Source organism: Rhineura floridana, chromosome 1, assembly GCF_030035675.1.
Source record: "Rhineura floridana isolate rRhiFlo1 chromosome 1, rRhiFlo1.hap2, whole genome shotgun sequence".
NCBI classification, from domain to species: domain Eukaryota; kingdom Metazoa; phylum Chordata; class Lepidosauria; order Squamata; family Rhineuridae; genus Rhineura; species Rhineura floridana.
The window spans coordinates 203,074,873-203,219,051 of NC_084480.1; the positions used below are offsets into that span (position 1 = coordinate 203,074,873).

At 41.4% G+C, this 144,179-nt stretch overlaps 1 protein-coding gene across 3 annotated transcripts; it reads left to right on the forward strand.

Annotated features, from left to right (window-relative positions):
- The first annotated feature begins 27,590 nt into the window (after positions 1–27,590).
- CDH20 (cadherin 20) lies at positions 27,591–105,317 on the forward strand. Of its 3 annotated transcripts, XM_061583620.1 has the most exons (11): positions 27,591–27,839; positions 53,824–54,118; positions 56,718–56,837; positions 59,804–59,971; positions 60,830–61,017; positions 68,350–68,603; positions 78,362–78,498; positions 83,487–83,608; positions 89,088–89,205; positions 103,177–103,428; positions 104,218–105,317. In XM_061583620.1, exons 1-11 carry the CDS (start codon positions 27,591–27,593, stop codon positions 104,715–104,717), a joined length of 2,403 nt encoding a protein of 800 aa, XP_061439604.1. In that variant the 3' UTR covers positions 104,718–105,317. The 3 variants fall into 3 exon arrangements, with proteins under 3 accessions (XP_061439604.1, XP_061439783.1, XP_061439694.1); XM_061583799.1 differs by lacking the exons at positions 27,591–27,839; positions 53,824–54,118; positions 56,718–56,837 and adding an exon at positions 57,709–57,765; XM_061583710.1 differs by lacking the exons at positions 27,591–27,839; positions 53,824–54,118; positions 56,718–56,837 and adding an exon at positions 57,739–57,774.
- Positions 105,318–144,179: the final 38,862 nt, after the last annotated feature.

Sequence of the window (144,179 nt, forward strand, 5' to 3'; positions counted from 1 at the left end):
AACTAGCCTAACCTTCCCTTTCCAAACTCAGGTTAGAGGCTATGGTTGTTTGCTTTTATTGGTTAGAGGGGATGGGTGGGATGTCTGTCAACATTCAATAAAATACTTTTTTTTAAAAAGTCAGTGCTGTAAAAATGTATGCTTGCTTTTAGGAAAATATGGTTTAAGAGTTTTCAGTTCAGCTTTAACACAAATATCAGTCAGCACTTGCAGAGGAAAGAATCCTTTCTGAATAGATGCTACATCTCTCTAATAAAGATGATCACACTGAGGATTAATGTAATACTCCATTAAGGCAGTTTACAATGATCCAGACATTACAATTACTTGTCCAGAGTGCATTCCGCTCAGTATGATGATAATCTCAAAAACTGTTATTTAAGTAGACTAATCCCAATTCCATGAACAAGTCACAGAATTATCCATCCTTCAGTAGTCACCATTTCAAATTTCTGTTCATCCACTTGTTCACAATGTTTATGTTGGGAAAATAGAATTCCAAATCACACAAATGCAAAAAAAAAAAAAAATTAGAAATAAAGCAAGCCACTAGGTAATAAACAATCAACTAATGTTTTCTGAGAAGGGCATTAATGACATTAAGCTGTAATTAATTACAGGAACAAGAAAACAATGCCATACAGAAATCAGGGCATTTTACCTTGCAAACAAAGAAGTCTTAGTACAATGTCCATTATAGTATTTTCTATTCACTTCTACTGGCACTACATTAGGGAAGATTATGGCAACTATAAAGAGGCCTATCTATATATCCATCCCTTATTCTGAATAAAATAAAGCAGTAGGTGTTATTGCTTTCCCCCAATCCAGTTTTTAAATACAGGTGAGGAATATGTTGCACCCTGTGGGAAAAGAAAAAAAAAACTTGTATACTGAAGGAATCTATTGAGTCAGGGAAAATGCTGTGTTAAAAGAGAGAGAATGACAATATTCAATACTACTTGTATTGCCAGATCTCAGATTTGTTGTCCATTCAGTTCTTATCCTCAGTACAACTGCCATTATTTCTACCTGCTCAGATGAATTTCTCATTAGTGCCATGACTATTTGTATTACATTCTGATGTGGTGCTTCTGAAGACACACTGGCTATAAACAATTGAAGAGATTTGAAGACAGAATGCATGGAGCCATCATTGCCTATGGCATATCTACTCAGCCAGCTATTATCTGTAATCAATCAGTTTTTACATGTTGTATTGCTTCAGAAACCTCCAAACCCTATTTGACCAAAGGCAACAATGGGACAAAATAAATGAGTGTATACATCAGAGGTAATGATGGCATTATCATTTTATCATTCCACCTTCAATTGTCTTAAATATTATCTGTGACCTAGTTTCTTGTGGCAATCTCGTTTGCCATTATGAAATCCATCTCCCTCTTCAGCAGTACCATTTTATTCTGTACATAGAGTACTCTTTACATGTATCATGCATCTTGGCCACTTCAACAGTTTACTGTCCAGCTACATGTTTCCACTAGAGCAGTTGACTAGAAATATAAGTAACATTACAGCTACAATCCTATACCCACTTGCCTGTGAGTAAGCTCCATTTCAAGGCAGTGGGACTTATTTCTGAGTAAGTATGCATAGGATTGCTCTGTTAAAAGTCTTCAAACAATTAGTTGTATAAAGTGTGCATAAATAATGGTGAAGTGTACAAAGAGAGAGAAAAGTGCAAATCTCATGTTAGTAGATTAACATGCAAGAAAGATTATCAGGGTTGTATTCTGCTAAATCTTACTCAGAGCAGACCCATTGAAATTAATGAACCTAAGTTAGTCATGTCTATTAACTTTAATGGGTCTACTCTGAGTAAGACTAGCATTGAATGCCACCTTCAGTTTTGTTCGTTTTTACAGCTTTCTATTTAGTGTATGTTTAATTTCTCTTGTAAATTTTGTTTAGCTCTGTGAAATCCCATGAAGTGTTGTTTAATGATGACTACAATTCAGATTCTTTGTTGCTGAAAGTGTGGTGCTTGGGCTACCATGTGTATGAGGTTCATAGATTGGAAGGTGCTTTATATCAAGCCACACATTGGTCCATCTAGATCACTATTATCTACAGACTATCAGTGGCTTTCCAAGGTTTTAAACCGGTGACTTCCCAGTCGTACCTGGAATTGCCAGGGATTGAATTTGGGCCATTGTGGACTGTATCCAATATAGTGTTAAATCAGGGTCCCATCAGTGCAAGGATTACCACTAGCACAACCAGGCTTCACCTCATTCTTCCTCCTGTGCCTCCCCTAAATCTGTTCTGGGGTTCCCCAACCCTCCGGAGCAGATTTGAGGAGGGATGGGAGCACACACAGGAACTTCTGTTGCATTAGTGGTAGTCCTTGTAATGAGTTATTTCATACTGTCCTGTGCATGCAAAGCATGTATTCTTATACTGAGCTATGACCTCTTCCTGGGAGCCCATTCAAAATAAATACATTTAGCTCCCATGAAGATTTTTGTGGGAAAGAGCTGGTTTCACCTTTTTGGCATGCCAGGAGGCCCACTGAGTGACCTTGAGCCAGGCATGGTCTCTCAGTTTAATCAGCTCATGGGGCTGTTCTGAGTATGAATTAGGTGAGCATGCACACCACCCTTGGAGGCAGAGTGGAATAAAAATCTACAATAAATAATAATCCTGAACTCAGTGGCCACCAATAAATATGACTAGCCCTCAGATGTTCATCAGAGTATATAGCTCTGTGCAGATGCTCAAGCACACTGAACGAATGAATACAGTGGGGTTATGGCAGGCTCCACCCCATTGCAGTGCACACCTTGTATTGTAAGTCTGCAGTGAAGGGTTGCGGATGATGCAGAGAGATGCCTGAATGCCAACAACTGTATGCAAGTTGCAGTCATGAAATCAAACATGCAACTGGTGCAGTGCAGTGCGATGCCACCACCCATATGCTTTCATAATATCTTAATGTGCAAACATTCGCCTGAAAGGAGCTTAAGAACATCACTGTAAGGCCTTTTTAGATTTATGTTTATTTTGTTTGGTTATTTCTTTGGCAGAAAATGCAATTAAATATCATTTTTAAAAAGAAAGACTGTATCTACACAATATTGCTTTAATGGTCCATGTTCTCATACAACTAGTTTGCACATTAATATCTTATTTACATGATATTTTGGGATATTGAGAAAACCCTTTATTGTGCAAAAACTTCATGTAAGCACAATCAGCACTTGAGATGTCAGTGGTAACTTAAAATGTATTTTAAAACACTTGTGCTTTAATATCAACAAATCTTCCTAGATGGTATATGTATATATTTTGAGTGGACTTTGGGAAAAGACAAGAAAGGCTGTACAACACCAATCTTCTGCAAAGAAAACAAGTCTGTTACACCATGCTCACCTTGAAGTATATTATTAGTGCTTATAATTTACAGCTCTGACAATGTCAGTTTTATGGTACCTCACACAGCTTTCTTCTAGAGCAGGGCCACTGTTGAGTTGAAGGAACAAAATCTAGAGGTTTTCATGCATAGATTCTGAGGCATCATTTAAAGGTTCAGGAGCATCATTTATGCAGCATTACGACCATTCTGGGACAAAAGAAGTTGAGGCGTCTTTATTTCCCTTTTCTTTATTCTTTTAGCGTGAAAGACTGCTGTGAAGGCCAAGGACTCATATTTCATATTCCCAGAGGCCCTTTGAAGCCTGGATGTAAGAACAAGGTAGACAGTTCTGTAGCATCTCAGATAGTTATACATACACTGAAACTCTTATTTCTTTTCCAAGTTTGGTTCACAGACGGCTGAAAATGTTCTTTATCTTGCTAGGTAATAGTATTCCTTCATGCAGTTGAGGCAATCAGCAAGGTCAGGACCAGATAGTATAGATATCACTTGCGGCCAGCAGTTATAAATGTCAGTTCCAAGAAAGATAAATTAGCCCTTGGGTTACCACATATTGAAGCACTACAGAATGGACTGGCAGCAAATCTTGGATCACACTTCCTATACCTGCCCTACATACAAAAGCAAATGCATTAAATAAAGAAGTCAATACATATGTACAACTTGAATGCGTGCTAGTACCTGTGCGTCAGGAGATGGAGATAAACTGTTGACAGGTTTACAATTTCAGAAATAAAAGTGATCGCTTGCGCACATACTTTCTTTTACAAACATTTGATAGATAGTAGATTTGAGACTAGGATTGCCAGGTTGCCACCCAGAGAACCTTTCTCTTTAGCAGCTGTGAAGTTGTAAAGAAGCAGGATTTGCTTCTTCTACCCCACTCCCGTCCCATTGTCCACTCTGTCAATGTCTACTTTTTCCTGGATGTATGTCGGGGTCAGGGAAAGAGACGGACAACCAGCCATGGGAGAAGTTTCAGTACAACCTCCTTGGCAGACATAGGATTCATTGAGCTGTCACATGGAAACCCTGTTTAGCCCAAAGTTTAGCTTGTTAAGTAGTATCCTTTAGGACTAGTGTTTTTTTTCTCATCACATTGTGAGCTAATATAAAAATCACAAAACCATTCAGACTCACATAATGAGGACTTTATTTCTTCTCTGAGAGTTAGGCGTATAATAGTTTCACCCGCTCCCCCCTCAAAACCCACCCTAATTTCTAATAAGTCTGTTTTAGAATGGGGGTAGTCAATGTGGTGTCCTCTAATGTTGTTGGACTACAACTCCTATCATCCCTGATCATTGGCCATGCTGACTGGGACTGATGCGAGTTATAGTCCAAAAACACCATGTAGTCCAAGGGCACCATGTTGGCTATCCTGGTCTAGAAGTACATGTGCATCAAATCAGGAAGATTTTTTTAAAACCCTGCCTGGAGTTTAGTTTGTCTAGTTTCTCTCTTCTGCTGGTTAGTCCTGTTATACTGTTGTTTTTAATGCTCTCTGTTTTCATCATGTAAATGGGTAATAAATAATTAATTGACACTGTTTTGTTTTTTAAATGTAAGCTGCGCTTTTTAGGTCAGAAAGGCAAGATATAAATGAACCCTAACCAGGTTCTTTCATAACCATGATTTGCAAATCCATTTGAAACTTAACATAATGAAAATCTAAAAGACAGTCAATGCCAAAACAGAAAGGGAGGGAGAAATTAACTTCAGAGAGGGTAAGAGTGAAGGAGAGGAAGCATGCACACCCAAGGCTTCTTCCTGACTTGCAAAGCATGCTTTCCAGGGAGAAAACCAACAGCCTGGCTCAGCCGTTCAAATAAATCTGCAAAGGTTGCTAACCTGACCTTCTTGCACACATTTACCTGCCTTAGTTATTTGTAGCACATTAACAACCTGAAATGAAAAACAAACCAGCTACCTTTCAGTTGACAAAACAAATCCTTCTTGGAATTAATTCTGGTCACATACGACTAGGTAAAGGAATATTTACAAACCATGCCTTATGTGTAGAGGCGCCTATTTTAGACTGAAATCATAGAACATTTTCCAGTGCCAGTCTTAGACATTTATGTATCTGATTCCTGAAGCAAAAAGTCAAAATTGCATCCCCTCCCTTCATTTCTCAAATGACACAGAGAACAAGATTGGAAAGTAAAAAGGCCCCCTAGAACATGCTGTCTAAAGTGCTTGCTTCACCTTGTTTCAAGGTAAAGCTGGATCTCCCTTTTTGCTTCAACACTTTAATTCTTAAAAGTCTATAATCTATTCCTATAGACTTATAATATTGCTGTTGTAGCATAGTAGCTGCAAATCTTGTCTCTGCCATGACCTTACTAGGTGGCCTTACCCATGTCACTGTCAGCCTCTGCCTCCCATGTGCACGATAATATGGGGTTAATAATATTAATTCAAACTTTCCCTAACCTGGTGCCCTCCAAATGTTCTTGGACTAATTCCCATTATCTCTATACATTAGCTATGCTGGCTGGAGTTGATGGGAGTTGTAGTTCAAAATATCTGGAGGGCATGGCTCTGCACAGATAACCATGAAAAGAGAAAAATACTATGCATATGGTCGTGTCAGGGTTTCTCTGGGGTTAACAGGACAGAACTTTTTTGTCATTCTTTAAGAGGTGTTCTCCCCTCTCCCCCCTCCCACTTAAAAAAAATAGATTAAATGCACTGAATGTCAAGTGAAATGAGTTGCTGATGTGTCCCAAGAGAGTCTGCTGAATGATCTGTGGTTATAACTTTGTGACACTGGATTGTATGCTGTTAATGTTTGTGCACCATGTGGTGCATTGTCAAGTCTCATTGTACTTTTCCAAGAAAAAACATGTTAGAAACCTAACACCAGTTCCTTTCAGTAATGAAAACAAATGCCCCAGGACATATTTTTAAAAAGAACCTCACATTAATATACAGCAGCCATCCAGCCAAGATATTGAGATTCAGCATCCAGTGGTTTGAGCGCACAAGGCAGCAGAACAGATGGCATGGTGGAGTGGAGGCTCTTGCCTGACCTCCCAGCAAGTGAGTCACTGCTGCTTAATGGGAAGTAAAGGGGGTGAGGTGAAGCAGTGTGGATTGCAGCACAGTGCAAACACAGGCAGGAATGTTTGTGCTGTGGTCAACCTCGCCACCACCTTGTCCCTCCCCCTCCTGGTAAGCAGCAGCAACTCGCCTGCCAGAAGGTCAGGTAAAAAAATGCCATCTTTTATTTTCTGGTGTGAGGAGAGTGACAGCATCTCTTCTTGACCATCCTTCTGCTGGATCTTTCTGTTTTTTAAGGTTTCTAGGTTACATTTGCAATGCAAGCAGCCAAACAACTTGTGTAAGCATCCTCACTGGGCCAAGAATGCAGACAGGGCTCCTTACTCATGAGTAGATTTGTTGACAGGAAGGGTTCCAGCCTTCGACTTCCTAGGTAAGAGATTTGTATCCAGGGCTGTTACAGATCTGCCTGCTGGGGAGAGCTTAGTTTCAAGAAAGAGGCTAAAGATCTTCTAGGCAATGGATCTTGTGTTCCTGATATATCTATTCAGACATCACACAAAAGTGAGTTCCTACTTTGTTGTTGTTGTAATTCAACTTGTCTCTGAATTAGTGACTCTTTGGACTAGGAGGTTCTCACTACCAAATCTACTAAAACGTGTGAACTACTTCTCTTATGCACCAAGACCTCAATCCAGCTAACATTAGGGCAAAGCCAGATGTGACATTCAGGAGATCTATGTTTGGATTTGCCCATTTTTTAAATGGTAAATGCAACCTGATGAGGCCCAGAACCAGCATTTCTAAGCCAAATCTCCCCCCCATACTATTTCCCAATCAGAATTACTCCTCTGCTGAGCTGCTATTTGCCTCCTTCGCAAAACCTCTAGCTACTGGTATTATTTATTTATTTATTTCATTTATACCCCGCCTTTCTTTTCATGAATGAAACCCAAGGTGGCTTACATATGGTCTCCAGGCCGTCTCCCATCCAGGCACCGACCAGACCTGACCTGCTTGACTTTAGCAGGAAGCTGGCCTTATGTGCCTTCAGACCATAGCCTGGGACTGTAAGGTACGTCTGTGTTTTCACTTCATCTCGGTATGGTCTGAAGGCATACAAAGCTACTAACTTGCCGAGGCTAAGCAAGTCTGGGACTTATTACTGGATGGATGGAAGACCTCCTTGGAACCTCATATACACCACCTTGAGTGTCATGAAGGAAGAAATGTGGGATATAAATGTGCTATTTGGCTTGGGAAAACAATGTAGGAGGAAATGGTTAATGACCATGGGCCCAATCTGATTCATGGCCACCATTGGCTACTTAAAAAACAACAAAAACAGGAGATCCCAATTAGGTATCTCCCACCCACATCATGTTTAGTTACACCCCCTAACACAAGGTAATTTAGAATTTCTTTCAGTACTTGACTATAATAACTTAGCCACATTGCACAGGTTTATAAGTTCTCAATTCAATGGAGATAGGAGACCTGGTCAAATCTCTTCAAGAAAAAAAACCAAAGGATCATACAGAACTCTATAGCTGTTTTTTAAGTAAGATAATTTGCAAAGCTCCCCTCACCCATCCCAGTTTTCTGGCCTCTAATGGTGAGCTCATTTTCACAGGCAGTCCCAGAACTTGCACTATTCTGTAACTCTACCTGGAATTTGGTGTGAGAAAGAGCACCAGCGTTTCAAATAACATAGCCCAGAAAATAAGCCAGTGTAGACCTGCTCCTTATTTATTATGGAGGTTTTCAAACTATCCTGATTTGGCAGGCTGGGCTGGTGATATTCAAAAGCATGGAATAGTGCAATTGATACATTTACAGATCCAGAGATCTTATGGGGCTTCTAGGTAAGAATTACAGAACAACAGTGTGAGCATTAAAAAATTAAATAGGAGAACACCAGAAGTAAAGCAGCATGAAAACTAAGCTCTTTAATGAAGAAAAGTACTTACCCCCTGCTCTCAGTTTTAAATATCGCAACAAATTAAAAGGCAGAATAAACAGGACACTTGAAGCATACTCTGCACTCTGCTTTAATTTCTTCCTACTGTGTTCATTACCAAGCTGTTTGCTTTCTTTAAAGCAGGATAAGGACGGGAGAGGAAAATCATTTTAAAAGAAGTCATTACACAAGCGGAAGTCAATTTCCACTAATGTATTCCTGCAACAGGGTATGCACAGCTAGAAACTGCTTGCTATGTAAATATATATATAAAAATCAAATCTAAGTATAGATACATACATATGCAATTTTATAAATTTGATTGCACCCTTCTTTCTCCTCCTTACTGCAACTTGACTCAGCTGAGCACACAGCCCCTTCTCCCTACTGCTTTTACTTGCAGAGCAGGCCTGATGCCCATAATGTTCTGCACACAGATCCAGGCAAAGTATTCAAGTATTGGTGACAATTGGAGCTTCCCTTCTGATGCAAACAACATCACTGGAGGAGCAACTTACTTTAAACTTACCCTATTCCCCACCCAACCCAACCCCCGCAGTCTGATATATGATCGGGCCCTTTTGTGGCTGCTCTCTGCATTTCTAAAAACATTCATACCACTAAGATAGATCTGAAATAGTTTTAACATTCAGACTATCCCTAGGTATCAAGGTAGTTATTAATATAATCAAAGAATGCCCAGCACTTGCACAACTGGAGACCTGTCTAGATTGAATGATTCTCTATTCTCCCTCTCCACATCCAACAATTTGTTAATTCCATTGGCGCACGCTCTTCACTATACAACATACCAGAGTAGAGTTTTTTATACGTCTGCCAAGGCAGAAAATAAGAAAATGCTTGTATAAACAATGTGAATTTCAACACGCTTACAACACACACACACACACACAGAGGGATGTAGCGACAAGGGGGGAATGAGGGCATTGCCCCCTAAATGAATTTTTTCTTCAGTCCCCAAATTTCTAGCATCACAGTAACTTAAAACTTCACTTGAGCTTTTAGAAATACAGTTTAGGCATCCAAAGAGAGGGGCAGGGCAAAGTTACCAAGGGAATGCAACACAGTGTTGTATTCTGTTAATAACTTTGAATTTAAGAAGTTTGTTTTGAGCAGAGCCCAGTAGTTGAGGGAAGGAGCTGGGAGAGAGGAAAAAAGGTCAGGAGGGATTAGACAAAGAATGAGACTGGATGTGATCAATAAAGCTTTCCTCATGAATCCATAGTATCTTTGTCTCATGGCTAAATGGGAGTAGATACCAAACACAGCAAATATAAGAGCAGAAAGTGTGAATGAGTGAACACAAATCTTGATGGATGAGGGAAGGAGTTGGCAAACCTAAGGGTTTGCAATTGGAGAAAGGCAAGGCAGGAAGGATAGTATTGTTGTGTGCCTCCCCCAATCTTCAAGCGGTGAGATCTCAGGGGTCCCTGAGCTCATCCAGGGTTTGGTTTCCTTTGAGAAGAAGGTCAGCGGAGACTGCGGTGTCTTTATGAAATATGGTTTATTTATTTACACACATTCCAACGTGAGCTTAGGATGGAAGGTTTCAAGGCATCAGCAGTCCAATATCCAGCTTTTCCATCTGGGTTGCAGGAAGCATCCTAAAGGCATGGTGCAGACGGATTGCGTCTCCCTGTCTCCAGTCCCAGCCATTCTCTATACACAAGTAAAAACACAAGCCTCTCCTAGGCCCCAGAAGGGGAGGGGAGGCTCTCCTGAAGAGTTTCAATGACAAAAGGGTCTTCCTGGCCCATTCACCAGTTGCTGGACAACTGATAGACCCATTATCCTACCTGGCCACTCTATTAGCTTAACAAAAGAGAGTCCAGCAGAGCCAGCCCCTCACCCCAAGGCATAGGATTCCAAATCAGAGGCTGGAAAGGGGACCCACAGGGATCATCCACTCCAACCCCCATGCTCACAACAGTATTGTCATGCACTGCAGAGCAACTCCCCCACTGTTGCCAGTTTAATTATTTCCCCACTAAAATCTAGTGTTTTTAGGCACATTTTTGGTGGTGAATTTTCCTATCTAATGTTTAGTGGGAAATCTAATGGATGTCAAACATTTTATGGTCAGAATGTGGCGGTTTTTACAAATACTTCAACTTCACCCCCCCTTATGTATTTCATGAAACTATCTAGCCAAAATCTAGCCTTTTTAAAAAAAAATCTCCTTTCTGATTTTTAAAATATTTTTCATTGTTTGCATTTCTGTTGCTATGTACAGTCGGCTACACCTTTGACTGAAAGAATGCCAGAGTAATTTACCCAACACAACACGATGAGCCAATGACCAAGAGAAGGATTTTTAAGTTAAGTATCTAGTTCCTCTGGTGTGCTTGTTTTTTAAAGGTATAAAGACAAGGAGGATCTTGCCAATTGGCTGACTGAGAAGGAAAGTGTGCAGGCAGTATTCTATCCAATCAAAGTGTGATGCAGGCCAAACACCACCAAAGGAGACATGATGATTAGGAACTATAAGCCTCAGAAATAACTGGCCTAAGCATGCACAAAGTGCACTTGCCTCACAAATGAGGAACCTCTGTTCATATTTAATAAGATGATTCACGACGCGTATCCTTTGTATAAACAGTACATCTTATAATCATCACAGTAATTGCCTACTGGATCAGGCAAAGGCCCATCTAGTCCATCATCCTGTTCTCACAGTAGCCAAACAAACAAACACACACACACACACTTACAACATTTTTAAACCTAAAAAAAACTAGGAATGTACCTCCATACCTCTCAGATCTAAAAGACACACACACATGTTTATAGCAGCAGTTGCAAACTTGTATTTAACGCACACAATGGTTGCTAGTATTTTTAAATTCTATTATACACCTTGTTAAGCAATTCCTCATAACAGTGTTTCACGATAATGCAAAAATGTTATCAAACACGGTGTCTAGTGGGTTAAGGTCAGATTTTGGTGGATTTGGGGCATGCGTCTGCTGGGGGGGGGAATTCTTGTTGGCCACACTGATATTCCCCTCCCCTGTAGTGCTCAGGCAGCCTCTGTAGGTGGTGAGTGCTATTAGTGCATCAGGTAGGTGTGCCTTGATTTTTGGGTCTAGACTGCAGCAACCTAACCTAGTCTAGGGCAGGACCTGAGAAAAAGCAGAGAGGTGAGTGAGCTGGCTCTCCAAGGCCCAGGATACCTAATGAGACCTTACTAACTTAGCCCAGGCAATGGGGAGCTAGACTATTGTGTGTATGTGGATGTCTGGAGGCATTTCTTCCCTAGTTTGTTTAAAAAGTTGAAAAATATATTCTTTCAGTCCTTTCAATCTGGTTCCATTTCAAAATGGTTTTGAAGAGTATAATGTGGCTAGAGCTTTAGTTGCAACAGTTTTAGACCTCCACCCAATTGTGCAAATGACAGTTATAAATAACTCACCTAATTTAACTTTTCTCATGTGAATTTATGTACTACCAAAATAGGATTTGTGAGATTTGCTGGTAGAGACATCAGAAGCAGTGTTAGCTGGCTGCCCCAGGGCCATGCTGTAGAATAGAGATTGTGTGCTTGTATAGTTAATTCTAGCACCTGTAGTTCAGAGAGGCGTATAGATCCTTTGTGACATGCTGTCAAGCATTTCCTTATGGACAGTGATGTTCATAGGTATTAATTTAATTTTTAAAGCAGAACTTCTCTTAATTGCTTTCCTGGCATGGCAACGGAAACCAGGGTAGTTAGTTTCACGAAGTAGCTGCCTCAGGAGAACTGAACTCATAGTTCACGAGCTTACTAAAACATTGTACCTGTCAGGGGCTTCCCTACCGGGGTGCGGAGGGTGGGGCCCGCACCCGGGTGTCACCATGAGGGGGGTGACACCCAGAGCCACCCCGCCCCATGCCGTTGCCCGGCAAGTCTGCACCAACTCCTCCTCGGAGGCAGGCGGGCGGACGAGAGCGGGAGCGGGAGCAGCGTCGGCGGGGCGAGGGAGGCGTGCCGGCATTCCCAGGCCTTCTGCGGCTGGGTGCCCCTCCAGCGCGCGTCCTCCCAGGGGCATAGACAGGGTGGCTGGTGTTGAGTGCATGCGCGCATGCACGCACACGCAAGCCCAGCCACCACATCCATGCCCCTGGGAGGGCGCGCACCAGAGGTCCGCACCCCCCCACTCCCGCTAGTGATGCCACTGGTACCTGTACAAGGAAACCTTTCCACACATGCACACTTTGTATGCTGCAGGACTCACCTTTGGTGCATCTACAGCTGTGTGTGAAAATTCATTCTCAACTTTGACACATGCAGTAACATATACAGGTGTTCAATGCTTCATCGGAGAAAAGCAAACTTAGTAATCTTGGCTTTTGAAAGTAACATATTTGAAGAATTTCAAGTGAACAGTTCCTCTGCAAGTTTTCAGAGAAATCACGGCACATTAGACTTTATTAACAGTTCAGATCATTATGGTAGAATGACTTGCATGATATACATTTACTTCCTAGTCATTGTTATTAGTTTACACAAACTATTTTGCAAATGGAAAATACTGTATTTAAATTGATTTGCTTTTTTGTAAACTAAACAAGTCATAGTTCCTATTTAAAATGCATAAATGGGGGGGTGTCATTACCTATGTGAACTTTTTCCCCAGAAACCTCTTTTATAGCAACCAATACCCCAGCCCTTCTGCCCCCCCAATTTTGTCTCTGTGCCCCAAGTGAAAATTGTCTTGCTACACTCCTCTCTCTGTCTCTCTCTCTCTCTCTCTCTCTCTCACACACACACACACACACACACAGAGAGAGAGAGAGTTTTCTTATTGGAAAGGCTCTGTGATTTAAGTACTGCACAGGCCAGGGGCACTAGTTAATGGAAAAAAAGAGGCATTCCACAGTGTATGACAGGGATGAGGAACTTTTGGCTTTCCAAATGTTGCTGAACTACAACTTCCATCAGTCCCAGCTACCATGGCCAATGGCCAGGAATGATGGGAGTTATAATTCAGCAACATCTGGAGGGCCAATCCCCACCACTGGCGTATGATGACATGTGGGTGATTTGGCTGGTAGATAGTTTTAGCAGGCTAAGAAAAGATATTCAAGGTTAGAAAAAAACTCACTTCTGAAAATAACTATTGACATGATTAGAACTTTCAATGTAGATACCTGAAGTGATTTTTTGATCACATCAGCATCAACTTGCCTTTGATTACAACGGATTCAAAATTTCTTCCCTTCCCTTTGTAAATTGAGATATTGTGCCTCAACTTCTCAATTTGACTTTGAATTACAGATTAGATGAGCGAGCACAATCAAAAGAGGTTCCTTGGTGTGCCCAAGGACTTGCATGCACTCAGCTGGACATATTTCTTTCCCTTGAAGTGCCATGAGTTTCAAATGCTATGTGATACAAGGGGCTGCTGCTTGGGAGATAGACATCACTGAGCTTGTGAAATGAGTTTTGTAAATCATGACCTCTCAGAAAAATGTGATCTCTTTACTTTTCTCTCTATTCTTTATTATTATTATTCTCAGAAGAACAGGTTTTTAACAGAAACTATGTCTTGCAGGTCCAAATCCAAAACTAAACCAGCTGTCTCAGGGTCTTAGTAAAAGAATTTAGTACATGTGTATTTTAAAATAATAGAATCACCTGTCCGTAAATAAATCATTACAGGTTGATTAATAAATATGGTATGCTGTTAGGGGTCACTTTACTAATATATCTAGAGGCCATTAAAAAGGCTTAATTAATAATACAGATAATCTGAACACTCCTTTTCAGGAAGGTAATCTAGTTCACTATGTCATTTCATACCTCCCATCTCAAGCATCAATCATTTTAAGCAAAAGCTGCTGTTATTTTTATTTTTAAATTATTTGTTTCACTTTCTTCCATACCATTTGCAAAATCATACTTGCTTGTTCCTCTTTAAGTTATGGATAACCGATCATCCTATGGGTGTGGGTAGGAAATGGGGAGCGGATACTTTTGTTTTTGCCTCACAGCTGCATAGTTAGTAAGGATTTGCCAAAAGAAAGTTGTCCCACAGTTGAACGAAATAACTCCAGTCTTGAATTGCACTAAAAAATTAACCATGTTCATTACAAACAATGCATGGATTATCATTGATGGTTAGGTTCAGTTCTATACCACAGACCTCCTAGTCCAAGAGATATGTGATAATGATTTGCTGAAAATTGGAACATTGGAAATGCTGCTAGAATTAATGCTGCTCACCCCTTAGAAGTATTTCTGCCCTCCTTTACAATACACAGATGCAGAGGGGAGCTGCTGTTGTTTTTTAAAAAACTGATTACAGTTGTGTATGGATTGGCCTGTAATTGTGTTTTACTACCTAACGAAATGGCTATATTAATCATGCATGCATACAGAGTTCATCTTACCTTTGATCTGCTAATTAATCAAAACAACTAAAAATAAAAATAATGATAATGCAGGAGTGTAATCTTATAATGCTACTGACTGCTCTGCATCCACTCTACCAAAGCACCCATTCACATTAACATGCAAGGTACAAACTGCTTGGTGTTTGGCAGGAATAAGCAAATATTACACACATTATTTTCAAAAGGCTTGTGTAATCCAGTTAATCAAAACCAGTATGTACTTATGTCCTTCCCAATAAAGTCTCTTCTCCTGATGAATGATTAAAAAATGTATGTAGCTGCTTTGGTGTGAAAGCAGGTTTTGTTTTTAAGGAAACAGGAAAAAAATTATTATTACAGGGTAATTGATTGATTGATTTACTGCAGTTTACCAGTGCAATCTTATGCATATTTACCTGCAAGTAAGTCCCACTTTGGGGCTTACTTACAGCAGGTAAATGTGCATAGGATATCAGCCTTAATCTAGATGACCTCTGGGAAAATTGAAGGCTTGCCTCTCCCTGCTGAGAAATATTGGTGATATTAAGTGGTGTTGCTGCTGCAGCAGCTGCTGCTGCTACTTCTATGGCATTTTTCAATGTACAGCACTTGTCAGAAACTAGATTTAATGGGGAGCCACTTGTTAATGGAGTTAAACATACAGGGCCCAAGCCAATGGGTCTAGCATTGGCTTTTTCAGGAGCGGTAGGATCATCGCCTCTTTCAGGGCAGCTGGAACCACTCTCTCCCACAAAGATGTGTTGACCACCCTGGATCCACTTGGTCATACCCCCATGGCAAGCTTTAATAAGCCAAGGAGGACAAGGGTTGAGAGGACACATTGCTGGTCGCATCGTCACAAGCACCTTGTCCACATAATCAGGCCGTATCAACTGAAACTCATCCCAAGAAGTTGCAGCAGACATTGCACTGGACACCTCACTAGGGACTACAGTAGATGTGGATGGGATATCAAGATTGCTACGGAGGCAAGCAACTTTACCCTTAAAGTGACTTGCTAACAATTCACAGTGGGCCTCCGAAGGGTCTAAAACTCAATTTTCTGGAGTTGATGTCAACAGACATCAGACAACAATGCCTGACAATATGAAAAAGTGCCACTGGACAGCAACCTGAGGATGCAATAGAGGCAGAAAAGTGGGCCTTCTGCACTGGTGGCCATGGTTATGGTGTTTTACTCATGCCTTATCAGCCTTACAGCACAAATTTTGCCACTTGTGCTCTAGCCGTTGTCCAGCCAGTTTCATTGCCCTTAGTTCACTGGTGTACCAAGGTGCACACTGGGCTCCACAATACCAGAGAGGGTGCTCAGGGGCAACTGTGTTAAGACCCCGATGCATCTCGTTTTTCCACAGTGTGACAAGGGCTTCAACAGGGTCACCTGCTCTATCTACTAGGAACCTCCCCAGGGCATTCAGAAATCCAGTAAGGCATGATGTAATTTAATACAATTATGGTGTAGGTAAAAAGAAATCCACAATGCTATCCTGTGCATGCTATATTTTTATTTTTATGTTTCTTACAAACATTTCCCAACATAAAACCAATGTCACCTTACAATAATTGATTTTGAGTTTCAGTGTTTCAAAATAAAATATCATACAGAATGAAATTACAATGTGCCATTTGTCATTCAGTAATATGAAAGCACTGGTAAGGGGTCTGATTACTTTTGCAAGGCACTTTATATAATAAGATCAATTCACATCCCATATCGATACCTTATGTGGGGTTATGTCCCACTGAAGTCAATGGAGCTTGCTTCTGAGTAAATTAGGATTGCATTATCAGAGTCACACAATGAAATTGACTGGCAGTGAGTTCAATACAAAAGAAATTGCTTATTCAGGTGGTGCATAATTAGCTTACAGAAATCACTAGCAGAAGACATGGTGATAGCCAATGCCTTAGATTGTTTTTAAAAAGCATTGGACGAAGTCTATGGATAAGTTTATCAAAGCTTTTAGCCTTCATAGGAGGCAGTATACTGTTGTACAATCAATGCAAGGGAAAAAATAGTAGAGAGGACAGCCATATCCTGCCTGATGTCTGTAAGCACAAGGGATGGAAAGATCTGTTAATTTCACTTCTCTCTGTTTCTCATTTTTCCAATCTTAAATTCAGTTCTCCACATTTCTGCACCTGACGAGGTGTGCCTGGCGCCAACACTGTTATCTTTTGGGCGCCAGGTCAAGACTTTCCTCTTCTCCCAGACATTTTAGCATGTGCTTTATATTGTTTTAAATTTTTAAATTGTGTTTTAAATTGTTTTTTTAAAGATGTATTTTAAATTGTATTTGTTTTTTAGTTACTGTAAACCGCCCAGAGAGCTTCGGCTATGGGGCGGTATACAAGTATAATAATAAAATAAAAAATAAATAAATTTGCATTTTTTAAAAATCCTCATGAAAATTCTCCAGCATAAATTTCTCCTAATAAACACAATTTTATGGGCAGTTTTGACTAATGTACACATTTTTGCAAGTAACTTCCCCTAACATAGGCATTTTTGTAAATATTGTTTGGTTGGCGAACTGCATTGCAAAATTTGAATAAGTGTGAATTTCAAAGGATGTCTGTTTCAGTTCTCATATTGTTTCAGAAAGTCGCCCATCCCTGGCGAGCACTCAGAAGCATCTAGCTGGCTGCTGTTGTTTAATACAGAACTAGAAAGGCCCACAGGCTAATCTGGCAGAAATGTAATAATATTTTCTCTCACACATCCTCACACACCTTTTCCTGGATCATATTGAAGCTCATAGAGACATCACTCATCCTACTGGCTCTAGGCATTCTACTGCCATCACCTGGGAGACTTCAATAGCATTCCATGCAGGGTTTTCTGACAGCTTCTATAAGCCATTCAGTGTCAGGAAACTGACATTTACAGGGAGTCTGCCTGTCTTCACAAGTGACAGCTAAACTCAATGACTAGAAAGAGATCAATTGTAATGAATATTGAGCATGGCTGTTTTGAGTTTTGTAAAGGGAAATAATTTTGGAACTAGTAAATATAGTTTGCATCCATGGATGCCACCAGGAATCCTCCTTTCCTCTCCTGCTTCAAGTGTGATGAAAATAACTCCTAAAATACAACATTCCTTCTGTGACTTGTTGCTCTGTACTGGCGTGCTATATGCTGGCATGCAGCAGAATTTGTGTCCTGAATTTTGAGGGAGAAATTTCTGGATTTTGAGGGAGAAATTTCTGACCATTTTCTGACTTTTTGAGTAAGCAAAGTGTGTTGAGCCATAAATATATGAAGTTTCAGCTTTCTGTCTGTTGTGAAAATGTTTTAAGAATTATGATATTCCTGTCAGTGATGTGAGTCAGTGAGCCCCACTGATTCTCTCACTGACAGCACTATCAAAATTCTTAAGCATGATGATGCACAGTGATACAGATATAGCTACAGATATATATTGCTGTATTCCATCTTCTGTGGAAATCTATGTGATGGGCCTGGACTGTACTCATTGTGTTCCTCACAGACACTTGTTCAGAGATATGCAGTCAACCTTTCTACTGATCCCATGGCAAAGGGATCTTAGAATATGAGTCATCAGAAGTTCTGCAAGTCGTCTTGAACAACTGTGATAATCAGCAAAGCTTAGAATAATAAACGACTGATCCAGCATTACATCCATTCTCACTGGAAACAGAAATCTTTAATTTCCTTGTGCAGTTAAAGTTAATTACCAAACATTTTAGCATGGGCAGTTTCTCTTACTGTACTATTGAGCAAGAGTAAATTGTTGTGGCAGGATTCACAGAAATCTACTTCCCAAGGAATTTGGGGGGTTTTCCAATAATCCTCAGTATAAACCAGCCCCATATACTAACTGTGGATTTATTCTATGCAAGTGGATCCTTATGTAGCCAGAACAGCACCATCCATGCAAGAGGAAGGAATCACCAACCTTGGAGAACCCCAAGGTTTACATTGTTGGAGGACTCAGTCCATAAATCATTGAGAACCTGAAGCCAAAGGGGTAATCTGTACCTTATTGAGATGGAAACTTTAAAATAGACAATGAGGACATTGAACTTGTCAAGGATTATCAATACGTTGGCACAGTCATTAACCAAAATGGGGACAATAGTCAAGAAATCAGAAGGATAGGACTGGGGAGGGCAGCTATGAGAGAACTAGAAAAGGTCCTCAAATGCAAAGATGTGTCACTGAACACCAAAGTCAGGATAATTCAAACCATGGTATTCCCGATCTCTATGTATGGATGTGAAAGCTGGACAGTGGAAAAAGTGGTTAAGAGAAAAATCAACTCATTTGAAATGTGGTGTTGAAGGAGAGCTTTGCAGATACCATGAACTGTGAAAAAGACCAATAATTGGGTGTTAGAACAAATTAAACCAGAACTACCATTAGAAGCTAAAATAATGAAACTGAGGTTATCATACTTTGGAGACATAATGAGAAGACATGATTCACTAGAAAAGACAATAATGCTGGGGGGAAAGAGAAGAGTAGAAAAAGAGGAAGACCAAACAAAAGATGGATTGATTCCATAAAGGAAGCCACAGACATGAACTTCCAAGATCTGAACAGGGTGGTTCATGACAGATGCTCTTGGCGGTCACTGATTCATAGGGTCGCCATAAGTCGTAATCGACTTGAAGGCACATAACAACAACACATACCTTGTTCAAATGGGAGGGGATACTGGGGAAACCACTGTAAATTTCTTCCTGTCTTTCTAGCCACTTCCTCCTTTTTCCTTCTCTTTATTCCATGCCTCATGTTGATGGCAGCCGTGCTTGCTGCTGAGAGCTCCTTGCTCTACAATGTAAATATATTCTAGTAAATACAAATTTGTAACCCAATCATGAAATCTCTTGTCTGATCTGTCACTAATAATCAGGGAGCTGATTCAGTCTTCATACAGAAGGACAAAATTAAGGAACCCGCCAACAATTCTTTTTTTTAAAAAAAAGCTCAATGGGGATTGAGTATGCTTTGTGAGCATGGAATGCTGACTGTTGAGAGAAAAGATCTATCTATGCCTTGTCCCTTGCTCCCACTCCTCCCATGGATGGGTCCCTGGTTGCTCATCTGCTGTGCCTACTCCCCTGTGTGTGCTGTTGTTTAACGCCAGATCAGTACACAATAAGACCACACTCATCCATGATGGTGCTGATTTGGTGTGCGTTACCAAGACCTGGGTGGGTGAGCTGGGAGGAGTTGATCTGACCTAGGATTGCCCCCCTGGATACTTGGTGCAACACGAGCAGAGGCTGCAGGGATGGGGGGAAGGGTTGCTCTGGTCCATAGAAATTCCATTTCTGTCACCAGGAAACCACTCTGTCTTGGAGCTGGCTGTGAGGGCCTGCACCTGGTGTTGGGGCAAGGAGACAGTAAACTAAGGTTGCTGTTGGTGTTCTGTCCACCCTGCTGCCCGGCCGCTTCTCTGACCAAATTGGCGGAGGCTGTCTCGGCTGTGGTATTGGAGGAGCCCAGAATAATAGTGCTGGGTGATTTCAATGTCCATGCTGAGGCTGCCTCTAGTGTTCCAGCTTGGGACTTCATGGCCTCCATGGTGACCATTGGGCTGTCTCAAGATGTCACCGGTCTGACACATAGGGCAGGACACACCCTCAATTTGTTTTTTGCTCCAGATAGAGGAAGGGGTAGTCTGCATATGTGGGGGTATGTCACCCCATTGTCATGGTCAGACCATTTCCTGGTGAAGTTTAGACTTATGGCTCCAATCCTCCCCTGCAGGGATGTTGGACAGATCAAGATGGTCCCCCCCCCCGGAGACTAATGGAATCCACTGGGTTCCTGAATGCCCTGGAAGAGTTCCCAGTAGATAGAGCAGGTGACTCTATTTATTTATTTATTATTTGATTTATATCCCGCCTTTCCTCCCAGCAGGAGCCCAGGGTGGCAACTCTGTTGAAGCCCTTGTCACACTGTGGAACAACAAGACACATTGGGCTCTTAACATAGTTGCCTCGAGCGCCCTCTCCAGCATTGTGGAGCCCAGTTTGCAACTTGGTACACTGGTGAACTAAGGGCAATAAAACAGGCTGGACAATGGCTAGAGCACAAGATGTGCTGTGAGTCTGATTGGGGATGAGTAAAACATCATAACCATGCCTACTGTGTGGCGATGAGGGCAGCAAAGAAGGCCCACTTCTCTGCCACCATCACATCCTCAAGTAGCCATCCAGTGAAGCTTTTCTGTATTGTTAGGGGTCTGTTGACTTCAACTCCAGGAAATGGAGTTTTAGACCCTTCAGAGGCCCACTGTGAATTGTTTGCAAGGCACTTTGAAGGTAAAGTTGCTCATCTCCTTAGGAATCTTGATGCCCCATCCACATCTACTGTAGTCACCAGTGAGGTGTCCAGTGTAACATCTGCTGCAACTTCTTGGTATCGGCCTAATGACGTGGACAAAGTGCTTGCAACGATGCAACCAGCAACGTGCCTTTCAACCATTGCCCTTCTTGGCATATTAAAGCTTGCCGAGAGGATTGACCATGTGGCTCCAGGGAGTGGTCAACATGTCTTTGTGAGAAGGAGTGGTCCCAGCTGCCCTGAAAAATGTGGTGATCCAACCACTCCTGAAAAAGCCCACCCTGGACCCACTGGTTTGTGACAACTATTGCCTGGTCACAAATACCCCCTTTTTAGGGAAAGTGATCAAGAGGGTTGTAATACATCAATTGCAAGTACTCTTGGATGAAACAGACTATCTTGACTCATTCCAGTCTGGATTCAGGCCTGGTTATAGGACTGAATCAGCCTTGGTTGCTCTGATGGATGACCTTTATTGGGAGAAGTACAGGGGGAGTGCGACCCTGTTGTTCTTACTTGATCTCTTGGCAGCTTTTGATACTATTGACCATGGTATCCTTCTGAGCTGATTTACTAAGATGGGTATTGGAGGCACTGTTTTACAATGGTTCTGATCCTACCTCCAGGGTTATTTTCAGAGAATAACACTGGGTGATTGTCTTTCAGCCCCCTGGCAGTTGTGCTGTGGGGTGCTGCAGGATGCCATCTTAATAATAATAATAACAAGTTTAATTTCTTTGTCGCCTATCTGGCCAATGGCCACTCTAGGCGACTTACAAAATTGTTAAAATACAATTGATAAAATACAGTAATACAATATAAAAAACAATACATCTGCAGCAACAATATTAAAACTGGGCAGGAGGCATTACAGTTATAACAATTAACCCTCCCCGGATACCCCGAAGGCCTGCTGAAAGAGCCAGGTCTTTAAGGCTTTCCGAAACACATTTAGGGAAGAGGCGTGCCGGAGATCTTGTGGGAGGGAGTTCCAAAGAGTGGGGGCCGCCACTGAGAATGCCCTCTCTCTAGTACCCGCCAATCTGGCTGTTTTTGTTGGCGGGATTGAGAGAAGGCCCTGTGTGGCCAATCTTGTCGGGCAGCATAATTGGTGGCGTTGAAGGCGCTCCGTGAGATAAACTGGGCCGAAACCGTGTAGGGATTTAAAGGTCAATACCAACACCTTGAATTGGGCCTGGAAAACAACTGGTAGCCAGTGTAGGTCGAACAACACTGGTGTGATGTGATCTCGGCGGCGACTATTCGTAAGTAGTCGAGCCGCCGCATTTTGTATCAGTTGTAATTTCCGGACCGTTTTCAAGGGTAACCCCACGTAGAGCGCATTACAGTAGTCCAAACGAGAGGTGACCAGGGCGTGTACCACTAGTGGGAGCTGGTGAACAGGAAGGTAGGGTTGCAGCCTTCGTATGAGGTGTAGTTGGTACCAGGCTGCCCGGCTCACTGCCGAAATCTGAGCCTCCATGGACAGCCTGGAATCAAGCACAACCCCAAGGCTGCGGACCTGGTCCTTTAGGGGTAGATTCACCCCGTTGAACTTCAGGTCAATGTCGCCCAACCTTCTCTTGTCCCCCACAAGTAGTACCTCAGTCTTATCAGGGTTCAGCTTGTTCCTTCCCATCCATCCACTCACGGACTCCAGGCACTTGGACAAGGTCTCCACAGCCAACTCTGGTGAAGATTTAAACGAGAGATAGAGCTGAGTGTCATCCGCATATTGATGACACTGCAGCCCAAATCTCCTGATGATTGCCCCCAGCGGCTTCATATAGATGTTAAATAGCATGGGAGAGAGGATAGAGCCCTGTGGCACACCACAATTGAGAGGCCAAGGGTCTGATACCTCCTCCCCCAACGCTACCTGTTGGTACCTGTCGGAGAGAAAGGAATGGAACCACTGTAATACAGTGCCTCCAATTCCCAATCCCTCCAGGCGAAGCAGAAGGATACTGTGGTCGACAGTATCAAAAGCCGCTGAGAGATCGAGGAGGACAAGAAAGGTGGATTCTCCCCTATCTAATGCCCTCCTCAAATCATCTACCAGAGCGACCAAGGCTGTTTCAGTTCCGTGACCAATCCTGAAACCCGATTGGTATGGATCCAAATAATCCGTTTCATCCAAGTGTGCTGACAACTGGTTGGCCACCACTCGCTCAATGACCTTGCCCAGAAATGGTAGATTCGAAATTGGGCAGAAGTTATCGAATACTTGGGGATCCAAGGAGGGCTTCTTTAAGATGGGCTTTACAATTGCCTCCTTGAAGGCTGATGGCATCACACCCTCTTTCAAGGATGCATTTACCACCGCTTTGATCCCCTCGCCCAATTTCTCTCTGCAGCTCACAAGGAGCCACGAAGGGCAAGGATCAGTAAGACAAGTGGTTGGCTTCACAGATGAAAGCACCTTGTCCACTTCCTCAGAAGGGAGAAGCCGAAACCGATCCCAATTTACCGGCATGTAACTGGCCAACTCTGGTTCATCCACTGTGTCCACGGCGCACGGGATCGAGCTCCGTAAGTGTTCGATTTTATCGGCGAAGTGTTTTGCTAATAAGTCACAGGAGGCCTTTGACTGTTCCAAGGGTTCCTGAGCAACTGGACCGACCAGGCTTCGGACCACCTGGAACAGCCTCCTGGTACAGCACTCCGCAGACACAATAGAGGCAGCAAAGAAAGCCTTCTTTCCTACCTTTATTGCCACTTGGTAGGCAGCTACTGCTGCTCTAACCTGTGTCCGGACATCTTCGGAGCGGGATTTCCACCACCGGCGCTCTAGTCGTCTCACCTCCTGTCTCAGACTACGCAACTGCGGTGTATACCATGGTGCTAGCTGAGTTCTATTCAGGGGGAGAGGACGTTTCGGAGCCACCCGGTCTAATGCCCTGGTGATCCCCACGTTCCACTCCTTCACCAGGGTTTCGACCGGGCGACCTTCAGCAGGTTCCAATTCCCCAAGCGCAGTCAGGAATCCATCCGGATCCATCAGGCGTCTGGGGCATACCATTTTAATAGGTCCTTCACCCCTGCGGAGGGGGCATGGCAACGAGAAGTCCATATTTACCAGGTAGTGGTCTGACCATGACACAGGAGTGGCAAGAATCACTCCCAACTTCAGACCACTTCTCTCCTCTCCCAGGACAAATACTATCTTGTCTCCCATGCTGTTTAACATCTATATGAACCCCTTGACAGTGGTCATCAGGTGATTTGGGGCAAGGTGTCAGCAGTATGCTGATGACACCCAGCTCTATTTCTCTGTAACATCTGAATCGAGAGAGGCTGTGCAAGCCCTGGGTCGATGCCTGGACTCAGTGGTAGACTGGATGAGGGCCAATAAACTGAGTCTGAATCCTGGCAAGGTGGAGACACTGTAGGTTGGAGGTTCCCAAGTTTGGATCATTGGTCAATTGCCTGCTTTGGATGGGGTTGTACTGTCTCTGAAAAAGAAGGTTTGTAGTCTTGGGATGCTCCTGGATCCATCCTTGTCACTAGAGGCCCAGGTGACCTCAGTGGCCAGGAATGCCTTTTACCAGTTTCGGCTGGTAAAACAGCTGTGGCCATTTCTGGACCAAGATAGCCTGACCACTGTTGTCCATGCACTGGTAACCTCCAGGCTGGATTACTGTAATACGTTCTATGTCGGGTTGCTCACTGGGGTAGGGTATCACCAACATGTTGCTTAAAAAATTGTACTGGCTGCCCATTAGCTACTGGGACAAGTTCAAGGTTCTGGTTTTTGTGTTCAAAACCCTATGCAGCTTGGGACCAGGGTACCTGAAAAATCGTCTTATCCCTTATATACCCAGTGGATCACTGCATCTTGCAGGTGAGGGCCTCCTGCAAATGCCATCTTATGAGAAGGTCCATTCTACACAACATAGGAAGGGGACTTTTAGTGTAGTGGCACCTACCCTTTGGAATTCTCATCTTTATAGGCAGGCACCATCTGTGTTATCTTTTCAGCACTTACTGAAGACCTTCCTCTTTCAACAAGCCTTTTAAGTAGAGACCTTATCCCAGTCTGTGTCTGTGTTGGAATTGTTTTTTAAGATGTTTTTAAAGCCTTTTTTAAAAAATATGTTTTTAAAGATGCTTTGTTTTAATATATTTTAAAGTCTGTTTTTAAGACGTTTTAGTGTTTTTAGTGTTTTGCTTGCCACCTTGGGCTCCTTCTGGGAGGAAGGGTGGGATATAAATTTAATAAATAAATAAATAAATAAATGGGTAGAAACCTCTGGTTCTTGCATGGCTGGAATGTAGCCTGCTGTACAAAGGAAAGAATCAAAGTCATTGCTCTGCTTGCTTTTACCTCTGATCCCACCCACCACTGGCGTATGGCCCGTGCAAGATTGTCCATGTGGAAATACAGCCCTCAGATTGAAGAATGTTCCCCACTTCTGCTTCAGAAGCCAGTCTGTTTTTGAAAGGAAGATTAGCATGTATGGGAGCTGAAGAACATAGATACAGAGAGGGATTTGGAGTGGTCTATGGATATTAATAACTTTCTACTATTATTTACATATTTTCTGTATATCATAATAATTTCATAATAGTGTTTGCTTCTATGGAGGATTCACGTACGAGCTTGATGAAGTGAGCATCCCCTACTTTCTCTGTCTGTCTCTCTGTTTTAATAATATTCTCTAGATATATAATGAAGTGGTCAGTCAAAATAGCAACCTAATTTCATAACAGAGAGTAGAATGAAATCTTAGTAGTCTTTATAGACTTTTTAAAAAGATCAATACCAGACTTTCCTAAGAATGCACTTGCCCCAAGAGGGCACATAGGGAGTGCCCTCCCCTCCCTAAAATGAACATCTGAAACACAGAAAGTATATTCTCTAAGTACGACAGAGTAGTGAAATGCAGTGTGTCATCTCATTAAACCTAGCAAAACAGTGCAAGAAAAGGCTGCTGCAAAGCACGGCCTGAGTGAGGTCACCAGCTAATCTAGCCTCATGACAACAAAAGATCTTTGACTGATGAGAAAGCGTCCTCTGATGGAGGTCAGCATTCCTTGGCCTAAATGAGTCTTTCAGGCTCAAGGTAAAAAAATTTGTTAGGTTGACTCACTGAGGCATATGTCACAGCAGCATGTGGCTATCAGCATTCTGAGACCTTTAGTGAATTATATAATGATTAACTGACCATTCAAACTTCTAGAAATGTCACATTACCTGTGGTGGCTAACTCCACAGAGAGCAAGCAGCAGAATGTGAAGCCTGGCTTGAAGGATCCAAAATTTGGGTGCTAAAAGAATAGTTAATGTCAGAAATAATTTCCAACTGCTAAAATTAAATCCAAGTATTACAATGCGTCAGTAACATCCATGTGCGTGCATGCACATGTTAGGTGACAAGAAGAATATTGTCGAAATTGAGGGGGCAGAGAGAGAAAAGAGTCAAATTGGTACAGGGGTATTTGTGATCTATTATAACTTTTATGGATTCTCCTTTGAAATATTATCAGTGGTGTCCGGTCATAAATATTTGTCTCAAAAATGTTCTGTTAACTCAAGCCAATCATTTATATAGTGAAATCCAGTGCCTATTTTAGCAAAGTACCAGATTTTTTTTCTAGCTGCTAAAACATTACCTTTATTTGGGAGTGTAATACTGCATGCTAAAAGGAAGGAGTCTTCCTTTTTATGGAATAGGCCTACCATGTTATCAGGGCAGGCACCAGGCATGACTGGGCCCTTGGGCACCAGCCTGCCCTGGGCCCATGGCACTCGTGGCCCACCTACCTTTCCTGTTGTCTTGAATGCTCTGTGTGCACACGGCTCCCATCATGCAAGATGGTGGTGGGGGCTTCCCTAAGGGGCTGATGCCCACCACCATCTTGGTTTATGGCACTCATGCATGCTATACTACATGTGCACAGGCCTGCCATCAACCAAGATAGCAGCAGGGGCATCAGACCCTCAGGGAAGCCTCTGGCACTATCTTGGTTGATTACAAGTATGCATGCGCAGAGCGCACAGCATTCAAGACAATAGAAAAGGTAGGTGGGGCTTGCAGATGGGCGTCGCGGGCCTGTGGTCTGTATGGTGGGGCTGGGAGCTCCCTCTGTATAATCTACAGCAGGGTCAGGAGTCGACACTGCTGCAGATCATGGAACGGGAGCACTACCCTGCCACCCTAACATGGAGCCCTTCAAAGACCCCTCTGGACTGCAGGGCCCTCGGCCAGGGCCTGACCTAGCCTCCCTCTGGTGCCAGCTCTGCTTGTTATCACATTTTTATGAGAGAGATTAAATACTGCATGATGAATCTTTCTTTCTTTTCCTTTAAAAAAACAAGCACTATGCTCAAAGTTCCATTACAGAAACTCAAACATTAAATTGTTGTTGTTTTTTAACTTTGCAGGAGACTATTGTCCTTAACGTGGTTGGCTTCATATCACTGAAAGACTGCTCTTGGGAGCTTCAGAAGGCCACCTATTGGATTCTCTAAAGACCTACTCTGACTTTGGAAACTATCCTGGTGTAGCAATGTGGACGTCATGTAAAATGGACAGAACATGGAAGTGGCTTGGATTCAGTATATCCTTACTTTTTTGTTTAATGATGAACCTCGTTGCAGTTGTATTATGTGGGAGCACTAGTCTACCCAGCAAAAGCCAAGGAGTTAGCCTGTCAGACAACTTACTTCTACATCTGCGAATGAAGAGGAGTTGGGTATGGAATCAATTCTTTGTTTTGGAAGAATACACTGGAACTGATCCTTTGTATGTGGGAAAGGTAAGTGGCATGGAGTGGGCCGGGTATCAGAATGTTGCTATATGTATGTATATGGCTGTAAACACACTAGTCACCAGATCAAAGCATTTCCATTAGCCACACCCAGAGGGGGAACAGGTTTATCTGCCAATCAGTTGTGAAATCTCTTAGAAGCAAATTTTTAAAAAACAGTCAAGCTGCTTCCACCAGGTTTAACATGGAAAAGGGGAAAGGTTTAAGTAGCATTATGTGCCCTGATTTTCAGAAGAGAGAGGTAGCAACACACTGGAACCTGCAGAACAGTGAGTGTGTTTCTACCCTCTATGTATATTTTTCCCCTGAGGATCTTACAATCTCAATTTTGATTGTTGGAAGACATGAGGATAACAGGGTGGATATGTGCAAACACAGTTTTGGTTCTGGGTGAGGGCTAAAGGGTAAGCCAAAGGCTTCACCAGTGAGCTGGGTTTTGAGGAGGGATTTGAAAGAAGAGGAGAGCTGGTTTCACATTGGTTTTCTATGCTGTTCTCCTGGTGGTGTTTCTGTGGACAACTAATTTATTTCAGTTCCTATGAGCTTCTGACTGGTGTCACCTTGAGCTATGAATAATGTCTGTTTTGAAAGGCTGTCAATGATTTGCCTTTTTCCAAAAGATCAGCACTAACAATTATCTGATGTAATTGATGTCACCCTTACAAACTCTCCAGCAGCGTTTACAGGAAGTGTTCCAGGTTCAGAACATACACAGGACAATGAAGGACTGGGTGAGAAGAGAAATGTGTATGGCACAAGTGTCTAAGGCCAAGGGTGAAGGTGAAGCAAAACCAGTAACAATAACCAGATTTTTAAAACCAGGTTTCTTCAAGGGGCTTCCTTTAAGTTCACAAGAGTTGCTTCTCTTTTACTTAAGAGTGAGTGCAGGGCATTTGTAATAAGGGACCCTGAAGCCGGAACAACATGTTATATTAAATAAGCAGCTGCTACCGAAAACAGCATTTAATTTCCCTCTTCCCTCTGTAACTTCTGGAACAACTTATCAGTGTCCTTGTGTCACAGCAGTTTGCATTTTCCTGTCCCTTAGTTGTGGCAGACAACAGTATACAGCAGGAGTAGGGAAATATATAATATTGTGACATAACAATTTAGGTAAGTTGTCCCAGATGTTACAGAGTGTGGGGCCCTTAATAGCTCCCACATAGAGCAAAACAGGAACGCGGAGTGCGGCCAGTCCTGTAGCCAGCCTTCCTTGTTAGGTGGGGCAGCCACATTCCTAGGTGGGTCATTTGGGGTGGAGGTACATATCACCAGTCAAACCCCTCCCTCTAACTGGTGGAGAGGATGTGAGGGCCAGGCTAGGGGAAGGAAAAGGCAGTGACCTTCCCCATCACTCCTCCTCCATCCAGCACATGTGTTAACTTAAGTGAATGAAGCTTAATTTGTTGAATTGTCTCACCCTTTTTTGAGAGATCCCAGGAATACCAGATTCAAAAGCTTGTCTTTGCCTATAGGTACAGTTCCCTTTCATCTGTGGTCTGTCCCTGTGTTCTGATTCTTCATGATGTTCTTATTCTTCATGAACTGAACTACTTTAGTAAATACAGTGAGCTCCAGAGCTTGGCTTTGATGCTGCATTGGGTGTCTAATTTTTAGATTCCACCCGAAAAACAAACTTGTCCATCCTACAAATCTAGGGAAGGGCAGAGAGAAAATAAATACTATAGAGTATGTTTATTAACTGCTCCCTGAAATTCCCTCTTTGCTATTCTCTGAAAACAATTCTGCAGATAGGATCGAAATCACTGTAAAAGGGTGCCTCCAATGCCCATTTCACCAAGTTGGCCCAGAAGGATACCATGGTCAATGGTATCAAAAGCCACCAAGAGATCAAGTAAATATAACAGGGTCGTACTCCCTCTATCCTTCTCCCGATAAGGTCATCCATCAGGATAACCAAGGTTGATTCAGTCCTATAAACATGCCTGAACCCAGATTGGAATGGGTCAAGATAATCTGTTCCATCCAAGACTACTTGCAATTGCTGTGCTACAACCCTCTCGATTGCCTTCCCTAAAAAGGGGGTATTTGTGACCAGGTGGTAGTTGTCACAAACCAATGGGTCCAGGGTGGGCTTTTTCAGGAGTGTTCAGATCACCATGTCTTTCAGGGTGACTGGAACCACTCCCTCCCACAAAGACGCATTGACCATACCCTGGATCCACTCAGTCAAACCCCCTCGGCAAGCTTTAATAAGCCAAGAAGGGCAAGGGTCGAGAGGACACAATGTTGGCTGCATCATTGCAAGCACCTTGTCCATGTTATCAGGCTGCATCAACTGAAACCGATCCCAAGAAGTTGCAGCAGACGTTGCTCTGGATACCTCACTGGGGATTACAGTAGATGTGGATGGGGCATCAAGATAGCTACAGAGGCTAGCAACTTTACCTTCAAAGTGCCTTGCAAACAAATTGCAGTGGGCCTCCGAAAGGTCTAAAACTCCATTTCCTCAAGTTGATGTTATCAGACTCCTGACAATAGGGAAATGCTCCACTGGACAGCTACTTGAGGATGTGATGGAGGCAGAGAAGTGGGCCTTCTTCGCTGCCCCCACCGTCATACAGTAGACACGGTTATGATGTTTTTACTCATGTCTGATCATGTCTTTCACCACTTGTGCTCTAGCTGTTTCATTGCCCTTAGTGCCCTGGTGTACCAAAGTGCAAACCAGGTTCCACAATGCCAGAGAGGGCACCCAGGGGAAACAGTGTTAAGAGCCTGACACGCCTCATTGTTCCACACCATGACAAGGGCTTCAACAGGGTCACCTGCTCTATCTACTTCCATTAGTCTCCGGGGGCAGATCGTCTTAATCTGTCCACCACCCCAGCAGGGAAAAACCGGAGCCGTAAGTCTAAACTTCACCAGGAAGTGGTCTGACCATGACAATGGGGTGACACCCCATAGCTCCAGAACACCCCTTCCTCCATCTGGAGCAAAAACCATGTTGAGGTTGTGCCCTGCCCTATGCATCAGACCAGTGACAACTTGAGGCAGCCCCATGGTTGTCATGGAGGCCGTGATGTCCTGAGCCAGAACATTAGAGGCGCCTCAGCATGGACATTGAAATCACCCAGGACTATTGTTGTGGCTCCTCCAATACCACAGCCGAGACAGACTCTGCCAGCTCAGTCTGAGAAGCTGCTGGGCAGCAGGGTAGACAGAACATGAGCAGCAACCTTAGTTTACTGACTCCTTGGCCCAACACCAGGTGCAGACCCTCACAGCCAGCTCCAAGATAGAGTGATTTCCTGGTGACAGAAATGGATGTTCTATGGACCACAGCAACTCCATCCCTGCAGCCTGTACTAGTATTGCACCAAGTATCCAGTGGGTTAAGCTGGTCAGATCAACTTCTCCCAACTCACCCACCCAGGTCTCGGTAATACACACCAAATCAGCACCCTCAAATATGATCAAATCATGGATGAGTGTGGTCTTATTGTGTACTGATCTGGCATTAAACAACAGCACACACAGGCCACTGGGTACAGCAGATGAGGAGCCCATCCATGGGAGGAGTGGGAGGGAGGAACAAGACATAGATAGCCTTGCCTTCATCTTCTATGGTAGCTCACCACCTCCCCACGGCTATACCTCCCTCTACCCATGATTAATGAGATTGGGGTAGCATAACCCATGTCCCTCTTTACTAACACGCCTCCTAAACACCTGATTTGGACACAAGAGCCCACCAACAAAACCTACCTGAACCAGTTTTTCCAGTAGGCCTCTTGGACAATTGGGAACAGTCAGACCCACTCAATATCTTTCACACAGGGCACATCTCCTTGCCCCCGTCTCACACCCAGGGAGGACCAACATTCTGCCAGTTGCAGACTCGCACTGAAGGCTTCTGACAACTTTATCCTATCAAGTTCACTGCACAAGCTCTCACCCTGCGCAGGAACTATACATGTGTTGTATGCCCTCCCCACTACCAATTTCCTCTAGATTGGTTTTAAAAAATAGAAGGGAGTAGTGCCCTTGCCCTCAGGACTCCCTAAGGGGCTCCCCAAGGGAGGATCACCTTCGGTGGCAACTCCACCAGCGGCAAACCCACTGTCCAAGGGCAGCTGGGCTTTTATAGCTCCTGACCCAGCCAGGAGCTGATGCAAGAGGCTGTAAGTTTGACTGCTGCCTCTTTCTGGATTCAGGGTCAGCCTAGGGGGTCCCTGTGCTTGCAGCACTTACCAGGGACCTCAGCTGTCTCAAGAGCAGTAGTGTAGTCACAAATTCAGAAGTTGGGTCCCTTCATTATAGTTACAGCCACACCCTTTCCCCCTTTTTTGCTGCTGGGTTGAGAATGAGATCCTTGAAGACGTCCTTAGGAATCTATCAGCATGAAAGGAAAAAGTGTTAGCTACAGAGAAGAGTCTTATCAGGGACTGACTCGCCTCCTTTCACTCCAATCAGCATGAAAGGGCAAGGAAGCATGTCAGAAGACTCTTCTCACTGGCTAATACACTCCCCTTTCATGCTGATTGGCTCGTAGGATGCTGGAGAAATAAGAACCATGCTGGGACCCTCTCAAAAAAAAGTAAAGGGTCTAAGACCCCCCAAGACCCTGGATGACTACACCTCTGCTCAAGAGACAGCAACCCAGAGGAGCGCACAAGCAAGCACCCAGATGCTCAAGTACTCACTCCCGGGGCAGTCTTCTCCAGTCCCCTAGTGCTGCAGCTTATGTAATTATAGGGTGATTGTGGTTATGAAAAATTCACCCTCAGTCAAGGAAAGTCTTGAGTGAGCAGATGTTTGGGGGCTCTTCCAGTTGAGGCTCTTGTTGTGCACTCACTCTAGCTTATTCACTGAATTTCTGAAAAATTCAGAAGTCCTGAGAGTCCTGAACTGCTCCTGATCTTAAAACAAGCTATCATTCTTTAAATGGAGGTTGTTGTCTGTCATGTCACAAATTAAAAAGAAGACAATTTCTCACAAAAAAAAATCCTAGGGAGGGGCAACACACAGCTCTAGGGGAGATGCCCCCATTTGCCCCCATGGGAGCTATAATGCTTGAATAGGGCTTTTGTCACTCAAATGTTTGGCACAGAGCTACCTGTTCAATATAACATATTGTTTCAACTTATTTTTTTCTGAACTTGTGTTTGTTTGTTTATTTTTCGTTTTGTTTAATATACTTAAAAACTACTTGGTATTAAAAAAAAGTGCAGTACACACAGAAAAATAGAAGACATAGAATAACACAGTTGCATAAAATATAACTCAACTTCAGAATGACCAGAAATACAATGAAATATATAACCAACTACTCTGAAAATGTTTGGGTGAAAAGATTTTTAGCATATGCTGAAAGCATAACATTGTCAGCACATACATACCCCATATCTAAGGAAACAGTATTATTTATTTATTTATTTATTATTTGATTTATATTCCACCCTTCCTCCCAGCAGGAGCCCAGCTCCTGCCATCCATATGGCAGGTACTGCTATCCTAAAGGCCCTTCTCCAGGTAGCTGCCAGGTGGATTTCTGAAGCAGGGACCACTTGTAGGAGGGTCTCTTCAGAGGATCTCAGCAACTAGGCAGGTCCATAAAGGAGAAAGCGGTCTCTCAAATAACCTGGCCTCAGGTTTTCCAGTGCTTATATACTACGTGTGGTGCAGGGGTTAAGGTGTTGGACTACGACCTGGGAGACCAGGGTTCGAATCCCCACATAGCCATGAAGCTCACTGGGTGACCTTGGGCCAGTCACTGCCTCTCAGCTTCATGAAAACCCTATTCATAGGGTTGCCATAAGTCGGAATCAACTTGAAGGCAGTACACTTACATTTTATATACTAATAAAAGTTAAATCCTTAAACTTGGTCAGGTAGCATATTGGCAGCTGGTGCAGTTCCTTTAAAGGAGGGTTACATGCTAACAATAGGTTGCAGCAGTCTGCAACATAGTTGCTGCATTTTGTACCAGCAGCCCCACTTAGAGTGCATTGCAGTAAACCAGTCTTGAATAGTTTTTTTCTCTCAAAACACATTGTCTTACAAAATATACATTCTAAAATATATTTTGATACTTTTTTTTCCAGCTGGGAACTGTGTCAGAATATTTGGCAACATGAGACTGAACAGATTTCAACTTTTACCTAGCTATAAAAAGGTTTGCCCTGGTTGCTTTTTTTAGAATTAAGTTGCAACATTGTGCAGATACCAGGTTGAAGTTGGTTGCTCAAAAGTGCCCTGAGGAAGAATTCTGGCTGGAACATGTTGATCCCAGTTTTTAGTTTCTTTTAAACACCCTGACCACCTGGAGGTCTCCTTCTTTCCTTTCCCTCCATTGCTTTTTTAAAAAAAATTCTTAAATAAACAAAATAAAAACAGGGATGAATGGCTCCCTCCATTGCTTTTGACAGTGGTATGTGGATTATGGTTCCATGAGTGTCATGGGTACCTGTTGGCTAGTTCCAGTGTGATGAGCAAAACATCCTTTCCTATATTTATACCTGGGCCAAATTTGTTTTTTCATTTATTATATCCACAATTGTTGTGTGCTTCTTCAGTGTGTTATTGTAGAACTAAACCTCCAGTCTTACACTTGGGGATTTATTTATTTATTACTTGAAAAAAGTGACAAGGCTACCTTCTCTCATAAAGCTGGTAAAGCTTGGAGAAGCAAAACATAGCTATTAACAAAAGAAAAATTAATAGCAAGTTTTTATTATATGCAATCAATCAGGTGGTGGAATATTATTCAGGCATGTAGAGAGACTACCCCTGTGAATACCAGCTGCTGAAGTGGCTCGCCAGGTGGGACACAGGTACTACACTAGCACCCCAGCAGGTGGGTTGCTGTTGATTTCTGGAAGGGGTGAGGTGCACAAAGGATGGTGCAATGCAAACACACCAGCAGAACCAAACTGGCAGTCCTGCTGGTGCATTTGCACTGTGGTAACCTCCCTGCCACTTTGCCCCTCAACAATTTACCTGCCAGGAAGCTAGCGTACTGGCTCCATCCCACCTGATGCACCACTTCTACAAACAAGAGAGAAAGACCATCATATAACATGTCCTACATGTGAGCTGCCAGGGCCATCCAGCTACTTCCTGCTGAGCTAGATGGACATATTTATTTATTAGAAATATTTCTATCCCGCCCTTCTACCCTGCAATAGGGCACTCAGGGCGGCTACAATAAAATCGCACACATATATAATAAAATGCACAATAAAACATTAAAAATGACAGTAAATCAAAATGTATAAAATACTATTAAAATACATAAAATGCATTATGCACATACATACATAAAATGCATTATGCATACTCATACACACATAAAACATGTATATATGTGCATACACATATAAGAAGGTGGGAATAAAAGAACTTAAAAGATAAAAATAAAAGATAAAAAAACTTAAAACAGTGTCAGGCTGACCCATCAGTCCCAACCAAAGGAGTAATTCTTATATTCTTATGGGGGCATCCTCAAAATGACCTCTCCAAACCCACAACTCAAGGTCCCCTTTTCATGCTTTTTTTCCATCTCTGATGGTTCTTTTGAGTCAAGTTAGCTTGAGTGTGAATGCTGTGCATTAAGTTACGACACAGCACTATGAACACTTCAAAAAAATCGGCACATTAAATAGTAATGGGGGATGGGGAAAACTCTCAGATGACCACCAGGCAATGAAAAGTGAACACAACACAATATAGTTTGAAGACTGAACATTCTTTGTCCTTCTTATGAATGTCTTATTTACGTTATTCTTATGACAGTAGAAACCAATTCAGTTATACTATTTACACTATTACTTTTCTTGTCTGCATGCAAAATAGAGGATAATTTTCCACAACTTTATTTGGGACTGAGAGAGACAATACACTTACCATGTTTCCTATCGTACTTAGAAGATGTTTTGCTCAAATGAGAGCCTGGGTGTGTGTTTTGTTTTTGTTTTTTGCCACACAATTCCAGTTCTTACCTTCTTGGCATCAAAGCCTTGCTTCTTTGGGTTTGTTGTTGCTCTTGTCATTTGCATGCTAAATTTGCATGCTAAATTGCTTTTTTCCTATCATTCTGTTATTATAACAACTATGCCCTTAGAACCTACTTTGTTCGTTGTACATTCTTGTTTCATGTTTGCCAAAACAATATCTAATAAATAGTCACTGTCTTATTGCAGCAGATACTGTAATCAGAATATGAACTAAAAGGATAATTGCTTTATTTATATACTATCAATGTACAAGGCAAGGGGTGCAAAGAGCTACCTTAGGATTTGCTTGTGTGGAATTAGTTGTGTGGTCTTTGGAAATTGTTCAGACAAGTTATCCTTTACTGCTGTTTCCCCAGCCCTCAAAGAAAATTATATTCACTGACGTTTTGTGAGGATATCCCAGAATTCTTTTTTGTTCTCCATTGGGAGCAGCCACACGTGTGTGTGTGTGTGTGTGTGTGTGTGTGTGTGTGTGTGTGTGTGTGTGTGAGAGAGAGAGAGAGAGAGAGAGAGAGAGAGAGAGAGAGCACCATAGTTCCTCAGTGATATTCACCGCATGCATAATGTATTGGAGTTGCTATAGCTCAAGGACAAAGCACATACATTGCATGCAGAATGCCCAAAATTCAATTTTGGCGCCTCTGCTTAAAAGAATTTCAAGTTGCAGGGCTGGGAAAGACATATTTGATGGGCCAACGGCCTTGCTCATCAGTATGGTAGTTTCATACTTAAAAATCAGGACCCAGGTCCTTAGTGGCTCCAAGTAAAAGGAATTCAGGCAGGAGACAGAGCCCTGTCTGAACTTGCAAAACTTCATTCATCTGGATGTATTCTGTACTGCATCAATGGCTGGCATAAACAACCCTTTTAGAGTTTCTCAGTACAAGACAAATTTTACTGTATTTCTTAATAGGCCGTATCCTCTCCTCAGATTACTCCCCAAGTGGTCTCATTGGTTTTAAACAGAATTCAGTTCTGGGGCAGTAGATCAGCAGTGGCTATTCGCTTCTTTAGTTAAGATGCAGCACCTAAACCTTCAAAAGTTCTCTATATGTAAAGGCAGGAGTATTTTCTAGATATGTGTGTATATATAATACTGACTTTTTAAAAATTCAGGGACGGACTCTACCATGGCGTCAAAATTGCTGTAACAAGCAATTTTGTAGATAAGCATGCATGAATTTATTTTTTGCAAACATAGCTTTTTTGCCATTTTATAGCAATACCTGTTCATGCAAATAAAAAAGTTTGCTGATATCGGGAAGGAAGCTCATCCCATTTTTATTCTACCAGGGTTTTCATTCGGCTGTAAAGAATTTAACCCTGAAAGCTTTGATATTTCTAGACTATGCTTGAGACAAAGCTGCTTATTATATATCATACTCAGAAAGCACCTCCCAATTCTGGCAAATATTTTCCTATTGTTTCAGCCCTTCACAGTGTCATTTCCTTCTCCTTCTTTGCCTCTCAGGCTGGACACACATTTAAAGCACATTACTTTTCGTGAAGGATCCTGGGAACTGTAGTTTGATGTGGGTGCTGAGAACTGCAGCTCTGTGAGGAGTAAACTACAGTTCCCAAGATTCTTTAGGGAAAGTAATGTGCTTTAAATGTGTGTATGGTATGTACACAGCCTAAGTCTCTGGCCACATTTTACCTTTATTGATATTTCATCCTATTGGCTGTGGTCACCCATACAATTTTATCAGTAATACTGTGATCTAACATGATACTGTCATGGATACACATAACATCACATGGGTTGCCACAATCAATCATATTGAACAGCAGTTTGGGTAAAAAAGAAGAAAAGAAATGGCACCAAGAAAAAGCCCTGGGACCTGTAGTTTCAGATGATGGTCTCCCCATTCACCTGATGCATTTATGGGAAAGAAGTGGTAGCTGTGGTGTGAACGAGTTATAACAACAGAGTGATCTCATTATGAGCTGAGCCTGAACTTTGTTGGAGTTGGGCCTAACTCATAATTAGTTTAGGGACAAACTCATATGTTCACCACTACAAGCTCCCCAGGTCCAAACTGCAGAGCCATCTCTAATTGTAACACACTGTATCCTACACACAGGGCAGATTGTATTAGCTGTACAGCATCACAGATTCACAATCTGTGTCTGTGCTGCAGACCAATGTGAGCAGTTTAATTTGCTGTTGGTTTAAAATGGGATTTGCAATGAGGAGATAAAAAACTGAGCACAGCTTTCCCTGGCTCTGATTTCCAGTACCCATATGGTTACTCCACGTGTTCCTATTCCATGTTTTACAGTAGTTCTAGTGGATCAAAATTTATAACCGTGTATTCAAGCACTTGCAAAAGCCAATCCCATTTCATCTCTGTAAATAATAATGCCATTCTCCCACCACCTTAGTCTTGTTTAGGGTACTTCTTAGGGCACAGGAATACCCTTGATAGTTACAACTGGGGGGAGGGGGAGAGACAAAGTATGTATGCACATTTTTTTCTTTCTAGGGACTGGGTTTCATTTTATTAAAATATTCCTTATCCTTTAATATAAAAACTGTCTTGATAGATCAGACCAGAACCCATCTAATCTACTATTTTGTCTCCAACAACGATACAGACACCTTTGGGCACTCCCAAGCAAGACATGATGCCCTTTCTCTTTTGTTACCCCCTGGATCTAGTATTCAGAAGTAGACTGCCTCTGACTTGGCATTTTGGCTCATGGTTGCTGCTGCCATCCCACATCTTGTTGGTAATGTTTGGTTTAAAAGATGCATAATGTGGCATCATTGCAGTCAGTGGGTAGTATTTAATATAGTTCCAAGGCAACCACTCCATCAGTACAAAGATTTCTCCTTGTGCGACAGAACAAACTCCCCCTCTGCTGCCACACACACGCCCTAAATCTGTTCTGAGGTTTCCCACAACCCTCCAGAGTAGATATTGGGATGGTGCAGGGCACACACACAGGAAGGAGGGAAGGTGGGAAACCCTATTGTGCTAGTGTAAACTCTACCACTAGCACAAAAAGTTAATTGAATACTGTCCAGTGGGTTGTACCCAATGCTATTCCATCTCAGAGTAGACCCATTGAAATTAATGAACATAACTAACTTAGGTCCATTAATTTTAATGAGTCTACTCTGAGTAAAGCTTAGTTGGATACAATCAGTGTTTCCTTTCCTCTACTTCAATAGAAGGCAGTAGAGTGTTTAATATGAATATGCCCAGTCGTTGTTGTTATATGCCTTCAAGTCAATCATGACTTATGGCGACCCTATGAATCAGTGACCTCCAATAGCATCTGTCATGGACCACCCTGTTCAGATCTTGTAAGTTCAGGTCTGTGGCTTCCTTTATAGAATCCATCCATCTCTTGTTTGGCCTTCCTCTTTTTCTACTCCCTTCTGTTTTTCCCAGCATTATTGTCTTTTCTAGTGAATCATGTCTTCTCATGATGAGTCCAAAGTATGATAATCTCAATTTCATCATTTTAGCTTCTAATGATAGTTCTGGTTTAATTGTTCTAACACCAATTATTTGTCTTTTTCACAGTCCATGGTATGCACAAAGCTCTCCTCCAACACCACATTTCAAATGAGTTGATTTTTCTCTAAACCATTTTTCTCACTGTCCAACTTTCACATCCATACATAGAGATCGGGAATACCATGGTCTGAATGATCCTGACTGTAGTGTTCAATGATACATCTTTGCATTTGAGGACCTTTTCTAGTTCTTTCATAGCTGCCCTCCCCAGTCCTATCTTTCTGATTTCTTGACTATTGTCTCCATTTTGGTTAATGACTGTGCCGAGGTATTGATAATCCTTGACAATAGTCCTCATTGTCAACTTTAAAGTTGTCATCTTAAAAGTTACGTAAATCTTCTGTTGTCATTACTTTAGTCTTTTTGACTTTCAGCTGTAGTCCTGCTTTTGTGCTTTCCTCTTTCACTCTCATCAGCATTCTTTTCAAATCATTACTGGTTTCTGCTAAGAGTATGGTATCGTCTGCATATCTTAAATTATTGATATTTCTCCCTCCAATTTTCACATCTCCTTCATCTTGATCCAATCCGGCTTTCTGTATATGTTCTGCATATAGATTAAACAAGTAGGGTGATAAAATACACCCCTGTCTCACACCCTTTCTGATGGGGAACCAATCGGTTTCTCCATATTCTGTCCTTACAGTAGCCTCTTGTCCAGAGTATAGGTTGTGCATCAGGACAATCAGATGCTGTGGCACCCCCATTTCTTTTAAAGCATTCCATAGTTTTTCATGATCTACTTAGTCAAAGGCTTTGCTATAATATATAAATATGTCCAGATACCACCATAAACACAGGGGACAGGGCAGCCATTTTCCACCCTACAAATTCTACTTAGGTCCAAAGTTGCAATGGATTCTGTTATGGAAGAAGATGGCAAATATAAATGTAGAACTGGTAGACAGCTCTTCCCCTATTCTTCGCACCTGCTCCTTACCTACTAATTTGCTAATATTGCCCAGATGTTCATGATATTCTATGAGGAAAGGTTGCAGCATTTGGGTTTTTTCAATTTAGAGAAAAGGCAAGAGCTGACATGATAGAAGTATGTAAAATTATCCATGGGATGAAGAAAGTGGATAGAGAAATGTTTTTGTCCTTCTCTCATATCACTAGAACTCACGGATGTCCAATGAAGCTGAATGATGGAAGATTCAGGACATACAAAAGAAAATACTTTTTCATGCAGCACATAGAAACAGCTATGGAACTCATTCCCAGAGGAGACAGGAGTAGATGGCTTTAAAAAGGGATTAGACAAATTCATAGAGGATAAGGCTAGCAATGATATTAGCCATGACAGCAATGCTCTGCTTCCATGGTCAGAGCCAGTATGCTTCTGAATGCCAGTGACTGGAAACCTCTTGAGGTGAGAGTGCTCTTATCCTCATGCTTGTGGGTTTCCCACAGGCATCTGGTTGTACCCTGTAAGAACAGAATGCTGGACTAGATGGGCCATTGGCCTGATCTAACAGGCTCTTCTTACTAAGATATGAACCTTAGAGCCAGCTCTGCTTAACTGTTGACTGATCTAATTAAGCATCAGCTTGGCATCTCCGCTTACAGTTCTGAATACCTCTGTTTTTTTATGAACAAAGTTGTGCATTTAGCAATGGTCAAGCAGAATGCCCAGTGGTTCCATTTGCACATTAAATTCATACAGCAAATTGGAGTATTGTAGAAATAGAAGTAGCTCAGTGGTAGAGCATATCTACTGTATGCAGGGGGTCCCTGGTTTAATCCTTCATCTCTCCTGGTAGGATTGGTAAAGACCACTGCCTGAAACCTTGGAATGCTACTGCCAGTTGAGCTAGATGGACCAATGGTCTGACTCAATATAAGGCAGCTTCCTAATCCATTTTCAATGTTCATATGCATTATATCTAGTGAGGAAGGAGGGAGGGAGGTAGAATATATTGTTTGTATAGTTTATTTTTATGTACACTGCTTAGAAATGCTAATGATTAAGCAGTATAGAAATGCCATAAATAAATACATAAATTAATTTTTTTTTTAAAAAAGCACCTACTCTCATTTTGTTTTAACTCAACGGAACTTTATCTGGAATACAGATTTCATATTGTGATACAACCTTGAGAGTAAAATGCTGATTGTACATTCTTATTTCGACATTTTAGTCATCTTGATCCATTCCAAGGGAATGCACTGGCAGTGAGCTTAGAACAGATTCCTTAGCTAAACAGAAATATATAGAGTTTTGTAATACATTTCCTCAATCACAGCTGCAGTATTGCTGATTCAGGCTATGACCTACACAACATCTTCTGAATTCAATAAAAGCAGGAGCAGAGTTTATGTAGGCCAAAATCAGGATGTTGACAGGTTGGGAAGAACAACATTCCCCAAAGATTCATTGAGTCATAAGGTCAGGCCTTCTGCACAGTGAAACTTAGCATTCACCTCTTGCACTCATTAAAGCCCCACTGACACAGAACAAGTGAGAATTTGATTCTTCATAGGAATTTAAGTTGATCAGAAAAGGGGTCTGATCCAGTCCATTAGTTTTTGAATCAGGAAAGTTATCCCACACATTTAGCACTATTTCTAGTCTGATTATAAATGTCCCAAGAAATAAGCCTGTACCAACTTCTTGTCTTCTTTTTATTGCACATTACCTTAGGATTTCTTTCCATTTTTCAGCATCTCATTGTTAAGCTGTGTTACCGCAGTGTACAGTTGGTATGGATTTACCTCTCACCTCCTTTTCTGTATTTCATGCATTTTGGACAGTGTGCTATTCTAAGAATATGTAGAAAGCTGTCATACAATGGTTTATTATTGTATAAAATGTAAAAGACTGAGCATCCATTCTGCCTTTACTTCCAGTATACGCACATATGCACACACAAATCAGACTGGTGCCAGCATCTAGACAATAAAATCACAACCTGAATTAAGCTTTCCAGGTATTATCAGCTTCAGATGCCCTCCTCAAAGGCCCACCATCAAGATTTATTAGACTGGTAGACACTGAAGACAGGTCCTTTGCAGTGATAGGCCCATATTTGTGGAATTCCCTCCCAAGGAACATGATATGGTTCCATCATTAGTAGCTTTTAAACAGACCTTAAGCATCCTTTTATTTCAGTCTACTTTTAATTAAGGATTAATTAAACAGATTAGACTGTTGCTGTTTTTGCTTTTTATAAGGTTTATCTGATTTGCTGTACTAGCAATATACTTTTTATATTTCCATTTTTTAAATTGTAATGAGGTTGCTTTAGGTGTATTTTATGTTTCTAATTGTTTATGTGAGTTGCTTTGGAATGGCTTTACCCTGAAAAGCAGCATCTAAATACTGGAAATATAGTGGGGGCCATGCTAGTGCTCATAGGACTTAAAAGGGGTCTTATTTATATTTATTTACTTACTTATTTATTTATTGGATACAAGGACCCCGCCTACTCTTTAAGGTCCCTGACCTCTGGGGTATCCTCTGAGGACTCAGGGTCTGGCACCAGGTCAGGGCTAGGCATGACACAGAGGCTGAGCCTTAGGACAATTTGAACCATCTCTTTTACACCACCCAGTTTACTCTTCAAGTTTATACTTCAATTAAGCATTTCCATGTGCCTGAGCATGGTCCCCTCAATCTTGGCAGCTATGGAAAATTTCTGTGAATTTGCTCCATCAAGTGGATAGCATGTATACATGAGACTCTGTAAGGTAGTCCTAGGGCGTTGTCCAGACTAGCATCTGCCCAGAGCTAAATAAAATGTAAATAGATCCTCACCTATTTGAATCTTCCTACAATGAATTTGCCAAATGAAATGAAATGCCAGGATGTTTTTAGAGTGAGCATAACACTGTCAGAATATCTGGGATTAGGGAAGGCTACGTACCCACACTTAATTTTTATGGAGAAAGCTGCAAGTGAGGAAACAATCAACATAGTACATTTTACCAGTATTCACTTCTCAAAGCTGATGATGGTGGTGGTGTCAGTGCCTAAGAGTGAAATCGCACTTTCCAGGAAATGAGGCTATGCTGGCATAGGAAGTAGCTATGTGATTTATTCCCCCAGGTGACTTCAAGTCCTCCAAAGCATCATAGAAAGGAACTGTGCTGCAGCAGCTTCCAAAGCACTGAGATAATGTTGGAACTAGTCCCTAAAAACCTGACCAGTGCAGCAGTTCTAATGAAACAGAGAGCCAGTCATTTGCAGCTTCCAACCAAACAGTGTGATAAGCATTACCATATTTCTTGCTTTCTGACAGTTCCTAGCATGGCAACAGTTGGCTCTCTGAGTGATAGGAGACTGCCTTCATTCCACTCTTCAGTGATCAGCATGCTTGAATGATCATGTGAGTTCACTTTCAGGACCCCTTCTATTGTTACCTTAATGACATGGGGGTCACTGAAGCATGTGGCTCATAGAGTGTGGGTTAAACCACTTCACTCTGGTAATAAAATAAAATACCTCCCTTGTGTACTACACTGAGCTGTTTGAAGAAAGAGTGGGATACAAATGTGCTAGACAGACACCTTTCTGAGCCACTCTGGTAATGTCAGAAGATACAGGCCATTCAGAGAAGCCCATGAAGTGGCCTTTCCCACAACAGTGGGAAGTGGGGTATTGAAAGTGACCATATGATATGTTCCACCCACTTTAATTGTATTTTATATTGTGCTTTACCTTGGAAGATTTCTAAGATGGCCTACATGGTTTTCCTCTGGCTTCATTTTATCCTCACAACAACCCTGTGAGGTAAGTTAGGCTGAGAGACAATGACTGTCTCAGTGTCACCCAGTGAGCATCATGGAAGAGTGGGATTTGAACCTGGGTTTCTCCAATCCTAATTCTGTACTCTAGCCACTATACCAGGGGTGGCCAAACTTGCTTAATGTAAGAGCCACATACGCTAAACTTCAGATGTCTGAGAGCCGCAAGACATGAACAAATATTACACACACGTTTTTATTGTTACATGCACATTTTGTTACAAAAAAATTATATAAATATTAAGAAATATATGTACGTAATAATATTTATTTATGTATGTAGTTTTTAAACTGTTAATTTGTATTTGTTTCAATAATCACAAAGTACACATGTCTATACCAAATGTTTTCAAAATCCTGAATGTTTATTGTTTTAACTATAATGAGCATATTTAATACAGTAATGAACTACGGAAACATCTAAGAAAAATATGCAAATAAAAGGGGTAAAAACAGATATTTTAATGATATTTGTCTTAGTAAATATCTGGTCAAAAGGAGGAAAATATGTAAACCAATAAAATTAGAGATATTTTAATCAGATGCCACCTTACAAAATTATAGTCTTATAATATTTTTATGACACAAACAGACATTGCTGCAATTATCAGGCTATTTACTGCTTATTTATCTTTGTATTCTTCCAGTTTGTGGTCTTTTATTTCAATATCAGGGAATGTATTTACTCTCCTTTTGAGACTGGGAAAGTAACTGAAGTTTCTTGACAATATGTCTCTTTAAAAAACTCTTATTTTATTCTGAAAGCTGAAAATTGTCTGAGTAAGATCAGAAACAATCTTATCCTTCCCCTGGAATGCCAAGTTGAGAGTTTGTTGAGAGCCGCACATATATGTCAAAGAGCCGCATGTGGCCACCCCTGCACTATACTATACATTACCCAACCCCTCCTGGATCGTCACCTTGGAGTGGTGAGTGGGCTTGCATGTTCCAATGAACCCTGTGAGTGATGCCGTCAGGAGTCATGTACTCCCAACAGGGTCACCCACGGCAGTAAGGTCAAGGGAGAGGAACAAGACAAAGAACGATCCAAGAAAGTCCTCAATGGCAGAACAGGTGAAGGATAACAATGTGTATGCTACAATGGCTGTGAAGGCGGATGAAGGCTGCAGCAGACAAAAGACTTCCAATCTTCATGGTATCCATGCCATTGGATCAAAGCCTTTTTCTGTCAAGATTGTGTGTTGATCGTCGTGCACCGATCTCCCCACATAAAACAAATTCACGCACAGGCGTCTTCCAACCAAACCAAACCAAAAGTCCCATGGCGATCAGCGAATGGCAATGAGGGTAGGACTGTGAAAACCAGAAGCCCCTAGTCATGGACCGGCACATGGGCAGTGGATACAGACTCAGTCGTCCTGGCTCAAGGACCGAGGCAGTTGAGTACTTTGGCAGTTGTATACATGACTGAGCAGTCCTATTCAGGATCCACTCTGCTCACCCCGTATGGGGAAGGGGCTAGAAAAGGTGCCCTAAACATAGTCTGCCTCATCTCTCTCCCTGACTGGATCACCGCGTCCAGTGGGGTCACTACTCAGCGGTCGCAAAAGACAAATGAACTTTGGAAAGTGGAATATACGGACATTGCTGGACAATACAGATAGTGAATGTCCTGAACGCAGGACTGCCATCATTGCGAGGGAGTTGAGACATTTTGAGATTGACATAGCAGCACTCCAAGAAACTCGAAGAGCAGGAGAGGGACAATTGAAGGAAGAAAAAGGAGGTTACACCTTCTTCTGGAAATGACTGCCTGAACAAGAACGACGAATACATGAAGTAGGCTTTACTATTAAAAATGATCTTGTGAAGCTCTTGTCAGAAGTTCCTACTGGCATTAATGAACGACTCTCAACTCTCCGATTAAAACTTGCCAAAAAACAGCAGGCAACTGTTGTAAGTGCTTATGCACCAACATTAGATGCTGATGAAGACATCAAGGAAAATTTTTATACCCAGCTGGACACCATCTTATCAGAGATACCTAAGGAGGATAAAATTATCCTCCTGGGCGATTTCAATGCAAGAGTTGGACATGATTTTGATTTATGGCCAGAAACCATTGGGAAAGAAGGAGTTGGCAATAGCAACCTGAATGGAATTCTACTTCTGACTAAATGTGCAGAGCATAATCTTGTTATCACAAACACACTCTTTCACCAGAAAGATAAATTTAAAACATCATGGAAGCACCCTCGGTAGAAGCACTGGCATCTCCTGGATTATGTAATTCTCCGTGCCAGAGATCGTTGTGATGTACTCCTCACCAGGGCCATGACAAGTGCCGATGACTGCTGGACAGATCACCTATTAATTCAATCCACTATGGCCATTAATATTGTTCCTCAACGTAGGCTCCAAGGAAGAAAACCAAGGCGTAAAATGAACATCCATGCCCTTCAAGATCCTATTAAGCGAGCTTGCTTTCAAACAACTCTCAAGAAACATCTACCTACAGAACTCCCTGAAAACGTTGAGGAACACTGGACTAAACTGAAGACTTCCATTATTGCAGCATGTGAACAAACTATTGGATACCAAACTAAGAAACATCAGGACTGGTTTGATGAGAATGATAGTGAGATTGAACATATCATTGACAAATAAAGGAAAGCCTTCCAGATATGGCAAAAAGACATTAACTGTGCTGCTAAGAAAAACATCTATGCCATCTATGCTGAGGTCCAAAGAAGAACTAGAGAACTTAAGAATGCCTGGTGGATAAAGAAAGCTCAAGAAATCCAGCATTTTGTAGATGATCATGATGCACGGGGCTTTTTTTAATCCAACAAAGGCTATCTATGGACCAACAAATTATGGTACAAATCCCTTATGTTCAATAGATGGTACCAAACTTCTAAAGGACAAAGAGTCTATTGCACTGTGTTGGAAAGAGCATTACCATGACCTCCTTAATCGTAACTCTATTGTGGCTGATGAGGTCTTCTCGCAAATCCCACAACAACAAATTAGAGATGAGCTTGCAGTATCCCCTAATTTGGACAAAGTCAGTAAAGCCATTAATCAAATGAAGAACAACAAAGCTAGTGCTGAAGTCTTTAAAGAAGGTGGACCTGAACTTACACAACAACTTCATAAGCTCATCGAAAAAATCTGGATGAGGGAGGAGATCCCGGAAGACTTTAGGGATGCCATAATTATCACTCTTTTCAAGAAGGGTGATAGAACAGATTGTGGGGACTACCGAGGCATCTCTCTTCTTGCTACCGCAGGTAAAATCCTTGCAAGGATCCTCGCAAATCGCCTCCTACCTATCTCAGAAGACATCCTCCCTGAATCCCAAAATGGTTTCCGCCCTTCCAGGGGGACAGTGGACATGATCTTCACTGCACGACAGCTTCAAGAAAAATGCAGGGAGCAAAACCTACCTCTGTATATGGCGTTTATTGATCTGACTAAGGCCTTTGATACTGTAAATCGAACTGCTCTCTGGACCATCCTTCTGAAAATTGGATGCCCTGATAAATTTGTGAATGTTTTGCGACTCCATGAAAACATGACGGCAACAATTTTGGATAACAATGGCTCTCAAAGTGATCCATTCAAAGTGGGATCAGGCATCAAACAGGGATGTGTCATTGCTCCGACCTTATTTGCTATTTTTATCGCCATGGTTCTACACCTTGTTGAGGGGAAACTTCCCACTGGTGTGGAAATCACATATCGAACAGATGGAAAGCTTTTTAATCTCAGTAGGCTGAAAGCAAAAAGTAAGGTAATTACAACCTCTGTCATAGAACTTCAATATGCTGATGATAATGTAGTCTCTGCACATTCAGAGGAAGATCTTCAAACTATTCTAAATGTCTTTGCAGAAGCAAATGAAAAGCTTGACCTCTCACTTAACATCAAAAAAACCAAAGTGCTTCATCAGCAGGTACGAACCAATTCCTCTGTAGCACCATCAATCCAGCTTAATGGTGCAATGCTGGAGAATGTCGATCACTTTTCTTATCTTGGCAGCCATCTCTCTGTAAAAGCTGACATTGACGCTGAAATTCAGCATCGTCTGAGCTCTGCGAGTGCCGCATTCTCCTGAATGAAGAGTAGAGTGTTCAAGGATCGGGATATTCGCAGGGAGACCAAAATGCTTATTTACAAAGCCATTGTACTACCGACCTTACTGTATGCCTGTGAAACATGGACCATCTATAAACGCCACTCCCAACTTCTTGAAAGATTCCACCAACGCTGCCTCCGGAAAATTCTGCAAATTACTTGGGAAGATAGGAGGACTAATGTTAGCGTATTGGAAGAAGCAAAGACCACCAGTGTTGAAACAATGATCCTCCAACATCAACTTCGCTGGACCGGCCATGTTGTTTGAATGCCTGATCACCGTCTTCCAAAGCAGCTACTTTACTCCCAACTTGAGGATGGAAAATGGAATATTGGTGGACATCAAAAGAGGTTTAAAGATGTTGTCAAAGCTAATCTAAAAAAATGGAACATAAGCATCGAGAACTGGGAAGCCTTGGCCCATGAGCATCCCAATTGGAGGTCAGCCATTATCAAAGGTGCTATGGACTTTGAAGCACAAGTACAGGGCAAAAGGGACAAACGAGCTACGTGAAAGGCACGTCAAGCAAATCCTCATCGTGACTATCTTCCATCTGGAAACCTATGTCCTCACTGTGGGTGGCTGTGTGGATCCAGAATTGGCCTCCACAGTCACTTACGGACCCACCGTTAAAGACCTTATCTTAGAAGACAATCTTACTCGGCCACGAGTGATCGCCAGTGAGTGACATCACCCAAACTGTTGCAGTGAGACAGGAAATGCAAATGTTGCAATGAAGTACTACTGAAGTTCTCTAACTGGTTATTAGTGTTTTGCTACTGCAGCTGCAATCCTAAAAACACATACAAGGAAGAAAGTTCCATGAAGGAATTTCCAGGGGAAAATAGTATTGATTGAACATAATAAGGATTGGACTGTGAGGCTTTCCTATTCTACTAGATTTTTCAAAAAAAAGCAGACAGGTTTTATGGGGAATAAATCTTCCTAAACTTATTCTTACTGTTGCTTCTTGTGGTTCTGTAAGCCATTTGATTAAGCCTCAAGTGATTTTGCTCTTAATATTTTCAATTATTTCACAAGGCAAAGGTGTTTAGCAGACTTGTAACTAATTGAATCATTCTTCTTGCCTTTTGAGAAAGATAATTGATACTGCATTTTTGCTTGTCTGTGTTCTGTTGCTTCCCAAATTATCAATGCCTACTCAGAACTAATTAGCTGCCATGCAGTGCATTAATTCGCTAATTTCTTCTAATATTCTAGGATGCATTATCATCTGTCACAGCTGTGCTGGTGTGTATGATTCAGATGTTTCAAGCGGCTTACCTTGGCCTGTTCTCTTACAATGGCCATGTTATAACTTTTTCAGTTCCTAACAGTTAAGCTTTTTATTATTTTTTTACTCCTATAATGATCATGAATTTCTGTGAAATCAATTCACTGCCATAAGGGTGCTTTCCAACTTTAGATTTAATCTTAGGTTAATAATGAAAAAATGCAGGGCAACTAATGGCCTTATTTCTTTTTTAGATTTTTTTTAAATGTGTTGTGTAGTATGATAATTTGCTAGCTAACAGCCTGTCAAGTTTTATGGGATGGGGAAAGGGAGTGTAGGTGAAATTGAGAGTCCTTTCTAGGGTAGCCACCCTAGAAAGGACTCTCAATTTCACCTACACTCCTTTTCAAATAGAGGACTGTCTCTGTAAAGTAGGACAAGAAGCCACCTAGGACACCCAGGATCTTTGGAGGCATGCACAGTAAATAATTTTAGTTATGATTATAATAATGCAGGTTTCTTAAAATTACTTACAAAAATAGTATATTATACATTTTATCTTTCATATAATTTTTGAACAGAACTTTTAAAAGAGTGTACATGCAGCTTATGATGCCACTACAATGTGTTACACTTTTCTAATTATGACGAGTCAAACACTTTTAAATTTTCCTGAGCTGTTGAAGAGGGCAGTTTATTTGTCTAATTCAGTGGTTCCCAAACTTTATGAGTACTGGACCCCTTTTGTAAGCTCAAAAAATTTCGTGACACCCACACACACACACTAATTGCAATTTTAATCTCTGTTAATTGAAAAAAAAATGGTGCATGGCAAAATCACATCTCCAAATATCCCTTTCCATAAAAAGCTCCCTGCAGACAGGGAGGTGTTGCTTTCTTTTCTTAATGCAAAGGTCCAATGAAATAGATATCATCCTCCCCCCCTACACATACAGTCTGAAGATGTACAGTTCTGTCTCCCAACACCAGTGGATTACAGTGTTGGACTAAGATCCAGGTTCAAATCCCCATCCAGCCATGAAGTCCACTGGGTGACCTTGGACCAAACACAGTCTCTCAGCCTGACCTATCTCACAGGGTTGGTGTAAGGATAAAATGGAAAGGGGGGGAACCATGTGCACCACCTTGAGTAATTTGAAGTGGGATATAAATGCAATAATAAATACATAAATAAATACATTTCCGCTACAGTATGTGGACCCAGCCTCAGCAAACCTGCTGACCTTTTTAAAAAAAAATTATAATGATAATCAAAAAGCAGCAATTTGGTAGAGGTGGGGATGCTAGATTGTGAAGACAAAAGGGTGGCTAGATTGAGGAGGGGGGTTAGTGCTTTTAGGACTTGGGATGAACATTAGAACTGATTACTTGGTTAGTGTGCACTTGGGAAATAAGAATGGAGCAGAAGACAGATCAGTGCATGCACACAAACCCACCTGCCCCTCCTGCAAGCATCGGCAGGTGTGCATGCATTTGGGCACATGGGAGGGGGGAAGCCCTCAACTGCCTCAGCAACTTGGAGAGAGAGATTGGGGGGGCAGAGTGTAGGTGGAAGAAAGGGAGGATGCTGGCGCACACACACTTAGCCTCAGAGATGGGGGTGAGCAAGTCCTGAGCGTCCTCACTACTCCTTGGCTCTATCTGGGCCAAAGGCGAGATCTGGGCGGCCTCGCAAATAAGAATAATTTTTAAAAGAAGGTGGCAGTGAAGCAGAAGCCAAGAAAGGCAGGCAGGCTGTCTGCCAGGAAGGAAAAGGGAAAGCAGTATTTGCTTGCAGCCTTGCTTCTTTTTGCTTCATGAAAAGCCCTCTCCTTTCGTTCAAAGTAAGGGCGTCATCAGGAGTCAGCAATAGTAATCCCATCTTCTTCCTGGTAGCTCCACCCTTTGGCATCTGCCACATGTTTTATAGGGAGATGCCTGCCCTGAAAGATGCTCTGGCGTTTCAGCAAAAGGCTTCCCCTCTCATTTGGAGCAAGGGGGAGGTGTCATCTGCAGCAGCAGTGGGGAGCAGACAGCGTCCAGGGAGTGAAGAGTTTTAAAGAATAATTAATAAATAATTAATTTCTTTACTGTTCATGGCCCCCTCTAGATTACTTCCCAGCCCCCTTGGGAATCACAGCCCCCAGGCTGGGAACCACTGTTCTAACAGATACATTACCAAGCCAATTTGAGTTTTTCAGAGGTTGTTTAGGTTGGGTTTCTATCCTTTTTGGTTGCAGTCTGGTATGCTCCAAGAAAGTGTGGTTGATGGTTAATGTATCATGCTTAATGACATCACTGGGACCCACCCCTGTGACATCACTAGGGCCCTCACATGACATCACTAGGGCCTGTCCCTGAAATCTCAGGATTTGGGATGCTGCTGACCTGGCAACCCTATGGTACATGGTGTGCTCAGGGGGAGGAGACGTGAATCCCTGTTGCACAAGTGGGAGTTGTTCCACTCATGCAATTATTTAGTTGAATACTGACCTAAATTTGCATATATACATATGAATTACCATATGCAAATTTTATGCAAATTTGTGTTCTATTTTGCCTTCTTTTTGTGAGCAAATCCAATTTTTTGGCATAATTGGCTACCCTAGTCCTTTTCCCAGTTCCAGTGCCCCATTTTTTATACTCCCTCTCAAAACAAGGCCAAGGCCAGGTCTACTTTTGGAAATCTGGCCATTTATGAAGGATTGCTTGTCCCTACATCAATCTGCCCATACACTGATGTCATTTTTGGAGGCCCTTCTACAGGTTCTCAGGTTCTCCGAGTGGTGAGGTGGGTGGTGACTGTGGAGAGGGCCTTCTCATTATGGCACTCTGCTTTTAGAATTCTCTCCTCAAGGAGGCTCACCAGGCACCCGTTTTGTAATCCTCTGGTACCAAGCAAAGACCTTTTTTATTTTCCCCAGCCAGGCATTTGAAGCTCTGATAAGGCCATTTTATCTGCTGTGTTATGCACATGTTGTTTTATTGTTGATTTAAGATTGCCTTTTGTATTGTTTTAATGCTGTAAAAGCTCTTTGGAAATATTAATATTTTTATTGTGTATATTTATATTGAAGGGAGGGAAATAAATTCATAACATGCAGTAAGTAAGTAGGTAAATTTTATTCAAACCGAGGATAGTCTTCAGGTTCTGAAAAGGAGGACCACAGGAGCTGCACTGCCTCTTTGCCTTCCGCCTCAGGCAGCCTTGGAAGGGGTGTGTCAGAAAACTGTTGCCCCTTTCCCACAGACCTGCTGCTGCCTTCAGCAGGAGAGGGAAGTACATTGCTCCCACCTCTTGGGGACCCTGTTGATGGTAGCTACCTCCCCCCAGTGGCAGGGGTAGTGGCCATGTTTTGTCCCAATCGTAACGTTCCGAAGTGCAGTGTTTTATTTTTCCCCCAAAAAAAGAATGGCAGCCGTTCATCAAACCTGCTCCCTCTTCCTAGTGAGCCCAGTGAGAAACATGTTTTGCCCCAACCATATCCCAGATTGCAACATTTTCCTTCGTCCCATAGAACCAAGGCAATCTCTGTCTGCATCCTGCCCTGTGATGCTTTTCTTTGTCATGCTACAGTGTGCTGAACTGCAGACATAATCACATGAAATGTTAGGAGGTGACTTTTATTTACATTGATAGATACAGCAGCATCAATGTAAATGCCACTTTATGGCATAAACTAAGTAGATCCCTTTTTTGAGGAATTCAAAAGTTTGATAGAGTAGTCTACTGAGACGAGAGAGAATAGAGGAAGGGAGTGGCAAGGATAAAAAGCAATTCCATGAATATGAGTGAAACCTATTACATACATTCATTTATATTTTGTTTTGCTTGGTTATGGTGAGTCACAGAGTAGTTCATTCACCAACATAATGAACAGTATATAAATCTTGAATATTTAGATTTTCTGAATTTCTAAACTTTATCTGTGGTTTGTCATTCATTTCCACCTCACAACAGATGTACATTATATTCCTTTGATTCAAACTTCTATATCCAACCATTTGAGAACTCACAAGAATTGGTCGTTGAACCTTGGCATGAATCTCTGTGTCCCGCACAATTAAAATATACAATGGCACCTTTGCTAATCTAAGGAAGCTGGGTACAATTCCCACTTATCAATGATGGCCTCAGTCCCCATCTGTAAAATGGGAATATTCATTACCTATCTCACAGCTTGGAGGAAACAGCTTATTAATTAAAACACATGGCACAGCAATGATGATGGCGATGGTTGGTGGTGAAGATGATAACAAGATCCAAAGTTATTTGCCCTTCTTTAACATTACATTAAAATGTCTTGAAGCAAATTAATTAAATAGCTCCTCATATATACTGTGTGCTAAGTCTCAGCTACATATGGTTACTGTTTTGCAGTTGCATTCTGATATGGACAGAGGAGATGGATCAATCAAATATATACTGTCAGGAGAAGGAGCAGGTGTTGTGTTTACCATTGATGACACAACCGGAGATATCCATGCCATTCAGAGACTAGATCGAGAAGAGAGATCCCAGTATACTCTAAGGGCTCAAGCCTTGGATAGATGGACGGGCAGGCCGATGGAACCAGAATCTGAATTTATCATCAAAATCCAAGATATCAATGACAATGAACCCAAGTTCCTGGATGGACCATATGTTGCTTCAGTACCAGAAATGTCACCAGTGGGTAAGGGGGACTTTTAAGAATACACTTTTGATGTATAGAAAACAAATCAATAGAACACTAGAGAAATCTTTGACCTTTGTTCCAGCTCCTTAAGAGAATGAGTGCAGAAGAAAAGATGGAAATTATATTTACAATCTAGATTTTAATTTCAGGCTATCAAGGCACAATGTGGAGAGGGTGGTGTTATAAGATACGGATCCCACATGTGTGTGTGTGTGTGTTTTATTATTTGTCTGGTTTTGCCTCAGCTTATACTCTGCTTTCCCTAGCAATATAGAAAGGGAAGGAAGAGACTAGGAAATGTATGACCCCGAAACCTCTACCAAGACTTTCCCACCAGCATGATTGGCTGTGTAGTTTGGGGAAAGATATTATTCTAACCCCATAGTGCTTCATACTGCCTATTGCTAAAATGGAAATTTTCTCTAGAGGTGGAAGGTCCAGTATGATTCCTCTGAACTTTTTCCTTTGCCAGCAAATTCTATAGATCAGGCTTGTATCCTACCAAGGTGAACACAGCCCAACAGCCACATATTGGTGCCCTGCCAAGCAGACCCCTCTGAAACGCCTAGCGACTGAATGTTCATTTGAGTTCTGTCATTCACATTGCCACTTGTGTCAGTGTCATTTTTTCCAGTTTATTGTTTATCCATTTTGATTTAGCTCCCTCCATATGGGAGATTCAGGGCAATTGCTTCCCTTGCACCCCCTAGTAACAGATCTACTGCCAGGTACTTGTGTCCTGCAGTATTAGACAGATGGCAATAGGAAGTTTAGCAGGCCGCCATGCATGGATGGTAGTAGATTGTGTTTTACTTCTAGGAACGGAAGTTGTGCAAGCCTGCAATAGATTGTGGATATAAAAATGGTGCTGGGGAAACATTCTGCTGCTATGCCAAGCTGTGCTGCTACCTTCTGTTCATATGCCCACTACAGAGTGCAAAGAAAGAACCATAAGGATGAGGTTGAAGACCTGTGGCAACAAGCCTTGTGCTTCATTGATTTCCAGGCTGTGCAGTGGTCCCCAGGGGTCCATCATCAGACTGTGTAAATTAGATCATTCATGAGCCTTGGCCAGTTTTATACCTGGAGCAAAAAAAGACTTTGACTGCCCATAGATCAGAGAAAGGCAAAGGTGGATTTAAAGCACCTTAAACTTGGAAAGGTTTATGGGATAAGAAATCCTCTAGCTTTTTGCAACATCAAGTATAGCGCAAAATGCAGCCTCCAGACTCTTTGCAGTTTATGAAGCAATATTGTAATCCTGCCCACAAATATTGTTCATATTGAATATACTAATGTGCAGAGAGGCAGATGTGATGCATACTTAATAGGTTCCCTTTAATGTTTCTTATTTTTCTCACTGTCCTTCTGTTCCTGTTCCCAATAGCATTGTCCAAGCCTACATGCATGTGCTCTTGAATTGTACTATAATATGAGTCTTTTCCCTTCTCCATCTTTCCATTTGTTGTTGCTTTTTTGTCCAACGTAAACCTACAAGTTCTTTGGAATGGTGACTGTGTGATAGCTCTGTTAAGCACCAGACATATGTAAAACATACGTTATTAGAATCACATGGACCCAACTATTTTTTTTTAAAGCTTCTAATCCCAGGACTGCAAAGATAAATTTAGGGAAAGGCATGCTAGGAAGTACACTAGTGCTTCACACTCCTAAACACAGCCAAAGTTAAGTACTTTTATGGCCTGTTAAATTCAATGGAAGAATATCAAAACATGCTGCGCATTAATTAGTGAGACTCAAAACTGTTCAATATTGGTTAGATCCTGTCCTATGAGATTGCTAGTATTGGAGGGATTTTATATTAGCATTCATGTATAAAATATATATTTTAATGAAGCCATCAGAGTCCAGAACAAGACAAGCAAAAAGTCCCCCTTAAATTATAATTTTCAACTCTTGGAATTCTTCACCCAATATTAAGGGGTTTTCCCCCCCAAAGACTAACACAAACCATGTTCACATTCTGGAGATGACAAAATTAAGATAACTGCAATTTATCTGCTAGTTGTAATTTGGAATACACCATATTCATAATTCCATGTTCACATTTCAGAAGAGATTTGATTGGTGTTACATGGGGAGGGGGAACAAAATTTGTTAAAAGGACTTTCTCATACGCTTCTTTCTTCCTATGGCAAACTGTTCTTTTCTTCTGCATTACATAATTTTCACTAGTCTATCCTTTTTTCCTTTTTTCACTAGCAGAGTAGCAGAGTACTTAGTATGTTTTAAAGTTGTAGTTTAAAGCTGCAGTACTTACAGAGTAGAAAGAAGATGATGAGTTTAACACCATGTGACTTTTAACAGGTCATTGACAAGTGCTATTTCTCTATAGATTGTTTACTGTCCCAATGATGTCTGATGGATTTGTGCTTGCAACTCCCTTTAATGCTAAGAGCTGTATGTGTAAATCCCTCAAGCATCAGAAAGAAAATAGTGTAAATCCCTCAAGCATCAGAAAGAAATAAGCAAATCTTCAGTACAGCAGGACATTTATAATTCACTGAACCTAGTTAGATCCGTGTTCTCTCTCCATAGCTACAAATCTAACAAGGTTCTACACTGTTTTTGTCAGGCACCTCTGTTATCCAAGTGACAGCAACAGATGCTGATGATCCTACCTATGGGAACAGTGCCAGGGTAGTCTACAGCATTCTCCAAGGACAGCCATATTTCTCTGTGGACTCCAGAACAGGTAATTTCATTCAAGAGAAAAATCAGCCAAGAATGTGACATTTCCCATTAACTTTCATTCAGTATTCACCTTAGGCTTCATCTTCAAAATACAAGTCATCAATGACTGTTCAACCCATTGTTTCTCAATAAAGCACAAAGAAGTATTAAAAACATGAATGAGAAATGATGTATCTTGTCCAGTAGCAATTGTAAACTGTGCAAAGGGAAGGGAAGGGAAGAATTATTAACTTCAGTGGACATTGCATCAGACTCTTAAGAGTGCAGAACTGCATAAAATAAACAAAGGTTACAAGAAATATACAAAATAGATAGATTGAATGAATGTTGGAAAAATCAGCAAAGACAATATAACAGATTTATATGGGATGCAAAGTAATCTTCAGGCTGGTATAAGTGGCTCTATTAAGTCCATCATGATCAATGTTATCAAAGGCTGTAGAAAAGTCAAATAGAATCAAAAGGATATAATTGGCCCCTTCAGTCTTTAGGAAAATAACTGCAGCCTACAATTACAGTTTCAGAGCCATACAAGGGTTAAACACAGACAAGGGATCCAGGAAACTTCTTGCACATCTGATGTTAACCGGATATATATAAAGTCACATAGCAACCTTTCGTTCATATGACTGTGAGGTTGCCCCATATTAAACAATACATTGCAAAATAACCCAGTGTAGTGTAGTGGCTATAATGTTAAGTTTGGGGAAAGGCAATCTAGATTCACATCCAATTAGGCTGCCAGGGTAGCCTCTGGTTATTCACTGTCTTTTAGGCTAAGTAACCTCATGTGGTTGATGTGAAGCTAAAACAAAACTCTAAATTCCTTGAACAAATGAGGGCTCACAGACTTAATAAATAATAGTAACTGAACACCAAGCCAGGTAAATGTTTACCTGAAGCTACAAAGGACTGGACATACAAAGATTGTAAGTAAGGTGGGTACTGTAGCACCAGGTGAATTGTGTTAGGGTGTGTTTAAAAAAAAAAATCAACATATGAGATTACAGTGGCTTGTATAATGATAGTTGTTTTCTCACAGCCACAGATTTTGTGTCTACTAAAAAGATCAAACATCATGCTTTTATTATACTCTTTGTGTCTTAGCTTCCTGGGCATAAAGAAGGGAAATTGAAAACTTCCAGAGAGGGGCAGGGGGAGGTAGTCAGAACGTAAATTGAGAATAAAATAAAGAGATCATATATTCTGGGTCACTTTAGTAAGAAAAGCAGCTAACAATATAAATAGCAACAACAACAATATTCCACCACGGTCCTTTGAGCACAAGACAGATAGTGAGATAATAACATATTACCAAAAAGTCCAGAGAAGTTTAGCCTCAGAAGTCAACTCTTCTGTAAACATGAGCAATAATATACAGGAAAGGCAGTAACTGTATGTTCTCAGACATTCTTGGCAGGATTTATCACAGAGAAGCCGTACTGCCATCTCATGTTCTATTTCAGTAAAGCTCTCAGAAAGGTAAATTGACTTCAATGACCCTGGATATTTACTAGAGGTTCAGTGAATCCTGCTCTGTTTCCATAGATATTCCCATTTTCACATATCCACAAAAGTAGATGTGCAGTGTTTGTAGTGCAGACCCAAATCACTGTTGTACATCCCATGTATATTCTTAATTGCAATTAGTTTAATTTCATATCATGTTCCACATTGAAAAGTACAAAGATCTGTTGAAACAGTATAATGAAGATCTGAACTCTTGTTTTGCATTCCATGCACAATTGGTTTAATTACATTACAGCTTGTGCATTCAATCACCACTAACCTGTTTGCAACAGCAAATATACATTCTAACTCCAGGAGCACAAAATCACATGTATGTTCCTAATGTTAACATGATTACAAAAGATTAATTATTGGGGCTTTCCACCAATTAAAGGATTCTAACTGATTAATCAGTTGCCTTTTAACTGAATAACTGATTGTTATTCAATGTAGGTACCTTTTTTAAATATTGAAGAAAGTGTGTGGTAACTTTTCAAAAAGTCAGAAACAGCAGTTACTACTCAGTGTGATGAAAAGAGGTTGTTTTTGACATTTTCTTTTGCATTCCTATTTGCAATACTAAAACAGGTATGCCCTTATAGCTGAATATAAAATTGTCTCCTCATTGATTCAAACTACCCAAGTCTGCAACACTAATATATTAGAAAAGAATAAGCTTTTTCCTGCTAGAGTCTCTGTAATGAGAAAAAAAACTGGTGCTAAGTTCTTCTGTAACTTAAAAAAACTGAGTAGGGATAGGGGAGAAATTCAGTGCACATTTAAAGCCAAATCTATCAAATTCACACTTTTCAAAACAATATGAGAACCAAAACACAGCCACCCTGTGAAATTCACCCTTATCCAAATTTTGCGCTGCATTTCTCCAATCAAACAGTATTTACAAATATGCATATAATAGGGGAAAGGGTGCATAAAAATGAATATATTAGCAAAAATAAACAATGCATTATATTAGGAGAAATTGCTTGTAAAAATGGGTAGATTAGTCAAAACTGCAGACAAAAATGTTATTAGCAGAAATTCACACTGAAATGCTGAAGAATTTTCATGAGTTTTTTTTAAAAAAATTTTTGCAAATTTCTGCAGAAATGCAGATAACTGGATTTAAGATTGGAAAAATGAGAAACTGAGCAAACTGAAATTGACAGATTGTTCCATCCTTACTCCTGAGTGAACAGTTCACAGCATTCAGTGAATGATGAAATACTCCACTGATGACACCGGTCATCAGCACTGGCATCTGGGCCATATTAACCTGAGAGTAGAGTCTGTTCTGATTCTTCAAGGGGCAGAACATTCTGGGGGGGGGTCCAAGAAACGTTTTTCATTTTGAAAGAGAATTTTCCATACATTTAGGTTAGTAAATTTATTACTTTGTGTGCAATATTCAATTAAATGCCTTTTTTGAATCTTTATTTTTCCCTGCCATTTTCATAGGCTTAATTAGGACAGCACTAATGAACATGGATAGAGAAGCAAAAGAATATTATGAAGTGATTATCCAGGCCAAAGATATGGGTGGACAGCTGGGAGGATTAGCTGGGACGACCACAGTCAATATCTCCCTCTCTGATGTCAATGACAATCCACCCAGATTTCCACAGAGTAAGTATCAGCCATGACTCAACATTCTGGAGTCCCTCAGCTTCTCAACTGAGATTTCTTTATTCCAGGATATATTTTACCTGGTGCGCTATTTTTTCTCTATTCAGATTTCCACACAGTAAGCAATAGCTATAGTATGCAGATCTGTGGGATGTTTCCCAAGCAAAAGGAAATGACAAAATCCTTGTGCAATAAAGATTTGTTTAAATTAGTTGTTATTTATAATAATATTTATTATTATATTCCCTGCAATATGCATGACACTTTACAGCAGAGATGGGGAAACTTAGCCCTCCAGATGTTGAACTACAATTCCCATGTCAGCTATGCATGTTTTGCTCCCCGTTCAACTTGCCACAGGAAGAATGGATGCTTTAATAAGAACCATCTAAATATGTCCCAAATATCTTGGGAACTTTATTGAAACTCAGCAAGGCAGATTTAAATTTGTTTGGGCTTTCTCCTCTGAAGATCATGCACTTTCTGTGTCCAACATAAGGAACTTTCATGTTTAAGGTGGCAATCCTAACTCAACTTGCCCAGAAGTAAGCCCCATTGAATTAAGGAGGACTTACTTATGAGTAGGCATGGTTAGGATTGCATTTTCACTTGCTATAGACCTCTTCACAGTGTCCACTGCATTTCATTTCTATAAGTCTTTTAATTTATTTATATATTTAGGGCATAAATAGTCCAGCCAAAGTTAAGCATTTTTCAGGCCTATTGACTTAATATGTTTAACTCTTCTACGGAAATTAGTATGGAGAGTGCACTTAATTTTGACAGGATTGTTCCCTTTTCATTTATTGTTGCATTTATTTCTTCTTTCTTAAACAATTATTTATTTATTTTACCCAGAGCATTATCAGATGAGTGTACTAGAGTCTGCTCCAGTCAGCTCTACTGTGGGACGTGTTCTTGCTAAAGATTTGGATGAAGGCATTAATGCTGAAACGAAATACAGTTTTGTGGATGGAGATGGATTGGATGTTTTTGATATTGCCACTGATCCTAATTACCAAGTTGGCATCATCACAGTGAGAAAGGTGATGTACAATGTATATTCCCTGCAACAATTACGGTGTGCAATTTCCATTGCAATAAAATATTGTTATTGTAATTATTATTATTATTACAACTTTATATCCTGCTTTTACAGTGCAGTGCACAATCCTATACATGTCTACTCAAAAGTAATTTCTGTTGAGTTCAATGGAGCCTAGGTATATGTATAGGATTATAACTTAATTTAATTCATTTTTAAAAAATAAACAATCCGTTTTAAAAATGAAAGGCATTGCACAAAAGGGAGATTTTTATCTTTGCATTAAAATCCCAAGAGCTTTTGTCATGTTTGGACCTCACTGTGGTATTCTGCAACACTGGGACTATTATTGACAGCACTCAGCAATTTTACCCTTTCTATAAAGAACTCCCCCCCCTAGGATGCACACCTTAACACGGTGAGGGGTTTGAGAGTGTTAAAGAAGCTGAGAGCAATGCCGTCAGGAGTCTAGACCAAGAGGTTAGACTCCTAGCAGGGGCACCCAAGGCGGAATGGTCAAAGCTGAGACACCAGACTAAGATGCATCCAAACATAGAAGAAGGCAATGGTAAACCACCTCTGAATATCTCTTACCACGAAAACCCTATGAACAGAGTATCCAAAATGCAACACAAGATAGTGCTGGAAGATGAGACCAAAGGACAAGTACAAGTAGAGCTGTGACTAATGATGCTGCTGGGTCAAAGCTGAAAGGAAGCCCAGAGGCTGATGCGCACAGATGCAAAAGGAGAGTCCGGAGCTGTATGGCGCAAACAATAGGAACATGGAATGTGAGAAGCATGAACCAGGGAAAGTTAGAAATTGTCAAGCAAGAAATGGAACATATCAACATTACAGTACTTGGCGTGAGTGAACTAAAATGGACAGGAATGGGACATTTCCAGTCAGGCAACTACAAAATATTTTATGCAGGAAATGAGAAATTAAGAAGAAACAGAGTTGCCTTAATAGTGAGGTGATGTAGCAAAAGCAATTAGGAGCTATAATGCAAGGTCTGAGCAAATGATATCAATGAGATTAAACAGGAAACCTATTAACATAACCATCATCCAAGTCTACGCTCCAATGGCAAATGCAGAAGAGGAATTGGAGAGATTTTACACAGAAGTACAGGAAGAAAATGATCACACACCAAAACAAGATGTTCTGATAATCATGGGGGACTGGAATGCAAAAGTAGGGAACAGAGAAGAACTAGGAATTGTGGGGAAATGGGGCTTAGGAGACAGAAATGATGCAGGAGAAAGACTTATTGAATTTTGTGAAGCCAATAATTTGTTTCTTGCGAACACATTTTTCGAGCAACTGAAAAGATGACTGTACATGTGGACATCACCAAATGGTCAATATATGAATCAAATTGATTATATAATTGGTAGCAGAAGATGGAGAAGTTCCATACTTTCTGCGAAAACAAGACCAGGAGCAGACTGGGGTACAGATCATGCATTAGTTGTATTGAAAATCAGAGTAAAGCTAAAGAAGACCAACAAAGCACTCATAATGCCAAAATACAATTTAAATAACATCCCAGAAGAATATAAAGATCAAATAAGGAACAGGTTTGAGGCTTTAAACTTAGTTGACAGAGAACCAGAAGAACTATGAAGTCAGAGACATTATCCGGGAAGAATGCAAAAAGACAATAGTTAAAAAGAGAGAAAGACCTCAATGGATGACTGAAGAAACTCTTAAAGTGGTTAAAGGGAGAAGGAAAGCAAAAGCAAAAGGAGATAGAAACATGGTCAGAACCCTAAATGCAATAATACATGACTAGAACATAGGGACACAGAGAACTATTACAATAGTTATTGTATAGAAATAGAAGAGGACAACAAAAAGGGTAGAACAAGAGTCCTATTCCAAAAGATAAGAGAAATGAAAGGGAAATTTAAACTAGGAGTAGGGATATTGAATAATCAACAGGGGAACACACTGACTAACCGAGATGGAATAAAAGGAAGATGGAAGCAATACACTGAAGAACTCTATAAAAGAGATGCCAGGATGACAGATTCATTCACGGAGGAACCATATGATGAAGAACCAGAAATTCTAGAATGTGAGGTGAAAGCTGCTCTTAAAATACTTGGAGGAAACAAATCACCAGGAACAGATGGCATACCAACAGAGTTGCTACAAGCTACTGAAACTGAATCTGTCCAAATTTTGACAAAATTCTGTCAAGAGATATGGAAAACTAAACAATGGACAGACTGGAAGCATTCCATATAAATCCCAATTCCAAAGAAAGGGGATCGCAGGGAATGCAGTAATTATCGAACTATTGCCTTAATATCTCATGCAAGTAAAGTAACGCTCAAGATTCTACAACAAAGGCTTTTACTATATATGAAGAGAGAAATGCCAGACGTCCAAGCTGGATTTAGAAAGGGAAGAGGCACTAGAGATCATATTGCAAACATACGTTGGATAATGAAACAGAGCAAGGAATTTCAGAAGAAAATCACCCTGTGCTTTATAGATTATGGCAAAGCCTTTGATTGTGTAGATCATGAAAAACTATGGAATGCTTTAAAAGAAATGGGGGTGCCACAGCATCTGATTGTCCTGATGCACAACCTATACTCTGGACAAGAGGCTACTGTAAGGACAGAATATGGAGAAACTGACTGGTTCCTCATCGGAAAGGGTGTGAGACAGGGGTGTATTTAATCACCCTATTTATTTAATCTATACGCAGAACATATCTGTTGGAAGATTCAGGACAGACAAAAGGAAGTACTTCTTTACTCAGCGCATAGTTAAACTATGGAATTTGCTCCCACAAGATGCAGTAATGGCCACCAGCTTGGATGGCTTTAAAAGAAGATTAGACAAATTCATGGAGGACAGGGCTATCAATGGCTACTAGCCATGATGGCTGTGCTGTGCCACCCTAGTCAGAGGCAGCATGCTTCTGAAAACCAGTTGCCGGAAGCCTCAGGAGGGGAGAGTGTTCTTGCACCTGGGTCGTGCTTGCGGGCTTCCCCCAGGCACCTGGTTGGCCACTGTGAGAACAGGATGCTGGACTAGATGGGCCACTGGCCTGATCCAGCAGGCTTTTCTTATGTTCTTATGTTCTTATCATACGGAAAGCGGGATTGGACCAAGATGGAGGTGTGAAAATTGGAGGGAGAAATATCAATAACTTAAGATATGCAGACAATACCATACTACTAGCAGAAACCAGTAATGATTTAAAATTAATGCTGATGAGAGCGAGAGAGGAAAGCACAAAAGCAGGACTACAGCTGAACGTCAAAAAGAATAAAGTAATATCAACAGAAGATTTATGCAACTTTAAAGTTGACAAAGAGGACATTGAACTTGTCAAGGATTATTAATACCTTGGCACAGTCATTAACCAAAATGGAGACAATAGTCAAGAAATCAGAAGAAGGCTAGGACTGGGGAGGGCAGCTGTGAGAGAACTAGAAAAGGTCCTCAAAAGCAAAGATGTACCACTGAACACTAAAGTCAGGATCATTAAGACCATGGTATTCCCGATCTCTACGTATGGATGTGAAAGTTGGACAGTGAAAAAAGCAGACAAGAGAAAAATAAACTCATTTGAAATGTGGTGTTGGAGGACAGCTTTGCAAATACCATGGACTGCAAAAAAGACAAGTAATTGGGTGTTAGAACAAATTAAACCAGAACTACCATTAGAAGCTTAAATGATGAATCTGAGGTTATCATACTTTGGACACATAATGAGAAGACATTCACTAGAAAAGACAATAATGCTGGGAAAAACTGAAGGGAGTAGAAAAAGAGGAAGGCCAAACAAGAGATGGATTGATTCCATAAAGGAAGCCACAGACCTGAACTTACAAGATCTGAACAGGGTGGTTCACAACAGATGCTGTTGGAGATCGCTGATTCATAGGGTTGCCATAAGTCGACTTGAAGGCACATAACAACAACAAATAAAGAACTTTCCATAACTGAATACCTCTCTTCATGTTACTAAAGCCCTGTAACACTTATTCAAAAATAGGTAAGTTGTAGGTGCAAAACTACTCTGAAATAGAATTATGTTATCATAAAAGTAAAGTTTCACCATTGCTTTCAATCTCCCCACCCCACCCCAAGAAAGGCATCATGGTCAGCAAAACACATACACTCGCCATCCTTGGTTCCCTCATTCTCTCACCTCACTTGTCTGCCATCATGCCGCCACACCCTGCCCCCATGCATGACAGATTACAAAAACATTATATAGTTAGAAAAACCAAGGTGACAATCATCTCAGAGTTAAAAGTCTTTCATGTACCAATGATTTTGGGAGATGGGATAACATAAAGGTGCCTAACTTTGGCTAAATTGTGGCCCAAATGTCATCATGGGACCATTGTTTTAGGTACCAAAATTGTTTATTATGAAAATCAAAACCACACTGTATGTTAGCAGTGGCAAATTACAAAAAGTGTTGAAATGGCAAGAAGACAAGGATGTACTAAAAGCTCTCTCACGGTTTTCCTTTCTGTGGAAGGGTGGCACAGGCGGTGGGGGGGAGATTATATGTGAGCCTGTGTTGCCTCCAAAGGGCAAACTATATGTTGCGCAGCAGGCACACTTGGCAAAGTTCTCTTGGTTCCTTTTTAGGGAAGGTTCTATTTGCATTGGAGAGGGAATGGGAAGGAAAGGAGCACTTAAACCATTGCCTTCCAGTGCCATTTCCACTGAAACTCAACTCATCTCCCCCAAGGCACATTTACCACTACCACCTGGCCTATCTGCCAATGTTCTGGGCCTGGGTTTTCCTTGCGAACATTCATCGGGAACTGCACCAGGTTAAAAGAAGCTGAGAGGGGAAGGTTTTAGGGAAGAAATGATGGGTAAACTTCTCTGTTAAACTTCTCTGATGCAAATGGTTGCTTCTTGAGTGCATTTTGCAAGCGGAAAGGGCCCTGAGTTGCATGCAGCTGCAGCTTAATGAGTAACTTCTCCCACAGAGGCTACCACATGAACCATGCTTCTGACTGTCTCAGTTGTACCATTACTCCATTTAGTCCGCTCTTCATTTAATTTTTTAATTACTTCTAAATGTCTGAAAAAAAACCCTCATATGGGATAGAAAGTGAATTTTGCTGCAGCTACCTGGAATGAGAAACATTCACACATTGGTACTGTTCCAGGTAAGGTTATTTATGACTGTCCCAAAAGTTATTCCATTGGTTTCAGTGGGGTACTACATTTTCAGCTGAACATGTAAGATGTTTTATGTTTAATACAAAAAATGTAATGCATACAAATATATATTTGCAAACACATGCATCACATGGGTATTGTTCTCAGAGGATATGACTGTATGGCCTTAATTCTCTATTGAATGTTTGCTAGCAAACTGGGATTTGCTGTTGCTGAATGGGTGAAGTAGCCTGCAGTGTAAAAATATGGGTTAATTAATATACATTCACCATATGCCTTATTCAATAAAATGCGTACTAAAAATGCAAGTAAATATAAGTCATTGCCTTGTGTTAAAAAAATCCTGATGCAGAAAACAATTCTGAACTTATTCCAACACAGTGTTTGCCTCTAAAACCAAGATGATTGCTTTAGAAGCACACATTTTGTTTTGATCAAGGTCTGTGCCAATTACAAGGATTTCATTTTGGTAATATTCAGCATTAAACTACCCATTATGTAAAAATAAAGAGCATATAACTGTTGTATTCTTGGAAATTAAACTATCAGCAGGAGGCCTCCATAAGACCCTTGCAACCATTTCTGTATCCACTTTTATGAAGGTTCTTTGGTCATTCCTAGGCTTGGCTTTGCTATTGTCTCTAAGTTTCTGTTCAATTATCATTTTATTGTTACAAGTAAAAAGTGCATGTTAAGTATCACTGCAGTACAATTATCAGCATCATTTTCCTTCCTTCGTAAAATGTATCAGGAAAGGGCATGAAAACCCAGCATGGAAAGGAATTTCATCTGCAAAGGCGAGACCTTAGCATGGTGCCTTTCAGTATCACATTTGCTTTGTGATAAAGGCCGCCTCTAACGCTTCAGTAATAATAATAAAGGACTTATAGAACAGCCAGAACAGAACATATTTGAGCACAAATGATTTCAGTGAAATAGTTAAGTATGTGCTTAACTCTCTCTCATTGTAATAAATAGAATTAACCATGCCTAACCCTGGCTGGATTACAGCCATTAAAATATAACATGCAGTGTATATAACATTTTTGCTATATGCTCAAAGCACTTCACATATATCATTTATTATTTATGTATTAAATTTATACCCTGCCCTTCTTCCCAGAAGGAGCTCTGGGTGGCAAACAAAAACATTAAAAGCATTTTAAAACAAAACATCTTTTAAAAACATATTAAAACAGAACATCTTTCAAAACACAACTTTAAAAAGATTTTTAAAAACAATATATAATATCCATAGCTGAGAGCAGTCAACTTAATTTGGATCCAGATAAGACTGAGGGACTGTGGATTGCAGGCTCCCATGTCCAGAAACTGGGTACACAGCCTTGATAAGGTTGCATTCTTCTTGAAGGAGCAAGTATCTAGCTTGGGGCGGGGGGTGCTCCTTGCTCCAGCTTTGTCACTTGAAGCCCTGGTGGTTTCAGTGGTGGGGAGTGCCTGCTTCCATCTGCACTTGGTTCACCAGGTATGGCCATTCCTGAACAAGAAAAACCAGACCACAGTAGCCCATGCGCTCATAGACTCCAGACAGGAGTATTGCAACACATTCCATATTGGGCTGCTCTTGGAGACAGTGTCTGGAATCTGTAACTATTGCAGAATGCAGTGGCCAGAGTGCTGACGGGGATGGCATATTGAACTCCAAAATGCACATTGTGTTTATCTATAGGCATGTACTCTAATCCAGCTAAGGAGGTGCATGAATGTGAACAGACTTCCACATGCATAAATCTTACTAAACTAGGAAATGAGGTATAAAGATGGGTTTCCAAATACACACCATGCAGAAGTTGCCTGCTCACTTGGCATTGCTTTTGTTCAAATATGCGTCCCCAGCATAACTAGTTCATCCTTCTTTAAGTACTGCTGAAGCTGAAGAGTACATGCTAGTAATTGCTTGGACAATCTTCACCCCACATCTTGATGCCATCAAATTACTTGCCAGTGATGATTACAATACATATTTGTAAATTGAAAGTACTAAAACTGTGTGGATTATCCAGCAGGTTTTGCAGCTTAATGATACACATTTAAGTGGAAGATGTTCTCTTTTAAGATAATTGTGTTGTATGGCTCAAAATGTTCTGTTCAGTTTGAGAAAAGATATCCTAATACTTTCTTTCTATTTCTTCAGCCTTTGAGCTTTGAGAGCAAGAAAAGCTACACTTTAAAAGTAGAAGGTGCCAATCCCCACTTGGAAATGCGCTTCCTGAACCTGGGCCCCTTCCGTGATACTGCAACTGTACACATCAGCGTGGAGGACGTGGATGAGCCCCCAGTGTTTGAGCCTAGGTTTTATTTTGTTGAGGTACCTGAAGATGTGGACATTGGGACCACCATACAAATGATTTATGCCAAGGATCCTGATGTGACCAACAACTCAATCAGGTTTTCTCCTTTCTTTCCATCATCCTAAATACCCACTACTTTAACTCCTAGGATTGTGCTTGTTGCTTTAGATGAGTAAATGCAGATTCAGAATGCCAGTTTCAAATAAATGCTTAGCCTTAGATGCTAGCAAGTTGTACATTATTTTATGCAGTCAAAATCATCATAATCTTGTCCTTTGAATTATAGTCAAGACTTACTAAGACCTGGCTCTCCAGCATATCCAGAGTTAGCCTACCATTAACAACTTAGGACAGATAGCATTGAGCCTTTGTCAGTGAGGAGGATGAAGCTCATTATTCAGTTTCAAAGTTGACACAAGGATGGCTTATGCCATCAAAAAAAAATAACACCTCCTTCCACACTGTACAACCCAGAAATATATTTCCATGAGCAACATAACATGTGGCCCAGCCTAGGCCCTCCATGAATTTCAGGAAGCTGAAGCTTCCTTGTCACAGAAATTCTGCCTTCAGGAAATGCATCTGGAAACTGTCCAAACCAACTGAGCAATGACTGTGCTATATTATTCTGTGAAAAGAGCAAAGGAAACACAGAAGACATGCTCTCCCTTTTTTTTCAGATCTCTCCCATCTCCCCATATTGTTTCATCTTCCCCCGAAAGCAGGAGACTTTTGAGAAAATCTCTGTACTCTGAAAACGAAATTTGACCAAGGGGTCAAATATGCTCTCCTTTCTGTAGGTTCTTTAAGAGTTCACATGTTATAGATAGCAAAGAGATTAGGGACAGATGTGTCTTCCTATAGATAGGGAAAGAAATTGAATCTCCTTCATTATATGCTGGTGAGCATAGGGGTATATTATTCTGCACTCTCCACATGCCCAAGTGCTGAGAAGTTCTCATGTTGAACCAAAGTATTTGGCCCAGTGATCCTTGTGAGTTTGGGGTAGGATAAAAATGCCACTTGAAGACTGGATTAATCTTGAGGAGATGGACAAATTCTACAGATTGTGGGAGGACTTGGTTTACTTATTTATTTATTAAATTTATATTCTGCCCTTCTTCCCAAAGGGAGTCCAGGGTAGCATTACTTACAACTAAAAGGTAGTTGGTCTTTTTCTTGTAACCAAAGCATCATAGCATTGTTTCTGAGGCATTGTGTTTTGGGATCACAGCCAGGCTCCTGAGAGCAGCCAAGCTGCCATTTCATATGGCAGCTTGTTGTTGTTGTTGTTAAATAAACCCTTAATCACCTTGTAAAGGTGAGACCACCCCTCATGTCCTTTGTATAATTCACCTAGCCATCCCAAAAGTAACAAAATATCTGCTGCTTTCATGGGGAACAAATTGTCTAATAAAAGTGGGGTGGATATTCAGTCCAGCTTTATTCCCAACTGTCAGGATAGCATCTCCTAACCTTTAGATCCAATTGATGAATCATCAACCAACCATTCTAGTCTATTAATTGGTAACCCACCTAACAAAGAAATGGTTAGCCAGACCACCACCTAGAGAAAAATGTGGCCCCTGACCACTTCTACAGGGCCTACAAGGCTTCCTGGGAAAGATAATAAATAGAAAGGTTAACAAGAAATCAAAAACTTACAAGGTGATTCATCATTAACTATTTATTGTTGTAAGCTGCTTTGGGTTCCTTTGTGAGGAAGGCGACTAAATAATAATAATATTAATAATATCAACCTGTTCATGCTCCCAGCTCCTTTCTCACTCTTCACAAATATGTTGTGTGTGTGTTATGTGCCTTCAGGTCGATTATGACTTATGGCGACCCTATGAATCAATGGCCTCCAGTAGCATTTGTTATAAGCCACCCTGTTCAGATCTTGTAAGTTCAGGTCTGTGGCTACAGAATCAATCCATCTCTTGTTTGATCTTCCTCTTTTTCTACTCCCTTCAGTTTTTCCCAGCATTATTCTCTTTTCTAGTGAATCATGTCTTCTCATTATGTGTCCAAAGTATGATAACCCCAGATTCATCATTTAAGCTTCTAATGGTAGTTCTGGTTTAATTTGTTCTAACATCCAATTATTTGTCTTTTTCATGGTTCATGGTATCCGCAAAGCTATCCTCCAACACCACATTTCAAATGAGTTGATTTTTCTCTTAACAGCTTTTTCCGCTGTCCAACTTTCACATCCATACATAGAGATCGGGAATACCATGGTCTGAATGATCCTGACTTTGGTGTTCAATGACACATCTTTGCATTTGAGGACCTTTTCTAGTTCTCTCATAGCTATGCTCCCCAGTCCTAGCCTTCTTCTGATTTCTTGACTGTTGTCTCCATTTTGGTTAACGACTGTGCCGAGGTATTAATAATCCTTGACAAGTTCAACGTCCTCATTGTCAACTTTAAAATGACATACATCTTGTGTTGTCATTACTTTAGTCTTCTTTACATTTAGCTGTAGTCCTGCTTTTGTGCTTTCCTCTTTAGCGTTCAACAGTGTTCGTTTACTGGTTTCTGCTACTAATATGGTATCGTCTGCATATCTTAAATTATTGATATTTCTCTCTACAGTTTTCACACCTCCTTCATCTTGGTCCAACCCCGCTTTCTGTATGATATGTTCTGCATATAGATTAAACAAATAGGATGATAAAATACACCCTTTCTAATGGGGAACCAATCAGTTTCTCCATATTCTTGTCCATTTCCTTAATCTAGACTGCATGTATATGATCAAAAATGAGTTAGCTATACAAACAGTATACCAGGATATTCTTTGAGTCAATTGCAGTAATCAGCAGAGTAATACATTTGTTAGGACTAGGGATGAATGAGAAATTAGATACAGTTCACATTTCAAGCTGAATATATTAAATTTACACTTTTCAAAACAATATGAGAACTGAAACACAGCCATCCTTCAAAATTAGCACTTAATTCAAATTTTGCAATGCAGTTTGCCAATTGAACAATGTTTACAAGAATGTATATGTTGGGAAAAGTGTGCATAAAAATGAATATATGAGTGAAAATAACATACAAATATGCATTATATGATGCTTGCAAAAATGTGACTATTAGTCAAGACTGCCTAAAACAATAAATAAAAAATAAAATAAAATTGCAAATGGCTGCAGAAATGTGGAGAACTGAATTTAAGATTGGAAAATGAGAAACTGAGAGAACCAAAACTGACAGATCTTTCCATCTCCATCCCTAATTGAAATGAAATGGACTGACGTCAAGTCGATTCTGACTTATGGCAACCCTATGAATAGGATTTTCATGGTAAGCGGTATTCAGAGGGAATTTACCATTGCCTTCCTCTGAGGCTGAGAGGCAGTGACTGGCCCAAGGTCACCCAGTGAGCTTCATGGCTGTGTGGGGATTCAAACCCTGGTCTCCCAGGTCATAGTACAATATCTTAACCATTACATCACAACCAACCAAAATTGCACAAAAAGAGCAAGCTTTCAAGGTCTCCAGAACTCTCTTTCAAGCCGAATGCTATACAAAATGTGTAACACAGGAAGGGGGCTTATTCCAAGTCAGATCATTGGCCCATCTAGCTCAGTACTGTCTACACTGAGTGGTAGGAGCTCTCTAGGGTTTCAGCCCAGAGTCTTTCCCAGCTGTTTCTAGAGATGCCAACAGGGGTGTAGTCATCCAGAGTCACAGGGGGTCGTAGACCTGTTACCTTTTGAGGAGCAGGGTCCCAGCCAGGTCCCTATGAATGAGCCAATTACCATGAAGAGGGAACATGCAAACCATTGCCCTTTTGTACTGATTGGAGCCAATCAGAGTGAAACGAGCTAGTCAGCCACTGAGAAGACTCTAGCTAACACACAGCCTCCCCTTTCATACTGATTGACCCCTAGGGGGATCTGTTGTAGTGCAGTGTGGGCTTGGAAGATGACAGGGAGAGCATGGGAAACGAGGGCAAGTGGAAAGGAGATGTGGCTGTGACTATCATGAAAGGACCCTGCACTTCTGAATTTCCCGCTATGCTATTGGATGCCAGTGAGGGGACCTGGACTTCCTACATGCAGAATAGGTGCTCTGCCCTATAAAATTATCATAGGCTGCTATTTCTAACAACCTTAACAGGATATTTTATTAAACATCCAGCCTGAAGAAGACTTCTGAAGAACTCTAAATCTTGCTCACAACTTTGTGATATTTTGGATGGTCCTATTGAAGGCATTACCCTTCTGTCAAGTTTAGATTTTTTTTCTAATGGACCAACATGGCTACTTAAAATGTAGTATTGAATAATTTATTTATTCTTAACAGATCTCAGTATTACCATTGATATACCAGTAGTACACAGCTGTATAATGTTGGTGATGCTGAATTATAACTAATTTCATTTAGTTGTATATGTGGGGGTTGTTGTTGTTATTATTATTATTATTCCACCAGAAAATGTTTGGGGATTCCATTGATTATTTCAATAAATAATGACAAAGTTACATTTGTCAACTGAATTTCAGAAAGTCAGGCCATATTTTCGAAGTGCTCACAAACACATTAAAACTTTCAAATTCTCTTATTCCTTCCTTTCTTGACATCTGGACTGCCCACATTAGGAGATACTGATTGCTGAAGGCATGGCCTGATTAATTCAGAATGACTAAGGGACATTATGTAAACAGCTCAATGGACTTGAGTGCTGAAAACGGATTATTAATAATAGGCAAACATGTGCAGAGAATGCATACAAAGCCTCCACCTGTGCTGCATGACACCGATGATTAATGCTGCACCACTAATCACAAGGCCATATTCAATTTCAGATACAAGTTAGCCCTAAACTGTCAGAGGAGAATTTTTTTAATAGGCCTTTGCAAGAAAGATCATTATTTCACAATCTAAAGCTTTAGTGTGGATTTCCTTAACAAATCCAGAAATCTAGAATACATCTTTATTTTAAAAGTGAGAGAGATATTAATTTTCTCTCTCCTTTTTCTTGCTGCACTCACCAACCCCCAACTCCCCCCACCCCCCAGGTAAGCACACTCCGCTAGCTAACCTCTATCTCCTCAGGCACCCCCACTCCCCTTGCTAACCTCCCCTTGCCAACCTTGCATCGCCTCTTCCTCCACCTCTGCCCCAGACAAACAATGCCATAATGCAGCAAGACCAGGCCTCCGACCACATACATACCTAGGCTGCCACTGCCACCATTGCTGCCCTGCACTGCCGCCTCCCCTGGACAAACACCGCCACCATGCAATGTGCCTGCCAGCCACCTTGCTGCCCCCCACCAGTCAGGCTGCTGCTGCCGCTGCCACCTCACTTGCTTGCCAAGGCAGTGGTGGTGGGCAGTGCAAGCAGTGTACAGAGGGGAAGCATTCACGCTACAATTTACAGCGCCACCTGTCTGTGATGCTACAAACTGCAGTGTGACACTTATATTTTTATTTAAATAGACAAAACAAAGCTACTTTTTCTCTGAAAGCAGCTTAACAATGTTGGGTGTCATGTGATTTTGTCATCTGCTTCTCCTGCACAATGATAACACATAATGGGGTGTATCCAATGCAGTTATTCAGCTCACGCAACAGTCTTCCACTTGCTTAAGCAGACTTCCATTACCTCTTCTCCCTTCTGCAACTCTCTGTGCACCCTCAAAATATGTTCCAGAGGGTTGGGGAACCCTTTGGAGCAGATTTTGAGGGTATGCAAGGGGAGGAAAGGAAGGAGAAGTTACATTGTATGAGCAGAAGTCCACTCTTGCAGTGTTGATTATTTGAACCCATTGTTTATGTTTCTTTATGTTGTCAAAGTACTTTGCATCTGTTTTTGTTTCTTTCAGTAATCCTTATAACAACATCATAGGGTAGATCAGTTTGATGATCCCCATATTACCAATGAGGGAGTCTCAGTCAGTCAAATTGATTTGCTAAAAATCATTGGTCATCACAAAACTACAGTCAACTTGAGATACATATTTTAAAATAGATGATCCCCAGCACATTGGACCCCATTTTGTAAGAGAAAATTTTGACTGATCCATTCAGCTTTTAGAGCCAACACAGAAACCCTGTACATAATTACAGACTTAGTGGCTTCCCCTCAGCTATCCACTTACATAGCAGAGCTGAGGTTGAAGTAAATTCTCAGCTCATTAACTATTCTCCTAACCACGCCATCTAATTAATCCTTAAACAACCTCAAAAAGTAGGTTTGTATAATATCCCATATTATGAACCCTGAGTCCAAAAGATAGCAACTCCTCTACATCTATCCAGAGTTCATGATTGAACTGAGATCTGAACCTGGAATGTCCGATTTATGCTGTTAACCACTTACCCATGGATAAGTAGGTAGACTGATGCCCATGGCAAGGTCAGCTTTCTGCCCATCATATTATTGATTGGAGCTAAAATCCCTAGGCCAAAAATGTAAGCTTTGTGGTTGTGGGCAAAAAGAGCACTAGAATAAAGCATATGAACACCAGAAGAAGAAGAGATGTAGATCCACATACTCCCACGGAGAATACCTAGGGAGCTGCCTTTTCAGAATAGGGGTCTCCCTCAACATACCCTGGTCTGAAAATGTCCTAGGCCTGTTCACAACCCTTATTGCAACTCTGATAGCACAATATCAGGAAGACACATGGGTCTGGAGGCACATTAAACCATACCAAACTTCTTTAGCTATAGTATAATCCTGCTAAACAGAATTATTTCAATTTAAGCCAGTTTAGTTCAGCTGTGAATGCTTGGGCAGAATTCTGGGCCAAGCTGTTTGTTTTCACTATCATGGCCCTGCTATACAGCATCTTTGTCAAATTAGTCATGTGACTAATTGAATAATTTCTTCTAAGATAACTGGAAATACTGGCATTGTAAATAATACAACTCAGTCTTTAGATCAAATGAATACTTGTCTGATTTCATAAATAAAGAAGTGTATTGCCTCCTGATCCTGAACATTAAGATCCTTGGGAGTTTTTCAACTGTGTTGAGGTTCAGAAGAGAATGTTAATTCCTGATGGCACAGTGACCCAAAGTCTTTTTGAACAGATCCAAACCTATCCTCCAACCTATTTGCAACATGAACTTGTTTTCTGTACTGATAGTTAAAATACTATCCAATCCTATCCAAACTATCCAAACTGAAGTAAATGGAGGCCTAGAGGGAATACAATTAACCTTTAATGACAGTTTCCAACATACAGAATAGATGAGGTACTCTTCTGGCAGCAATGTTTCTCTTGCTTGGATTGTTTCTGCAAGAAGATAACACGTAATCAGGGACTCAAAGTGAGCCTGATTCCCAAGTCCCCAAACTGGTTCATTTACTGAGTTTTTTTTCCCCAACTGAACATGAACCTTAAATCTCTCAGTTGCAATGAACCTGAACTAGAACTGACTTTCCAATCTCCAAAATGCAGCAATCAGTTCAAAATATTGTGGTTGAACAATCAGAGCTTCAGGAAGAACTTTTGAGAGTGTTGAGAAAGGGTCCTCTTCCCCTCATGTCCTAGATTAGTCAACAAAATACAGTTCCATAGTAATCAATAGAGAAGATGGGGTGAGGAGAAGAGAAACAGCAGTGAAGTGAGGAGGAGAGAAACAGCAGTGAAGGTTCTAGTACTGATAGTTCCCCATCTTCTAAATTTCCCTTAACCCCAAGTATAATTGCTTATCTCGTATGAAGACAAAAAAACCCTAACTAAACTGTGGCCTAGTTTGGAATTTCAAAATATTTTGAAAGCAATCCAACCAAAGTTAAGCACATTCGGGGGTCCACTGCAATCCAATGGAAGAAATTTGAGCATGTGTCCAACTCTCCCATTACATCAATAAAAATTAGAAATTCTCTACTTTGGATGAGTTGTAGACTGTATTTCAAATGGTGAATGGATAGTGACTGATTTTTCAATTAGAAATGTCAGACAAGTTCATATCATGATCTTGAACTGCTCCGCATGATAATTTCCTTGTCGCATACCCAAAGACTTGTCAAGTTCAGCATTCTGATTCCAGATGTAGCAAACAAGCAGAGGCTCACAAACAGGGTGTGAGAGGGAAAGCCATTCTCTTATTTTAGGGGTAGTCAACGTGGTGCCCTCCCACTATTGTTGGGCTACTACAAGTCCCATCATCCCTAGCCATTGGCCATGCTGGCTGGAGCTGATGGGAGTTTTATTCCAAAAAAATCAGGAAGGCACTATGTTGGCTAACCCTGCCCTATTAGTTCCTAGCATCTGGTACGCAGAAATATGATACAAGAGATATTCTATTTAAATATCCTGTCTCATTCTTTTAAAATCTTCCAAGACACAGGCCATCACCACATCTGATTCCATTAATGAATTATACAATGTCAGTGCATCCTATGCATTGTTGTTGTTGTTGTTGTTATTTATTTATATACCGCCCCATAGCCGAAGCTGTCTGGGCAGTTTACAGCAATTAAAAACATTAAAAACAAATATACAAATTTTAAAACACAAAAAACAATTTAAAAACACAATTTAAAAACTTTTTTAAAAAAATTATCTTTGCAGAGCAACCCAACGCAACTTACAAAAATAAGATTAATACCAATTATAACAAACTCATTAGAACAACAAACACAACACAACCTAAAAACAGTATAAAGACAGGTTTTGCAAGACCTGCCACATTAAAAGAGGCCACTGATGCCTAAAGCCCTTCAAATTAGAGCCAAAAACCCAGGTAAAAAGGAAAGTTTTTGCTTGGCTCCTAAAAAATGATGATGATGGCACATGGTGTATCTCCCTTGGGAGAGCATTCCACAAGCAGGGAGTCACCACTGAAAAGGCCCTTTCTTGTGTCACCAGTCTCCACACCTCCTCAGATGAAGAACCCAGGGTCTGGGTTGGTTCATGTAAGGAGAGGTGAGCCTTGAGGTACTGGGGCCCTGAGCCACATAAGGCTTTATAGGTCAAAACCAGCACTTTGAATTGAAATTAATTGGTATGGAATTGAATGGAAACTAATTAGTAGCTGGTGCAGTCATGCCAGAATAGGTTCATTCAGAAGTCCCACTGTCTCCAGTAGGTCTAACTCTGTAGTAAGTGTGTTTAGGACTACAGTATTACAGTGCAATTTGCAGATATTTTATCAAAGTGTGTGTGTTTAATGGGGCTTACTCACTAGTAAGTGTGGTTAGAATTACAACGTTACAGTGTAATCCTGTGAATTTTTATTCAAAGTGTGTTCAGTGAGGCTTTCTCCCTAGAAAGTGTAAATGAGTTAGTGTGAAGAAGTACTTCCTTTTGCCTGTTCTCAACTTTCAGGGCCAATAAACATATTTGGGTATCCCCAAAGTTTTATTATTATGTGAGGCAGAAAAACATCCTGCTATCTGCTTTCTCCAACAATTCAAAATTTTAATAAACTTCTGTCTTGTCCGTGTTTGTTGTCTTTTGTATTCCTAAACTAAAGAAGAAAGTAACATACTCTTTAGCCTTTCCTCAGATGAAGGTCCATTTTAGTTTTTGTATTTTTTATAGTTCTTAAACACATTTTGAGATGGAGTGAACAGAACTATACACAGTATTCCAAATATAAACATCACACAGCATTGTATTTGTCCTCTCTCATTGCCAGGAGAGACAAAAAATAAGAATATCTGAAATTAACTAAAATTATTTTCCTCTGTTCCTGCTATTCTGGTCAATGCTAAAAAGACTATTTTTGGATAACATTGACCAAATCATTAAGATCCCTTTGAAGTTAGGATGCAAACCAGACAGTTAAGAAGTACTAATTAAGCTGTATGGAACCTAAATTTGTAATGATTTACTCCCTGCATATAATGCTTTCTAAATGTATACTTTTACAGATATTCCATTGATCGAAGCAGTGATCCTGGACGCTTCTTTTATGTTGACATTGCAACAGGTGCTCTGATGACTGCAAGGCCTCTGGATCGGGAAGACATTTCATGGCACAATATCACTGTGCTGGCCATGGAGCTTAGTAAGGCGAACAAAAATCATGGATAAAAATTGAGAGAGATTTGTCTCACATATTCAGGCTCCTGCAGATGTAACACTGGCTCCATCCCCATCCTCCTTTTAATTATGTTTTATGGATTTTTAATGCAGAAACTCCAGAGAGTTATTAGCACAATATAAGAATATTCCTTACCCCAATTATATCCCCATATTTCCCTCCTTTCCTATTATATCTTTATTGTAGTACTCATATAAGCTTATTCCTATATTTCAAATTATGTCAGTAAAAGATTCTTAACATTTTGGAAATAAAACACACATACACAGATTTGATCAAACAGTCCTTCAGAATATCTTCCCTTTCTAATTTATAATGCTTGCATACATTGTCTCATATGGCTCCCACTTAATTGCAGTCAAGAGACTGAGTAGCAGGCTTGTGGAGTACGTCTCTGCTACTCTTTTATTTATTATTGTGGAAGTGTGTCTTACACATTAGTTTTTTCCTTAGCCATGACCTATTACCTGCTGCCACCATGTATTTCAATATCACCTAGTTTCTCCCTCAACAGTATGGACAATTGTAATACAAAACAGCACAAAGATCCAAGTAAAAACAAAGTGGATTATATTCTTATTTAAAATAGTTAATAATATAAACAGGTAATGATGCTTTATGTAAGCTATATGGTTAACTTCACATTGTTACAATTGCCTTAACTATGTGGTTACTGTCACCTTTAAATACAATGCAGGGTTCCAATCATTTTAAGAGGATAGTTATGTGAATATCAATGCCTTATCAAAACCTGAAGCCAATTTCTCTATAACAGTCCTCAACTAGGCACTGAGGACTATGCTTGCTGTCTTCAGTCAGGCCCACAACCTCTTTCCTCCGGAGTCTCCAGGCCTTCTTCTGCAGTCTTCCCCCTGGTCCAATAACCAGTTACCTCAAGTTCTCAGCAATCCTACTGGCATTCAGCTGAAGAATTCTCCTAAAGTCTGCCTCTAGAGTCACAAGTTTTCCCCTGCAAACCTTCTTCAGCTCTAACCAGTAAGATCTGCTCTTCTCAGGCTTCCCAAGCCTCCCTGGGCCACTTCTCAAATCCCTTGATCTCTACTGCCCGACTACGAGTTCCAGCTCTTCCTTCAGCCTCTCTCAGCAGCTGTTCTTCCCTTAATCAGAGCCTGGCCTTTTTTATTCTCTTTAGTCAGGGCCACCCTAGCAAATTATTTCAATTTGGGTGAAATTCTGCTCCCTCATTAATCTATAACTATGACCTGATAAGATGAAGCAGATGGTCTACCAACTGATCAGTTAGAGTTTGCCAGCTTCTGATGCCTTGGCTCTTGTATATAAGAACAAAAACCTCACTCCCAGAACTGTCCCTGGTTTGACACATTGTAAACAATGACAGTTTAACTGCAACTCAGCTCCCCTGCTAATACACTGTGCCTCCACAGCTCCCAGCAGAAAGTCGTGACAGTTTAAAAACAGTTACCCCTTTATATCTAACTCTATGTATAAATTCTTTCATACCTTTGTAAAATAAAGTTTTACCTCAAAAACAAGATGATTTATCCACAAGGCTATGGATTGTGAATACGATCTCCCTGCCCTCTTCCCTCCTGTGAGAAAATTCACTAATTCTGCTTTAACTGCACTTATGGGATATGTTAGCACCAGCCTTAACCATGACTAACATTAACCAGAGTTCCCATTCAACCAGGATTTAAAGCCAACATCCCATAACAGCCTCTTGATCACGTAACTTCAGTTCAGAAGAAGCCAGTGTAAGGCTACACGAGCTGTATCACATGCATATTTATATGCACTGCAGTGGAAACCACGTTTTGTGTTTGATTGAGGGAATGAAAGTAGCATTTAATTTTCACACTCCTAGGGGGGTCTACAAATGAGATGTTTACTCAAATCATTAGCATTCAAGGGAATTGTTGTTTAAGTTCTCTTTCTTTTTTTGAAACGCAGTTCATATAAGAGCTAGCACACAGCACTCACTTCAAGAACTGTTACTAGCAAAAACAGATGCTCTGAATATTGCAGGGCTTAGAGTAGAAAGCAGCATTATCAGAGGTTTGGATGGCTGAGGGAATTGCTAATGAGCTCAGAGCCTTTCACTTCTAGGTCACTGGTACAAATCCTCCTTAAGCCAGTAGCAAGTAACTGTCATTACCATCTGTTTGTTTTTTTTAAAAAAGTGGTCTGTAGGAATAATTTTGTAATAAACCTTTGTTTGGGGCAGAAATCGCAGCTTATAGGGTCTCAGATAGGGGGTCACTGTGGCTTGAGAATTACTGTGGCATTTCTGAGAAATCCTCTGCTCCCATGCATATCAGAATTTCCGTATGAAATGTTTTCTGGAAATAGATGTTACAGCTGACAGGGGCCATAAAAATGTGTTCTGTGTCAAGTTCTCATTCTGTCACCTGTAGAGATGGGGGAGAAATTTGGTTTGGTCCATATTTTTAAGTGAACCTACCTAATTCACATTTTCTGAAACAATGCATGAACTGAAATGTAATGATTCTTTGGAAATATGTGCTAAAATACTGATGAATATTCATGAGGACTTTGTTTAAAAAATGTGGAAATGTGGAGAACTGAATTTAAGATTGGAAAAAGGAGAAACAGAGAGAAACCAAAACTGTCCATCCCTAATTCCCTGTAACATCTAGTGAAACTCACTGTGTGAGCTCATGTTGTGAGTTTCCCCATTTCCCCTCAAAGTGGGGAACATCATGTAGTGAGTTTCACAAGAAATTATAGGGAAGACTGGGAGAACTAGACATGGAGCAGCTGCTGTTATCCACAGCAGACTTGGGGTTGGTATAAAAAAAAATGGCAGCCCCACACCTAGTTCTGTCAGTATTCATTTTACATTTGACATTTGACATGATGTCATTACCTTGTATGGTGGAAAAATATGGCATGATGGTATCATGTCACACAGTGCGTTTCACCCTTTACTGTCTAGTTCCATCCTGTGCAGGTTGCTTTGGCGTTGTGTGAAATCTGAAATTGATTGGTTCAGAGTCTGTGACACATTTTCAATTGCCTGTGAAAGTTCACAAGGTCAGTGACAGGCTAGTGATCCAGAAGGGATTGTATGGAGCTGCCCTTGTATGAACCACCACCTCCATGCGGAGCCTGCCGCTTGCCTGGCCTGAAGTGCTTAGCTACTCGGCCTCCCACCCCTGCTTTGCTGTAGGAAAGAACCAAAGGGGACCTGCCTCAGAACACAACTTTCTGGGCAGGGTGACTGTGGGGCTGCCTGCATCACTGCTGTGTTTTGCCATGGTGGTAAAAATGATACCTAAAATGGGGGGGGGGGGTAAAGTTAATGTAACTAAACTTTTTTCCTAATTTTAGGCATCATTTTCAGACACAGCAAGCTGCAGTGGCAGCACAGGCAGTCTTATACCCACCCCACCCAGAATGCTTTGCTCTGAGGACAAACACCCACCCCCAGAATGAGACAGGGAAGGAAAAAATGGATGGCCTAGCCAGTGCTGCTGGTGCTAAAGCAGCAAGAAATGAAAGAAGAAAAGGCATGGGCAAAGTTGAAGAGAAGGGGGGAAAGGACCTTCACCCTCACCATGAAGAGGAGGAGGGGCAAGGGAGATGAAGAGGAGGAGAGCGTAAAGTTTTAGTGGCAAAATCTCTTGTGTCAGCTTTATGTACAAAGCCCTGACTTTTACCCAACCCCTTGGAAAAGCAAAGAGTTTGTGTGTTTGGGTACATGAGCTTTCTCTGTTAAGAAAGGGAAGACTAACTGTGTGGAGGTGAAAAGAAAAGCACCCAGAGGGAGAGGTGCCCATGGCACTCTCTCAACATTCCAAATATGTCCACGGGCCCAAAAATGTTGGCAGCTGTGATGTTCCTATATTAATGTATATATGGTAAGTGTTGGTTGTTTAGAAGATACATGGTAAGTGGAGTGAAAGAGGAGGGGGAGTGAATGGGCAGTAGAATGCTAGATGATTGGCTGAGTGTTTAAAATGGCTGAACGTATAAAAGGAAGAGTGAGAGTGGAATCTGGAGGAGAAGAGAAAGAGTGGGTTGCTTGGTGGGGTTTGAGAGAGTTGTTTGCCAGGAGAGAGTGGAGAAGGAGGGGGGTGGAGTTCGGATTAGTATTGAGTAAAACCATATGCTTATGTGCCTTAAGAAGAAATCTTGTTAATCTTGTTAGCTTTGTTATCTTTAATAAATACTTAATTTGGTTTACCAAAGGCCTGATCCTTGGCTGGGGTTTCACAGACCAGAAGGGAGGGTAAGGTAATGACCAAGGCTGAAGGGGAACTGTAATAAATGGTGGCAGCGGTGAAGAGAATAACAATACCAGTATTCAGAGTCTCTGGGAATACTAGTATTAGGACGTGACTGGTGGTTGCCTAGCAGGGGGATCTGTTGAGATCTGTGCTAGAGCGGGGAGAGAAAAAAATAAAATAAAGGACAGTCCGGACTGGTGGAGTCCCTGGTGGTGCCTAGAGACAGGCAGTAACCACGAGCAGGTAGGAACCTGACAGGGAGAGCCAGGGAAGGGCGTCACAGCAGCCCCTTGGCTTTAATCACTGATGCCAAATATGATTGTGTTATGAGACAAATTTTACCAATCAAAGCCTATTATTATTATTAACATCATCATCATCATCATCATCAACCTGATTAATTAATTAAATTTATATGCCACCCTTCCTTCCAAAAGGCGCCCATGAAAACTGTGAAGGCATTGGGCTGTTCAGATCCAAAATTCAGCACATAAATGCAGGATATTTTAAGTAATGGACTAGCAAGGCTGTATAGACACATAAGTAATTAAATCGGAACCTCAAGATCTCACGATGTATGCCTTAACATATTGCTGGCCCACCTGCTCTTCTTGGGCAGTGCACTCTTCATTAGAACTCTCAAATGTAATTCACCACGCCAAGATTATTTTATGCCCAGACAAAACTACTCTGATTTGAATTTGTTCTGCTTTCTTTCAGACAATCCCTCACAAGTTGGCAGTGTTTCAGTCACAATAAGAGTCCTGGATGTGAATGACAATGCTCCAGAATTTTCCAGGTTCTATGAGGCTTTTCTGTGTGAAAATGCAAAAGCTGGACAGGTGAGAAGCTAACGAAAACTGTAGGTATGAGACTGGCACCATCTTCTGTGTGAATACTCCACTATATAGCAAATTAAAAAGTGGGACTGAAGTGTATTACTTGTGGACCCAATGCTTTTACAGTAGTGATTCTCATATTGTTGCTATGGAGCCATCAGTGAGCTGATGCATAATGGTGAGTGAACCATCAGGCAACTAACCATGGTTGCAAGAGAAGATTGCCGCTACCACTGTCAGGGGAAAGCAAGCCACACACCCAGCACAACAAAAAGGCAGAATTTTATGAATGGATTTCATAGGATTATATACAATACTGGTGTCACAGATTTGGCTACCAGTAATATGACTCCCCTGAAGTGATGACTCTGGTAGACAGCAGTGGCTCACCGAGTAGGTTGGACCTGCTATGATAGCTTTTTGGCAGGTGGGTCATTGTTGCTTACTGGGCGGGAGAGGGGACGGCTTTGGAGGTTGGAGCGGTGCCAACACACCAGCAGAGCCAAAACCAGTGCTCCTGTGTGTGCATTTGCACTACAACAAACTCCCCGCTGCCTCACCAGTAAGCAACACCAACCCACCTGCTAGGAAGATAGCATAGAGCCTCCGCCACTCCCAGCAAGCAACGTATGTAATAGATCTCTGGTAGATTTCCTTAAACATGACTGTGTTATTAACAGATCATTGCTGCTATAACTGAATTCAGCCCACCAAAGTTTGCTTTATTTTCTCCTTTCCCGAAGGTCACACTAAAAACGCTTCCACTGAAGCTTTTAACTCATTTCCTTTCCCTGCTTCTAGATGTAATGCAACTGTCCAATCATTTCTGCTTTCTACATAAGAGAAGCATCCCCTTAAAGTTAAATCTGGCACTTCTGAAAATGCCATCATTTCCAGATTTGTTTTAAAATAATTTTTTCAGTAAAAATCCAATATGCTTATTACAGCTCCTTGCACTGCTCTAAGTTGCACAGGAGCCAGGAGTTCCAGGGAAGAGCCGACTAGGGATGTGTGAGTATCCCTGTATTTACCCTAAAAGGGGTTGAGGCATTGTGAACTTTTCCATAGAATATGTGTGAACAGGGCTGCTCCTACCATTGGGGAAACTGAGGCACCTGCTGCAGGGGATGGCAAATTGGCAGCATCTTGGGCCCGCTGCTTACTTCTGGCCTGACCAGTCCTGCCACTACCTGACCATCCAGTGAGGCCCTCTGCCTCCTTAAGCCCTGCCTTGCTCTAGGAAGAGCCAAGAGGGTCTTTCTTCAGATAGAAGTATCCTGGGTGGGGTGGCCATGAGATTGCCTGTGCCCCTGCCAACATTTGCTGCAGTGGCTAAAAATTATGTCTAAAATTAGGGGGAGGGGAGTGTAAAATGACTGGAAGTTTAAATGTGTTTTCCTAATTGTGGGCATAATTTTTAGTTGCAGCAAACTGGTGGCAGCACAGGCAGTCTCATGGTCACCCTACCCAGAATGTATCACTCAGAATGGACCACCTTGGCCCTTCTTACCATGAGGCAGGAAAGGAATACAGGCGGGCCCCGCTTATACGGAAGGTTCCATTCCGGACTGCCGCTGTAAAGCGGAAATTGCCGTAAAGCGGAACCCATTGACAATAATGGGGCGCGTCATGCGAAAATGACATCAAAATGGCATGCGACAGAAAAAACCGCCGTAAAAGCGGAACAAGCGCCTTAATGTGGGGACTTTCCCTAATTGAAAGCCGCCGCATTAGTGAATCGCTGTAAAGCAAAGTGCTGTAAAGCGGGGCCCTACTGTAGGTGGAGGCAGAGAGCCTCACTGGCAGTAAAGAGAAGCCAAGGAAAAAGAAAAACCTCAGGGGGGAGTAGTAACCCAAGGAGGAGTGAAGAAGGGCTGGGGGATCAGCAGGGACAGCTCAGGCCCTGCCACTATTTCTTGCACCAGCAAAGCCCTTAAAAGCATCTGCCTCTGCTTCCCACTTACCCTGTCATAGCACAGTGTAGAGCCATGCTTCTCCTGTTAAAAGCATCAGGGAGCAGGTGATGGGAAAGGTTTCTGCAGAGATGCTGCTGCCAGCCAGAGGAAATACTGGGCTGGACAGATAGTTTGGCCCTGTTATAATGCAGTCACTAAGCTCCTGTGCATTGTGAGGTGAAGAAGCTAACCTGTGGATTGGCCTTTCCCTTTTGAATTTTGTTTTAATTCTTATGGAAAGGGAGGTAGATAAATCTCTTTCCCGATTTGGAATAAGTTTGCTGCATTGGGCCCAGTGCATGGGAAAAGACATTAGGTAGATTAGAATTACCACCTTATGCAAACTTAGGGTGAGCTTGCACTATGATTTTGACAGAATATTGAGGGGCTAAGGATCCAGGTTCCAAGACTAGAACTTTGTCCCCTTTCTGCAGGCCTTGGGGTGCAGGCAGGGTCAGGGTATGGAGTTTAACAGCATGTCTCTGGACTAGATAGTCCAAAGTACTTTTATTAATTTGTTTGACTCCATTGTAGCTCATTTCTCACCACCTCATGCAGTTCTGATTATCTCATTCACAGCTATGTCTGCAAGAAATCACATATATTAACCTTTCTCTGACATTCTCCATGGTTTATGTTTACTGTGAAAGTGTCCCCCACACGGTCCTATCTTATATTTAGCCACATATTAAAACTGCTCTTTTTCTCTTTTACAGTTTAAAATGTAGTAAAATATAAATCTGACCATGCATGCAGCCTTCATATGAAAATGTAGGAGAATGAGTCATACAAGGGTTCCCTCCCCCTTTTGTTTTCTTACATTTTTGACAGTGTGCAAGTCTTGAGCTGTATGTGGTGGTCAGGGGTCACGCAAGCCAAAAGCAGCTTGTGCAACCAGTCTTTCTCTTCCCCTCATACCCCTTTCTTCCCACAGCCTGAAACCCCTCCAGAGAGTTGGGGGCTAACAGTGAGGGCTGTGTTGTGTGAAATCTGCAGTGGGAGGGTGAAGTGGAGTTGCCTAAAAGATGGAGAGATCTAGTTCCTACTGAAGCAAGGTCCCTCTGCTTGATATCAGGCAATTCCCCCCTCATGCTGTAGCCCCATACAACACAGCCCCCAACCATTCACTCCCCTTGTACACCCTCAGGAGAAGGGTTACGATGGGGCACAGTGGAGAGGAGAGGAAAGAGAAAGAACAGCTGCACAAGCTTCTGCAACCTTTTGGATTTACAAAGCTCTTCTTTAGGCAGAAGGTTTACAAAGGAGATATAATTTCTCCTAGAGTTATATGCCAACTTTCTTTAGGATGCAATCCTCTGGTGCTAGGAAGGCATCCCCAGGGCCATAGGATACTTCAGATCTCCCTTCCTGAGGGAAGAAACAGAGGTCTGACCTTGAACACACACACAGCTACAAAAACACAGCAGCTCTTGTCTTACCAATGTCACAGCTCCACTGTCAGTAGAGGCAAAAAGGTGGCATGCTGGGGACAGTTCATAGGAGTTCCAGGGATGAATCAGGCAAAGGCATGAATCTAAAGGATCCATTGCCTTTCTATTCCCCTGACACCCACCCTCAAAAGGGGAAAACATACACAAGCCCTGGAGCTAACATATGTACTTTTGGGAGGGATATAATTGAGAATTTTAAGGGGGGAAAGGCCACTCCACCCCTCTCTTCTGACCTGCTGCCACATGTCCAGCAGGGTTCTGGAGATAGCAGTTTGGGCACCTTCGGTTCTCTCTCCCCTCCCCCTATTTGGTTTATTCTGCCCAACCACCTTTCCAATGGTTCTCTGAAACTGGGTGCATCCTGCAGCATGGAAAATAAAATAGAATAGAATATTAAAAAGCTCTAAAACACCACAGTAGCATCAAAAACTAGCAGAATATGGTAAAATGGACTTTTCTCTTCTCTCCATGCTATAACAGTTCCTTACCAGGAAAGGAGGCAGGGATACATGACTTGTAATGCAATTTGAACACCTGAAGTTATGTTATACTGAGCGGTGCTGTGCTGATATTTTCTTCCCTTCATGATTTGACAAATTTTGAGGAGGGAGGGGCAGAAAGAAATAACCCTGTAAATGGGGGGTAAACCTTCGGGGGGGCAGGGATTTCACAATTACCCTTAGGCTTCAAGAAGTGGCCAAGCTGTGTGCATTCATGCTTAAACCAATGCATTGCTTTAAGCTTCCTGGGCTTTCAAAACTTTCCGCCAGTCCATGGGAGGATCTTGAAACTGTCTGCAGAGCACCTGAGAGCTGCACAGTTGTTTTAAAAATAAATAGTTAAAAGGAAGTCCTTGTTAACTTTAGAAAAAAGATCATACTGGTCTCAGGAACTCCACAGGAGGCTACCAGGCTGCCTGTGCTTTGAGGTCCTCTCAAAGGTCTTCTGGAGCATAGTATGAGAACCTATACACAGCCATCCTTCCAAAATTTCACTTATCCAAATTTTGCAATACAGTTTGCCCATGAAACTATTTTTACAAAAATGTATATGTTCGGGAAAGTGTGCATAAAAATGAATACACGAGTGAAAATAACATACAAAAATGCATTATATTCAGAGAAAATGCTTGCAAAATGTATACATTAGTCAAAACTGCATACAAAAATGTGTTTAATAGGAGAAATTCACACTAAAATCTGTGGAATTTTCAGGAGAATTCGCAAATTACTGCAGAAATGTGGAAAAGTGAATTTAAAATTGGAAAAAAGAGAAACTGAGAGAACAAAAATTGACAGATGTTGCCATCCCTATGGCTGGTAGAATCCGCTAGAACATTTACGCCTTGCTGCCCCCTCTCAGCCACCAAATGCTGCAGTGGCTCAGCCTGTCATAGGTCAGATGAGCAGGGAAGCCCCACCTTGCCGTCTGCTACTGCCTGGGAGACCATATTGTTTTTAAACAAGAGCACACATTCACACCGCTTGGCCATCTGGTAACATTATGAAGCCTTAAGGTAAGTAAGGTTTTATCAAAGTTCTCTCCCTTCTCCCACCCCATCACAAAAGAGGCAGGAAAACAACTATCTCTTTTGTGAGTTGGGGAAGAGTTTCGCAAAATGGGAAGCACTATTACAGAATTATATCATTGATCCATCTAGCTAGTACTCTCTCCTCCAACTGGTAGCACCTCCCCAAACTTTCAGGTAGGAGTCTTTTCCTGTCCTTGTTAACTGAGTTTTTTCCAGCTTGGATATACCAGGGATTAAACTTGGGACCTTCTGTATGCAAAGCATGTGCTCTGCCCTTGATATATATGGAACATCCAAATTTGTCCTTCAGTTAATTTGTCCTTCTAGTATTTTGACCAAATTAGGCTCACCCATTTTGTTCTTAAGCATTTGAATAACCATTGATTCCTGCAACATATTGATTACCTTCATGGATCCCTGTTCCCTCAACAAGATGGTTCTGCTCTGATTCTGAGCCTGTTTGCTTTCAGTGTAATCCCGAAAAGCTGCTTTCTCTTGCACTAGAGCTATCATAAGTCTCTCTGTTTTGCTCTTCCCTCCTACAGCTGATTCAGACAGTACGTGCGGTAGACCAGGATGACCCACAGGAGGGACAGAACTTCTACTATAGCTTGGTTCCCGAGGCAGCTAACAACCCCAACTTTACTCTCAGGGACAATCAAGGTAATTGGAATGGACACCCATTTGTTTGGCTAACTAATATCTTCTGCAATGAGTTGGACTTTAGAGGCTCAGACTTAACACTGCGTCACAAGGCTGCCATTGCAAATAATGCCAAGTGACACCTGTTCCTTAAAGGCAGCAATAAAATGACAGATAATTTTACACATGTTTCCTAGTTACAAGTTCTGTTATTTTGAGGAAATATGCCAATGTTGTGCAAATTTAAGCCCTGTTGTCCTGCTGTAACTCTTCTCAAAATGCTTTAAAGGTCAGGTTTATAACTGGAATTCCAGGAAAATCAGAAGAATATTGTTCGGCTCTTTCCCCAAACTTGCCCAGAGCATGGAAATGACATTTCCTTGATATTTCAGAATAAAGAGGCTTTTTTCCAACTGCATGTATGGAAAGAAACATATGCTTCTATGTTTAGAATGACAATGAGAATATAAGAGAATGCTAGTGTGATGTATCAAGGTCTGTGTGACAGGAATGGTCCAATGATGTTCCTGCATATAAGCTGGCATTCATTCAAATAAGGCTAAGCCTTATACCTGACTATAAGCTACTCCATTGGCATTATACACAGTTCATATATTATTTAAGTGTTATGGAAGCAGCCATAAATTGGAAATACATGGGTGCTATTACATGTAGTTTGTCCATTTGGTTGCAGCATAGTTGAATAGATTTTATCCACTAATGAATCACATCAAAAGCAAAAAAAGATAACATTATGTGATGAAATGCACACATGCCCACATGCACACCAGAAAAGTGTGTATACATTAGGGCAGTTAAAAACAGAATATAAGCAACAATATGTGGTTTGTGAAGATGGAGAGGCATTTAGCCCCTAAACTCCACAGTTAATTGGATTCATTGTGGTGGGAGCAGACAATCTCTGGGCCTTAACCTCTCCAGAAGGGGGAGGGGAGGACAAGAATTAAGCAGATCTCAGTTAAATACTGTCTAATTACTGTCCTATTCACACTTACCTGAGAATAGGGATGGGAGATAAATTTGATTCAGTTTGCATTTCAACTAATGTGTACATTAGTCAAAACTGCCTAAAATGGGTTTATTAAGAGAAATTTGCACTAAAATAGTGGAGAATTTTCATGCTGATTCTTAAAAAAAAAACAAATTGCTGCAGAAATGTGGAGAACTGAATTTAAGATTGGAAAAATGAGAAACTGAGAGAACTGAAATTGACAGGTCTTTCCATCCCTACCTGGGGTAAATCCCACTGAATTCACTTAATTTCTGAATATAGACATGCATTGGACTATGCTGCTAGTGAAAGAGTACCGACTTTATGTAAGTGCATCCTAGGGACCAAGATCACAGAATGATTTGGGAGAGTCTGATCAACCTAACACAGTCAAACCCACCAACTTTTGTCAGGACCATTTCTAGTGTATATGTTGCTGACAGAAATCTGGCAGTAATATGGCTGTTCTGTCCCCAAACCTATTTTAGGACAAACCTATAGGTTTGCTACCATCATTGAAAATGGAAATGGAATGCCTTCAAGTCAATTCTGACTTATGGTGACCCTCTGAATAGGGTTTTCATGGTAAGCAGTATTCAGAGGTGGTTTACCATTGCCTTCCTCTGAGACTGAGAGGCAGTGACTGGCCCAAGGTCACCCAGTGAGCTTCATGACTATGTGGGGATTCAAACCCTGGTCTCCCATGTTGTAGTCCAACACCTTAACCACTACACCTCATTACTTACCATTTTCTTCCTTAGTTGCACCTCCCCCACTTCCCTTCCTATCCACAAACATTTGGTTTAAGGTCAGAAATAAACCAGTGGGATCTGCAACAAAAACCTGCAGTGTGTGCTTCTGTTTAGTGCACCAACCAGGTAGGAATGTCATCTTCCAAGATACTTCTTTTATCCCACCCCCTCCAAGAGTGTGCCATCATTCTGTGGCCACTGAGCATGCTCAGTCTTCAGTGGCTTTTTCTGGGGGGGTCTCCTTTTTTCCTAAATATCTTTTTTTTTAATTGTTTATTGTAACTGTTTTCAAATACATGAAATAAGAGGATGTGATGTCAAACATTCAAAAGAGACCATTTCAAAACAATTAGAAAATAAATATAGTGACAATAATAAAGGGTGAGGGTGGGTGATAAGGAGGGAAGAAGAAAGAGAGGAAAGAGATAAAGATGAGAGGAAAGAATAGAAGTTGGAGAATGAAGAGAGAGATCAGAATAAGGCATTGCTAAGGAGGAGAAGAGGTATATGAACAACATGAAGACCTTCTTCATAATTCATAAATGTGAATGTTACCCAAGCCTTCTGAAACTTTCCTCTTGCATGTAGATGGTGCCATTTTGGATTTATTACACTTTTATACCATCCATCGAACCAAGTTCTCTGGACACATGACATAGACCATAAAATACACACACGCTAAAACCTCACAGTAGAAACACTAAAACCAATGTAAAATAAATCACAATAACCCAGAAAGAACTAAAATAAAAAAAAAACATGCTAAAAAATTAAAAACAGGAATTTGGGGCAAAAACTAAAGCACCTGATCATGATTAAAAGGATTGGCACTCAGAAAATTGAGTTTGCTACTAGTATGGGATGGTATAGAAATAAACAGCACTGTAGCATCATCTAGTGGTGAAAATAATTATTAAAGCATTAGGAAAAGTGGGGAGACTGGAGATGTATGAAATATCCAACTATTTCCATGAACATCACCCCACCAAAAAGTGATCTTGAATGTTCAGGATATTTTTGCCATTACAATACAGTGAATCTCTTACAGCATTCAAATAGTCCAAAAATATTTATTGTACTAGCCAAAGGCCATGACAAATACCTTAAAATACATTAAAATGTAAAAACGTGAAATATAAAACATACAGAGATATATAAAATATATAAATAACAGGTTGTTGCGACCTATATTATAAAAATTTCAGACTTAGGGTCGGCTAGCACAATTTAAAGATCAGAATCTCCCCAGCAGTTTAAATAGCATTCAAATAGCTGATGAGCATGTCAATGTGAAATTCTGATGATCCTCCACTTTCTTTTTATTCAGATCCTCCACATACACACACTCATCCTCATCATTGCTGCTCCACTATTTGGAATTCTACAGCAACATCCTCCCTATCATTAAGCAAAGTAAGGTGGCTTCCTCAGGCAGCTATTTTGGGAAGTCACGAAAGGGTAGCAAATTAGTTAACTATTGCATTTTTACTGTCAGAGGGGGTAGAGGCACTTCTAGGATTTCTACCTCAGGTGCCAAAATAACTTGGCCAACCTTGGACATTATGCTTTGAATGTGGGAAGGAGGATGTCATTTTCTGCTCTGTCTCAAGTAGTAAAATGTCTTGGGCTGCCCTCTGCCTCTTAGGACTCATCTACATGGTGGTTTACTGTGTGTTTGGTGCTACTCACATCTTTTAATTTGCATGGTTCACATGACATTATCAGCAAACAGAAGCTGTCATGCACTTTCCCCCCTGTAAATCCATACTAACCCAATCTGCTGATAAAACTACGCCCCTATCTGGACAGGGAAGATCTTGCTTCAGTTGTCCATGCACTGGTAACCTCTAAATTGGACTACTGTAATGCACTCTATGTGGGGCTGCCTTTGAAGACAGTTCGGAAGCTACAGCTCGTGCAAAATGCAGCGGCCAGACTGTTAACAGGGACTCGGAGGTCCGAACATATAACACCGATTCTGGCCCGCTTGCACTGGCTGCCTATATGCTTCCGGGCTCGATTCAAGGTGCTGGTTTTAACTTATAAAGCCTTACATGGCCTGGGACCACAATACCTGATGGAACGCCTCTCCCGATATGAACCTACCCGTACGCTGCGATCAACATCAAAGGCCCTCCTACGGGGGCCTACTCAGAGAGAAGCCCGGAAGGTGACAACGAGAAAACGGGCTTTCTCAGTGGTGGCCCCCGAATTATGGAATTCTCTCCCTGATGAGGTACGCCTGGCGCCAACATTGTTATCTTTTCGGCGCCAGGTAAAAACCTTCCTCTTTTCTCAGGCATTTTAACATTTAATTTTTTAACATTTTGATATTTGATATCTTAACTTCTTAACATCTTAATATTTCAATCAATTTAATACTTTTTTAACATTTAATATTTAGTATTGAGTTTTGTAGTTGCTTATGTGCTTGATTAGGTTTAGTTTTCAATTTGTTTAAAATATGTTTTAATTGTATATTGGATGTTTATCTGTTGTGAACCGCCCAGAGAGCTTCGGCTATGGGGCGGGATATAAATTTAATAAATAAATAAATAAATAATAAATATGAAAAGGAAAGGAAAAAACATTTTCACTCCTTATGTCTAGTGCTTGCAGACACTTTGTCCCGATGCTTTTAGGTGGGTGTGTCAATCGTTCCCCTCTCCATGCCCACTATCTCCTCTTCCCTTCTTTCATTTCCTTTGCCGTAGGCTGACAAGCAATTTCTGGCTGCTCTTCTCCATTCTGCTGGCCATTTTTGTGTTGCTGCAAATGGTGCCATTATTCCCCCCCCAACTTGTGCACAAAAGCATAACACTGTTCAAACAAAGATTTGTATTTCAGATGTATCGTACCACTGAAAATACAAATAATTGCACTTTAAGGTTGTTGTTTTTTTAAAAAATGAAACCTATTGCAGCTGGTAAAACAAACTGAACATGCTCAGTTGCCAAGCAACCAAAGGAAGTGGAAATGTTAAATTAGAAGGTGTGGTCATTAGGAAACTGCATGATTGATCCTTCCATGTGAATAGAAAACACCATGTTTGCAGATGGCATTGAGCCCTTACTTTGGATAGTGCAAATAGAAAACGGAGGTAAAAATAGTCTTTAGTATGAAGTCATGCTTCCATGTGGATAAGCCCTTAGATGCAGGGAACAGATGTGAATGTGATCCTATTCACTGTAGAAAGTTATGTGTAAGGTAGGACAGGGGAATAATCTAATTATTCACAGAAATCTACATGTAACATGTTTTAAAAATAAATCCTGAATATTAGCAGATTTTCTCTCCTTAGATAACAAAATGGAAATTTACTTCAAGAAGAGGTATCTTTTTACATCAGCACGTTACAGCACTAAGCTGTCCATATCAGTTGTTTCGAAACAGCTCCCAAGATTTCCAGGGCATTGCCTTGCTGGAAAACACTGTGACCTTGTCTTCCTTTTTTGAACATGCTATGCTGATGAAGCTGAAAGAAACCATCACTACAACATTTGGTGATGCAGGCTCACTTTATCCTTCAGGCATTGTGTAAAAAGAGACTTGAGGAGAATTCTCAGCCTCAAATATCCTTTTTTCCCCTATCTAAGCGAATGTCTGGTGTAATTTGGAGTGACAGGAATGACTGAGTTGCTGTTCCTTGTGTTTTCTTATCAATTGCCAGTTTTCAGGCGCAGCCATTTTATCAGTCACAAGAGCAGACATTTCATGGATACAGGTCAATTATCAGCTGGTTTTCCCTTTGGCACTTAATGTTCATTTCAACATTTAAACATTCCATTTGTTTAAATTGGGATCTCAGAAGAGTGAAACGGAATTATTTGGCTTTAGAAATGTAGAAGTCAACATAAAATAGGACCTTATTTATTACATAATAATCAGTAAAGTAATTAAAAATATTCCCGGGCACAGCAGTCCTTTGGACGTTGGGATTTCTGGTTCTGTTTGGGGGCATGTCACAGTGAGCAGGGAAGTCTAGGATCCTGTAGATCTTAGCCTGTCCCAGACTGACCCTTTACCAGTCACCAAACCACCCCATTTTCAGCCCTGCTGCTGACAAGGCAATCAGAGCAGTGGAAACTTCTGCCGCCAGCCAGGGAGAACTGGTAGCAGACCCACACACACACACACCTACATTGAAGGAGATCAAAATATCTAAGGCACCCTGGAAGACCCTGCCAGGCCCTACACGATTGCATCCTACACCATATAATGCAAATACTCTGCAATGATTATCGCCACAAAGTAGACCTAAACACTGATCTGCCCCCACTAATTCTGTTGGGGTGGACTTTGCTTGCACCCGTACACACAAACGTCATTAAATATCCATACGAGGATAATTCCAGCCCATAAGAATATTTTGGCTCAGTTTGTACATTCTGCCCAAGCCACACATTGCCACTGTGATGTGTCTGCCACCAAACAATCAGTTCTGTTTAGTTATGATCCATGTCACTACAGTATTGATCATCCAGATTGCATGGTTGCTCTCCATCCTTAGTCTTACCCCACCGTGACCACTCCTGGCAACTTTATGCTCTCTGGGCAAGCTACATGATCAGCCCTATGACCTGAAGCAGGATTGTTGGTCTTGTTACAGCATGTATGTACTGATGCTTTGATGTAAACATTTTCGAACAGAATAGACTTGTATACTGTATTGAGAGAGGGCTGAAAAATGTAATCTACACCTACTGTTCATACCACTTTGACAGGGGAATGCCTGCATCTCTTAAGAGAGAGAGAATACTACAAGGGCTGTTACCCAGTGCTGATATATATATAAAAAAGGAAGTGCTTCGGATATCTGACATCCATGTCTTATCCAATCATGTTAATTGCAAACAATACGAATGGCGTCAAGTCACTGTGGCATCTTATGAGACACAAGCAAACAAGATTTGGCACAAATGCATTGCACTTGAATTGTCAATCTGTCAACAAGCCTGGAAATTTCCATAGGGGTGGACCAGATGCCTGACCTGACATTAAGCTTGTCAAAAAAGTAAAAGGATGGAAAAGGGATAAATGTTACTAACCTCTAAGAAACCACCTTGATTTGTTTTTAGTCCTCCTTAGTAAGGACATTAACAGCATCAGGAGACTAGACAATGAATCAAGCTAAACTCCAACTGGACCCAAACTTCTACTTCAGTTAAATGAATACCTTCCAACATGTGAGAAAGCAGAACATTTTAAACTAAAAGAGAGCAAAGGGTCTGAAATTATAAATCCTAGTATTCTAGGGCTATATTATACAGTCACAAGAGTGGCTGCCTACTATAGTCAGCATTGATTTTTCGCATTCTGCAATGTTAAATTGAAAATACCCCCATGCCATTCTGATGCTTCCCATAAGCTCATTTCAAAACAAAACCTTACAAAACTTATAGTCCTGAACTCAGAAACTTAAATTTTCATGGCGATATACAAAACAGTCAGAGAGAATCAAGAGTTCAAAATGTAAAAACAGAGAGAGAGAAAAAAAACAGACCCCTTTTGGACTTTTTTCTGTCAGAGTTCTCATGATTTGTTGAAATTAATTAAAAATCAGCCATGTTTACAGAGTACCTATAATCCTAATACTGCCCTTGCCCCATACTCTAACCATCTTCTGCAGTTTAAATGTTTAAAAAATGCCTAGCTGATTATTAATTAATTTAAGAAATTTAGCATTGAATCAATGATAAGGCCGGGCATGCTCAGTAAGAACCAACTCTCAGTGTTGTAAAAGCCAGACTCACAGCTGCTTGGCTTGGCTAATCAGAGGGCCACACCCTCACAACACCTTTATTTCACTTGAGATAGTCATGACTTCCACCAAAGAATCCTGGGAACTGTAGTTTGTGAAGGGTGGTGAGAGGAGTCTCCTATTCCCCTGACAGAGCTCCAGTGACCATAGTGGTTTAACAGAAAGCCGCTCTGATCGAATTTCTCTGAGGGGAACAGGGCTTCTCCTAACAACTCTCAGCACATTTCACTAACTACACTTCCCAGGATTCTTTGGGAGAAGCATTGACTGTCTAAAGTGAAATAAAGGTCTGGTGTGGATGCTGCCAGTGACAGCTTTGGTTTAAATTTGGGTGGGAGGCTACATGTGCCTGCTGTAGAATAAGAAGGTGGGGGAAATGCTGAAAAACAATGATACTGTTCACAATGTTTTCTTTTTGGAAAGGAAAGGGGCTTCCCTTCTGCCCAGTGCCCACCCATCCAATCACCTCCCCCTCTCCTTTCCTTCCATCCTCCCCTCCCCCTCCCCTTCCTGCCCCTCCCCCAGGTCAGTTTCACCTATCCTATGCATGATTGCACAGGAGTAAATCCCAGTGAACTCAAAAAGCATACAAATTATCAAATCTACCCTCCCTTCACCTCCCCCATCCCCTTCCAATCCCCTCCTTCCCCCTCCTCCTCCTCCCTCTCCCCCTCCCCCATGGTCAATTTTACCTATCCTAAGCATGATTGCAGGGCAGTAAATCCCATTGAACTCAATAAGCATTCTCAGCAATAATCCATTCTCAGCAAACTTGCACAAGATCCCATTTCTTACCTCCTGGATTAAAAAGCAGATAAATTCACTAATAGGCAAAAACCTTGTGGTTTAAGAATGTACCTATATCCAACACATATTTCTATCAAATTTTTAAAGGCAGGGAATTTGGGCAGCCATAGTGAATGCACTAGGGGAGCAGGAGACCTGACCTCCTCTATGAGATACTGTACTGCCGTACAAACTAGTAAAATGCAAATACAATTTGGATTGGTCTTTCACAGTCCAATCTACTTCCTGTGTAGCTTAGAAGAATTTGGTAACATGTGCCTCTGAGCATATGGCGAGTGGTGGCAAAACCTGACATCTCCAAAGATGGAGAATTACGTGTTTGTATGTTTGTTGGAGTTCTTCTTACTTTGCTTCTTTTCTGTGTTACTACTGTTTCTACAGAGAATCTAACCTAGAAAATTATATTTCTCTCATTATTCATCCTAGAAATGTGTCATTTATTTTTATTAATTTCAAAGCCTTTTTATTGGTCAATATCATATGATGGTGATAGAAATATCTGTTGGCTATAGGTACATTCTTATACTGCAAGGTTTTTTGCCTGTTAGTGAATCCTTCTCTAGCTTCATCTTCTCTCATTTCCAGTCTCTTTTTCTTTTCCTTTCTCTCTATTCTCCCACCTTTTCAGTATCTCTCCTCTTTTCCTTATCTGCCTCTCTCTTTTGATCCACCTTCTTATCTGGATTTAACTAATCGGAGGTGGGAAGTGACTGAGAGACACTGTTAATAATCTATGATCCTTAAACAGATTAATAGATGGCAAGATTTATTAAATAAATTTGTGTTTCAAAAGAAAACACCTTGATTGGTAAAAAAATTATACTTTACTCACACATATTGAGGGAGATGGGGACTCCCTAATCTGCAGATTTATTACCCAGCTTTTCAACTCTGACAATTAAGTTTTATAATCAGGCGAACAAATAAAAACTGGATCAAGCTGGAGGACCACATGTTACCCTTCAGACCATTATGGTCATTACCATTCACAAATTTACGATATTCTTTTTTGCGTTCCATAGTTAATCCTTTTACAAGAGCTACTTTTTTAATCTGGAAAGCCTGGCAACTGAAAATCTCACCAATATATTCCCCGCTAACCCTACTACAATCTTATCCCAAGGTTGAGGATGAGGTACTTAGAAGGCACATTGCTCAGTGGGAACAACATGGATATTTTAGGCTCAGGGACTTGGACATTCAAGATCATTGGACCAGTTTAGGATACATATACTGAATTTAGGCTTAGGATGGCTTCATGCCTACCAATTAGACCATATTCTTAAAGACCCTTGTGTCCAAGTTCATGCTACCGACCCACTTACTGCTTTTAAAAACGCATTGCTAACAATGGGCTTTAGAGGTAAAGGTATTGTTTATGTGTTTTATAAAATACTACTGGGCACTCAAATGGGTCAACTTAGTGGAATGCTTTAAAAGAAATAGGGATGCCACAGCATCTGATTGTCCTGATGCACAACCTATACTCTGGACAAGAGGCTACTGTAAGGACAGACTATGGAGAAACTGATTGGTTCCCCATCGGAAAGGGTGTGAGACAGGGGTGTATTTTATCACCCTATTTATTTAATCTATACGCAGAACATATCATATGGAAAGCAGGACTGGACCAAAATGAAGGAGGTGTGAAAATTGGAGGGAGAAATATCAATAATTTAAGATATGCAGACGATACCATACCACTAGCAGAAACCAGTAACGATTTGAAACAAATGCTGATGAAAGTTGAAGAGGAAAGCACAAAAGCAGGACTACAGCTGAACGTCAAGAAGACTAAAGTAATGACAACAGAAGATTTATGCAACTTTACAGTTGACAATGAGGACATTGAACTTGTCAAGGATTATCAATACCTCGGCACAATCATTAACCAAAATGGAGACAACAGTCAAGAAATCAGAAGAAGGCTAGGAATGGGGAGGGCAGCGGTGAGAGAACTAGAAAAGGTCCTCAAATGCAAAGATGTATCACTGAACACTAAAGTCAGGATCATTCAGACTATGGTATTCCCAATCTCTATGTATGGATGTGAAAGTTGGACAGTGAAAAAAGCGGATAAGAGAAAAATCAACTAATTTGAAATGTGGTGTTGGAGGAGAGCTTTGTGCATACCATTGAATGTGAAAAAGACAAATAATTGGGTGTTAGAACAAATTAAACCAGAACTATCACTAGAAGCTAAAATGATGAAACTGAGGTTATCATACTTTGGACACATCATGAGAAGACATGATTCACTAGAAAAGACAATAATGCTGGGGAAAAAGGGAAAGGAGTAGAAAAAGAGGAAGGCCAAACAAGAGATGGATTGATTCCATAAAGGAAGCCACAGACCTGAACTTCCAAGATCTGAACAGGGTGGTTCATAACAGATGCTATTGGAGGTCACTGATTCATAGGGTCGCCATAAGTCGTAGTCGACTTGAAGGCACGTAACAACAACAACAGTGGTCTTACAACTCAATGCCACAGGATTTTGGTTTTGAAATGAATAGTACACACTGGAATAATATTTGTTTGTTTAAACATGAGAAAATCATATCTACTCATAAAGAAATTAATCTTAAAATCCTACATAGATGGTACTTAACACCATTTGTCTTGTATATCTTCCAATATAAGCCCATTATGCTAGCATGGTTATTCTATCAAGGGCACATATTTCCATCTTTGGTGGGCGTGTTCTAAAATTGCCCCATTTGGGGACCTAGTGCATAGGGAACTTAAAAATATTATGAAACAAAATATAATATACACTCCAGAAGTGTTTAATAATAATAATAATAATAAATTTTATTTATAAGTCGCCTATCTGGTCGAGTTAACGGCCACTCTAGGCAACATACAGTACACAGTAAAATACAATATCAAAATACCATAATAACAAATTAAGCTAAAAACCACCCGTCCAGTTAATAACAGCACAAAAGTTAGTCCACCCCCGAGATCCTATAGGCCTGCCTGAATAGCCAGGTCTTCAAGGCTTGACGGAACCCCATCAGGGAGGGGGCATGGCGAAGACCGGAAGGAAGGGAATTCCAGAGGGCAGGTGCCACAATCAAAAATGCCCTCTCTCTGGTCCGCACCAGTCTAGCAATTTTGACTGGTGGGACCGAGAGGAGGCCTTGTGTGGCTGATCTTGTCAGGCGGCACAATTGATGATGCTGGAGGCGCTCCTTCAGATAAACTGGGCCGAAACCGTGTAGGGCTTTAAAGGTCAACACCAACACCTTGAATTGGGCCCGGTAGGCAACTGGTAACCAGTGTAGATCTACTAACACTGGAGTGTTTATTTTGTCTTTGTTTAAAAATGTTAAAGCTAATTTGAAATCTAAACCATTGATTTCTACATTGTTGATGGTGGCCCGTCAAACAATTGTGCAAAAATGGAAAATACTAGAAGATTTGGATTTATCTGCGTGGTATAAAAAAAATATGGAATTTGGCTTTATTAGATGAAATAACTCATAACCTTCATTTTTTACAAGATAGGGCTAAATCAGATGCATATGTTGCCACTTGGTGGTTGTTTATTGATCATGTGACTAATCATGATTTACATGACCAACTCCCACCAGTGGCCAGATCTATTTGGTTTTCTTAAAAAAAGGGAAATGTTTTGCTAACCAATTCATAAATACTGAGTCAAAATATATGTTATATTTATGTTTTTCAATACCAGTTTATTACGATTACTGACCTAATTTGTGTAATATTGGGAAAAAATATATCTGGTAAAAATATGTTACTTTGTATCCACATTAATTCTGGGGTTTGGTTGCTGTTTCTGTTTATTGTTCTCTTTTTTTCTCTTGTTGTTTTTATAATAAATAAAAGATATTAAAAAAAACTATGATCCTCCAGCAATTGTTGGACTACAACTCCCATCAGCCCCAGTCAACATGACCAATGATTGGGGATGATGGGAGTTTCCCCATCCCTGGTTCAGTCTATATTGCATCTTGAAAACACCTCAAACATTAAATTTAGAAAAATCAAAAGAGGGCAAGGGATTCATAGTATAGATACGATCAAGCTCAATAAGCCAGGCACTTCCAAGAGGTCCTGAGACCAAAATATACAGATAGTACATGTGAGTGTGAAGAACTGCATGTGCAGCAGCTGCTCCTTAAAGCTTAGAAACTGGCAGTCTGCCCAGAGGGTTAGTAAGATGGACCGGAAGTGATGGGGGGGGAGGCTCTGTCTTCCTCAGAGGAATAAAGCCACAGCTTGTGGCAAGATAGAGGAAGGCCCAGAATGGGGAAAAGAGACTGACAAGGCACTTGAAAGGGCTGGTGAGTCAATGCATACTTTAGTATCTAGCAGAGTGCATTACAACTGCTAAACAACAGGCAGAGAAATCATTATGATGTCAGCAATTTTCAGGTGGTCTGCAGAGAAAAATATTTGGAAACCAATATGTGTGCCCTGATCCAGCAAGGAAGACCTATGTGCAGAAAGAATTCTTTGCCTACAATTGCCCTCTCACATGCTCAAAAGGATGTTTGGGAAGATAAACACATTGGCTATGTACTCACAGTACTCTAACACTAGTTGTGCGCTTCCAAATACACTCAGTGACTAAAAAAACTCTGATTTAAGATCAGATTTAAAGATAGCTGATGCTGGCTCAAGAGGAGAGTGCTCTTGCACTCAGTTCCTGTTTGCAGGCTTCCCACAGACATCTGGATGGCCACTGTGAGAACAGGATGCTGGGCTAAATGAGCCACTGACCTGATCCAACAGGTTCTTCTTATGTTATTATGCCCAGAGAACTGAAACAAAATTAGAAGCTTATGCTGATGCCTTCATAAAAGTGTCCCATGACCAGCAATGATGTTATGCAATATCACAAATTGTATGTGCACCCACACTTTTCCTTGATCTTTTATGCTCAAATCCAGATGGGGAGTATGAAGTCTCTGGGATCAGCAGAGATGCTCTACATTGTCCTTGTCCTGTGTTGCCTTATGAAGTATCTGAGCTTTAGCTCTAGAGGAATCTTTCTGTGAGTTTGCCCATGCCTGTCCATTGCTTGCATCAGTAAACTGGCAGGATGGGTTAAAGTGTGAAAGGGGGCCTTCCTATAACATCCTTTACCACCCTTATGCTAGCTCACCACAAAGGAGGTTGTGTGGTGCTACAGAAAAATGGAATAATATGAGAGTTCAACTTTTAATCCTATGGTGCTCAGTAGATTAAGGCTGTGAGCACGCTAGTCATCTGTAGCAAAGCATTTCCATTGGCCAGACCTGGAGGGGCAACAGGTTGATCTGCTGATCACTTGTGAAATCTGTTTGAAGCTGAATTAAAAAAAAAAAAGCACTTGAGCTGATCCCACCACATTTTACAGTAAAAAGGGTCGGGATTTGACTAATGTCGTGTGCCCCAGGTTTCAGAAAAGAGAGGTGGAGACGCACTGGAACCGACAGAAGAGTAAGTGTCTCTCTACCCATAGACAAATTAGTTACAGATCTAGGAGCCATCTCCAAAACCAATTGGGGTCAATAATTGAGAATTGTATGTACCCAACTCCAGATGACAGAATAGTTTAATAGCATTTACATACAACTGGTATTTTTACATTGCAAACCAATATTGGCTTCTATGACTACCCCCCCTTTTTTTTTTTACTCTAGACAACACAGCTTGGATTTTAACCAGGAGATCGGGCTTCCGTCAGCATGAGCAGAATACCTTTTACCTTCCTATCCTGATAGTTGATAATGGACGCCCCATGCTGAGTAGCACTGGGACTGTAACCATCCATGTCTGCCGCTGTGATGACAAGGGTCTTGTGATGTCCTGCAATGCGGAGGCCTATGTGCTCCCCGTCAGCCTGAGCAGAGGAGCGCTTATTGCCATTCTAGCCTGCATCTTTGTCTTGCTGGGTAAATATACATACCATTTCCTGAATTAACGGTAACACCTTCTGTTCTTCAGGCAAAATAGAGGAGACTACCATACTAACTAGAATACAGCACCAATAAAAGCACTGTTATAAAAAAAATATACTATCTCCTCTTGTTAAAATAATGTGTGTGTGTTTTAGAATACTGTTTTTAATTCATTGGACTTTTATTTGATATAGGACATTTACTATCCACTGCAGGTAGTTTTGCCACCAGTGCCATAGGCCACAGGCACAGCTAGTGATAATTCACCATTGTAGGGTTGTTTAGCCCTGAAAATGGCCATGGACATTTTGGGCATCCCATTTTTCAATATGACATTTGCACTTTGAGCTCTTTTTTCCCTTTCATAAAAACTGGGATATGTGCACAATGTTAATAAGGCCTATAAACATCAGAAAGGTGCTTACTTGGAACTATAAGTGATGCCCATGCACTAGATATACCTGAGAAGGTAACTGTGACCAGCACTATCTTAGCATTTAGCACAGAGTTAGCGATGTGCCTAGGTAAAGTCTGTATTCCCCAACACTCTTTTAAGTCTGATGCTGCCACAGACACCCTAAAATATCATCCAATACTGCCACTTACATGCAGGGGAGGGGAGCAAAAATGTATTGTGCAGCTGGCCCTGGCCCACAGAAGTCCAATGTGTTCACAAGCCCTCAGCCTTGTCATCCTTCTTAGCTAGCTCTTTGACTGAGAGACACTTTGACATTGACTGGGAGAAATGGTCTCTAAAGTCTTGTTTTTGCTTGCTCCCTATAGTGCTGGTTCTGCTGATCTTGTCCTTGAGAAGACACCGGAAGCAGCCATATATCATTGATGAAGACGAAAACATCCATGAGAACATTGTCCGATACGATGATGAGGGGGGTGGGGAGGAAGACACAGAGGCCTTTGATATTGCTGCCCTGTGGAACCCTAGAGAGGCACAAGTGGTGTTGAAGAGTAGGCAGGACATGATGCCAGAAATTGAAAGCCTCTCCAGATATGTGCCTCAAGCTTGCACAATGGACAGCAGCGTTCATAGCTATGTGTTAGCCAAGCTCTACGAAGCTGACATGGACCTCTGGGCACCTCCCTTTGACTCTCTCCAGACGTACATGTTTGAGGGCAACGGCTCTGTAGCAGAGTCGCTCAGTTCCTTACAGTCTGCAACTACGGACTCAGAGCAGAGCTATGACTATCTGACAGACTGGGGGCCTCGCTTTAAAAAGCTGGCTGAAATGTATGGCGCCACAGAAGGGAACGGGGCCCTTTGGTAACAAAGAGCAAAGCAGAGTACTTGGTACTCAGTGCAGCCATCCAAATTTGTACTCATCAGATATGAGGACATGGATGAGGTGGCCTCCAACAAATAGCAATATGGTGCTTGAGGGAGAACGCAGAAGAGGAGTGGAAATAAATAAACGCTCTCTCTGGATCAGCTTTACTCAGTTACATTAAGCTACATTTGTAACAATGACAAACAGAAAAGAAAAGGGGTGGGGAGTATTTCCTGGGTGTGATTTTTTAATGGCTACACTTGAATGCTTCACTCCTGAAACAGAATGACACTACTATCTTTGGCAGATTTTGTTTTGTTTTGTTTAAAAACAAACATGACAGCTTATTAAGTTCCTGACATCTGGATGCAAAGTCCCATAATTTTCAGTTTTTGAGGAAATTGTCTGCAGAAAGTCTTCCCCACTGGATGATGCCCTTCTTTCCTATCTCTGTTTACAAAGCAATCTCTTGCTAGCAAATTCAAGAAGGCATAAAGTGGTGTTTCTGTCACCAGCAAGAGTCCCTTCGCCCCTAAAAAGGCCCTGACTTTTGCAACCTTGCACAGCAGAAGAGTCTGAGTGATGGGTTTGGGGAAGCAATTGAATGCACTCAAGCTGAGTAACAACTGACCTGTGTGTCGTATGCATTAATACGAATATCAAATTAATGTATGTTGAGTCTCCTCAGCTTTTAAAACTGTTGTTCGGCATTAAACCAGAAAAAAAAACCACACATGCCTCTTTTTGCACTGTAGATATTTCTTCCACGTGCCAAATGTGAAAATCAGACGCTATCAGTGAAAGAGGGGCTTTCCCAAATTATGTACGATCAAACTGAGGGAAGTTTACACTGTAGGTAACCTACTTGAACAAATGCAGTATTATAGAGGAATAAATGGATGTAATAAATATTCCATGTATAAGTTTTGTATATTTGTTAATAATTTTGGTAATAAATATCATGTACTGGATACAGTACAGTACCTTAGAACCTCTTTTAATAAAAGTTAAATTGAAGGGAAAAAATCTGCTGATGATGTTTTTTATGTCTTGCTACTTACATCTGTGAACTAAAGAGCTACATGGTTCAGCCCCCATACTCCTTACCATGCCATGTCACAAAATGCTGACACACACACACATAATCCACATATCAGAAGCAGCTTGCAAGGAGACACAGGAATGCTATATGAGAAAAACAAATCTAAAGCATCCCATTTGTGTTACTTTCATGTGCTTTCCCCCAATAGTGTTCTATATTTGGAATAAAAAATTCAACATCTCCCCCCCCCAAAAAAAAATAATCAATGAAATGTAAGGAAGTGGTGAAACACTTCAAGGTCCATTGATTTCAACAGGAGTATGGGCCACCAGGTATTACAAACTTCCTACATGCACAGAAATTGCTGCATGTAGATGTGAACTAGATTGAGAAGCCACATCCACTTGCAGCTTCTGAGCACCTGTGGATGCTTCTAGAGGGTAGACTTGTTATAAATGGATTGTTGAAATATTGCAGATGGGTCATTGGCAACAGGTTTTTTTTTAATTTACTGGATTTTCCTCAGGAACAGTAGATTTGGAATAAATTGCTGGCAGTTTAATGGCAATGATATTGTGTGGATGCTGCAAAAAACTTGCAGGCATGAGGAGCACCAATCCCATTATAAACCCCTGTTTGTTAGCAACCTGAACACACAGTAATATACATGCCTGACAGATCACTGCATGTTAGATTTGCACAATTCCCTATATAGAAGTGATTCATTGTAGGACTTTTGCAACATCTGAAACAGAACCTAAGCATGCCTAATCTTTAGATAGTTTAATTAAATCATACAAGCAATATTATAAACTCTGGGACCAAATCCTGCAAATATTTTTGCATCCCATGCTTGCAGGAGCAAGCGGTCTATGCCAACTAATTTTCACATTTGTGATAAAACTTGTGTTGGAGAGATAACTGCCTTGATCCAGCTTTAGCCATACTTTTAAAGGATAGTTACATATAAGTAGTTACGCCAGAATGGCAATGCGAATTTGTCTGGTCCTTGAGTACAAGAAAACCCTGTACAGCTAATGAAAAGCCACTGTCAACAGGCTCTTCAGGGAAGGCTTATAATCTCCATCAGGGATGGAGAACTCTGTGGCCCTTCAGATGTTGCTGAACAACTCCCACCATCTTTCCCATTGGGTATGGTGGCTGGAGCTGGTGGAAGTTGGCATCCAACAACATCCGGAGGGCCAAAGATTCTCCATCCCTTGTCTAGGCCATCATCGCTGGAATGGCTCAGTGTTATGTGTAGCAACAAATACTGTGTCACACTACATAGAAACAATGTGTTCAGAATTATTGGTGCTACTCAAGTGATTGTTAAAGACTATTTGAGTTACTTTAGTAAATGTTAACTTTTAACTTAATTTTATAAGAATTTGTATCCACCCTGGACAAGCAGCAGCAGCCCAGGTACCCTCCTGGGTCCCCTTACCCAGAATGCCTTGCTCTGAGGAAGAACCCCATTCCTCAGTGTGAGACATGTGGATGGGGTGGGCAGGCACTCTGGAGAGCCCTAAAGAGCTGGGAGGAAGGTGGCCACAGGGGCAAGTAAATGGGCAGCCAAGGCAAGGGAGCATGGGTCTATGAGGGTGCTAATTCACTGTCACCAACCCCCACTGCCTGAGGAAATTACCTCAATTTGCCTAATGGAAGGGTCAGTCCTGGGTGATATGAATGGGTGTGGATGCAATTCACATGCATGTTTTTTGTTATGTCAATAGCAGCTGACAGGTAGACTGAGCAGCCTTAGAACCATGTGGTGGTGCAGAACGGGGAAGAAAGACAAACTGCCCCTGTTCCTCAGGCCTATTTAGCACAAGTGAGAAGCTCTCTTCAAGCATTTGCTGGAACACACAAGGGTTACAAATGTGTAGCGGTGAAGGGGTGCACAACACACATGCTCACCTCCAATGTCCCCACATACCCACTCTCAGCCAATGTGAGAAAGTCTGAAGGGGGCTTCTAACCACATTCAGCTGGACTCAAGATCGGCACCTCTGATAGCACAGGGCTTTTCATTGTGCAGAGGCTTCTCCTTGCATTCAGGTGAATAGGGTTGAAGCCCCCTTCAGATCTTAATAATAAACACATGAAGGTCAGGGAGGAGTACACCCAGTGCACGGGACAGTGGGACAGGGCCAGCCAGTGGATACACTCCCTTACCCATCCCATACAGTTTTAGCATGTGCTCATGTGTGTGCACGCGTGCATGCACATACCATGATCAGGCTAAAAACCTGAATGGGGCTAATACTGCAGAGGAAGAGAAAGTTCAAGGTAGTTGTAATCATCCCCTTCACCTAGCATCATCATAAGATTTGGAAGCAGTCCTTAAGGAAGATAATTGCCTATGTTTTCTCCCTATTCCTGTACAAAATGCTGCAGAGGAATAACCATTTGGCATCATTGTATATTGCATATTGTTTACATACTAGTGAAGATTCTGGCTCACTAGTTTCCGTTATTGCAGGTACAGTAACGATGAGTGAGCCGTTTATTTATTTTCTTAGATCAGTGTCGCATCAGTATATTCAGAGACAGCAACTGCTACCAAACAGCTGTACCCCCTAAAGAAATGAATCACAACCACACAAAGGTCACACAAGGTCAAACAAGGATATTTCCCTATGCTAGAAACTATCCTGTATTTAAGTACAGAAGCACTGCAAATGGCGGTAACTTACACATTGCCATTTCCTATACAAAGGAAAACTGGGGGAAAGGGCTAAAGAAAATACAGTTATTATAAAATATTCTAAGTGGAAGCTACAGTAGCAGTGGTATTATACAGCCACTAGAGGGGCTGTATACTACAGCCAGCATGGATTTTTCCCATTCCACAATGCTAAATTGAAAATACTCCCAAGCCATTCTGATAGTTCCCATAAGCTCATTTCAAAACAAAAACTTACAATACTTATAGCCCTGAACTCAGAAACACTTGCTTAACAACCTTGTAAATTTTCATGGTGATACATAAAACAGTCAGAGAAAATCGAGAGTTCAAAGTGTAAAAAGAGAGAGAAACCAGACACCTTTTAGACTTTTTTCTGTGAGAATTTTCATGATTTGTTGCAATTAATTAAAAATCAGTCATGTTTACAGAATACCTGTAATCCTATTACTGACCTTGCCCAATACTCTGACCTTCATCTTCTTCAGTTTAAAAGTTTAAAAAATGCCTAGGTGATTTTTAATTAATTTAAGAAATTTACATTGAAGTTAATGATAAATCTGGGCATGCTCAGTAAGAACCAACTGTCAGTGTTCTAAAAGACAGATTCACAGCTGCTTAGCTTGGCTAGGCTAATCAGGGGGCCACACCCACCCCAGACATTTATTTCACTTAGTCAAGGCTTCCCCCAAAGAATCCTGGGAAGTGCAGTTTGTGAAGGGTGCTGAGAGGAGACTGCTATTCCCCTGACAAAGCTCCAATGGCCAGAGTGGTTGAATAGTCAGCGGCTCTGATTGAAGGACTGTGAGGGGAACAGGGCGTCTCCTAGCAACTCTCAGCATGCTTCACTAACTACACTTCCCAGGATTCTTTGGGAGAAGCCATGACTGTCTAAAGTGAAATAAAGGTCTCGTGTGGATGTGGCCAGGGACAGCTTTGGTTTAAATTTGGGTGGGAGGCTACATGTACCTGCTGTAGAATAAAAAGGTGGGGGAAATGCTGAAAAACAATGATACTGTTCACAATGTTTTCCTTTTGGAAAGGAAAGGGGCTTCCCCTCTGCCCAGTGCCCACCCAGAGGCACATGTTATGAAATTCTACCAAGCTGCACAGGAAGTGGATTGGACTGTGAAAGAACAACCCAAATTGTGTTTCCATTTTCACAAATTTGTAGGGCAGTACAATATCTCAGAGAGGAGGTCAGGTCTCCTGCTCCTCTGGTGCATTTACTATAGCTACCCAATTTCCCTGCTTTTAAAAGTTTGATAGAGATATCTGTTGGCTATAGGTACTTTCTTAAACAGCAAGGGTTTTTGTCTATTAATGAATGTTTTTAATTGCATCCTCAAGACTCCTGGTATTGCAAACGCACAATTCACTATCTTATATCATTTCACATTGGCTCTTCCTCTTGAGGGAGCCTTGGGTATTCTTCTACTCAGTGATGACAAAAGAAATGCAACTCGAAATATCTCATAGAAGTACTTTTTGTTGGGGGGGTTGCATTTAATGTTACACAGTAATAGCTCTGACTCATATGCAATGGAGACTGGTGGCTCTGATGTCAGTGACGCAGTGAATCCACTCTGAGTTTTATCAAGGAGCTGTCCAAAGTTTGGACTAAAACCTAGAGCAGATTCACTGCTCCAATGGGTTTTTTCTCTCCTAAACCTGTAGATCGTGAGTGACCATAATTCTGATTCCAGCTGCCACTCACAAACACACTGCTGTCAGAATGTTCCTAGCCCCTTTGACCATTGCGTGTGCAAGGGCTCCAGAAATTATTTTCACTCTTCAGGTCCTCAAGCCAAAAATATGTTCTAAATATCCCCGGATGCTCTCATTTTCACACTGAAGACTCATAATTGTAACTGCAACAAACTGTTGTAGTGTATCCTCACCATCTAGCAGGGAGCTCTTGTTAAAGGTGCCAGTCAGCCAGCCTTGCCCTCTTCCAACATAGTTCATTCCATTCCCGCCTCCAAAAAGCAGTTTTCTGTTTTTTCTTTTCCAACAGATACACAACATTCTGTGGCACGCTGATCCTCAATTAGCATTTGTTAGGAATTCCCCCTTCAGCTTTTAATTTGCACTTGGGGGTTGCCAAAAATTGTTAATACCTTCCTCTTGTTTTGTCAGTGATACCATTTTGCCTCCAGGCTACTATAATGATCCTGTTCTTCTGTTTATATGAAATGTTTTGTGATTCTTTTGGTCACAGTTTGGTAGCACATTCAGGGAATTTGCAAAATAGAAAACATATTGTTCATATTCACAGAGATAGTAAATTAGAGGGGAAAATACTTGGCTGCTTTTACTATACAATAACGGCAGCATGCATACACATAAACATGGTTGAGTCTTAAATTAACTTCTTAATAAGTTGAAATGGAAACTATTTCATTATTCCAAAAAATATACCAAATAGTAACAGTACCACCAAATAATCCAGCATTATTTTGAAAATGAGGACAGCTTCTCCAAGAAGGATCATCATTTAAACAAAGGACCTCAAGAGCAGATTTCAAAGAAGCTGACATTTGGACCGGAGAGAGAGGGGGGGGTTGTGTCAGTACTCACTGGTTTTTAGTACCAGCACCTCTTTTTATTGCTGCCTATGGCAGCCATTTTGTGTTGGCACCCATAGTACATTTAACAAGTTATGAGTATTGGCACCTATTTTTTGTACCAAAAAAAGCACTGTGAATATATAAGGGGGGGGGACAGAGAGGGAGAGAGATGGAACTGAGTTTCAGGAGTGTGTTGTGTGTTCTGCTGTGACCTAGAAGTGGGCAGGAATCTGAGGAGCCCTCTCCTGCAAAATAAAATGAACAAAACAAAAACAATCTGGTCACTCTCAACCAAAAGAAGCAGCTGCCCCTTCTTCCTCCATTTTAAAAAGGCCACTTCATACTGACACAACATCCCTATTGGCAACCTTACCATGACTAGAGAACTGAAGGGGGGGAGCTGCACATGCCAAATGCTTCTTATCGATCTGTTACTTTAGAAAACATCTACTCATATAACATGAAACATGTATTTCAATCCCTTTTAAAATACTGGATTGATGAACTTCACACTGTATTTTTTACTGAACCACAGCGCCACCCAGTGGTGTAATGGTAGCCTTTCTCTATCATGAAGACGTTTTTTGAGATAGGCCTACAAAAATATTAACATGCAAGAGTATTCAGGAAAGATTTGAAAGTATACAAAAAAAGGAAACGCCTCCCCCAGTAGGTTTCCCTTAACATTTCCAAAGACACAACTTAATAAAACAGCAGGCAGCAGAAGCAAGAAGAATCTAAAACACTTCTTTTCCATCATATACACGAGAAATATTACGAAGTGATATGCCGCTCAACCTCATGCATGCACAGTTAAACGTTTCACTGAGTTCAATGGGATTAACTCCCAGGTAAATGCATATGGAGTAAGGTTTAGACCCAGAGGCTACGATCCTAAACAAGCTTACTAGGGAGGAAACCTCACTGAACACAGTGAGGCCTACTTCTGAGTGAATGTGCATTGGATTGAACAGTAAAGCTGCAATTCCCTTGAAGACAGTGGGACTTGCTTGTTGCTTCACAGTAAACCTATATAGGAATGTATTGCATGTCCATTTGTGATGTGCCACAAATACAGCTTCCTTGTCAAAATAGATGCATACTTAATGAGATACCAAATTATTTGTGGCCAGTAATTGAAGACTAAATAGTGGATACAATGTATAATGGATTTAGAGGCATAAATCTTACTAATTCAGTTTTAGGATTAGGGGAGGCATTCATTATTATGTTTTTAATCTCCAAGGGCTACATAAATAATTTAGTAAAAAGAGAAAGCTGATTTATAAATGTGTGCATCTTTCATCTGTAACATCGGATCAAGTTTGTTTGCACATGCCTGCATGAATGCTAACATAGCCATACAAACCTGTATTTGGAGTCAGTTGGTAAGACCACCCATTGGTTTTAGTATTCTCATACTGCTGCATTAATTAGTTTAATTAACAGATTGTTTAATCATTGGTATGTATTTTGTGCATTTGTATTTTACATACCGTTGGGAAAGCCATCCTGAGGTCACTTGATGTGAGGAAGGGTGGCTCGCAAGATGTTTTTAGAGTTTTAGCGATTGTGATTTGCTGCCCTGGGCTCCTTCTGAGAGGAAGGTCAGGATATAAATTTAATTAATGATACTAAATTAATAATTATTACTCAAGATAAAAATATAATCAATAAGCTGTCCTGTGACCTTTTAATTTTAGTGTTGAATTGACATGACTGCTTATTTTTCTCAAGCTGAATCAATGCTTAACTTTGCTTGGACCACAGGACCACATAAGGGGCCAGCATTTTTTGAGACCTGCCAAAGTCCATGCTCTAGTAGGGAAAACATCGCCAGTCACAGGACCCTCCTGGTCCTTGTTACCTGTTGCACTGCAAAAAATTTTAACGGCATTTGTAGTTCCAGGAGAATCAGCAGTATAATCTGCCTCGCAACCTATGAAGGGGAAAGGTTCATTTACCTTCTGTAAATGTATATATAACCTGAGCAGTAAGTAAACTGGGTACAGAAACAACAAGCTCAAAAGAAAATGCTTCATCTGGACCACATTCATACCAGACATTTATTCCACTATTATTCCACTTTAAACAGTCATGACTTCTTCCCCCAAAGAATCCTGAGCAATGTTATTTGTTGTGAAGGATGCTGAGAGTTGTTAGGAGACTCCTCGTCCCCTCACAGAGCTACAATACCCAGAGTTCCTTGGGAAAACGGACTGACTGTTAAACCACTCTGACAATTGTAGGTCTGTGAGGGGAAGAGGGGTCTCCTAACAACTCTCAGCACCCTTCACAAGCTACACTTCCCAAGATTCTTTGGGGGAAGCCATGCCTTTTAAAGTGGAATCGTAGTGGAATAAATGTCTGGTGTGAATGTGGCCCTGGTCTCAACCACCATCTGGCTGGCCATGGTTAGAAAGCTGAAATAGATGAATTCTTGGGTCTGATTCAGCAAGCCTCTCCAGTGTCAAAGGCCAGGGTAAAGAGATGCCTCTTCAGCATATAACAGAAACAACATTATTCCCTCTGCGGGAAGGGAATACCACATCCAAGGAGCAACCAGAGGATGGCCTGTCCTGGGCCGCCACCACCACCCCGAGCTTCTGAGGGTGGTGGAGCTACCACGAGGGGCCCCTCTGCTGATCTTAACACCCAAGAGGGGGTATAGGGAAGGAGGCAGTCTTTCTGATATTTCAGACAAATATTTCAGTTATGGTTGATTGAAGGTCTTGCTCAACAAACCTTTCCTCAACAAATGCACTGGAATATGAGGGATAACACTTGCAGTCATCTAACTGCTCTGCAAACAAATCAGAACAAATGCTTAATAAGTAGCCCACAAACAAACAAGGGCTGATGCTCTATAAACAACTTGTCTGGGAGCACTCCAAATTCACACAATCCAGTTTTTCCACTAGGAGCTGTCCGTCACATCATGTTGATACCAGTCTTTAAAATATCTGAATTGCTGTCATGTCCAGGTAACAGCCCAAAACAATGTTTGGATTTCTTTCAAGAAATGTTGAACTATACACAAAATCTAGAAGCCTAAGGGAAGGAGTCTAAGAAGGAAAAGAAGGGTAAAGAGGCAAAATCAACTTGCGTGAGAGAGGACAGCCATGTGACTATTCTTCATCAATGAGCACAACTGATATGAACAGTGTAAGATTTGGCAGCTCATTGGGAGACTAGCAAGCCAGTCCTATACTTATTTTATTTATTTATTTATTTATTTATTATTTATTTAATTTGTATCCCGCCCTTCCTCCCAGCAGGAACCCAGGGCGGCAAACAAAGTGCTAAAAACACTTTAAAACATCATAAAAACAGATCTTAAAATACATTAAAACAAAACAGAGTTAAAAACATTTTAAAAAAAAACTTTAAAAAAGGGTTAAAACCATTATTAAAAAACATGTTCAGCAATTCTAACACAGACGCAGACTGGGATAGGTCTCAACTAAAAAGGCTTGTTGAAAGAGGAAAGTCTTCAAAAGGCGCCGAAAAGATAGCAGAGATGGCGCCTGCCTAATATTCAAAGGGAGGGAATTCCACAGTGTAGGTGCTGCCACACTAAAGGTCCATTTCCTATATTGTGCAGAACGGACCTCCTGATAAGATGGTATCTGCAGGAGGCCCTCACCTGCAGAGCACAGTGATAGACTGGGATATAAGGGGTAAGATGGTCTTTCAGGTATCCTGGTCCCAAGCTTTACGGCATTCCGCTTTACGGCACTTCATTCATGCGGCGGTTTTCAATTAGGGAAAGGCCCCACTCTTACAGCGCTTGTTCCGCTAATATGGCGGGTTTTTTCCATCACGCGCCATTTTGATGTCATTTTGATGTCATTTTCGCACGACGCAGCCCATTATAGTCTATGGGGCCCCGCTTTATGGCAATTTCCGCTTTACTGCGGAGGCCTGGTCCCTAACCCGCCATATTAGTGGGGCCCTACTGTATAGGGCTTTGTACACCAAAACTAGAACCTTGAACTTGGCCCGGTAGCAAATGGGTAGCCCGTGCAATTCTATCAGCAGTGGGGTGACATGTTGGTGATACCCTGCCCCAGTGAGCAGTCTCACCGCCGCATTTTGCACCAGCTGCAGCTTCCAGACCAACCTCAAGAGCAGCTCCACATACAGCGCATTACAGTAATCCAGCCTGGAGGTTACCAGTGCGTGGACAACAGTGGTCAGGCTATCCCGGTCCAGAAACGGCTGCAGCTGTCTCACCAGCCGAAACTGGTAAAAGGCACTCCTAGCCACTGAGGTCACCTGGGCCTCTAGCGACAAAGATGGATCCAGGAGCACCCCCAGACTATGGACCTGCTCTTTCAGAGGGAGTATGAACCCATCCAAAGCAGGCAACTGACCAATTATCCAAACTCAGAAACCACCAACCCACAGCGCCTCCGTCTTGCTAGGATTCAGACTCAGTGCTCAGGAGCAACTGTGTCAAGAGCCCGACGTGCCTTGCTGTTCCACAGCATGACAAGGGCTTCAACAGGGTCACCTGCTCTATCTACTGGGAACTCCCCGAGGGCATTCAGGAATCCAGTGGATTCCATTATGCTCCAGGGGTGGACCATCTTAATCTGTCCACCACCCCTGCAGGGAAGGATGGGAGCCATAAGTCTAAACTTCACCAGGAAGTGATCTGACCATGACAATGGGGTGACATACACACACACCTATCTCCAGACCACCCCTTCCTCCATCTGGAGCAAAAACCAAGTCGAGGGTGTGCCCTGCCCTATGTGTTGGGCCAACAACAATTTGAGACAGCCCCATGGCCGCCATGGAGGCCCGAGCCGGAACACTAGAGGCGCCTCAGCATGGACATTGAAATCACACAGCACTATTGTTCTGGGCTCCTCCAATGCCACAGCCAAAATTACCTCCACCAGCTTGGTCAGAGAAGCTGCCGGAGAGCAGGGTGGATGGTACACCAGCAGCAACCCTAGTTTACTGTCTCCTCGGCCCAACAGGCCCTCACAGCCAGCTCCAGGACAGAGTGGTTTCCTGGTGACAGAGATGGAAGTTCTGTAGACCACAGCAACGCCTCCCCCCCCATCCCTGCAGCCTGTGCTGGTGCTGCACCAAATATCCAGGTGGGCAAAGTTGAGTCAGATCAACTCCTCCAAGCTCACCCACCCAGGTCTCAGTAATGCACACCAAATTGGCACCTTCATCCACAATCAAGTCATGGATGAGAGTGGTCTTATTATGTACCCATCTGGTGTTAAACAACAACACACACAGGCCAGTGGGCACAGCAGGTGCACAACGAGGAACCCATCCATGAGAGGAGTGGCAGCAAGGAACAAGGCGCAGATAGCCGTGCCCTCACCTTCTATGGTAATTCACCACCTTCCCATGGCTATACTTCCCTCTGCCTGTAATCACTGAAATTGGGGTGGCATCACCCATGTTCCTTATCTGCCCAGAGGTTTGAGGAAGGGCTGTAGCTCAGTGGCACAGCACCTGCTTTGCAGCCAGAAGGTCGCAGGTTCAGTCCTGGCATCTCCAGGTAGGACTTCAAATTGTTTCTTGCTCAACCCTGGTGAGCTGCTGCCAGTCAGTGTAGGGAATACGGAGCTAGAGGAACCAATGGGTCTGACTCAGGATAAGGTTCCACTGAGTTCAGTAGGGCTTACTCCAAGATAAGTGGGTATAGATCTGCAGCCCAGGGCTCTCTGACTAGGATGGAGGAAGTGAAGTAAGTACCCAAATCAAACCAGAGGTCTGTAAAGAATGGGTGATAAAGGCTCCAGAAGGGCATGTTCAAAAGCTCCAGAAGGGTACATAGGGCTCTGTTTTAGCCATTAGCTGACAATGCCTATCTCTGTTAAATATCTACAGAAAATCTGCAACATACCAGGCATAGGGCTGTTCCAGATCAGAGGGTGGCATTTACAGTCTGACTTGGATTCCTGCATTTCTTTTTGTAGAAGTTAAGGCTTAACTTTATGAACAACCTGAAAGATATTTCGGAGGTCTGAACACATCACTGAGACTAAACACAGTGTTAGATGACAAAGGCATAAATGAAAATCTTGCCACTACATTAGCATTATTTCTATGTTTATTAGTGGCAGGAAAAGGCTGTGACACATTCAATAAAACACATTTTCCAAGGGAGAGTTTTTCTTGCCTTACATTGGGAGGCACAAATTAAAGAGTAGCTCAAGTGACCCTTGCTGACCAGTTTTAATGAAGCTGGTTCCACAGTAGCTATTATACATAACAACTGACATCTGAGATTAGAGCTCTCTAGTGCTGAATGGGTTTGCTTATTAATCAAGAAACATTGGAGGGGTGATAGCATGTTTAATGTGGAGAGCTGTCTATAAGTGCAAGCAACAAGGCAGCAGAAAGTTCTTACTCAAATGAAACAACTTCATGCCTAGAAGAGCAGAAGAAGAATCACCTGGACAAGATAGATCCAGCAAACAGCCCAAACAATGTTTGGATTTCTTTCAAGAAATATTGAACTATAAATGTCTGTCTAGTCCAGCTTTCCATTTTCCCCAGTGGTCAAGTAGATGCCTACGGAAAGCCAACAATGAGCTCATGAAGACAATAGTCCTCTTCCATTTTTGTTCCTCAGTGTGGCATAACCCCTCTCAGCCTGGAGGTTCCACAGAGTTCTTGACAGACGTGTGCTTCATATTTTCTTCAGACAAGAAGCAAATGCATAGACCCTTCATTTTTCTTCTGGTCTGATTTCTTATATTTAAGAGGAAAGTAACATCTGCTCTAAAAAGAAAAGTCCCTGTTAACATCCAAAATATGGCATTGTTGCAATGGGCTGAATTAACCACTAGGGTTAGGGATATGATCCGATAGGTCTCCAAGACACACAGACGCATTGCTGATGTGGGATTATTTGACATCCACCTTGTGTGGAGAAAGGAGTAATGGGCAAAAGTCCCCACCCTGGTTTGATGTGTAAATGGGCTTGGCAAATTATTTTTCCTCAATCACTCCTCCCACCTGCTTACAGGATTGCTGTGCTCTCCCCAACTCCCAGTGGCCATGATTCTAAGGGCAGAAAAATGTGAAAAACTGGCAACTTGCAAGGGAAAAAGTATAGAGAGAGGAAGGGCAGATCCACAAACCATAAGATCCGTACCATAAGATCCATACCTTTCCCCTTCTTATATCTGCATATTTCTCACTTTTTTCCCTTTTCAATTTATAACCTGCTAATAGACTGGTTAAGATATCAGTTCATTTGGCTATGTTTAATCACTTTTTTCTTTTTTTCCTTCCATTCATTTTTTGAATTTATCACTATACAGGCAAATTTTAAAATACTGTAAAGTGATAATGAAATAACACTGTTCTCTCTGAATCACATGAATATATAGAAGTGTTTCCCAAACTTTAAAAAAGAAAGAGAGTGTGTGTGTGTGTGTGTGTGTGTGTGTGTGTGTGTGTGTGTGTGTGTGTGTGTGTGTGTGTGACAGAGAGAGAGAGAGGCTATTGCTCCTTGCAGGAGGACCCTGCAAAAGCACTTTTATGGCCATTACTTTAAGGTTCACTTGGGACTCTCAAGTGAGTGGCATTTTGTACACTTTGGGGAGGCAGAAGTTATTAATTTATCTCCACTTCTATCGTTGCTTACTTACTTCTCATTCTGGGTTGCATTATCTTGCCTTCACCAGCTTTAAATCAGCACTTCTACCAAATGCAATCAGTATCGGCCTGATTGCCCTGAATGACTTGCTTAGGAACACAAGATTTAAAAAGCACAGCATTTTATCCACACTCTGTCTATGCAGGCAGAGGAAAAGTAAGAAACAGACAGCTACAGCATCCTAATGAATAGACTTGGCATATGATTGGCTGTGATGTAAAATGACTTGTATACAAAAGCCCATCAAAATCCAGCTTTCCAATAACGGCACTGTGGGAAAATTCTCATGCACCTATTAACATTCAGTGGAGGAAACAGCTGTGCCTACCTCATTAATCACTCAGTGCCATAGAAGCAATTTCCTTGAATGGTATTTTGACATCAGCAGATCATTACCCTATAACAAGAAGCTACTCAATCGTCATTACATCTTGGGTGCATAAGTAATTGGAAGTGAAGTGGATATTGTGAAATTGTTTTGAGGCGCCACATTGGAAGACATGATTGACATAAATATTTGCTCATTATGTCCCATTCTCATTATGTTCCATCTTAAGCTGCTGTAGTAGTATCATTGAGTGTTATGAATCAAGTCTAACTGAAAAGGAGAAGGACAAGGCATGGCACGGCTACCTTTAAGAGGAAATGATTAAACCAAGGGTAGGGAACCTTTTCAGCCCAAGGGTCATATTCACTTGTGGACAACCATCTGGGGGGCATTTTTCAGTGATGGGTGGAGTCAGAGGGGAAGTGGGAGGAGCAACAGATGCAACTCTTGCCTTTGAACCATAGGCTACATTCCAGCTATGTGAAAATCAGAGATTTCTACACACACACACACACACACACACACCTCTCTATCCTCCATCCACTCAAACCAGAAGCATGATCATCATTCAAGGACACATTCCAGCCAGGTAAAAGCATTTGAGGAGATTCAGTGAGAGGTGTGGCCTGTGGAAAGTCCCGAGGGCCAGACAGAGAGATCCAGAGGACCACATGGAAGAGTAAGCCTGAACAGAATTCTTTGTGTGTTCAGCTGGATGCACTTACTGAAGACCTTCCTCTTTCAGCAAGCCTTTTAAGTACATACCTTATTCCAGTTTGCATCTGCACTGCAATTGTTTTTAAGATGTTTTTTAAAGTTTTTTTTAGTGGTTTGTCACTGTTGTTTGTCACCTTGGGCCCCTTTGGGAGGAAGGGTGAGATATAAATTTAACAATAAATAAATAAATAGATGCACTTAGACCCCTTCCTGCAATCAGGAGCCCTGATTGTGTGGGTTTCCCAGTTGGGGGAAGGAAATAATAAGCATGCTCAGTCAAACACACACAGAATCCCCCTTCACACCTTTGGTCACATGTGAAGTTTCGGGGTCAAGCTGGCAGGGATGAGGATGTTGGAGTGGGGCTGGTGTCTGCAGTCACTCCCCCATGCCATACTTGCTGCCCACACACATTATTTGAGCACATGAACGTGGCTAGTGTTTTCCTATGTTCTAATCCTGCTGGGAGGAAGGGCGGGATATAAATCAAATAATAAACAAATAAAATATATAAATAATCCCCAGGACACACTTTCATTTCTGAACTCAAAGTGGACACACATTTCACTCTTACATTGCAGCAAAAGGGCTCCTTTTAGGGCTGTACTAGATGTCAGAGGGGGGCAATCATGCGTGCTATGAAAGCTTGCCCCTGTCTGTGCACCCTGTGCTGCTCCATACAGCTCTGGCTCTTATTAAGGGAGAGCCATGGAAGTGCCAGGCATCATCTTGCAGAGTATATTTGGAGAGACTACATGTGGATTTGTTGCTCTCCAAGAACCCATGCAGACAAAACAGGGAGCCCAGAGTATGGGCTAAACTTTTCTCCTTTATTTCAATAGAGTTCACTCAAATGCTCCTCACACATCTGAGGAATGCACAAATAGATTGTTTGATCATGCTGTGTAGCTCCACCCCCACCATGTGCAGTGGCCACGCTCATTGCTGGCCACAAATTCAACAGCTAAGTGAAAGGACCCTACACATGTATCCAGGTAGGCACTTAAAGCTCCTCCATGTGAAGAGAGATCCTGGGCCAATTATCTTTTGAGTGAACCCTCCTAATGGCTGCTTGCAACTTCCTTCCAGCCCACCTGTCCTGACTCCCTCAAAAAACACAGAAGCAGGTGCACTTGCTTAGAAGTAAGGATGTGATGCTTTATTAAAGCAGATTTATGGTATAGACTCCACAGCATTGGAAAGAGCTGGAAGAGCCAGATATGGTCCAGGAGCTCTTACAAGGCGAAGGGTTAGCAGGAATACAGTCTAGGAGCAAGGACCAGGACTCACAAGTCTAAGATCAGTAACAAGAATTTCAAGGCTGCAAAGGAGCTGCAAAGTTGTTCCAATAAGTTTCCAGACCAACCTGCCAAGCTTTTAAGTAGAGGCATAGATGCCCAGCTATGCATGAGAATCCCTGTGGGACTTTCTAGCCTACAGGGACTTGTCTCCTCTTTTCTCTTGTTATGCCACCGCTTTTTGGGAGACAACAACTAATCCATCTCCATCTCTGAATCCTCCCATTCTGTCACATCACACCCCACCCCACAGCCCTCTCCATCCTGTGGCAGGGAAATAGTCTCTGCAGTCTCTAGAAGGATGGGTGAGGACAGGAAGCCCCTGGATTCCCTGTTTCAACAGCAGAACCAGGTGCTTCTTGAGGGAGAGGGACTGCTCCATCAACCAGGTTCTGGATCCATTGTCTCATGGAGACCATGGGTTCTGCTCCATTGTCTCTTGCCTCCCATTCTTCCTCTAGTGCCTGCCACTCCTGATCTAAACCAGAATACTCAGAAGTGATCATGACCCACATCTAAAGGAGTGTAGCTTCTTCACAAGCATAGGACACCAGATCCCACATTCTCTGGACTAGTAAGAACACATTCCTTTCACAAAGGAAAATAAATACTTTGCACATACTCAGGAACAGTTCACCCTTACCTCCCGTTTTGAAAGAGTCCTTCCCCTGGGAGGGAGGGACATCAGCACATGCTCAAAGGCACTCTTTTCTGGGTGCCAGAATGTTTGTAAACAAAATGTGGCACACCCCAGGTCATGCATGCCCAGGAGGCAGGACTACCACTGAGTGAATTGCAATTGTGTGGAAAGGAGAGTCCACCCTGGTTTTGTACACCTTCTGAATGGGACTTAATCCTTTAGAAGACAATTGCTACTGCAGTTAGCAAAGTTATCTCTGGGTTTTTTTATTGTTCTAAAAATAATGCTTTAAATACTTGTCTATTTTTGACAATATTTCAATCAACATTTGATTAAATACTGCACCAATCAACTGATTCCCCGCCCCCACACACACACATACACAAAGGTAGAATTCTAACCTTTCATAACAGAAAAGTAAATATCAAGGCTTTGCTAGAAATAAATTGTCACATGGAGTTGGCCAATAATAATGGCTAAAGGCAGCAACAGACATCAGAAGACTCTCCCCCCTGCATTTCTTCTTCCTACAGTTTTGAGAATTATTGATGATGATGGTCTCACGGTGCTTCAGAGGAATCATGCTACAGATGCTAACTGATACTTCTGATTAATTTTCTATAACGCTCTGAGCTGTGGACAGATGGATTAAAGAGCCATTTGATCTTGAAGAAGAGGTTTAAAGTTCCTTTGATGAATTAGTGCCCAGGGGATGCAATAGATTATCTCATACCAAGGATTAACAGAAGAAAGGGCATTTAAATATAGGTAGAAAGAAAACAGCAATTTTATCATTTTATATCTCCACTTCAGGTTTGGGAATATCGTGGAACCCATTAATGTACACTTGCGTACCCTTACTCACACATATACAAATTACAGCACACTCCATTTATACTCTCTAAGCTGAGTAATTGCTCAGTGTAGATTGTACATGGGGGAGAGCATGACAGTACATTCCCCAACCACTCATATGACCTTGATTGTGAATAAAGAACCAGCCAATGAAAGTTTCCCAAACTAATGTGATCTGTCTATCTGTCTCATACTGGATAGGATTGCATGATCAAGGCCTATTCACAAGGACATTAATGCACTTGGGACTCTGTTCAAGGTCAAAGATGTCTCATAAGTGAGTGAGAACATGTGAGCCTGAAGATTCCTCCAGTGCCCCACTACATTTACACCCCTATACACTGGGACTCTGTGTAGGAATGGGGGAGAAATCTGATTGAGTTCGCATGCAAAAGTGAGCCTACCTACCTTGCACAAGGGATGGCAAGATCTGTCCATTTCACTTCTCTCTGTTTCTAATTTCTCCAGTCTTAAATTTTCTCAACACTTCTGCAGCAATTTGCTATTTTTGTTTTTAAAAAATCCTCATGAAAATTCTCTAGCATTTTAGTGTGACGTTCTCCTAACACATTTTGTAGACAGTTTTGACTAATGTACACATTTTTGCAAGTAATTTCTCATCATATAATACCTTTTTGTATATTATTTTCATTCATATATTCATTTTCATGCACATATTCTTTTAACATACGCATTTTTATCAACATTGTTTGGTTAGCGAACTACATTGCAAAATTCACATAAGTGCAACTTTCAAAGGATGGCTGTGTTTCAACTTTCATATTGTTTCAGAGAGTGTGGATTTGATAGATTCATCTTGAAATGTGAACTGAATCAAATATCTCACCTATCCCTAATTCATACTGTTCAAAACAATATGCAAACCAAAACACAACAATTCTTCAAAATGTGTACTACGCTGAATTTTACAGTGTAGTTCTCTGGTCAAGTAATGTGTACAAAGCTACTTGTACTATAGTAATGTCTGAATAACAATGTATATATTAGTGATAATCACTTACAAAATGCATTATATTAGGGAAAACTGATTTGCAAAACAAAGTGTATAAAAGGCAAAATTGCATATAAAAAGTATGTACTGGGAGAAATGCGTACTAAAATGCTGAATACTCATGAGGACTTTTTTAAAAAAAAAACCAAGCTGTTGTGGAAATGTAGAAGACTAAACTTAAGATTGGAAAAATGAGAAAGAGAGAGAAACCAAAACTGACAGATTCACCCATTCCTAGCTGTGGGTCAATGACATTTGCTCAATCCAAAATCCAAAAACCATGTAAACTGTCACTGACTTAGCTTTATATTAAAAAAGACCCAGATGTGGGCAAATCTTGGAGGACATGAACAACATTTGGAAAAATGTAACATGACATGACAGTCTAGCTCCTTGTTCACTATATGGATCAGAGATTAGAGATGAACAAACCAGTATATTTCCTGTCTGTGTCACTTTCACATTCTGTTGTTTTTTTCTTCATTCTGCAATTTTAAAAAATCCACATGAAAATTTGCATCCAAGTATGCATTTAAATACACAATTCTAAACTTATTTTCTCCCAAAATACAAACGTCTAACTATTCTCCCACAAAATACAAATTTCTAAAATGTACACACTTTCTCCAAATACACATGGCCAGGAGAGAAGAGCCTCTACAAAGGGGAGAGCAGCTTCAGTCCCTCCCTGCCTCGCAGCTCCTGACTCAGGTAGTGGCAGCTGCTTCAGTGAGGAGGAAGAGGGCTCCATGCCACAATGACACTGCCAAGCCCCCCATCACCTTCGCCTTTGCACACCCTGCACCTCATGCCCTCGTCAAGTTTTGCAGCCGCAGCAGCTTTGGAGAGGAAGGTTTGGTGTGTGCCACTAGTAGCATCCCATAGGATCTCTTCCTCGGCTCAACAGCTGATGAGCCAAGGGAGAGATCCTGTGCAGAACTGACACTGCCCTCAGTTGGGGGAAGGAGATGCTATGACTCCTCCCCATGACCCCTCTCGGCCATATGTTTAATTAGGGAGGGGTTACCCTGGTTAAACATTAGTCCTGCCCTTCAAACCTATCCAGGAGTGGCTCCAAGCCAGGGTGGGTAGTCTCTGGGTTGACCCAGGGCAGGGAGGTCTGATCCCCCCCAGATTGGAGCCACGGGGCAGTTTGGGGGGAGTGCAGAGCCCTAATATGTAGATCACAGCAAGAAAAAGAATCACAGATTTCCTGTGATTTCTTTCTCATCTGTCTAAACATGACAGTGTTATCCATGTCATTGGTCAAGGAGACCCCTGCACAGGAATAAAGTGATGTACCTGATTCTTTACCACCACCACACACCAAAAAAGAGAGATCACTTAGTCAATCCAATTATCATCTTATTAACTTGTACCTTCAAGCTGTCCATATGCTGCATACACTTTGCCAGATGCTGCATATGAACAGAACATTTCTTCACCATAAATGTTTTTTAAAGTATTTCAGATACAAAATACTGTTTAATATGAAGGACTGTGGAACAAATCCCCCCTTTACAGATGAAGAACTAAAACTGAGGGACACCCTTATATATGCATAGCAATTCAGTGAATTCATGGCTAAGTCCAATACGATAGCCACTGGGAGTCTGGGTCCTCTGCATCTTCTTATATACATCTGGATCCGCAGCCCAGTCCAGAAATGTCCTGGGTGTCCCCATTCACTTCAATGGACCAGCAGCTCCATTAATGAATCCCTTTCTGCACACCAAGCTGCCTGCTCAACTGAAGTAAATGGAGAGGTTCTTGCAAGGCTGGTGCAAGACATTTTGCTGCCTGTGGCTGTGGCTGTGACCTTGGACAGCTCCTTCAACATTTGGGCCAAAACCCAGAGCAGATTCACTTCTCCACTGACATTGGAGCCACCAGTCTCCACTGTTCCCATCCAAAAGTCATGGTGTACAGTATCCAAGACTAGGCAAGTTCTTTTGGCACTTGAGGCAAAAATGCCCCAAGCACCTCTCCCTCCTGTCAACATTTGTGATAGGTTTTTGACATTGTGAGGTTTTGAATTATTTTGTTTTAATGTATATATGGATTGGTTAGATGGAATTGTTCTTTTTTGCAGGGTGATATACAACTAGGTCATGCACATTTCTTAAATCCATTGATTCCAGTGATTCTACTATAAGCATTGGTTATCACTCTTTGTAAGCCACACAGGGCCTCTTACATAGTAAGTAGAAATGGGGTGATATGCTTCACAAAGAAAATAATAAATAACTATTACCCTGAGTAGGAGCATCTCCTAGTGTTTTCAAAAGGGAGAGTAAACCTGATTCTAGAAAACTTCAGAGACTAACTTTCTTAGAACTCAATTGTGTTAAGATCTAATTAATATATTGCAGAATTAATTCATCCTACGTATGCTGTATTAAGACATACAACCCTGAATTCCTCATAATTTGTTTATGCATAAATGCCACAGAAATAAGGACATTTGTGCAAATGAGTCTCATCTTGATAATGTTCCAGACCAAGAGCCCAGTTCTGCCACCAGATGGCAGTGCTTCAGAATATTCCAATTGCATACAAGGACAACAATTTTCGTTCTTTTCAATGGATGGAGCACAGTGCGGGAGTCTGAAGGGTTAAGGGTACAGTCAGTGTCTAAATGAGGAGTTCTTAACCTGTGGTCCATGGACATGGGCTTCAGGGGGTCCATGAACTGGGCACACACATACAAAAATCAATTTCCAATGCAATAAAATAAATTGTTTGTTTGTTTTTGTTTCTTGATTTATTGTATTTATTGTATTTATACACTGTGCTTGTTTTATCTTCTGTACACCGCCCAGAGAGCCTTTGGGCTTAGGGCGGTATATAAATTAAATTAAATAAATAAATCACATGCAAAATTTTGTGTGTGCGTGTTTATGTGCATTTTAACTTTCATCAGATCCTCAGAGAGGTCTGTGACCCAAAAAAGGTTAGAACCATTGGTTTCAATGAAAGAGACCACTATACATTATCCTGCTGTAATGTCAAAATAAATGACCCAATAGGTGTACAAAGAGTATCCATCCTATGCCTCCTAATTATGCTTCCTCTGTTTCTAAGTAATGTGCCATATTTAGAGAAGAGAAGAATGCTCTGCCTGGTTCAGGATTCTCCCCAACCCTAAAATTCACCCCCCTCCCTCATATCCCGTGCTCCACACTAATAGGGCCCACCTCATAATTTAAGAACCTAGTGTTTACCAAGTTAGATGGTATCTATTGACGAGGAGCACAGATGCCTCCATTACTGCTGCTTCTAATTACATGGACAAATGTTGCTGAAGTTCATAATTACCTGGTTCAGAACACAAATTTCTCTGGCTCAGATATATTGTGACTACAAGTCTGGCGTCCTCCCCCACCCCGTGCCCCCAAAAGTTGTTCTTCAGCTTGGAATGTAAGATGGGATTCTGCCTTGTCCATACATGCGCAAATGTTATAGAATGTAAGTCTTTAAGATTCTTGTCAAAGCTCTCCTTGATTGCTGTGAAACGACATGAAACTACAAAGTCAGGTGCTTTCTTGGTCACATGCAAAGCTTTTTATTATTAACCTTTTACTAGGCCTATACTAGCCCCCTCTCCCCCAAACAGAGAAGGATTTCACTCACTCACCCTACAAAATGGGGTGTGTGATTTTGCAGGGTTGGAACCCCCAAACATTTCATGATGGTGGCAGCCTGTTCTCCATTCTTTCTGTCCATCACACTAGTGCCATTCCTGAGGAGTTTGGGGGAAGAAACATGGTGGCAGCCAGAGCTCTGTTCCTACTTTTATCCTGTTTTTTAAAAAAGAAAAACAATGGAGAAGCCAGTGTTGCCTCCACAGCAAGCACCCTTTTCCTCTCCAACTGATCCAGAGATTCAGAATCATTGCATCCTCTGGAAATTACCAAAATGGCTGCCTCAATTTGTCCCCCAGAAATGGCAGCTGGGAAGTGGGGTCACCATTTTAGGCCAGCCCTACCCTCCATTCTTGATGAGACTCAACCTTACTGTGAACTGCGTCACCAAATAAAGCATCCTTTCCCTTGGCGAGTAGCTTTTCTGTTTGGATCAATGAATTCTTTTGACTGTTCCTGGCTAATATTTTATGTGGTTATTGTCCTACATCCAGATCCAAAAGCTTCTCTTGTTCCTGCGTGTGAAAAATGATGCCCACCAGTCCTGAAGAGCGGAGCCAGGCTGGAATGTGCCTCCTTGATGAAACAGTCACTGCCACCATCACTATTTTCCTGGCCTTGGGGTGAGAGAATCTCAATTACTTGGGAGGAAGGAAGCATGTTTTAGCAAGCTGTCCTAGTGATCACCAGGCAGAGCCCAATCTCCTCTTTAGCCAAGCATGTAGCATGGAAAAAAAGAATCTGGCAGGCAGATGGGACAGATCTGGGGGCTATGCAAAACATGCAGATCCAAAATGAAGAACGTTTAATTTAAGGAAGTTGGAGAAATCAAAAAGCAGCATAAAAAAGAAGTAAAACTGTCATCGTGACATAGTCTTGCACTAGGCAATCCTAATGAGAGGTTCAAGACTTATGTGAAAAGAACTGAGATGGCACAGGCATGTTCAGAGAGGTGACAAAAATCACAGGGAAGGCAGCCTAGTTTTTCACTTATATGAGGTGACTCCTTCCATTAAGATCACTGAATGGTGTTGAGGTAAACAGCGTGCAGGCAGATCACATTGGACAGATGCTCTCCTAACCAGGCAAGGCATCAGGGAGAGGTGACAATTGGGTAAATATTTCCCCTGTCTTACTGGCAGACAAGGCCCAGTAGAGGAAATTTATAGGTTGCGTATGTTGGGGATTTATTTATTTGTTTGTTTTTAAAAGCCTCTCCAAACCACTTATTTATTAAAAGAGTCACCATAAAAACATAAAACATCGGCTATAAAAACCTAAACTATGAACACAGCATCAAAGAATACAAGGTACAGGGTTCAGAGTTAATAGTCAGGAAAACAGTCGCACAGAAAAGTATGTCTTCAAGTGATGTGTAAAATACCTAACAGGGAGCACCCCCAGCAGAGGGAAGGGTATTCCAAAGACAAGGACCAACGGCAGAGTATGGCCCTTTACAGGTCACCGCCATGCGACAAGCATGTGACCAGACAGCCGTTCTGGAACGAAGGAACCCATTATACTGGATTCATAAAGGGAACAGGCATTTTGAAGCCAAGCCTTTTTCACATCGAGTGTGTTCATTTGTGTAGAAAGAGCTGGATTTCCAGATGGCCCTCTGCCATGAGGTGTCTGCACGACAGGTGAATATGACGCTACAATGCCCAGGGGGCAAGGCTGTTACGACATGCTTCCTGGAGCGGCAAGAAGTTCAGGGACAGCACTACCAGAGTTTGGCTTCCTTTGAAGGACACAACACTGGAGATTTATAGGGTCTTTGTAATATTTGGTTTATTTACAAATATTCAAACAGAGTGCTTCCACTCTCCTACCAGGCAGCAGATCTGCTCCCTCCAATTAGAACCCCAGAGAGAAGCCCACAAGGTGCCCTTTGTTCACAGCTAAGCTAACTTCCACCTCTCTGTGTGCTTCGGTGTTTCTCTTTGGGCTCCTCCTTACAACCTGTTTATTGAACATTCACCCTGTTCTGCCTGCAGAAAGCATACGAGAAGGTTAGATTACATTTCATCTTTATTGAGCATTCATTTTTGATGTATGGGCAGGGCATATAACAATTACCATTCACATTTCTGTGATGGTAGGTTGTTTTAAATTGCTTTTAAGGTGGTATTTTAAGTTGTTATGACCTGCCCTGGGACCTTAGGATGAAGGGTGGGATAATAAGAATACTGTAAGAATAAATCTTCCCTTAACTAGGAGAAAGGGGAAGTCACCTCTCCCAAGCTCTGATGGGTTTCTCCTTCCAAATATTCCAGAGAGATCTCTGTATATCTCCCAAATGTTACCTCTCATGCAAGAAACATCAGCCAGTCATCCTAGGTGATTAATAACCAATCACCTCACTAAGGAAAGTTAGCCCAGTCACTGTGCAGGCACAGTGGCACTATCAGTGTGCATGCACCAACATTATGCAATGGGAAAAGGTTTTCTCCGAAATTCTCCATGAAATGGCATGAATACCAATCTGATTCCTAATCAAGGAGAGTAAGCCCACCATTACTTACATGTGAGCTAGTATAGAGACTTAGCTGTGAAACAGAAATGCCTGGTTCAAATCTTGCCTCTCACTAAAAGGCCTTAGTCAGACCTTTCTAACAAATAAGAATGAATCTTCAATAAATAGTCTATATCGTCTAATCTCCCCACAAACTTTGCGCAAACAAATCAGGATGAATGCTCAATAAATAGGAAGCAGCCCATGAAGCATGCCATATACATATTAAAGCCATAATAATTCTTCTCTCCAACTATCATTTTTGAAAAATCTGTCAATTCCTTCAAGGTCTTAGCAAACACTCCAAAAGGGTTGCCTCAATATCAATCATGGATTGTTTGTCAGTGATATGCTGTAGTTCACAAACAATAGACCAGTGGTTCCCAGCCTGTGGGCCATGATCTCCAGGGAGGCTGCGAAGTAATCCAGAGGGGGCCGCAAAGTAATCCAGAGGGGGCCATGAACAGCAAAGAAATGAATTATTAATTAATTATTTTTAAAAACTGTTCACTCCCTGGATGCTCTCTGCTCCCCACTGCCACTGCAGACGACACCTCCCCCTTGCTCCAAACGAGAGAGGAGGCCTTTTGCTGAAGCAGCAGAGAGTCTTTCAGGTGTGCCGAGGGTGGGCGTCTGCCTATGAAACATGTGGCAGACACCAGAGGAGGCTGAGGGTAGAGCTACCAGGAAGAAGAGGGGATTACTATTACCGACTCCTGTCTCCTGATGACACCCTTACTTTGAACAAAAGGAGAGGGCTTTTCATGAAGCAAAAAGAAGCAAGGCTGCAAGCAAATACTGATTTCCCTTTTTCTTCCTGGCAGACAGCCTGCCTGCCTTTCTTGGCTTCTGCTTCACTGCCACCTCCTTTTAAAAATTATTCTTACTTGTGAGGCTGCCCAGATCTCGCCTTTGGTCCAGACGGAGCCAAGGAGCAATGAGGACACTCAGGACTTGCTCACGCCCCATCTCTGAGGCTAGGTTTGTGTGTGCCAGCATCCCCCCTTTCTTCCACCTACACTCTGCTCCCCCAATCTCTCTCTCCAAGATGCTGAGGCAGTTGAGGGCTTCCCCCCTCCCATGTGCCCAAATGCATGCACACCTGCCGATGCTTGCAGGAGGGGCAGGTGGGTTTGTGTGCATGCACCAATCTGTCTTCTGCTCCATTCTTATTTCCCAAGTGCACACTAACCAAGTCATCAGTTCTGATGTTCATCCCAAGTCCTAAAAGCACTAACCCCCTCCTCAATCTATCCACCCTTTTGTCTTCACAGTCTAGCATCCCCACCTCTGCCACACTGCTGCTATTTGATTATCATTATCATTATTATTTTTTAAAAGTTCAGCAGGTTGGCTGAGGCTGGGGTCCACATAGTGCAGCTGAAATGTATTTATTTAATTAATTATTATTACATTTATATCCCACCTTTGCTCAAGGTGGTGCACATGGTTCCCCCCTTTCCATTTTATCTGTACACCAACCCTGTGAGACTGTGTCTGGTCCAAGGTCATCCAGTGGACTTCATGGCTGGGTGGGGATTTGAACCTGGATCTTAGTCCAACACTGTCACCCACTGGTGTTGGGAGGAAGGACTGTACATCATCAAACTGGGGGGGGCAATTTCATTGGACCTTTACATTAAGAAAAGGAAGCAACACCTCCCTGTCTGCAGGGAGCTTTTTATGGAAAGGGATATTTGGAGATTTTGCCATGCACCATTTTTTTTTCAATTAAGAGAGACTAAAATTACAATCAGTGTGGTGAGGTCACAAATTTTTTTGAGCTTACAAAGGGGTCCCATACTCATACAGGTTGGGAACCACTGCACTAGAATCTTGTTATGTGGGATTATCTGTTTAAATAAAGAGAAGTTAAACCTATTTCTAGTCATCATATCTGTGCCATAAAACACAGACTGTAAACTCTGCCAGATTCTCTGTCAGTTAATTGGCACATCAGTCTGCCTATCAAATATTGTTAATCATTGTCCGTATTTTTTTCAGTGTGAATAAAACTTCTCAAAGAAAGCATTTAGCTTGAAAGGTCAGATTAGAGGTAAAATTCAATCTTCTTTATCAATGTATTTTTCATTCAGATGAGAGCATCAAGAGTCTGACCTTCCTTATGGTTTGAAGTTCAGTTGAATGCAAATCACTAAAAAAAATCCCTAATCCCTCAGAGGCAAACAACATGTGATGCTAAATGCATCATTAGAAAATATGCCAGGGTTCTTAAATTAAAGAGAAATTAAACCCTTAAAGAGAGGGTGATTTTGTTAAAATTAAGGCTTGGAAGGGAACAGTTAAATCTCTCCTCCTAATGAACTGAGGTTCTGATGAAAATCACAGCCCCTGACACCTATTTTTTTTAAAGCCTGACATAATTTAGTGTCCTGTCTAGTTTTATTTATTTAAAATATTTCTATCCCGCCCTTTTACACTCAGGGTGGCTTACAATAAAACTGAACATGTACATAATAAAATTGTGCACAATAAAGATCACAAAAACATTAAAATACATAAAATGCAATTAAAATACATAAAGTTCTCTCTCTTTCTCTCTCTCTCTCTCTCTCTCTCTCTCTCTCTCTCTCTCTCTCTCTATATATATATATATACACACACACACATATTATATACATATATATAGGGAGTGGTACTGAAGGGACTACAGAGGTAAAAATTAACATAGAAGGCATAAACTCAGTGTCAAGCTCTACCCTCAGTCCCTCCCAAAGGCTCTCCAGAACAAGATCATTTTCAGAAGTCTCCGGAAAACCAACATGGAGGGAGCAGAGCGGGCTTCTTGGGGTAGGGTATTCCAAAGTTTTGGGGGCACCGCTGAAAAGGCTCTCTCCCGTGTGCCTGTCAGTCTAACATCTTTTATTCCAGCCACGCAGAGGAGACTAGAGGCAGATGATCTTAAATCCCGGGCAGGTACATATGGGCATAAGAGGTCCCTCAGGTACATTGGTCCAAGGCCTTTTAGGGCTTTAAAAGTCAGAACCAGCACTTTGAATTGGGCCTGGAAACAAACTGGGAGCCAGTGGAGTCGATAAAGCACAGGGGTGATATGCTCCCTGCGCTGTGCTGCAGTTAACATTCTGGCTGCTGTATTTTGAACCAACTGTAATTTCTGAACTGTTTTCAAAGGCAGCCTGTGATGTTCCTGTATTAATGTATATATGGTAAGTGCTGTTTGTATAGAAGATACATGGTAAGTGGAATGAAAGAGGAGGGGGGAGTAAATGAGCAGTAGAATGCTGGATGATTGGCTGAGTGTTTGAATGGCTTGGAGTATAAATGGAAGAATGACAGTTGAATCTGGGTGGAGAATCTGTGGAGAATCTGGAGAATCTGGGTGGACGTTGCTGGGTTGTTTGAGAAGTGTTTGGTGGTGTTTGGAGGTGGATGTCAGGAGCGTGTGGAGAAAGAGAGAGTGGGAGTTCTAGTTCATGATAAGTCAAGTATCACAGAAATAGATGAAACCATATGCTTAAGTACCATTAGAAAAGTAATCTTGTTATCTCTGTTATTTAATAAAAACTATATTTGGTTTACCAAAGGCCTGATCCTTGGCTGGGGTTTCACAGACCAGAAGGGAGGGTAAGGTAATGACCAAGGCTGAAGGGAAACAGTAACAAATGGTGGCAGTGGTGAAGAGGAGATTATAACATTCATAAGTATCTAGAGCAACCCTGAGTTATGAGTTATCTGCAGTGATACAAGGGGGTTGGGGACAGCTTAAGCATGCAGTCACAGGGGTAACCTGATTGAGAAAGACTCAGGCAGAGTCTCTGGGGATACTGGTTATAGGACGTGACTGGTGGTGCTGCCTAGCAGGGGGATCTGGTGAGGTCTATGCTAGAGCGGAGAGAGAAACCATAAAAAAGGACAGTCCGGACTGGTGGAGCCCCTGGTGGTGCCTAGTGACAGGCAGTAGCCACGAGCAGGTAAGAACCTGACAGGGAGAGCCAGGGAAGGGCATCACACAGCCCCACATAGAGTGTGTTATAGTAATCAAGTCTCGATGTCACCAATGCATGTGTCACTGTGGCCAAGTCAACTGCCTCCAGGAACGGATGCAGCTGGTAGACCAGTTTGAGTTGGCCAAAAGCACTCCTGGCTACCGCAGCCACCTGATATTCAAGCAGCAGGGCAAGATCCAGGAGGACTCCCAAACTGCGGACCTGCTCCTTCAAGGGGAGTGCAACCCTATCCCCGGCGCAGTTTTCCCCTTGACCAGTAACACTTCCGTCTTGTCTGGATTAAGTTTCAGTTTGTTAGCCCACATAGTTTAATCCTTCTTTGGGTTTGGGGAGGGGAATATGATGACTTTATGCATCATTTATATATTTACATACACACACACACAGACACTCCAAATGAATTCTGAGCAAAGAGGTTTGTAACGGGGTAAAAGAGAATCCAGCACACACAGACTCAAGTAGGAGTGAGAGGAGATCAGACCATCTACCCAGGCTACACTGGACCATCTACTGCCTGCCTGCCTGCCTTATACCTGTGGTTTCTTCTCCAAGAGAGTTTGTCATTCTAGAGAGGACTAGGCCTGACGAAGCAGTATTCAGCCAGCAGCCTCCTGTTTATGTCAACTTGCATCAGCTTCCTGGGGCAGGGACTTAAAAGAAGAGCCACCTTGGATGGCAGAGTCACTGTTGGCGGAGTCACCCCATCAGGAGGCGTAAAGGTGTCCTCTTTGTTTGTGGATCTGTTGCTTGTCAGCCTTACCTAGTAGGTGGGTTGCTTGTGCACTTGTTGATGTGATCTTATTGTGCATCCATGGTGATTTGTGCTCGGGGTGGTAATATGCAGTGTTTTTTTGGTTTTTTAAAAAATGAAGCTTGATAAAAGTGCTGTGGGTACCAGCACAAAATGGTTGCCAGGGCCAGCAAGAAAACAGGTGATGGTACTCCATACCAGAGAGTACTGTAGGGTTGTGGTCTGCTTGTTGGTCCCAATCCACTGGCATTCTGTTGAACTGGAATTCATTTCCGAGCTGTCTTGTTTTTCCCTAAGTGAAGGAAGCAGGTAGAAAAGGTATTTAATGGGTTAATGCTATAGAGACTACTAGGGAAGCCTAGAGAGGCTTGCCTTGACATGGGGAAGCCTCTCTAGACTTTTCTTTTAATCTCTTTAATTAACCCTTTAAATGCTGTACTCCCCTTTCACCATTAAAAGCAGGAAAATGAGAAGGCAGGAGAGGATGTCCCCCACCCCGTTGAAGGGGAAGGGCAGCCACAGCTCCTCCAAGCCAGGCTAGATCCCAGGCCCCACCAGTGAGGTAAGAGTGGGCCCAAGCAGAGGAACAGAAGGAAAGCATGCCCGGCAGTGTGGGGGGTGGCAGCAAATCCGGTGTTGTGGAAAAGCTGCTGAGTTCACAGCAAGCATGCTTGCACCACACACAGAGGGAGCATTCCAGTTTTAAATCCAAAGTAGGTTGACTCCTCGCCCATCCGCAGAGTACTGTCACCAAAAAAGCACTGGTTATACATGATCCCATTTTCAATACTGTTTGTGTCTGCAAATGTTTTGGGGTGGACATACCGCTTTCTTTCCAGTCAGTGCATATCCTGTAGCTTCCTGCTGAAATCCTGCAACTTTTCATGATAGGGGGTTGTCCTGCTTTTGTTGCGCTATAGCACAAGAGTGCCCCTCTAGGTGGCAATAATGCAATAACATTGGGGAGGCATTACAAAACAACTAATATTTATATAAAGTGGAATGGTGTGTGGGTGATCCAGTATAAATTTGCTGTCAATGAACCATTGACATGTTGCAGAATAGACACCCCCCAAAAAATGGTTTGGAGGGGGAGAGCATGGAGGCCCAATAAAAGTACTGTGTGGTAGAGGGTGTTAAGGTGGTGCGAGTCAATGCTCATTAGTGAAAGGAAGGCAGTCAAAGCATCTTGGTGTTCTTCCTCCTTTCAGACCAGTTTTCTGCCAAAAAGCTTTCTCCACCCCACTCCATTACTATTTTGCCCTCAAAATTGCTGTGTGCTATAAACAGGCCATTTAGGGGTAAATAGAAACCGGGTGAGGGGAAGAAGCTAGTTTCACCAAGAAACTGACATGCGGACTTGATCCAGAACAGGAGCATTATCCATATTGGGAGCCTTCAAAATAAAATGGAGTGGCCTGTGTAAGCATCTTGCGTGTGCCTTAAGTGCATTTAACATAACTTATAGTATGAAAAGAGTGGTGTTAAAAAGTACAGAAAAGTATTCTTTGGGTCCCTCCAGATGTGTGTGGGTGTGAGAGAGAGACAGAGAGAGGGAGAGAATCTTTCAGACATCATTCTTCATGATGCAAACTCTCATAAAGTTTGTGTATGTGATACAGACACAAGCTCCCAAAAAGGTATAATAATGTACATTTTCTCAGTGCTTGGAATGAACTAGTTCAGTTTAACAAAGTTCACTGAATTAGTTTTAAAAAACCCTCTGGATTACACCTGAAAGTAGTTCCCATAATTGCTGGGTGAACTGAACGTGACTTAAGTTAGTTCTTGGGTAGAATTTTGAACAATTTCTAGTTCATCTTCAAGTTCATTCTCTTACATGTGTTTTTTACTCTTTATAGGCTCTTTAAGCTTATAGATCATAATTGTTGGGGGAAATGAATTAAACAATTCACATACCCAAAAAATGTTGAGGATCATCTGGATGAACTTGAATTGAACTGTAAACTGAATGTGAACCAAACTAGTTTGTTTTTAAAGGAACAAACGTGAACTGAAATTAGTTCCTTTTGGGATAAACTGAACTTGAACTACAAGTTCCTTTTTAAGATGAGCTTTCCAAACTCTGCATTTTCTATATAACAAACTCATTTCTAATGATAAGAGTAAAAAATACCCAACTGCTAACAGCCGATACTATTTATCAATTTGTACTGCTGTAGCAAACAAACAAATAAAAGCAGTGGTTTTTTTGCTGCGACAGCTAAACCATTATCCTATACTTGGCAAGTAGGGCAACAGTGTCCAGCTGTGCCCCATTTGCCATTAAAAAAACACCAATTTGACGAAAAAGAAAAAAAGCTGAACAGCAATGCCAACAAAGAGGAAGAGAGAATACCTGATGTAAATTAAACCAACAACTTGCAGTAAAATATTATTGCTGAATAGAAGGAGAGAGAATGCCTTACGTATACAATAATCACAACTGCCTGTGTAGAAAGTTGTGTTGCTCTGTCTGGAACTTTGCACCTCAGAACACAGGGAGAATTTTTAAATTAAAGCAAGCAAATGTTTGGCCATCTCATCAGCCACAACTCAACTAAAACATCAGTACAAAACAAAATACATGTGGATTAGATAAGCAACATACTAGTTATAAACAGGGCAGGGGCTAAAGGGCAGCCAAGTCGGGCCCTGGGTGAGGGCCCCTGGGGCCCCTCGATAGGGTGGGGGAGGAATAGCACTCCTCTTCTGCGATCCACGGCAGAGTACTACTGCAGATCGCAGGGAGGGAGCTTCTCAGCTGCCCGCCCTTTTGTTGGCTCCACCTACCTGTCTCTCCTGATTTTTGCAGCTGCGCAGGCTGCGCATGCAATGCTGCTATTAACCAAGATGGTGCCCGAGGTTTCCCTAAGTTGCTGATGCCCCTGCTGCCATCTTGGTTGATGGCACGGATACGCGCGTGTAGCAAGCATGTGTGCCATCAACCAAGGTGGTGGCGGAGGCTTCAGCCCCTTAGGGAAACCTCAGCCGCAATCTTGGTTAATGGCAGCCCAGCACCAGGGCTGTGGAGTCGGAGTCGGAGTCATGGAGTCGGAGTCGGAAGCAATTTTGGGTGGAGTTGGAGTCGGTAGAAATGTACCGACTCCGACTTCCGGGAAGGGTGACTTAGCCTGTGCCTGCTTTTGAGACGGGCTCCTGCCTCAAAAGAAGCTTATTCAGATATATCAGTCAGTTTTTTTCTTTTTTTTTTGACTGATTAAACTTCTCCCGGGTAGGGAGAAACGAAGAGATTAACCTCAAAGCCTATTTTTGTTGGGACGACCAGATCTCATTAATTTATGGGACGAGGTCCAGCCGACGAAGGTGGGACGGATTTTCAACAGCAAGCTCTATCTGTTAAAGCGAACGTTCATCTTATCTTCTAAGAGAGAACGCACTAACAGGCAAGCACCCTTCTTTCTATATTTTTCTTTTACTTGACTTAAATTGTTGCTGTTTAAAAGAGATTTGCCAGATTGATCGGTTTTTGACATCTCACTGGGGAGCCGTAACTTCTCTCTGCTACGCACTAATTAATAGCTTATCTCTGTTTTTGTTGCAAAAAGCTGTCCTGGATTTGCATTCTAAAGATATACACAGAAGAGGGATTTCTATTCCAGATTTTTATTTTGAAAAATATTATACTGTTTTGAGACTACTCTCTTTTTGGTCTATTTTATTTTGACGAATCTGTTTCTTGACGATTGCCATTAATTGTTTCGATCCTGGGAACTGCATTTTGTTTACTTAACTATTGGAGAGATAAGGCTGTCTGCTCTGTTTATACTGTGATGTCACCAAGTTTGGAGTATTAACCCAATTGTTGCTGAAATAAGAAGTGGTTTTCCTATATTTTTCTTTTAAAATGGCAATTAAGAAAGTGGCTGAGAATCTGGAAATAACTATGTTTCAGAAAATAATGGATGAGATTGAGATAACGAAAATTGAATTGAGTAAAATGAAGCAGGAGATTAAAGATATAAGGGTCCCTGTGAGAGAGGTGACCCTGGAAGGGGTCCCTGTGAGAGAGGAGACCCCGGAGATTGGAACAGGGGTCCCTGTGAGAGAGGAGACCCTGGAGACTGGAATAGGGGTCCCTGTGAGAGAGGAGATCCCGGAGATTGGAACAAACGTGGAACAGGAACAAGATTTGGAGTCTATGGACTTTAGAAATAAAATCTATTGTTTGGAACTCAATGTTATCTCTGAAAAAATTAATGAAGATTCTAGAGATAAAGTTATCAATGGCATGGATTATCTTCTGGACTGGAATGTTGTGATGGAGCCCAATATAGAGAAGATCTATGGAATTAACTGCAGCCATGTGACAATGGAAAAACTTTTAAGAGATGACCCAGTGTATTTTGAAAAAAAGAACAGAGATATGATTTTACAGCAGTATTTCAGCAACCTATTCAGAATGGATGGCAAGAAAATATTTGGGATAGAGGTAATTCCCATCAGACTCTTACTATATGACTATGGCTTTGACAGCAAGATTATTATGGAATACTGATAATGGAAGATTGGATATTGAAATTACTGGACTTAACAAGACTACTGAAGATGGAAGATGGAAAATGGAACTAATAGAGATAATAGAACAATGGCTACTGAAATTACTGAACCTAACAGATTCTGATGTGATGGATTAATTGAAATGTTTATTTTGACTATGGTTATAACAATAAGATTATCATAATTAGTAATGAGATGGATTAATCGATATGCTTATCTGGAAAAAAAAAATTGATAGATATATTTCTTAAAGAATTGAAACCTCTCTTTGACTTTTTGTGGAAAGAATAAAGTAATGTTTATGAGATTTGATGATTAAGTAAGATAACTACTGGAGGAAAGTGATTTTATAATATGACTTAAGAGACAGGATTGTTATATATTATAGACTTATAACTGATTTGATCTTTGACAAATGGGAAGTCAATATTTTACTCTTTATTTTTTGTTTTTGTTTTTTTTTTTTTCTTTTTGTTTAACTATTTTTGATTTTGTTTTTTGTCTTTGAATGTTTTATGATTTTGTCTTGTATGTTTTATGAAAATCTGAATAAAAATTATTGAAAAAAAAAAAAGAAATGTACCGACTCCAATTCCAGCTTCAAAATAAATTTTGATTGACAAATTTTTTAAAATATAAATTCAAAATGTCAAAGAAGCTTCCCATGAAGTCAGCTGTAGTTGAGCATTTCACCATAACTCAAGATGGAAAACATTTTGTGTGTCGGTGTATGACACAGGACTCAGAGAAAGACAAATGCTGTGATGCCAAGATCAGCGCATATTCAGGCAGCGATAAAAATGCTCCTATGAGAGCTTCCAATTTAAAAAGACATTTACAGCCCTTTCCAGGGCTGTGGAGTTGGAAGCAATTTTGGGTGGAGGCAGAGTCAGAGTCTGACAGTAGAAAAATAGAGGAGTCGGAGTCGGACAGTAGAAAAATAGAGGAGTCAGAGTCGAAGGTTTAGCATACCAACTCCACAGCCCTGCCCAGCACCCACAGCTGCAAAAGACAGAAGAGACAGGTAGGTGGGGCATGCACACGCACTAGGCCCTGGGGCAAGCTGGTGCCCAAGGGCCTCTGCATGTCTGGCACCAGCCCTGGTTATAAAATATAAATGATACTTTTTAGGGATAAGGTGCATGGTTGCATTATTATCCACTTATTTGAACAGGCCAAGAAATATGTCACAGTTCTATATCGCTCTGATTAGCAGAAATCCAGAAAACCCCATATTTCACAATATATAGACTACTTATATCTGATATATTTATTAATTGGATAGCATGCACACTCGGCCCCCTTAAAAAGGATGATGAGGTAAAATTTGATTCAGTTTGCATTTAAAGGCAACCTGATCAAAATAGCTCTTTCAGAAACAATACAAGAACTGAAACAGCCATCCTTCAAAATTCACACTCTACTGAATTTTGCAATGCTGCTCTCCAACCAGGCAGTGTGAACAAAAATACATATATTGGGGCAAATTGTGCAAATATAAATAAATATAAATAAATCAAATATAAATAAATAAATAAGCAAATAAATAAGCAAAGATAAATAAATCAAATAATAAATAAATGCATGTATTAGTGAAAATAATGTCCAAAATGTATTACATTAGGGAAAATTGCTTGCAAAAATGTGCCTATTTGTCAAAAAATCTGTTTATTAGGAGATATTTGCATTAAAATGCTGACAAATTTTCATAGGGATTTTTTTTAAAAAAAATGCAAATTGCTGCAGAAATATGCAGAACTGAATTTAAGATTGGAAAAATAGAGACTGAGAAAACTGAAAACGGACAGATTCATCCATCCCGAGTCGTAAAATACATAAACCGTACCCCTCCTCCACTGATATCCACTTCTAGATAACAGTCCGTGCTAGAAAAATGTCTCGTTTTGATCTCAAATGAGAGGCTGAATAATTAAAGGTTCATTCACATGTCCTTTTGTGGAGGATGGAGGAGAAGGCTGTCAATAACTATTAGCCACCATGGCTGTATTCTGCCTCCACTGTTGGAGGCAGTATTGCCTCTGAATGCCAGTAGCTGGGACTTGCAGGTTGGAAGTGTGCTATGGCACTTGTCCTGCTTGCAGGCTTCTCGTGAACACCTGGTGGTTAGCTGCTGTGAGACCAGGATGCTGGGCTAGCTGGGCCCTTGGCCTGATCCAGCAGGGCTTTTCTGATGTTCTTCTGCTGTGGCAGCTGTTGTTTTTAGGTTGGCTGGTTGCAAATCACCAAAAGGAGGAAATGCAAACCGAGGACAAAAGAAGACAGAGATTTGCATATGCTAATAGATATGTATAATTCACACCTAGACATCATTACTGTAATTTAAATAGAAATACATTTCACCACAGTGGGGAAGGCTATAACCAGGCGACCTTGTGCCTGCTCAGGCTGCTGTCCAGGTGCTAACTGCTAATAGGAAGTTCAAGGATTCTGCTGTGCCTTCTTTCTCTTTAAGCTGGACTGGAACTGGATGGCACTTCAAAAGGAGAAATCCTTCACACAGAGGCCTGGCCTCTGTAAAGTTGGACATATGGCCACCCTAGTTGCTTTTGGTTCCCTTGGTCTGACTTTTCCCTGTACTGCCACAACCATTAAAGAACTTGGTGAAATCTATCAGTATAGCTACTGAGCATATGCTGAGCTCAATCCAGAAGAGGAGTTGTGTGATCCCAACTCAACTCAGTGCAAAACCAGCACCAGCACTTGGGTTTTCATATGACATTATGAGCCTATGGCATGGGCTGACCAAAAGCAGCCCCTTATGTCAGTTCAAGATATCATTCCAATGAGCACTCCAAGAACTGAGATCTAATTTTAATTTCCTAGGGTGATGTGATTAATCAGCTGAGGCCAACTCAATCTACAATTTACACATGAAGCAAATCACAAGGGAGATCACAACTTTGAACTCCCCAATATATATATTTTTAAGTACCCTGTGCATAGAAAACTACCTTCTCAGGAAGGATTCTATCTTAACCTCCTTGAAGAACTCATTTTCTATGTGCAGAGAAAGGTGCCATGGCAAACATGTAAATATGCAACCTCCCACCTGAATGGTGCAATCTACCAAGGCCTGTCCCATATCAGTCCGCTGTATGTGTAGATAAACTGATAGATTTTAACCTCCAAAATCTGAGTTCAAATCCTAGTTTAGCCACAGACTCGAGGCCTGAACTCTCAGCCCCAGTTGCTTATCTGTAGAATGGGGGGTGGGGAATTAACCTGTCACATAGGTATCTTGTGAAGATAATAACGAAGGACTGGAATACACTTTGCATGCTAAGTGCTCCGTAAATTATGGATAGTAATATTTATTATGATGAATCTCTGGGATTAATACCCATGCATGCACCATAATTCTTACTAGAAGATTTAGTGCCTGAAGGCTACATGAAAGGATAGACTAACTTGTCGCTTTTAGGTGAGAACTATATTTTCATCTTTTTAGGTCACAGCAGGGGAGCCTCTTCCAGAACCGCTGTTGTCGGGTGGAAAAAACAGCTTCGCCAATTCTAAACTGAGCTACCCCCCCCCCGATAAAAGTGTATGTCTGCACACTTCTTCTGTTATATACGCAAAAATTCACGTATGCATAGTAGAGGCTAGAGTGTTGGGATAGGAATTGAAACACCAGGTTTCAGATCCTCACTCACCATGAAGCTCACGGGGTGAGCTTGAGCCTGTCACTGTCTCTCAGCCTAACCTACTTCACAGGATTGTTGTGAGGATAAAATTGAGAGGGGCAGAAACACACTCGCCACCTTGAGCTCCTTGAAAGAAAGTGGGCTATAAAGGTAACCAATCAATAAATAAATCCTATGAGTAGGAAGGTGCATACTTCCCCAGTTTGCTTAACCCTATCATGCACATCCCTGATTATTGGCCAAGCTGGCTGGAGCTGATGGGGAGTCCCAACAACTTCTGGAGAGCCACAGGTTCTCCATCCCTGGATTAAGACCTTTCAGTGATTGGAAACTGGTCCACAAGAAGGTGGTGTCTGCTGATTTGTTGATTATTTGTGTTGCTGAAATTTATTAAGTAGCTGATGCTTTATTCTTCCGTGTTGTCAGCTTTAACGGCTGCATTTTAATCACATTCATGATATTTATGGATGATTTGTAAAGTGCTTCGGGAACCGTAAATGGCTAGGAAATGATATGGATTTCTACATTGTTGGTGGCCCTGTGGACTGCATAGGTGCACATGAGCAGGGGGTTGGACTCGATGGCCTTATAGGCCCCTTCCAACTTGATGGCTCTATGACAGGTGAAGGTGCAGTTCAGCATAATGAGATGTACCAGCCTCTTATTTCAGTGAGTTTTAATTGTACATAGGGGAGGGATTTTGACACAGACTTTTGGTCTGCTTCACACACTTCTCTGCACTTGATTTTTGCATGCATGGAGCCCTTACAGGCCATGGGGTAAAAGTGAACATGTGTGAAGGGGGGGTTGCATTGCAACAGCAGGCTCCACCACCAACCTCTATGTTGGGGCTTATGGGCTACCAGGGGCATCTGGCTGGCCATTGTGGAAAGGCAGGACAAGGGACAAGAGGGTCCTTTGGTCTGATCAAGTAGGGCTTTTCTTAGGTTCATGTGTTTATTAGAAGGTGTGCATAAACCTCACTTACTAAAAGGGCTGCAGAGAATTTCTTGCCTGGAGTATACTCCTCTCCACACAATATAGGGAACTCTGCCTTTGCAAGGTTCCCAAATCACATGCAAGGGTTCTCTTAAGATATACTTATTTATTTATTTATTTATTTATTTAATTTCTATACCGCCCCATAGCCAAAGCTCTCTGGGCGGTTTACAACATAAAAATCAATATACAATATATAATATACAATTCATATTTAGTACAATTAAAAGGAAAATACATTACATTTTAAATAAACATAAGTAAAAAATAAATCTCAGCAATGTATATACCAGAATGACAGAATAAATAAAACGAACATGACACAACAATTATAAAAATATCTAAGAATATACTCCAATGTCCCATTGTGCTTATGAATTCATGGAGGTTGGGGAGGACACTGCCTCCATGATACCGCTCCCCCCCCCAGATGGACTCAATTTACCACTACTGAGCTCAATGATACAGAAATCAGATGATGTCCCAACGAAACAGAAATCCTCTCTGTTGTAGTATACAGTATGTGCCATGCACACATGCAAGTCGTCACTTGACATTGTAGACATCTAGCATCAACTCACA

What these genes read in the sequence shown, in the direction of transcription:
- CDH20 (XM_061583620.1), top strand. Translation starts at nt 27,591, where the DNA reads ATGTGGACGTCATGTAAAATGGACAGAACATGGAAGTGGCTTGGATTC. An exon ending in ATCCTTTGTATGTGGGAAAG is followed by an intron (nt 27,840 to 53,823) that starts GTAAGTGGCATG and finishes ACTGTTTTGCAG; the next exon opens with TTGCATTCTGATATGGACAG. An exon ending in ACCAGAAATGTCACCAGTGG is followed by an intron (nt 54,119 to 56,717) that starts GTAAGGGGGACT and finishes TGTTTTTGTCAG; the next exon opens with GCACCTCTGTTATCCAAGTG.